The sequence below is a fragment of the Vidua macroura genome, chromosome 3 (assembly GCF_024509145.1).
Source record: "Vidua macroura isolate BioBank_ID:100142 chromosome 3, ASM2450914v1, whole genome shotgun sequence".
Taxonomy (NCBI): Eukaryota; Metazoa; Chordata; class Aves; order Passeriformes; family Viduidae; genus Vidua; species Vidua macroura.
This window is the reverse complement of record NC_071573.1, coordinates 45,896,664-46,040,620: the sequence shown is the minus strand read 5'-3', so window position 1 is coordinate 46,040,620 and position 143,957 is coordinate 45,896,664. Positions and strand designations below refer to the sequence as shown.

Below are 143,957 nucleotides of genomic sequence, written 5' to 3'. Positions count from 1 at the left end.
CCTGACAAGAGTTCCAGAAGTGTCTGAACAACACTCTTGAGCATGTGGTGTTACTCTTAGGAATGGTGCTGTGCAGCACTGGGAGCTGGACTTGATCCTTGTGGATCCCTTCCAACTAGGCTATTCTATGATACTGGGCTAAGCTGGTTGATACTGGCCTGGACTGGGTTATACTGGGATGGACTGTGATACACTGGCCTGGATTCGGCTTAGGCCGGGATGAACGGGGAAGTACTGGGCCCGACTGGTTCACGCGGGCCTAGACCGGGCCGAACTGCTTTCACGGCCCCGCTGCGCCGCCGCCCCTCACGCGCCCCTTCTCACGCGGCCCTCCGGGCGACGCGCGCACGCGCCCAGTCGGCCCGTCGCGCGCCGCCGCCACTTGTTTTGGAGGCGCGCGTGGTCCTCTCCGATTGGGCGCAGCCGCCCCGCCCCGCCCCGCCCCGCCCCGGCTGCGGGACTGCGAGGGGAACTACATCTCCCGGCGTGCCGCGCGGCGGCGGCCCGGGAGCGGCGGGCGCTGGAGCGGGGTGGTGGTGGCGGCGGCGGTGCCGCGGCTTCGCAAGAGGATCCCGGGCGCGCGCGGCGGTGCCACGGACAGGTCGCGGTGAGCGCGGCGCCCCCGTCCGACGGCTCCCGCCACCCGCAGGAGCGGCCGCGCCGGGAGGACACGCTGCCGCCGCCGACCCGCGGCACGTCCCTCTCTTTCCTGCGGCGGAGCGAGGGCTGCCCCCTCCTCCTTCAGTCGCGGCGGCGGCGGCGGCAGCGGCAGCAGCAGCAGCAGCAGCAGCAGCAGCATGAGCAGCGGCGGTGGCGGCGGCGGCCGAAACGCGGCGGCGAGGGCACGGCTGGCAGCGCGGCTGCTGGCGGTGCTCGGCTGCGTCCTGATAGCGGAGGCCCAGGTAGGAACCGGCGGCTGGTGGGACGGGGTGGCGGGGTGGCACGGCAGGGAGCGGGGAGGGAGCGTGGCCGGGTACGAATGCCGCCAGCTGTGGGGAGGGCTGCGGAGCCCTCCCGGAGGGGCAGCTGGGCAGAGGCGGGAGGTGAGGTCACTTCGGGGGGTCGTAGGGGAGAGGGCAGCTCTGGGCCGTGTCATGTGTAGGCTCCCCGCGGAGAAGTCGGGGAATCTCTTACTGGAGTCTGTAGCCCACGTCCTTCCCCTTCCAAACCCTGCGGCTGGCACTTGCCGGGATCCAGCCCGGGGCCGGTGCCGCCGGATTGCGGGGAAAAATTGGTTGACCTGGGAACCACAGGTAGCATCAGTCAGTGGGATATGTTGAGGAGCTCTGGGCTGGATCATGCCCGTGGCTTCAGGCAGAAAGTTCGGTGCCCTATGAGAAACCATGTGTTCCAGTGATGGTGGCAATGCCCGGGCTTGGCTTGTGCTTAGGTCGTGTCTGTTTGCCCACGTTACAGGCAAGGATGAGAACACGCCTTCCTTCTGTAAGATGCCTTCACAGCTTTAGAAGGACATGTGTCTGTAGTTAGGATCTCGCTGTTCTTCCACCATGTGACTGTGACTGAAATGATAGCTGGTGTCAAGTAGGAGAGGCTTTCAGCTGGGCCAAAGACGTGTGAGTGAGTTTATTGAGCAATACACCGTCCACATGGAGCAAAGCTTGTCCTCTGGATTATTATTTCTCTTATATTTTCTAAGTTTCCGTGTTGCATAATATGATATACTCTAAGTGGCCAGCCAAGTTGGTGATGACAGTAAGTAGCATAGATAACTTTTATTGCAGCTTTTTTTTTGTTGTAAGTTGAGGTTGTCTCTGTTTGACATTATTTTATTAACTATTTTTGCATAACTAAATGCTAATTGAAATGGAATTCTTAAAGAAGCACTTAATAAAGTGGCATGGGGTTTTTTGTGATTCTTGGCAGAGAGATTGGTTGTTGGTGTTTCATAAAATTGTTAGCATATTAAGTTCAGAGTTTGGTTTGTGCAGGGAAAGATAAGCTAACCAATAGTTCTTGGAGTTGTGTTACCTAAGGCTGTTCTCTCATTGTGCAGCCATGGCAAAGTAAAATGTCTGAGGAACAAAACAAGGTGTCCCAGGTGGTCTTCTAATTGTTGAAGCAATTAAAGTGCAACAGCCTGATAACACTAATAAGGTTGTTTATATGAATAGATTGCTTATTATTATATGCTTTTATTCAGCTTTTTTTCCTTAATATTAAAGTGATGACTGTGTTTTTCTTTCTAGATTTCATAAGGAGAAATTGATGCAGGTTGGACATTGACCTTTTATTCTGAAAGGTTGATTTATCTTGGAGAAGATAAGTTAAAAGTTTCACTTCTCCAGTATAGCTCTTACACCTGTTCAAGAACTAAATTAGGTTTGACAACACCTAGAAGCACTTCGATAAGCATATTGGAAAGGTAGAAAAAATAACAGCTACATTATGTCAGATGACTTCTTGAACATAAATGATAGTAGGCTAATGCTTTTAGAGTTTATTTATAGCTCAAAGTAATTAACAGATTAAACGAAACCATTATACTTGTCCATTGTAATAAAAGTGTGATAACTTACAGTACAGTTTGACTTTATATTTGTGGACTAAGTTAACTAGTGTAGTTCAACTAAAAAAAAGGCAAAGTACTGATTGTGTGAATAACAAAGTAGGTCTTGCAATACGTAGTTTTAACTATGTAGTACACTATTCTTATTTTGATGTCTCCAATTTGAAAAAACAAATTCATTGGAAGATCCAGATGTTGACAAAAATGAAATTATTTTCTGCATGTTCTTGGAGTATTGCTCTTGTAAGTGAGAGCACTGAAGCCAGCACTTAGACTAATTAAAAAAACCTCTCACTGGGGTACTTGAAGCCAGTTGCATCACTGTGCTGTGAACTGACTCCACTGCTGTGCAGTATTACTATTTCATATATGCTGTTAAAGTATTTTGTGGTTTGGTACAGATACAGCTTAGTTTAATTTTAGAGCATGCTTTCCAAGGAAACATTGATTTTGCTATATTATGTGTACAGGGAGCTAACTGTTCCAGTTCTGAAAAAGTTGTGAGAAAAAAAAAAAAAAGGAAAAGTTAGTTTACTTGCTCTGGTACTCTGAATTAATTTTTCTCTTCATAATTTCCTAGATCAGTTCTAGCTTTTTGAGGATTCATTTCTGAAACTTCATTAATGTAGGTAAACTGTACTGCATTTTCAAAGTTGCTCTTAGAATTGAGGTCTTAGTTAAATAAAAAGCCTGCAGCTTTTTATTTTTCTATGAGGATTAGACACTGAGTGTAACTGTTGTGTTTACCTGGGATGTTTTTCCCCTGAAAAGGCATTTTGCATAGATGGTAAAATTATTTTTGTAAGCAGTGGATAGCCTTATGAGCTGGTCATCAAAATAGTTTCCTACTCTTTATCTTCAGTCCAAAAAAACTTTCTTATATCATCCTTTTTATACAGTTCAGTAATATCTGAGCAAAATGTTCAGTTATCTCTTTACCTTTTTTATATTAAAATGAAAAGTTATGCTGTTTGCTTTGTGGTAAGTTGTGCACCTTTACAGATTTCTGCCTGTGTGTGATCAATAAGAAAATGTGAAATTTCATTTAAAATTATTAAAGTGCATGGGGGTTTTATTTTTGTAGGCATCATTAATAAGAAGTTTTTTCTTCTGACTTTGAAGCTGGCAGTCATGTGGGCTGTGAAAAACTTGTAATTACACATGGCTCTTTGACAGTTGTTTGCCCAGGTTTGAAGTCAGATAACATTAACAAGGCAGGTGTAACAGCAGGAAAAATTTTTGGTTAAAGTATCTTTCCTTAAATTAGTTTTACTTCATTGCCATATCTGCTCTACAGAATTGTGACAGCCTATTTAGTGCCTCAGGAAAAGTAATATCTACATAAGGTGAATTTTCCACTTAAGTGCTTTATTGCCATATCCTCACCTCTTTATTCTCACAGAGAGTTGGGGGAAATCCATTTTCCAGGCCTCCTTTATGCTTTATAAAGGAGCATAAACCTACAATTTCTTTTCTAGTGGCTCTTTTACATCAAGTTTGGTTATATAAGGGTATCTGTTCTGTAAAGTATGGGAGTGATTTATCATGCATAAAACAGATGATTTCATAATCTCATCTATGTGAAATCTGTGGAAGAAAAAAAGCCACAAAATATTTTTTGTCTCCTTTTCCACATAGCATTTCAATAGTTAGAAGTTCTTCTAATCCCATGCAAGATATAAGATGTGTGGGCATTTCTATTTTAAATAATTTCTAGGCCATAATGGATGTCAATGAAGAACAGAAGCAAGTAAGCACCAGTGTTTCGTTCCGTTCCCTTTTAAGCATGTCTGAAGCCTTCAGACATTTTTGCAGTAGTTTAAGAAGCTATGCCTAAGAGAGTTAGTTTAGATTTATTGAAATTTATTATATAACTGTTCATAGAATCACACTTTCAGTATTTCCACCTTTCAATAAGACATTGCCAGCGTCTCAGCAAGAGTGTTTCCGTAGCCTAGTCTGCGACATTAGTTGGAGCTGCCCTCTCTGCTACACGCACAGTCATGTCTTCCCTTTCTGTGTTGGCAGTAGAACTTCTGCACTTGTAGGGTGTGCTGGTTTTCATAGAGGTGGTCTTAATCTAGTGCAGGAGCAGTACAGCTTGCTGTCTTGGCACAAGGAGAGGGATGAGGCCTGGAAAAGTCATACTCAGTTTCATGATAGATTCACAGCATTGAAATATAGGTACCTGTGCCTGGTTTTCCTTGTATTTATTTGTTGAATTTATTTGTGAAATTGCAAACTTCTTGGGCACAGAAGAACCTACACTCCCATGCCTCTAAGGAAACTAGATGGAGTGTTTTCACACTTTGAGAAGAAATATGAAAATAAGATGACAGTGCGTGATTGTAGGGTTTTTTTTAGGCAATTTGACTTGTGAGCATCTGGTAGGAGAACAGTAGATTGCAACTTTACAATTACCATGTATTTGTAATTTCGAAAATCTTGTTGCTTGTTCTTCAGAAAGTTATATGCTGAAAGTGTCAACAAGTTTCAGGGGTGAAATTGTTAGTCTTGCTAACATTGATTTAGCCATGCATTTGGAGGTGGGCTTAAGCTCAAAGTGGTACAGTTTTGCTTTATGAGGTATGTTACAGAGTATTTTGTGATGAGAAATATTTGCTATGGAACTGCATTTCACTAGTATCTCTTTCAATTACCATATTTTTCTCTTTAAAAGATTTTTCTGTAGTAATATTTCTATATTAAAAATAAATATTTATGTATTTTTTCAATAGCTCACAGGAGTCCTAGATGATTGTTTATGTGACATAGAAAGCATCGATGACTTCAATACTTTCAAGATCTTTCCCAAAATACAGAAACTGCAAGAACGTGATTACTTCAGATATTACAAGGTACACATAGAATGGTATTTTCCTGAATAATTTAAATAAAATGCAGAAAATATAGGAAGGATTGCACATCAAGTCAATTTGCCAGTGTTAAGCTGCCTATTATAAGCCCGCAGCTCTTTAATTTGGTTGAAGCAGGTTTTCAGTCCCTGACAGTTATGTTGGTAATAAGTCTTGTTTGCTATGTTCATCCTGGAGTCAGTGACAGTAAATCATGACTGCTTTCATTCAATTGATAAGTTGTAATTTTAAAGATAGTGCCTTTGGAAAAGACACTGGAAAAGGATCATATTTTAGCAATTTTATGACAGCATGAAGTGCTTATCTTCTAAGAAATGTGTGTAATTTGAAATATTGCCATGATTTACTTTTCTAATAAGTTACTGTCTTATTTCTGATTTAAGTGTTTGTTATTCTTTTGGAAAATAGATAAAACTGTTCCTTTTTCAAGTGGTATGTAATTTCACTTTTTATTACTTGAAGCATTTTTTTTTCTCTATTACCTGGTGCAAATGAAGATTTGAAGCCTGATACTTCTGTTTTCAGATATGCTTAACTTGAAAGTGAAGTTGCATTTTCACTGAGCTAATCAGGTAGCTGCCTGCCACTGGAAAAAGGAGCTCACACTCCTCTAGAGCAGCATCCTGCCCCTTTGCTACTTTTACCTCTCATTTAGATCAATGCATCTCTTTAACCTGGTACATATTTAGTTTGGATATTTCCATTTGTCATTTGGTAGGGGGTTTTGTTGATAAGGTTTTGTTGACTTTGTTGGGGGTTTTTTTGTTGGGTTTGGGTTTTTTCTCCTCAGGATGTAAAAAGTCATCTAGCAAATCTGGAATTGGACAAATATTAAACTTATGCAAGATGAGGTTATGAGTGTGGTAAAGGAGCAGAAAGCACTAGACTCTTCCCTTTCTACCCTGAGCAAGCAGTGTAATGTACCTTCAACTGTACCTTGAATCTCCTGCTACATGATATAGTTCTAAATTCACTTTTCAGGAGAAACAGGATATGTGCAACTTCAGTACTAATACATCACATAGTGGTGGTAATGAGATTCTCCAGAGGCAACAGAAAAATACAAAACAAAGTACCTGAAGATGAGGAGTGACAGGTATATGAAACTTCATACAACAGAAATTTCATCTTGCAAATTTAGAGCTAATGTTTATTTCAACAGCAGTTCTGCAGATCATACTCTAAAAGTGTTTTGCAATCCTGCCTCATCTTTTATACTGATCTTATGGGCAGGTCCAAGGGCCTGTGTGCAGTCCACCCAACACCACACTTCACTTAGTAGTTCCAATGGTGCTAGGGAAGGATTTGTGTTGAACAAGCAAACTGAGTAAGTCAGTCAGAACATTCTTAACCCTTTCCTGTTTCAATAAGCAACAGCTCTTTTGATATCCCTGTGCAGAATGATGGAAGTGCTTTTATGCACATAAAGGGATGTAGAAATTGTGAAGGTAGGTGTTGTGGTTTAGAAATGGTACTCTCCACCAAACCATGTACCACTTACTCTCGTTCCTTGTTTTCCTCTCCCTCTCCATGCTATGTTATGATGGCGATGAGAATTGGAGGCATAAAAGGTAAAAATCATGGTTTGAGATAAGAACAGTTTTCTGGAAACAGCAATGAGATAAGAAAATTAACAGTAACAGCAACAGTACTAACGACAGGGGACATAAGAAGTGATTCACACGGATGGGAAAACAATAATAGACAATATCAGGTTATTCCCTCTGCCACGTTTTATTTTCTCAACTGGAAAGAACCCCTTCTGCCTGGAAGAAAGCCCTTTTCCTCTGCCCCAGGCAATGATGTGAGGTAGTATAGAAGAACTCAAACCTTAATACTGAATGGATGAGGTAGTTTTTATTTAAAGGCCAGTAAAAACTTCATGAAGTCTTTTAGAAATTGTGCTAATTGGTTTCTAAATAGTAGAACACTTACCAATGAAAGAAATAAACATTTGTGTCTTTAGTTTTATACATCAAAACACACAAACTGTGGAAACCTCATGATCAAGAATGTCTTAATTTGTGAAAGGACTAAATAATACTCTGAGTGATAGTAATGATATCCAATACCTCATACCATGAAGAAGATTGAATGTTCTATGTAGACAGTACATTATTGGTTTGATAAAAGTACAAGTGCTGTACAATCTCAGTTTGTGTGTTCTGGTTTTTGGTGCTCTTCAGTCATTTTTGGACTAGTACATCTTGATTCACATGTGTTCTTTCTGAATTTATCTGCAGTTTAGGCAGAAGTGTTCTTTTATTTACAGCTTCCCTCTGTGTAAAAACAGTAGCTGCCTAGTTACTTCTATCTTCCTCAGTGTGTAAGCATTTTTTATTGTGAGAGTTTACTTTGAAGAAGGTTGTAATTTAACTATGTTAGCTGATCTTTTTTGATAGAAATTGGTGGGTGGCCAAAGTTTTATATGATTGGCCTTACTGTGAAGGTGATGTAGAATGTAAAACTATTTTGTGCTTTATTTGAAAAGACATGAGTGAACAAGTACAAAAAAAATTTTGCATTGTTTTTTTCTAGGAATGGTGTTTGTGCATTGAATAGAGGAAATGGGGGGAGGCAACCTAAAATCTCTACTTTTATTGTATCTGTGCTTGCAAGGTTTGAGCTGTAATGAGAAGATATTTATCATCACTTCTAAGAAGTTGTACCATCTGCTAAATGTCTTGTTGGGGGGGTTTTGACTGAGGAATATCTTTAACATTTTAAAATAATCATCTGTTTTTAGCTTGATTTTGAAATCCAAAATCATCCAAGCACTTATTTGAATTAGTAAATTTCAATTTAATAGTGAGAGATTTAATTTCTGCTTTAATATATTATGTGTTTGTGTTCATTCACTGGAGACCATTATCATTAACAGTTTTACTGTACAAAGCTTCATCTTATGTAGTTAGAGATTAATTAAAAGAACTTAAAGGATTTCCTGATACTGAGAGCTTTCTTTTCTACAGTTGCCTTACGTAAGTGTGGATTGTAAACTTCTGGTTTTGTATGTTTAGGTCAACCTGAAGAGACCATGCCCATTTTGGGCTGATGATGGCCATTGTTCTATCAAAGATTGTCATGTAGAGCCTTGTCCTGAGGTATGGATCGAATAATATATGATAGAAAAATGGTTTTAGGCTAAAAATTTGCCAATTTGCAGTGGCTAGTACTATAGTACAAGCTAGTGATACTAGCACTACTAGCAATACTTACTAGTGAGAACTTAAATTTAAGTAAAAGCAACAAATTTATTTTCCATTCCAAAAGTGAAATACAACCAAAATATTTTAAGGTCTTGGTCATTTTATGAAGAAAGCAGATAGCTTCAAGAATAAGTCTCTTCTAAGCTCTAGCTTTGTTTTGTGTATAACATGTTGAGAAGGTAAAGGAGCAAGTTCATTTTTTGAAAAATGAGTTTGCTTTGACATCTGTAAGAATGATACCTAATTTGTAGATTTTAATCAAGAACAAACATTTCTATGAGCAGTGTAAAAGCTGTGATTTATTTTTTGTTTTTAGAGTAAAATACCTGTTGGAATTAAGGCGGGGAGCTCTAATAAAGTAAGTACTCCTTCATTTTCGAAGTTCTTTCTGATTTATTTTTAAATCTTAAATTTGTAACAACTATGTGACTTTTTAGTACAAACCTTCAGTGTTCACATACTGATGAAATAGTTAACTGATCAGCTCCTGTATGTGGCTTTACCTTTTTACCTTTATGTATAGTAGTGTTTCTGACATAGCTGGTACTATTGTGCTATTTTGAGTCTGTCGTTGCTAGAGATCTGGTGCAGACTGAATCAATGAATGACAAGGGACAGCAGTGCATGGCCACAGAATGCCTGATGCAGAATTGTTGCTTTCTTTGTGACTACAGGCCACCTTTTAAAAAGCTATAGGCTAAGATGCACAGAGGCAGTAGCAGCACAATCTTTTTTAGCCATCATAAATAATCGCAACATCCAATATTAAGAGAACCCAAATGATTGCATGGAGTTCTGCTATGCCTTATTTTCAAGAGGTCATTAGTCCAGAGATTATTTGGTCATTAGTCTAAAGACAATTTAGGCCAAAGTGACCAGTGCAAACTTAAGCGGTCAGTCTGTGCTGTTGGCTTTTGGTTGCATCTCTCCAAGCCATCCTTTCTAGATCACCAAGTGATCTTAGCAAAGCCAAAAAGTCAAGAGGTTATATATGCCTCAGAAAGAGGTCAGAGCAGAAAGACTACCCACACATCCCAAACACAGTGCCCAAGAATGAGGATTTTAGCAGTTCATGGGATAATGGTGCCCAAAGGAGAGATCTTCCCATTGAGTGCCTTGACTGAGTTGTAGACCTCTTGATGAATTATCATATCTCTGTCCTCCCCAGTGCTTTCTACCTCACTGGGCAGACTGAGTGTAATTCACCATATCATAAAGGACTGTTGGCATAAGGTTTAGATCTCATGCCAAGAAACGTTATCAGAGACAGTTGAGATGAATACTTCATTGTGAATTGATGACTTGTCTGGAACAGATCAGGCAAATCTGTCCAAGCTTTAGCTCAAGAGGAAGTCTTGTTTCTTTTATACGTACATTGTTAACTCACTCTGAAGTAAAGACTGCCTCTTCATTTAAAGGTTCCTGGTAATCGGAAGAAAAATCTTCCTTACTGACATGACCTATATGTCAGTTGATTGCCATTCCAACACAAGTAGCAGTAGTTGTTCTGAAAAATTGACACTATCTCTGGACAGCAGATCTTGTGTTTTAGCTGAATAATGTGTTGCTAGTTCTCTTTTTCATTGACACTTTTATCTTCCAAGCTTGATTGTAGAGAAGATGACTCCTTGAATGCCATAATGCCTCCTAAAGAGAGGGACTATAAGACTTGAAAAACTGTTTCAGAAAAGGTTCTTTCTGAATTTGAGCTTCCTGATTGAGTAATCTTGAGAGCCATAAATAAGTTGTTAAATAGTAACCAAAGAGTATGCTGTTCTTTGGATACTTCACATGGGCGTATCAAATTTGATTTAGGAAGTGAAAAAACAGATGCCTTTTGCTTTCAGCACAATAAAGAGAGTTGCATAGATTCTTTGAGAAGCTGTCATTTGCTGTGTGTTCGCTACAGTGGTTTCCTTTGAGTTGCCTTGCAGGTTCTTGAAACCAGCTATGGTACTGAAAGTTAGGCAATTCTGTACTCTTAATGCGTAGTAGAAGACACTAACATGTGCTGCTTTTCTGTTAGAGAGGCAAATAATTTTGGTTGAAAATTGTCATCAGAATGGACATTAATCTTACCTATGCCATTTTCTTACTTCTTACGGTTCAGTTAAATGATCTTTCGTAGAGCCAATTAAAAATTGAAAATCTCATTTAATATCCCTTTTAAGGAAATCTCAAATTCATTTCAGTATGAATGTTTTGTTTCAAGGACTATGCAAGTACTATTAGCCTGTGCTAATTTCCCATTTGGGGAAGTCTTACACCTTATGGCTTATCTGTAAAGTACTGGATTAAAAAAAAAGGATGCTTTTTTCCCTGAGAACACATGCATGTCCAGTTTCTCTCTTTCATCTTGAAAGTGTTGGTCTTGGAAAGCTGAAAATAACCAAAGGCATCTTTTTAATAATGACAGGTATAATCGCTTGAATAGATACACTCACAGTAAAATCCTGTGGAGAGCTTTTCTGTGGCTTCTGTCCAGTTTTCCATTGCCTTTCTCTCCTAATGTAGAGGAACTTGTAAACTTCTAGTTTTATTTAGGTTTTTGTGGGGGATTTTTTTGTTTGCTGAACAATGAAGAAAACAGTTCTTTTGAATGCTCATCTAGCTGCAGAGACCAAGGATACACTTGTACACCTTCCCCATAGGAGTGCAGTTAGCAGTAGAGGATGTCTTTTTAATTCTTGACACCACCATAAGCCTTTTGAAATAGACATTAAAGCTACATTAATCTTTAAAGCAAGGGACAGGATACAGTAACTCCAGGTTACAACATTCAACTTCGTAATTTACTTCCTGCCCTTCTCTTTTCTGTTGTGATTGGTGGTTTTTTTGGGGTTTTTTTTTTTTTTTTTTTGGTTTTTTTTTTGGTGGTTTTTTTTTGGTTGGGTTTGTTTTTTTTTTTTTTTTTCAGTAACTGACCTTAGGAGATCCTGGTTGGCAAGAACAGATACCTTGTCAGGGGTCACAGAGCACTGATCCAACAACTATTGCTATTAAACACAGGAAAATAGGAAAGGCTGGAAACATATTTTGAGACCTGAAGGTTCATTTTGTTAGAAACTTTAAATTTAGGATTCTAATCTTGGCAGTAACCTTTTTTCACATCAGGGTAGGGATTGGTTTGCAACTCTAGACATGCAGAATGTTTGCTTCAGCATCTTCATATGTTATTTCATCAGCAGTATCTGTTTCAGTCTAGGTTAAGGCCATTCCTTCTTCCCATTTTTCTTTTTAACTTCCATACAATGCTAAAGAATGAAGTCTCATGCCTGTCAAATCCAAGAAAATTGAATGAGAAATTCTTTTTAGAGTAAATATTTATGGGCAAGGCCTCTAACAAGATTTAAATTACTTGTTTTTTCTAATCTCCTTCACTTCTAAGGTCTTCTGCTGTTTTTCCTCATGTTGGTTCAGGCAAATGCATTTTTAAAAAGGAAATAATTTTGCTTACTCGTCTGAACAGTTTCAATTAAATTTCTTTTTTTTAGTGATACATACTGTCATGGTACTTCACCTCTGGCATCTTGACCACAAAGCTGTTCACAGAAATGAATTACTCTTTCTTTTAAAATTTATCATTTATTTGTTTTTTAACTGACCTAAGGTTTAGTCTGGAAAAAACACACATTGCCCCCTCCCCCCCCCAGATCTAAAAACCCCAAAAAGGAAGAAATTGAGTTTATCTTGTAAGACAGCATTGTTACTATCTTTCATGTTTCTAAACTTAGAAGAACTTTCTGCGCTTTAAGCTGACAGACTTAAATTCCCTGCTTACATAACCATATTATTATAGAACAGTGGAATATAATCTTTAGTTCTTCAAATGTTTTCCTTAGACGTGTTCCATAAGTAAGTATTTTAGTGGATTACTTTTAAAAAAATATTTCAGAATCAAAGTTCAGCTTATATATTTCCATTCTGTCTTTAAAATAAGCAAAATTTGAGTTCAGCTGAAAAATCTTGTCTTTCAGACCCATGTGCATCTGAAGCAGGCCGATGAATTGTATTAAAGGAAACGTGAGGGGGAAATGGCCAAAAGTAATAAATATACCTACTAAAATGATATGAAACTTGGCATATGATTATACTTGAAAAAAAAAGACAGTAAATAAGGATCTGAAACACTCCATGTAGGGTGTTTCATAACAAAAGAACTCAATTTAAACAAAAATCAAAACAAAATTTTGACATCTTTAGCTGAATTCCCTGTAGCAGTTAAATTCAGAATGAAATCAGCTGATGAACATAAGTGAAAAAAAATCAAAGTAAGAAATGTTCTGGAACCACATAGAATAAGAGAATTTTCCCTAATACTAGGGAGCTCACTGCTAAACTTAGAAAGACCTTTCACAACACCTGTTCTTGAGGATTTCAGTAATTCATTTGCATGTTAAATATTACTTTTTTTACAGTATTCAAAAGCAGCAAATAATTCCAAAGAATTGGAAGACTGTGAGCAAGCTAACAAGCTGGGAGCAGTTAACAGTACCTTAAGGTATGCTGTGATCTACATCAACAGTACAAAAATAGTAAGAAAGGAACACTTTATTTTCTCTGTCTGATATGCTGGTTTTTGTTCTTCATTCTTTACATAACCCATTAGAAAGTAAATGGGAAATGATGCAAGAACATCTAAAGAAAAAGGTATTAAATTATAAGTAGACTTTTTTTTGTTGTTTAAAGTACGCTTTGATACTTCTTAAAAGAGGTATCATACACCATCAAGAGTAAGAAGAAACTTGCAAATGGAACTACCTTTTCTCTATTCTTTGTTCTCAACAACTGTGCTGGATTAAGGGGTTTAGTCCTGCTTTGTCCCACTGTTGCACTGATGTGCCTGTTTGTGATCATTCAGTGAACCAGATCAGGGAGTTGAGTTACTTTTGTAACTTACTGTTGGCAAAGTTATTTTTAGCTTGGGTCAATTCTCTGATCTTGCTTATTGCATGGCACTGTCAAGATTGGGTGGGAGGAATTCTTCAGGATGGTGTTGCCCCTAGGTACAAAAGTCTGTGGAACAGCATCTGGAAAACATAGCACTCTACTGGATTCCCCACTTTTGAAAAATAGAAAAATCAATTTTTCACTGTTAATGGAGGGATATGGTGTCTTTGCCCACAAATTTCAGCAGTTCTACCTGGTAAAGATTTTGAAACTCTTTCTTGTGCCATGAAAAAATGACCATTTCTGCCTAGTGTGTGGTGTTTTAGGGAAGTAAGAAACTATTCTGTTCCATTTCTGTAAGACAAAAGAATGTGAGACTGTAAATGGAGAGCTAGAGAAAATGTCTTTCTGAGAGTAGGATAGAGGATAGATAGTGAAAGTTGGAAAAGGGCAGATACTGGATCCTGCAAGTGGAGGTCAAGTTTGTGCTTTGCAGGAAAACCTCCATGTTCTCTACCTAGCAGTGCATTATCCTCTTGGTTTTAAGTTGTTTTCCTTTATAAGTTGTATTTCTTGTGGTTATCAAATCTTGTCTGTTGGTAATTATCAGAGAATTTCCTCACCTAATGCCAAGTATAATGTCTCCTATTGTGATTTGGCAGAAGGTTAGAAATATATCTTGTAGAATTGCCTCCTTTTGTAGTGTTGAGCTGGTTCTAATCTGATCAAACAGAACAGGTTGTTTTTATTATTTGAAGGTGCTTTCCTGCACCCTGGAGCCAAGTTCCTAATCTTAACTTTGCTTACATTTTGCTGTCAGTAGTGTAGCATCAGTAGTTCTGTGCTGCACACAGTCACAGATGAAAGGTTTTGGTACTGTTTGTATTTCATAGTGTGGGAGCTTCAAACTACTTGTCTAGTTCAGCGCTCCTTTGAAAATGCTAGAGTGAGTGGAATGCCATTATTATTAAAATGGCTTCAGACAAATCATATTCATAGAGTACTTTAGCTTAGAATAGAGATTTGGACATCTAGTCTCCCAGTAAAAAGTAAGGCACTAACAATTGTAGCTTTCACTGAAAGTACAGGTTATGAAAACAGGGTGATTCCTCCCTCCCCCACCCTCAAAGTGACAGCTGCTAAAGTAGTACTTTGAAATTTGTTAAAAATGTATTCTATGAAAATATTTTACCAAGCTCTTATTGAAGGAAGAAAAGCCACTGTAGTTAGTTCATATAATGGTGAAATCTTTGTCTCAACATCAAACTGACTTTTGAAAATATTGTAGTTGATGCCTGCTTGAATCTCATTACAGTTAACAAGGGGTAGCTCCATATATTCTCAAGTTTCAGATGTACTGAATCCACTTCCAAGTTATATGTGGGTTGTATTCTTTCAGAAGCTCTTATTGACATTGTTTATTTAAAAGTTTAAAATCAAATTTCTTTTTTCCCCTCAGTAACCAAAGTAAGGAGGCTTTCATTGACTGGGCAAGATACGATGATTCACAGGATCATTTTTGTGAACTTGATGGTAAAATGTTTAAGCTTTTTCAGAGTGTTTGTTTTATTTGCTGTCTCATAAAAAATGCAAAAGATCACATTTTCTCTACAAATAGCCATTTTTAAGCAGTTTTAATTTTGTCCCAAGTGACAGAAATGTGACAGTTCATATCATACACACAAAGTGCAAATTTTTGCAATTTTACACGGAGTGTTTGGTAGCTTACACAGTGCACATTCACTGTTACCTCCTTGTGTATTGAACAGGAGATATTTATGTAAATAAAAAAGATGGTAAATGGGAGGGTGATGACAGCTTTTTTAAAAGCTTCTTACAAAAAAATTGCATCTAGCACAAATATAAGACAAAGGCTTGCAGTTGGTTGTTTCTTACTACGATATTGTTTTGTTGCTATTTTACTGTGCTTGGATTGAGTTTGTTCCTCTTCCAGTTTTGCTTGTTTCCAAATGATTTCTGCATCCTTATTTGAAAGGACTTTCTTATTGTTAAAACATTACGATACTAGATTGTGTCTTTCCTCTCCTCCACGTATGTGAGTCTTTTTATTTGCTTGTAATGTTCAAAGGTGTGCTTTTCAGATAAGTGTGAGAATTGCCAACTTCAGGATTGACTACTGAAGTCCTTTTTCATAAATACCTTAGAAAGCTTCCTATGCTAGGAATATTTAGGGACATAATGGTAGATGTTTTCATCTACCTTTAGGCTTATGTTTGGTGTCACCTGAGAAAGTAGCAGCTGCAGTTCGCTTTCAGCACTTCTGCTGTGCCTGATCTGAATGCTTTCTATATGAGCTCTTTCTGTAACAGCTGATGAGCATTACTGTAGATCTGAACTGGTATGTGGAATTATCTGCTGTTGTCTCTATTACCTTCAAGTTGTATACATATATATTCTAGTAATCCTGTGCTGTGAAAGGTATAGTTGAGGATCATTTCTTTTAGAAATAATACTAACTTAAGTAGTTCCTGATTCTACCGCCATCTCTCCTTATATTATGCCCTCCTGAAGGAGGCTGTCCCCAGCTGTGTTCCTCCAGTGTGTTTTTTTGCACTGGCTCTGGCGCACATCTTTCTGCATGGTAAGCCGATTAGGCTTACCTAAATAGCAGGAAAGTAAGTTGCCATCTCCATGCCACCTCCCACACTGTTGTGATGAACTGGCTTGTCGGGTGCGTTTGCGATCTGGAGCAGGGAGAGTGAGAGAAAATAACTACTAGGAATCATGGGGAGGAAGCAGAAACCCTTGCTCTCTTCTCTCTTCCTGTTGGGCTTAATCATGAACTAGATAAGGGAACTGATCTAGATGAAAAAACTTAGTAACCCAGGCCAGCTTTCCATCTTTCTGTTGCGTGGCTCCGCAGTGCACGTAGACTCAGTTGTGTGTGGGTAACAAGAAAAATGGACCCCGAAGTGATCAGGGAGTGTAGGAACTGCTTAGATTAGCCACACTGTCAAATAAGTAAAGCTGTAATTTGACTTTCTCTCATCTGGCACTCATTGTTCTGTGTCTTGTATCAGTCTCCTTTCTTTGTTTTTGCTGCTGCTTCTGAAGCAATGCTTAACTGCTCATGCAGAATCATCTCTTCTTTTTTAGAACAGTTTCACTCTCTGTTTCTGTGGGTTTTTTTGATATCTGAGGAAGTACTACGTGGCACTTCTTGGTCTATTACTATGAATAAGTCCCTGGACTTTCGGCTTGTATTGTATGTGGGGTTTGTTTAAGCATGAGTTGGTCTTGACCTGGAATTTCAAAGTGGGGTGAATTCCTCCTGCTTTTTACTGGTTGTAGCTTGAAACGATTTCTGTTTCTACAGTGTTTTTAAGCAGAGGGAGTTCTGTTTCACAATTTTCTTTGGATAAGTTACATGAAATTTGTAGCGAACTTCCGAGATGAAGGTATAGCTTGTGGAAAGGCTGCTTAAGTAACATGCTTCTTGTTGTAACGAAGAGATTTGTTCTGCAATATGCTGAAAGTTTTGTACAGTTAAGCAATGTGATTCAGACTTTTCTGCCAGTATATCAGGGTATTTGGAAGAAAAATGGATTTAGCTAATAAATTTACAGTATGTACCAGCTACAAGATGTACTACTTTGATCTTGTCTTTATTAAAAACCTACTGTACGCAGAATATCCATTTCATAAAAGCAACCCCCTCAACCAAATACTGCCAGACAAACCCTAAATTTTGAGGCCATTTAAAACAAAATGCTGTTTAGGTCTTAGCCTAGGGTATGGGAATACAGTGCATGTCAAGTGTTTATGGTAGACTTAAAGAAGCCACATAGATGATCATCAGACATAGAAATTGGAGACACACAGGAGACTTTGGAATAGATTATGTGCTTTTGAGCTTTGTATTTAGTGTGTATATTGCTTCATTTTTACATACATGGCACTTAAAATCCAACTGGAAGACAGAATATGAGACCTCTTGTTTATATTTAGTTCTGTGAGACTGGTTAAGTTAAATCTTTTTCAATGGATCACTTTGCATCTGTAACAAAATTTTTCCTATTTAGATGAGAGATCTCCAGATGCACAGTATGTGGATTTGCTGCTGAATCCAGAACGTTACACTGGATACAAGGGGCCTTCTGCTTGGAGAGTATGGAACAGCATTTATGAAGAAAACTGCTTCAAGTAATTGGGAGGGAGAGGAAGCGTATTTCTTATACTTGTACATCAGTTTAGCTAAAAACTGATCTTTGTGTTTTCTAACTTATTTTTTAGGCCTCGATCTGTCTATCGTCCTTTAAATCCACTGGCGCCTAGTAGGGGTGGGTCTTGCCTGCTTTATTTTCCAATGCACTTCTTTTAACATAGTGACTGTTGCAGTGCAAGGGATACAGATAGCAGTCTTCAGTCTGTAGGTGTGCTTTCTGCTTTTTTAATTTTCTCTGTAGAGGTCGCTGTACATTTTTAATATTTAGATTAAAGCTTGTGATACTTTATTACATACATGCCTAATCTTATCCCTGTTAATAGGCTTATTAATGTCAGGTAAGCTGATCTGAAAACTAACTTGTAAGTCTCAAACTGTTTATGAAGTGTCACACTAGTTTTCCAATTTGAATGCACTTTTGTATTCTCGTTTCTTTTTTCAAAAAGCATTTAATTTAGTTACTTCAGTTTATACTTATCCTGGTGTAATGTGGTTGTACATTTTTCATCCATAGTGTGCAGTGTATTGCAAGTGTACTAATAATTGCATTATTTGAAGGACTGAACACTTGTGAAGAATCAGTTATGTGCAAAATTGTTCAAAAAAAAGTCTGTTATTCTAATAACTTGGGGTTTGTTTTCAAATTTCAGTTGAAAGCTACAGCTGGTGTTTTAAATGAATCAACTTTCCTCTGTCAGTGTGTCTCATTTCCCTTAAAATTAACTATTAGCCAATAGATTCAGTTTAAAAATCACCATTCACTAGAAAATCAAGATATCTCAATATTTATAATTACTAAAAGCTGATACACACAAATAAAAAGAATTGTGAGAATTGTTTAATGCAGAGATCAGAATTTCAGGAAGGAACACTGGACTGATTGTTGAACAATGCAAACTAAAGACTATGGCTTCTTAACCATTTTTCTGAAGCTAAAATACAACTTTCAAGAATATGTGAATCAGCTGCTACTAAGATTTCAATTTCTTAGTGACTTTCATTATTACAATGTGTTACGTCTTGTGTAGTATCAAGGAGCAGGAATGGAGCGAAGGAAAATAGCCTATTTTTTATAAATAAGGTTTCTTGCACTTTTTGAGTGCTTGTAGTAAAGTCTATGTTTCATTACTGCTTTGCTGTGGAAATTATCTTTTTAATGCTTATGCAATTCTTTTTTTTTCCCCTCTAAGGAGAAGATGATGGTAAGTCATCTTATTTTCCTTGACCTGCAGAAATGAAGTAAGCATTAGAGAGTTTTGGATTTTGGATTTATTCACTTTACTGTTATCGAATTAGAGAGCAAGAAAGTTATGTTTCTGTTATTGAATAAGAGAGCAGAAAAGTTATGTTTTCATACATGTTATTCATCAGAAAATGTTTTTAATGGACTCATACTTTCATTTGGAGTAAGGGGAAGGAGTGGATAAGAGCAAAACACAATTCTCTTCCTGGTTCTTATTCTTGTAATAGAATATGTATTGTAATAATGTTATTAATTCTTCCAGAACTCCATTGATACTGATGTCAGATCCCTTAAAAGAAGAGGGACGATTTTTTGTGTATTTTCTTGAATGTTCTTGATTTTGGGAATTTGGGAGAGAGTGGGGAGAAAGTATTTGATCTGCCTACAGTGAGGCAGACTTAAAGATTTTTCAGTCAACTGAAAGTTCTCAGGCAAAAGATCTAAGTTTAAAAGAAACCTTTAAGCAGATTAAGGTGAAGGCTGTCAGAATTGCACTCTGCCATCATGTCTTTCACCAGCAGTGCAAATAATCAAACTTGTGCTTCCATACACTCTTGCATGCCCTGACCAGTAGCTTAGGCATGCTTATTCTTGTATTTCTCCTGTTCTCCTATCCAACAGATTTAAACCAACCTCCAAGTTAGCTGCTTCAGTGCCTATTTTCATTTCAATAGCTAAATTATTTCACTTCATGTTAAATTAGATGGCAGCTGATGTTGTATGCATAGTGATGCAAAGATGCTGTAATATTGAAAATGAATACTCTTCATTTAACTATGTACTTTATATTCACAGGAGAATCTTTCTACACATGGCTAGAAGGTAAAGGCTCTTGGATGAGTTAATATAGTGTTATAGTCACTAGAAGGAGCACTGTAGCACTTTTTTCATCTCCTCAAATATTTTTCATAGTCTAGGCTTTTTGTAAATTGTGCAGAGCTTCCAAGTGTTGTTCAAATACTTCTTACCTTGAGGGTCTTTAAAAATCTTCTAGTTTACTTAGACAGCATGCTCCTTAAACATTTAAGTGTTTTATCTTTCATAGAGGGAATTCACTTCATTGCCAGTTACTTTGAATTTTCTGGTTATTTTAGGCATTTAAGCAGAGGCATTATTGTAGTAATATTGGTAAGCATTATTATTTGGAAACAGCTCTAAGGAACATTAAAGATTTTGGTGGTTCTGTTCCCAGTTTATAATCTAAGTCTGTGTGTTCAGAAGGCAAAGCAATTTTCTTTTTATTCATGTTGAAATGGAAATTATTATTGCAGTAGTAGCAATCAACATCCCATTTTTGGAGGTGTGCAGAAAATTGAGTCAAATGTACTTAATTTTAAAATTAGTTCGTTCTGCCTTTCCTAGGCCTTTACTTGTCTGGTGGTATTGTAGGAAAGCATATAAATTTACATGCCTTTAAAAATGTGACATATGTAAGTGAGGACACATGTCAGCCTCACAGGTAGGCTTCACCATCAGCTCTTCGTGCTTCCATTTGTAGAGCTTGGAGTGGCAGGAAAGTTGTCCAAACGTATTTTTTAAAGGAACAAACTCCTTAATTTCAAGTGTAGTCTCTAACTTTGGTTCTAATTGGAATTGTAAGTAATTTCTGCATATAAATTATATTCTGACATCTCAATGCCACTGTATTTCCATTTATGCTGTAGAAGTCTGTATTCATCAAGTCATTTTGTCCTGTGCATTTAAATCTTCAGTGAATTTGCAGTATAGCTATGAAGAGGTATTTTTCTGTTTTCTAGTGCTGTAAGGTTTTCTGGGCCTTTTGGTGTTTTTCTTTAGGGCCACTCCTCTAATTCAGTGGTAGGTCTAATTGTAATTAAGATGGTCACAGTATATTTTTGATTTCCAGACGGTCAAAATTCAATATCAATTCAAATTTATTGCTCAAACAGTTTAGGCATCTTATTTTTGTGCAACAGTTTATCTGTGCCAATTGAAGAGATCCTTATTTGACTGTGTTTACTAGAACACTAAAATAGCAAGCAAGAAATGTCAAATGTCATTCTTAGTATTGCTTTATATAAAAAATAGGAGGTAAACTTTACCTATTGTGGCTCTAAGGGCTTATTAACAATACTTAAGTGCAGTAATTGTAATTCTTGAAAGTCAACAATGCAGGCTTGCATCATTAAAATGTCTGGGTATATTCATTTTAATAAATTACTTCCAGTATTTAGTTTGGTATCTGTTTGTCATTTTTCCTGGACAGGTCTGTGCCTTGAGAAAAGAGTGTTTTATAAACTCATTTCTGGACTCCATGCTAGCATCAATTTGCACCTGTGTGCAAATTATCTTCTTGAAGGTATGTCTAGGTAAAATTGCTGAATGGAATTCTACAATATATGTAGTATGCATTTTGTTTTTTCTTAGAATTGTTGGGGTATGCTTAGTTGATTTTATGTTCTAAATGTTTCTCTTTTACTACCCCTGTACCCACTTTTTCTTTCTCTCTGTAGAAACGTGGGGGAAACCTCGCTGGGGACCAAATGTCAAAGAGTTCACTCGCCGCTTTGACCCTGCTGAAACAAAAGGAGAAGGACCAAGGAGGCTCAAGAATTTATATTTCCTATATTTGATAGAGCTGCGTGCTTTGTCAAAGGTTGCTCCATACTTTGAACGTGCAGTTGTCGACCTTTACACCGGCAATGGCCACGAGGATGCTGAATCTAAAGCTCTCTTACTAGATATCTTTAGGGATACCAAGTAAGGCATGAGGGTTTTTTACCAGTAGTTTGAAATTTCCAGTTTTATTTGGAAGTGAGAATAGGTGACTCCTTGATAGGATAGGAAAAGGAGAGTGGAACAAAGAAATAAAATTTAAGTAATGGGAGAGATCAAGGGGAATTTGTACATTTGATAGGACAGATTAATAGTTTTGAGGTTTGAATATACCAATCTTTAAAAACAAAAACCCAAAAAAACCTCAAAAAACCCCAAACAGCTCAACAACCTGGGCTACTTCCTGTGTGTTGCTTTTTCTGATTCTTCAGTATAAGATGCATAGGATTTACTTTGAAAAAGAAATTAGTATATACAGTCTTTTAATGGTCCACTGAGTAATCCAGCTTTTATCACAGACTTAACCTCTGGTGGTTTGGCCATCCCTTCTTCCTTCTATTTATTCCTTAATGTTCTAAAATTCAGTTTCTTTGCTCTCCTTTTTGCCAGTTTTTGTGATTGGTAACAATGTTGTGTGGTTTCATTGCTGTCCCTAATCGTGGTCTTGCTAGGTAATTGAGATGTAGTCAGGCAATGATCAGTGGGAAGGCAAACATTAAGCCAATTTCAGTATTAATTTGGACTAAGCTCTGAATAACAGATTTCAAGTTACAGTGATTGCACAATAAAACCAATTCCACTGAGTATTTTTTTAAGGCCTAATCTGCAAGGACTAGTAACTCTGAAAAATATTTTACACTGATGACGTCAGCTGCTCACAAAGCTTAATTGAACAGTGTAGTTTATGCCAGCATTTTTTTTGATTGCATGTTGTCTTTATTAGGTCCTTCCATATGCACTTTGATGAAAAGTCCATGTTTGCTGGAGATAAAAAAGGAGCCAAGTCACTAAAGGTAAAGCTAGTTTTCTGAATGACATCCAAAACACCTGTTTTGGAGTTAGACTGTATTATTTTGGAAAGCCCTTCTGCCTACCACAAACACACTGCTGAGAGCAAGGTTTTATCCCTGCCTTTTGTGGAGCTGTATCTGAGGCCTTTTAATCAACTTTATGGTAAGGTGCTGTCCTGATCCAAGCTGACTGAAATCGCTGGTTTTGTGCCTTGGGTCTGGCATCAGGACTGTGGTGGGGCACATGAATATTACCAGTAACTGCAGCATTGCTTATTTTTAGTATCTGTTTCATAATTACCTGGATAAAAAGAACCTACCCAGTCATGTTTGCTTTACAAAATGATGCCTTATATAATAGAACACAATATACAGTATAGTCTCATAATATGATACATAACATTAGAAAACATAGCTCCTAGACATGGGAACTTCATGGGAATGCTGTACTTACCCATCAGCTTCCGGTGTTAACATGCCACTGGTGTAAATTGCAATTCCATAGTTGGAGTGGTGCTTGGTAATGAAGTTCTGTTTTAATATTTATTAACACCTATAACACTTATTTCAGTAGTGGTTTGAAAGGTCATCAGCATTGCAAAAAAGGCTATTAGAAAAGTGGCAGTCTTTTATCAGCCCAGCTAGTGTTTTTTGGACCTTAAAAAATTGAGATTAGCTTAGTTAGTTCTGCACTGTGCTTGCTCCTGCTCTGTCTGAAGTTGCACAGGAACAGTCTACCCATAAGTTTGAACAGGAAATACCTTTCATGATTTGTAACTTGTTCGTCAGAAAGGTGGCTTGTTCAAAAGGGATTTGAATAATGGAAGAAAAAATGGTCAGGGACACAGATGCCTCAGAAAATCTGGAGAAAGTTGGTAGGAAATCAGTGTACAGAATCCATGCATTACCCTGCATATTCTGTATTTTTGAGGGGATTTTCTTAAGAATTAAGTGTTAGACGTGGCTTGGAAACCAGATTCTGGGTTTACATGGATCTTTGTTGTGGCCTGACTATATAAAGCAATGGTTTTGTTCTGTTTGGGCTAGAGAATTGATATTCTAATGGTACTGGATTTCTAATGGTACTGCATTCATTAACGTTCTGTTTTTGCAAAGCTAAGATGTACATTAGCTTAAGCTTTTCTATTTTGCTTTTAACTGATAGGAAGAATTCAGATTGCATTTCAAGAATATCTCCCGCATAATGGACTGTGTTGGATGTGACAAATGCAGGCTGTGGGGCAAATTGCAGGTACAGTTTATTTTGTGTAGGTCTGTGTAGTCTGGCAGGGGCAGGTCCCAAGGAAAGTATCTATTTCATTTTGGCAGGACACCTATTACCTTAGCATTCAGGCTTTCTGCACATGGTTGGTCCCTGGTATCCTTACCTATATATTAAAAATAGATATATGTTTAGTTTACAAATAAACATTTTAATTTTTTTTCCTAATTGTTTGTTTATTCAACAGCTATGTAGTTTACTAAAAGGTAGAGTTTGTGTTCTAAAAGAGTTACTTTTAAAGCAGATGCTTCATGGTAAGATATTACTAACAGTCAATATCTTACCTGTATTCAGTGATCAGATGAGCCCTGTAGAATCACTTATGGGAAATCTTCCTTTAAACACAGCACTTACTTTTTAGGGAATCTAGTGTGATATTTAACTCCACAAATTGAAGTGTAAGAAAAAGAAGTAATTCAGATTTTCTCAGTTTATGCAGAGGGCAGCAAATGAATGCAAAGGTGTGCAGTAAAGCTGCAAGTTGAAAGGCAGTTTCATTTTCTTGGCTTCTACTTTTTAAAATTACTGACAACAGTATTTTAAACCTCAAAACTAATGTTAAGTCCAGATTGAGAAGTTATTTTGGAGTGCCTGCTGTACTATACCACTGTATTACATTAAACTTATCAATTTTCAAAATTTGTAGCATCAAAAATTTGGTGGTTTTTGCTGAATTTCTGGAGTTCTGCTTATCCTGTCCTAGTTAATGCTTCTGATCTACTGTTGTTGTTCCTCCTCACTAAGAACTAAAGAAGGCCAGATTTCCTGACCTGTAAAGTTCTCTTGCAGCCAGCTTTAACCACTTTTTGTCAAAATCAAGTGGTTGCTTATGTAGCCCAATTAAAATTAAGAAAAGCTACTTCTGTTCTATTCCTGCAAAGAAAATAGGGGTTGAAATTGAAACTGCATTGTTTGCCACTAGAATTGAAAGTGGGAAAAGTCAGGTGTTGTGATACCTCATAAAAAAACTTAGTTTGACTTCAAAAAGGAAGGGGAGAGGAAAAGGGGAGATGTGCTCCTGCGGGAGTGGGGCATCTATAAGGTAAGGGGCAGGAGGAAGCTGGAAGTGTTATAATGGACATATTTTCATATGCATAACCAAGGAGAAAAGAGATAGGAAAAGAAGAGATTAAAAAGATAAAGATGAAGAGCAAATATACTTGAGGAAAAAGATGCTCCTAAATAAGTGAACCTGGTACACAATTGCTTTCATGTATTTGCATTAGTACCCTGGTTTTTCTATAGTTATTTGGGTTGACAGTCAGTATATAAGAATTGGTTCTAAAATTTGCCTAGATTAGTGTGTTTTTATAGTTTTTTATAGTTTTATGAGTATTTGAAGGAATGATTTTACTGATGTTAAAACATTGGACTTTTCTTATAGACTCAAGGCTTAGGAACTGCTCTGAAGATCTTGTTTTCTGAGAAGGAAATACAGAGCCTTCCTGAGAATAGCCCATCAAAAGGTTTTCAGCTCACACGGCAAGAAATAGTTGCTCTTGTAAATGCCTTCGGAAGGTAAAATGCTATCATTTTAATAGTAGAAAAACATAAAACTTCAGTATCAATACTCAGTTTCTGTGGAAAGCTGGTATTTTACATGTAGCTGTATGCTTTGAAAGGCTGAATTACTACCAGTAATATGGATAAACTTAATGCCTTCAAACTGAGCATGTGGATTATTATTCTGTCTTCATTCTCTGTTTGGATCTAATTCATCCCCTCTATCTCAAGTCTCATAAATCTACCTTCTGCAAGATGAAATTTAAGTCTCTTAAATTTGATGATTTTTTTTTAAATGTATCTCCTTCAAATGATGAAACATTTTAACTGCTTTAAGTGTACATAGAGCATACTTTGCTCATTATGTTAGTTCTTCAGATCTTGAATATAACTATTTGTTCCTGTTTAAACAATCTGATAAAAGAATGTAATAACCTTTATTATCTGTGGTTAGGGATTTTTTAGATGTTTAACGAAGCTGGGATGATTAAATGTATATATAAACTTTCTGTAATATATTATGTTAATGTGCAATGGAGAGTCAGTAGACCTTTTGAGAGAAAGTGTGCTAATCTTTGGAACTGAATTGTGTTTGAGGAAAAATCTAAAGTAAAATGAATGTGATAATTTGTACTTTTGCTGACTTGGTAACACTTCAATGGTTTTTGTTTTACAGGCTTTCCACAAGTATAAAAGAGTTGCAGAATTTTAAAGTTTTAATACAACAAACTAGGTAATGAAGGTCTTTGCACAACCTGTTAGTGAAGATCATTTACATGACTGCGTTGAGCAGACGAACTGATCCTTACAGGACTCACATGAACTGATAAAAAGTAAAATCAAATCCCAACTTGAATATTTATGTTTAAACTAGGAATGGTTATTAATTAGAAAATATATTTATGAATGAATTATATAGTTTTTAACTGTGTAAATTATGCTGATCTGTTTATTTTTTAAGTTTTCTGCTCATGGTTCTGTTGTACTGAAACTTCATAAATTTTCTTATTTCCTTGTCTTTCTGAGACAGCTTTTTTATATGAAAACATATGTACCTCTACCCTGACTTGGCCTGTCTGGAAAGAGGGGGATCACTTCTTGTCTCTCTCCATTTACTGAACTTCAGTATATTCTGAGGATTTGGTATGTTAGTTCTGACTGTCAAAAGTGGGGGGCTTCTTACTGTAATAATGAAATTTACTTTGAAATAGCAAATTTACTGAGCAGAAAATTTTTTTTAAGCTGGGCTTATTTGCATCATGACGATACCAATTTTTTTACCCTTGTCTTGTGCTTTTCAGCACTTTTGTTTTTAAATTACTACCTTGTCTCTGATGCAGCAGAGTGGAAAGCGACTTTTCTGTAGCCCCTTTGCTGCAGCCCCTTACCTGCATTTACTTGGAGGTAGGGGTCAGGACAGGGGGAGATGGTTAGTGGAGTGCTGCTAGCTGAAAAACCTCAGTCAATCAAATTCCTGTTTACTCCATATTATTTTTCTAGATTGTAATCACAAGTTCAGTTTCCAAAAGTTGTCTTTTTAGTGTTTTTAAATGTTAAAATAGCACACTTGGTCTTTGAGCCATGGAAATAAATTTGCTCTTTATGAGTTATGTTTGAGTGCTAGGCTTAAAGGTCAGTGTAAAAATAACTTGCTTTTGTAGCCACTTTGAAAAATATGCTTTTTAAAATTCATAATCATACTGACATTTAATGCCACATACTCTATCTATGCAAACTCATACTGTATCTTCTTTAAAAGGATATTCAGCATAAAAAAACGGGTATGTTAATAACATTTCTTTCATAAAATAAATTACTCATGTATCGTTGTCCACAAATGTCAGTGATAACTTAGCAATGTCAAAACAGAATTCAGAAACAGCATCACCATTAGTAGCAACCAAATATTGGTTTAAATTTAAAATGAAGTAATAATTTCTTTTAAACCAGCATGTTTAAAAATGAAGTTAGGTGTTATGAATATAGGAAGTGCTGGTGCAGTGTAGATACATCTCTTGTTTTTAAAAACAAGTCTTCACAAAATTAAGTGCTCTTAAACACTTTTCACCCTATTAGATACTGAGTGACCTATTTATATAATTGATTGTAATTGTATTGGCTTCCATGATGGGTTCCTTTACAGCTGAAATTTTCTGAAGGCTGGAATACACTCTGTCCTTTGTTTCCAGACTAGCCTCAAATTTCTACCTGACTGGAAATGAAATAGACTATTCTGCTGACACTTGGCTTTTATAAAAATGCTCTTGCTTAAGAAAGTTAACCCCTTTGTGTCAAACTGGGATATACTAAATGAAATTTAAAACAATAGAAAGGGAAATAAAAAAAACAAACAAAAAAATCCAAACCACCCTTAATTTGGTGATAGTTGCACAAATTGGCAGTGAACTTCCCAGTGGAAGTTTCTGTTTAACCTTATAGGTAATTGGACATGGTGTTAGAGGAAGCTGATGCCAGTTTGGGGATGTTATGTTTTTTCCTAGTAGCCTTTCTGGCCTGTGGGCACCTGTGTCTGAGCAAGGCTTTTGTTTTCTAGTTAAGCAGAAGAGCAGGAGGTTTCTAGGTGGATTCATCTGGCCTTTTCCAAGTTCTGTATTTGCACCCTCAGAGTTTATTTTTCTCTATTAAATTGAAGTGGGAATCTAGGTAAGTAGCTCATATGTGAACAGCTGTGTTTGGTAGATGAGTTACACACTGAGTATCCAAATCTTCTGAGTAATTGTATATATTGAAAGAGTGTAATTTTTAATTGGCTGTTAATTCTTTGCCTTTTGGATAGACCTGCAAGGGCTAGAACTGTAGGCTTACTTGTGTGAAGAGTGCCGTATAACTGCGATTTATCTGTATTGTTATGTATTATAGTGCCTAAAGCTTTAGGCAGGATTTTCTAGTTAAAATAAAAACCAAAACTGTATGACTGTGCTGCCCCAGGAAGGACCTAAGTCTCAGAAATGTTTCTTCCTATTTTCCCCTTGCTCTGTGGGGAAAGTGAATTGCTTCCAGCCTCTTCCTGGGGATGCAACTTGCTATTTTTTTTCTTTTTCCACCTGTGCCTGGCTAAAATCAACAGACACTGAAGCAAAATCATGCACTTGCTCATGGGACAGGTGAGAGATTCAGGCATGCAGATCCTGGGCACTTGGTCCTTGCAGCCCTCGTTGGCGCAAGGTAAATACTGTTGGATAAGGACATAAAGAGACGTGAAGGTTTTCTTCTTTTCCTTTGTGTCATGGCAACACAGGAATGCAACTGAACAGCAAATTGTGTGTGTAAGTTCTGTTGCACCTGAAGGTACATATCTCTTAATGATCAAATATGGAAGGCATTTCACTTCACTGTCATTGTAGAGATAGGACACATGATTTTTCCTGTAACAAATCTAGTTGAAACAATTTTCCTGTCACCATATTTTTTACTGTATTTGATGTACATTCTGTGACTATGCTGCCTATGAAGTTTTGCTGTGTGGGTAGGATGACTTAGTTCTTTATATGTTAAATTAAATTTTAAAAATTTACAGCTCTTCTTTTTATACTAAAGAGTAAGGTTAGTTACACCGTCCATGACCTGTAAACTATTTTAAATTCCAGCTCCCTGATGGAGACCAGCTTGTCAACACTGTCTGCCATTCATATCAGAGTAGCAGTACATTTTCTTGTACAAATGACACAATGATTGTAATCCCAGAGGTAGTGAGAAGACAAAGACAAAAATGTTTAATTGTTCCCAAGTGATGAAGACTTGTGTAAAATGGTGAAAAAAGACTTGCATAGGTAAAAGTAAAAAAAACCTGCATAGGTAAAAAGTAGGGCACTGTTGCTGAATAACTTGTTCTTCAGTGCCTTAGGAGGTAGGTGAGAATATAAATTTAAAACAATGAAATATAGAGACTTGTGTAAGCTGGAATAAGTGTTTTCCTAGTTTTCAGCTGATGATCTGTGCTGTCACTGTATGTGCATGAAATACACTGTGCCACATTTTCTTGAGTTGTGTTTGATGGTTGGGTTGCCTTTATCTGACCTTGCTTTGTGCTTTTCTGGGAAATGACCTGTAATATGTTGTAAATAATCTTGATGCTCATGTTTATAAAGTAGCAATCAGCAATTAATCACTTTACAATTTCTCCATATAGCTATCCTATTAAAATGTAGTATTTATTAAAATCAGAGTCAGTGTTGGAACTGCTTATTGAGATCTAAACACTTCTGAATCTTTGCTATGTTTGAATCTACAAAATGCAAATTAAAGTATTTTCTGCTACACCTTCTTTTTGTGGATGTGATTTTTGGCATTTCATTTGAAAATACATTTTTTGCTTTTTATTTACCTTTCAATGACACTTGGTAGCTATTACATAAATTACTTTTGTGACAGTCATGTAAGATTAAAATGATGAGATTTTCACTCTCAAATTTCATTCAAAAGATGAAGGTAACCTGTATATGTCTTGCTGCTTACATTGCACTGCAGTGTGTCTGCACATCAGGAATCCATTGTAGAATTACAGTATGTTTCTGTATGAATATCACCAAATTTAACCCCTGCTTAAATCCAATTGTTATAAAATGCAAAAAGGCTTATATAGAAATGAACTCTGTTCTGTCCCTTTGTCCTGGTTTTGGACAAATTAGGGGAAAACACCTCCAAAGGAGCCCCCTATAGGAAACCAAACCCTCCGCAACCTCCCCCCACCACCGGGTTCGGGAGGAATTCCTTCAGAGGGGAAAGTGGAAAAAACTTGTTTATTAAGGCACAACAAAAAAAACACTCCCCAGCACAAGAGAAATAGCCCAAGATGACCACAGATGTTTTCACCAGTCCAAGAGGGTTGAGCTGTATCTCTCTTCGCCGCAGAGGGTACGCAGCTTCTTTCGCAGACCCCGGGGGAGCTCCTGCCCGGAGTAGGTCCGATGTCTTCGGGGGGGGGGGGGGGGGGGAAAGGGAAAAACGGAAACCTGGAAAAAGGAAAAAAAAAATGGCAAAAAAGCAAGCCAGCGAAAAGCAGAGAAAAAAGAGAGGAAAGCAGAGCCAGCAAAGCATGCAGCCAGCAGCAAGCCAAAGCAGCAAGCAAGCTAAGCCGCAAGCCAGCAGCCAGCCGGGGGGGAGAAGGAAGACAAAACAAACTGAGGACAGGGAACAGAAACCACGATTGGGATAATGAGCATGAAAATGTCCTGTCCCCACGACACCCTTTCTCAGAATAGCTTATAAAATCAATTTTGTAAATCTTTTTTTGGTTTGTTCATCCAATGGTGGTCTTAATGTTTAAATTATTTCCCTGGAAGGGTCTCTTTTTCCTTCCATGTATGCATTTTTAACAAATTATCTTACCGAAAATTTGATATTTCATCCCAGCTTAGGTGAGTAAGTGCCTGTTATACAGGTGATAATAAATACACGATCTTACCTCTCACATTGTTGTTAAAATCTCCTGTGATTTAGAGTATTTGGTTCATTACCATGGTTGCTTACAGTCACTTGACTGTGTGCATACTAGGCATAGGGCTGAAGTTTGTTCTAAGTGCAGAATTCTCTGAAGTTTTTGCTATGCAGCTATAACTGCTGTGAACAAAATGAAATTACTGCAGACTTCTCTTGCACTGGGTCTTCAGGCAGTTTTGTACAAACATTGTAGAACTCAAAAGGGTTTAATAAAATTTCAGTTCTTCTCCCAACACTGAGTTACTTCTTTTAATCTGACTGATAGTTTAATTGGCTTTTTTTTTTTTTCCTTCAATGAATATATATGAAGAAGGAAATGTAAGCATTGGGAGGACAAATAGTTTACTTCTGCTGGAGGCAAGGCTCATGCTTTGGCTTTACTATAAAGACCCCAAAACCCAAAGATGCTGTGGAAGACTTTACGTGGGAGTATGGCACTGCTCTGCCTTTGGCTTTCAAGCAGATCTGATCAGATCTACTCCCTATCCCTTCTTTTTTTATCCTGTATATTCTCTGTGAAATCTATACAAGAATACTCAACTACTTGTCGAGCATGAAGAGAACATGAGGCCTGTCCACCATTTAGGGATACTGTAGTACATTTCAAAATGGAGTACTTCTATAGTATAGAAGTACTTCTATAGTATTTCTATAGTAGTAATTCTATAGTATAGAAGTACTTCTATAGTACTTCTATAGTATAGTACTTTACTTCTATAGAAGTAAAGATTACTGGAAGTAGTATGTTTTCCTTCTGGGGATATGTGGATTGAGTTACAGTAGTATTTGTTCCACACTGATAAGGAGAAAGAGATGCTGGGGATGCAGAGTTCTTCACTGCTGAGAACTGGGCGTAATAAAAAGACCTGAAGTAGAGTCAGGGTTCCTGTTTGCCTTAGATTAGTAATTACTTTTAGGCTTACTCTCTGCAATGTCACATCCTGGAATAGTATTTATCCACCTTTTCCCCCCAGAGCTCACTACATTTATCCCTGAAGATCAATGGCTGAAGCACAGCTTTTCTGGCTTGCTTGTTATGCAGAAAGGCACTTTTGAGGTTCAGGTTCTACTGTTTTATGTACTTCCAGCTCCTGTTCTATTCCCACACTGCAATTCCCAGGTCCTTAATAAATAAACAAGTCTGTACTGTTATATGTATCCCTCTCCCTTGTGAGGTATTTGACTTACTCTTCTACATAATATATATAGATCTGATTGGTGGACATAATTGCATAACTTTAATTTTTCAAGCGTACAAATTTTCAGCTTGTTTTGCAGTTCTCAGTGCTCCAGTTGGAGCAGATGCCGATCTCCACTCTTTTGAGACTTTCCCTAAAGCTGCTGAGAAGATACAATTTTCTTACTTTTTTAGAAGAACTACAGGCTACAGATAACTTCTACCCTCCAACTGTCACACCACACTGAGTAAGCAGTGATATCCAAAGAGTAAATTGTGCTCTGAGAACATAGCAATAACTTGAAAAGACAGTATTTAATTGGGTTGATATTTTTTCTTACAGGCTTTTATGTGCACATAAAAATTGCAACTGTCATGCATTTGAAAAATCTATTCATGTGTTTACAGTATATTGATAATATATTTCTAACAATACACAGTGTAAAAATAAAAATACTTAGAAAATAATTATGCCATTTCACTTCATTAAATTTGCTCTTTTAAAATGAGCATAAAAATGATTAAATTATACCTTCTAACAACTCTATTCAAAGCCAAAATACCATGGCTTAGAACAAGGTATTAATTGGAACAGTCTTCAAAGTTTAAATCATTAGCTTATACTTCTCCTTGAACTATGAAAAGCTCATGGCAAGGTTCTTCATTTATGTGTGCATAGGAAAATTTCTAAAAACCAAAAGGTGGAGAAAAGTTGCCAAGCTTTGTTTTTCGGAACATTGGTTTTAGTATTGGAATGTCCTAGAACGCTGTAGTTGATTGAAGTTAAATAGGGCTTAGCCGGTCTGTGTCAAGTGCTGGATCTTGTTGGAGGGATCCTATGTAAGCCATGAAGCTGTTCTGATGGCTCCAGTCATAGTAGTCTGGAGAGAAACTTAGAAAGAAAATAGAAGAATTAGTGACTGGCAGATGGATTCTTTAAGCACCTAATTAGAGAACAGAGGGAAAATGCAATCATGTAGAGGTAGTTCTGCTGAAGTGCAAAAATAAAATAAACCCCCAACCCAAGGGATACAGGCAGCTATTTATTTTTCTGATCTATCAATTATTTTGGCCCAAGTGTTCATTATCCATTTCCTGATTCTCTTGGTTCACTAAAGACCCTCCCCTTTCTGATTTGCTGTTCCAGAAGGTGTTGGAAAATCACAGAAATGGTGCTGCTCATCCCTGCCAAGTCCTGGCACTGCAAGGGCCTGTCAGAGATCTAAACTTCCTGTGTTTGTGTCCCAGAGCCCAGGACGTGGTGTGCAGCTCTGCCACGCTGTCTTTTCTCCCATGAGCAGCATGACACAGTGCATGGTTGGTTTGGCTTCCCCTGGGAGCTGTGCATGTGTTACCAGTGTGGCTGGATCCCTGATGGCTCAGTATGGAAGAGAGAGGGTGCCTCTGGCTCTAGGATGGGATACCAGGCTGGCTCAAAACCACTTCTAGCATCCTCCATGGGCTTAGTTACTATGTGAAAAACTAATTAATGCAGGAATAAGATGAGTGATAACTGTAAATAGTGAGTGTGCAACTTTACTGAGCCATAGTCTGGGCTCACAGACAGTGACTACTCCATCTCACCTGAATGAGTGACAAGAACTAAATCATGGGTTATGTTAACTATGACTGGCAACTTAGACAGCATTTTGAGTGGTTACATTAATCAGTTCACATCATAGTGTAGCTACAGCCACAGCAAAGGGATAACACGACTGAGACTCCTTTCAGGGCAGGATAGAGTCCTGTCAGTGCCTTTCCTTCTCTGATTTAGGTGCTACCATTTCTCATGTGAACTGCTCCTTCCTGGACCAGAATCCTTACCTAAACCTCACAGCTGTGCAGAGAAGACATACTTTTTGTGCCAATTCTGGGTTGTGTGGGATTTCAGCAGTTTAGTAGATTTTTCTAAGCTTTCAGCATGTGGGAAAGCAGATGCTCCCTTCATTTCAGGTCACCCTCAAGATATTTAGCCATGTTACAGGGCAACCTAAGTTGAACGGCTTCTTGCTACAACTGTCACAAGCTGCTGCCTGTGCTCTCCAGCTTTTTCCTGCTCTGCCTGAGCTGGGAGACAGCTGTTTTTCTAGGCAGTCTTGCTCTCACACTTGAATGAGTAAATGGAATTTCTGAAGCTACTCTTGGAAGAAATAAAAGATGAAACAAAGTTCTGACCTGAGTTTTTCAACAAGAGGTACATTGGTACAATTCTTAAATTATGTAACAATTTTCATTCTTGTGTCTTTATAGTGTCTACAGGGCCCTTGAATCCCCAGTCACTCAGTGCTGCCTTTCCACCTCAGCTTCCCCTTTTGCTTCCCCTCACCCTGCTGGGATTTATGCAGCAATTGCAGCTAGACAATTCACATCCATCTTCTGTGGTGTGTCAGAGTTCCTCCTCCTCCAGTTTCTGTTTTGGGCAGCAAGCAGTTGACTCTCACCTGCCCTGTGCCCCCTGTGGTGCAATATTCCAGGCTAGATCATCGTCACTGTCGTATCTGCGGGGATTGTCAAAGAAGTAAGACCTGGGACTGAAGCTGTGGCTTGGGACCATTCCTGCATTGGCCTGAGGGAAGGGAAACCTCAGTCAGTATTTGGAACATGTATCAAACAGCTGTTTATAAATTGGCTGGGGTCTGACTTCCAGAAGAAGTTGTTGCCAACTTACCTCACGGTTTCCAAAATAAAACAATTTTGCATTTGCTGAAGACAACAGAAATAATTTTGCATTTATTATTCATCTCTACCAGCATAGTGATATTGATCTCAACAGCTTTTATTTGTCCTTATTTCCTAGCTAACACCTGACCTTCTTCTGAAGCCACCAGTCTGCATTCAACCTTTCTGCTGAATTCCTGTCCATCCAGGGCACTTCATGCTTTTAGCCAGCTGACATGAAGTGAGCAGTAGGAAGCAGCCGAGGAGCTGAAGGAAACGTATGAAACATCTAAAGAGATTTGATTTTTACCTCCCACATTGCTAAAACTCCCTCCTGGTGCCTTACCTCCCTTACCACAGAAACTGATCATGTTGAAGCTTGACATCCTGCTTAGTGAACCCACATCTGAAAAGTCCCCTAGGCCCTCACCAAGCAATTTCAGTAGCTAATCTATAGTGCTGTGAGGATCAAATCCTGAGATCAGGACCTTTGACAAAACAGGGAAAGGAGTATACATATAACTCTTTCATTTACAAAGTATTTTCACTGTATTTCCCTGTGAATCAAAACAGAAAACATACAGGATGCAAGAAATCAGTTTGATTTCTCTGCACAATTCCAGAAACAGTGCAGAGAGACATCTAAAAACCTGCTGAGCCTCAACCACTGATCCACTGCTCCCATCCCCAGGGAAGAGGGGCTCACTGTGCCTGTGGATAAGCAGGATGACATCTTCTCTCTCCTTAAAAAGGAGAGCAGTTTCATCTCCCCCTTTATTTTATGTGTTAAATAATTTTGACAAAGATGAAATGAGGATTAAGTGCATCTCTGTCATGCCCCCATTTCCAATGTTTGTCTGGTTAAAGGTATGGCGAGGCAAAGGGCCACATGCTGATGTAACCCTGTGTCAGCACCAGAGCCAACAGCTCATTCCAGGCAATAATCACTTGTGGAAAGGAGTTTCATATTTGAGAAATGCTGAATACAGGATGCCTGCCTCTACTCAAACCTTTTGATTCTGAAGTCCCGAACCATGAAACCAAAGAACTATTTCTCAGGATTCTTTATTAAAAATAAAGAATATTTTTTATTTTTACTTAATCCGACTTGTTGTTAGGGGTCTTTTTTAACTAGGAGGGTTAGCTTTAATTCTAACCCCATGCTTTCTGGCCAAGTCGCAGCCTACTGAATGCATTACCTAAACTCCTGCGGCCCTTGGTCTCCCTCTTGTGGCAACATCACACTGAAGTTCAGTTTTCTCTTGCTACAGTCTATTCATTTTTTGTTCAGTTCTACTTATTTCTGGTCTTCCTCTAAATAATTGTCCTATGTGAGAAAAAAAAATTATATATGACTTAACCTATGTGACAGATAATGTTTACCCTAAAAAAGGTATTCATAAAAGAAGAGATATCACTGATTGCCTCTTCTGAATTGTGTCTTTATGGAGGTTTAAGGCTTTCTGCAAGTCACAATGCAAAAATACATTACACGTGTTACTGCCATGCTCTTGTGGGAGAATACTGCCTGTTTGACTCCATTTGAGCTCTTGTTTGATTAGGATTCCTAGGCTTCATGTGATCAGCTTTTCGAAATCAGTGATAAGATCACTTCCATTATTTTCATTCTCTGTCAATCTCCCCCACACTATCCAAACTTGGCCACCAGGTCTAGCCTTACTAAGCGCACTTTAAATGAAATAAGATCTCTCTGTGGTCACTTTTTAGAAGAGCAGGACCTCTGGCTGGTACTTAAAAACATTTCTTCTCTTTGCAGTTGTCCTGCTTAACTCCTAAGCAGGAGTGAGGCTCAGATAGTTCTGGTCATGGACACTGGGATCCATGGGGTTTCTTAGTCCAATGTCAGGTATTACTTCCTTGTTCATCTTGGCTTTATCATTGTCTCTGAAATGTGCATATGAGGATAAAACCCATCACCTTGTCTAGAAAGCTATTCTGTTATTTGCTTCTCTCTTGGTAATGAGAATGGTAAATACTTGTGTGTTTACCATTCACATCCCTTTAGAGTAATATTAGCTTTGGTTTCATTTGGCCTACAGAAACAGAGACATTACCTCAGTAATCCTACTGAGGGCTGGTATTTCCTGTGTGCCCGTCTACCAGTTAACCTGGAGACATTGCCTACAGCTATAAAAAAATGCTTGTCCATCTATTAACTACCTAGATATTAAGGACATTTACCAGGAATTCTCCTTACAACTCACACCTTAATCTCTGGTCTTCTGAAATAGCCAACAAGTCAGCAAGTGCTTATTATGGCCACTGGTCTTTGACTTGGAAAAATTCAAGCTATTACTTCACAACCCTGTTAGCACACAACCATTTTCACTGCTATGGGATGAAAGATGCCAAGTTTGGATAACAAACTCCTTTTCCACCAATTCTAATAAAGTGCTGTGTTATCTCAAAGGGAAGTTGTCCCTACCCTTAAGAAAGTTCCTGATTTTTAAGTTAAACTGCCTTAAACACCTGGCCTTTCTTTCTGGATAAACCTGAGGAGTTTCTTTCAAGAAGAAGAATTTCTTTATTATCATAAAGAAGTGGAAAGTTTTGGTTGCTCTTATTCTGCTGAGGACACATTGAAAAAGAGAAGTTAGAATGTAAAGAAGCGAAAGATCCCTCAGCAGCTGAGCCCTTCAGACCTGCCTGAACATTACAATTACATGTTGTAGCAAATACACCAACAAATTCCACTTACTAGATCTTTTGTAGGGTTTCGGACACGGAAGAAATACACAACCAAGGAAGTAGGCAGGAGCTCCCAGATGAAAAGGATCACTCCAAACACTATGTAACCTGCATCTCCCAGCTGGCATTTCAGATCTGCCTGTTGAAAAGTAAAAGAGTAAAGCATTTAAAAATAAAGATGGCAGCTCATTTGAAGGTGCCAGAGGCAATGCCAGAAATTCCATTCTGTAGAGCCAGATCAGCCTGGCTAATGATTAAAGGCATACTAAAAAAATAAATATGTTATCTTGGGTACATGATTTCCCTTTCCTCCTCCTGCTATCTTTCCTTCAGAAATATCAGTTTAATGCAGGGGTCTTCCCAGTTTAAAAGCCTGGCAAGCAATCACTTGATGAAGTGATCAAATTCAGGTAATGAGAAACAAGATTTCCAGTCCCTTTCCTGCTGGGAATAACTTAAAGGAACAGTCAACGGTCAAGGGCATTGCTTTTAAAAATGAAAAGACCTTGAGTCTGTTCAAATTGGTGCACATTCTAAGGTTGAATAACCTTGCTGGCACTGCAGTACTAGCTGTGATCTTCTCTCTAGATCTCCACCATTGCCTATAGCTACAGAGGGCAAATCCTGTCCTTTCATGTGTTTTGTACAGAAGAGAAAAGGCTGTTTCTGACTGGTGACCTGAGGCAATACTACAGTACATTTATTGGGCTGTAATTTTAAGTATCTTTTGAGTCTGGTACCAAATTGAGTTCCTACTCCTTAGTTCCAGGCCCTTTACATGTAGTTCAAATAACTTACCCCAAAATCCATGCAACCCTAATGTCACAAGCCAGAATAGATGTTCCAAAAATGTAGTAGTAACTCAAGGGCTAAAAAGCATTCCAGTGAGCTTCCAGTGAACAGCCTCTGCCTCCAGAGGGCAAACAGGACCAAGTAAGTCTGGCCATACCAGCCCCTGTTACTCCAGACTGTAGGAGTCAGAGCACAAGTTGTCCCCTGCAAGGGGTCAGCAGGAGCAGCAGCAACACCTCAGGGCTTAACAAGAGGGAAATAATTTGATTCAGGAGAAAGTCAGAGCCCACTGCCCTTCTGTCTAAACCTGTGTGCTCGAATTCCACTGGCAACACCTGCAGTCATCTGCACTGCAGCAGGGTTGATTAAAGGTTCCTTGACGGACCCTACTCAACTAACTCATAACAAGGTCCTCAGGGCAATCCTATCCTACTATTTACCTACTTCTTAATTAGAGTTTTACCTACTGCTCGACAGAAATTTGTTAATGGCTGTAGGTTTGCTTGGCCACCTGGGCAATACAAGGTCCTTGCATGGCTGGGAACACTGCTTTGGGTCTGCAGGTGCTTGCTGATTGCAGGGGAGACATGGGATTTTGAGGCCAAACAAAAGATACTCATGATCCAGACCCAGGCCAGAGCTGGAAAAATACTGGGACCTAAATACATTCTTCAAAGCAAAGAAAGGAGCTAGATGCTGAAATTTATTAGAATTCAACAAAGAACCCCCTGCTATTTCCTTTAGATTTTTTATTACTGTTACCTTTCAGGGTAAATTGTCAATTGCAATTAAAGGCTGGGAAGAGTCGTAGCCTTATCCTCAAACAACAGACATTACCATGCTAATTCCAGAATTAAAGCAAATAACCCCACAGCCCTGGATGGCAGGAGGAGATGTTATGATGTCTTAGAACTGAGAATTTCAGTGGAATCAAGTACTATTTTTCTGCTCCTTTAAGTACAATACATTCTTCATAATGGACAAAATCCCTGCCTGTTTTAAGAAAAGGTAGTCTTTCTTTTGACAATAAAATCAAGGTAAATAAAAGATTGATTTTTTTAAGAATTATTTGTCTTGTGGTTACTATTTTCTTTCAGCACAGAACTGGAGTTTTTATCCTTATGCCAAAATTATCAGAAATTTGTATTCCTGGAGCAAAACAATCTTAGTGCATTGAATAAAATAAAAAAAAAATAGGGTTTGAATATATATTCAAATACTTTTGAATATAAGTATTCCTCTTGTGATAGCATTTAGGAAGTCAATCATCAGCTAGAGAATGAGGTTTTCTCATTAGCCAATATTTTCATACTTGCCTGATCTGATATGTTGTACCAATCGTAATCAAAAGAGTTGACTTTCTTGGTTTGAGAAAATGATAAGATGAACAAGTTGTAACAGGCTCGTGAGGTATAAAGTAGTATAACAGTCACTCCTATGCTTGTCACCTGACAGACAGATGAGCCCTGGAAGAGATTTAAGCACAGGTTGTTATTCATAAGGGAAGTTGAGAACAGCTTTGCTTTGCATGGACTTCAAGAGTTGTCATGCTACTCTGTCTCATCTGATTGACTTTTTGTCTTTCCTTCTTTGGCCAAGGTTTGCCTATTTTATGTATATTCCTGTATTTTATCATCACAGTGGTTTCCAGGCAATGGTAGCAGTTCCAGCCTTTACCAAGATGAGCTGTGACTAATTTTTACATTTTATTGAACAAGTGCTACTTTCAGAGCAGTGAAAACACAGAAGACCCACACTTGGTATGAGGTGGAGCAACAGAATTCAGCCTTCAGCTCTGCATTAGCTGCAGAGCATCCTGTATCAGATGCTGGCTAGCATGATGCAACCTTGCATCTTTTTACAACTGCTTGCTTTGCACCTATTTCACAAGTACAGAGCAGGTCATAACAGTCAGCACTTAAAAACAGCACAGACAGGAACAAAACATCCTGCCTTAGCTAATGTCAACACAGAGGAGACAAAGTAGAAGCACAGCCTATGGGCAGAGTGACCATGGCAGGGCAGTCTGAGTGGCAGCTTGGGCACAAGGGGAGAAATGAGACTGCAAGTATGAAATTGGAACAGTTCCTAAGCCCTAGAGAGAAAACTGGACAAAGCAGGGGAAAGAGCCTGATCCGGTGAGAGGAGTAAGTGCCTGACCACTATGTCAAGTGGGCAGGGTCACTGTCAGGGGCTGAGACACCAGCACAGGAGTTGTAGGAGGAAGGAAGCCATGGCTGCAGGGATCTGTATGAGTCTAATCAGAGAGGCAAGCAGATGTACAAAAATGGGACTGGCTTTGAAAGGAACTCAAAGTAAATTCTTTGTAGTTGGCTCTGGAACAGCTTTGTACAGCCAAAGGAGGAAAAATGGGTTAAAGTGCTGTGTGCATTTACAGGTAAGTTGCCTTGCAGTCATTTGCTTCTCTAGGCCTGCCCTCTCCTGGGAGAGACCCACACCACTGTTTTCTCTGGGTCCCTTGTCTGAAAATCATCTCATTTCAGTAGTGCAACATAGAAATGGCCTATATGTCAAAATCCTTCAGCTTGTTAAATCATTGACTAAGTTAACTGTTTAAGGTAGCAGCATGCTGAAGATAAGCCAGACAGAGAAATATGAATCTCCCCTTATACATTTGCATATTCTTATATATATATATTCCTATAAATAATGAGAATGTGTTTTAAAAGACTTAATACATTACAACTTAGCTGGGGAAAAGGGTTAAAAAGTGTCTTCCATTACTCTATAGGATGTTCTTTAAAGAAATATTGTTTGATTTATATCTTTAGAAACATTCAGTGGTCAAGGAGCTGGGTGGCATCACATAAGCATGCAGTGTTCATTATAAAATCAGTAAAGATGTCTTGTATCTATAAATAATGAAACAGGGCTTTCAAAAGTCCTTGCATTTGCAGAAGACAGTTAAATCTTGAATTATCAGTTTAACCAATAACATAGTGCTGTTGCCACAACAAATCCTTTAAAAATTTAAGGTTCAACTTCTATTTAGAAAACCTTATAATAGAATTCCTCTCTTACGTTTACTTAATCAGATGAAATAAGTACATTTCCTGTTTAATCAAATCCGGCCATGCTACACAACAGCTAAAAGTTCAGGGCTGAATAGAAGATTTAAAAACACAGATCAGTTTTGTTTCTTTCAAGCCTGTCATTTGCTGACCAAAGGGCACTGGCAATGGATTATTTTTATTAGTAAGAAAAGTTTATCTTGTGCTGCAAATCACAGGGGCATAAATCTCTGTGTCACAAAGCAGTGTTAACCTAAAGGAAGCTTTGGTTCTGTTTTAGTTTGGTTTTGGTTTTGTTCTGTTTTCTCCTTCTGCAGGAAACCAAACTTTCTTTACTCCACACGATTTCACAAAACCCAAAGAATCTCTAACATTACTGCAGACAGGAAAGAACAGAACACTCAGCTGATGAAAGTTTGAATGTGGAAATGGGAGTTAAAGAGAAATTTGCTCCTCCTTTCTGCTGACCTGAAACGGGAGTTCCTCTGAGGACTTCCAGTAGGGTTTGACAGCACATACTTTAGGGATACAGATGACTGAAACTAGCAGTGAATAAAACATCCTGGTTTTATCTGCTACTGTCATGCCAAAAAACTATCTAGAGAAGAAAAATCCATTCTCTGCAGTGATATGACAGAAACTGTGTTGGAGATAATGCATGCTCTGTGGTGCATGTAGGTATGCATCAGTACTGGCAGCCTTTTATTTGCATCTCCCATTTGCTGGCATATATCTTCCAACCACTTGTGAGAACACATTCATCTCCATGACCTGGCACGGGGAACCATCGTGGTGCTCTGTGCCAGAGCTGTGCCTGCACCAAGGAGGTGCACAGCCCTGCCCTTAGGTGCTGACTTGGGCCAGTTCTGTGGTGGGACACCATACCACCTTGGGGCATCCCTTCTTTTCTGCAGGGGCCCGTGACTGAAAAATGATTCCTCTGGATTTACTTTCACTGCTGCCTTCTCCCTTCACCGACCCACTAAGTGTATTTGAAGCATTTGAAGTGTATGGAAGCAAAACCAGGACACTTTTATCTGCTTTTTTGTATTTGGTGGGATAGAAGTTTGTTAAATCTCTACACATTTAACTATTAACTGTTAAAGAATGACAGCTATGTAGGGAAATCTATACAGGGAAAAACCAACCCCGTTCTGCTCTTTGCTTCTGCTATCTGCAATCTGTAAATGCCACTGAGCTGGGGTATGATATGTGCCAGTCAGCAGCTTGTCTCTACTCTCTCCCCCTCAGTTTCCATGGCAGCACCGCTGACTTGTTAGTATCGAAGAAGAACAGAGAAGTGCCTAGCAAACATTTCCTCTTTAAAGCATTTCCTGCTTGCTGGTATTGCCACAGCTTTCACCGCTGCCTGCTATGGATCTTGCTTCAAGTCCTGAGTAGTTGCAGTGTCTTGGCTCACTTCTATCATGGCTGCATGGTTATGGCCTGATGAATGGTGGTGTTTCCAGGCTGTTAAAAGCTGTAATTCAGAGGCATTGACTGCACTGGGTATTTTCAGAGCCTGGCTGTTCACTGAACCAATGTTATTTTGCTGGGAAGGCAGGCAAGCTTGTTTCCTGCAGGCTTTTTAAAATAGTCTTTGAGGTCCTCTTAACTTATGCTCACTGGGAAGGGCTGACTGAGGAGCTGGGTCAATAAAGCTGCATGGCCAATAGCAGCACTCACTACCCTGGTAGTCTCCTGAAGTCCAGGAATTCAGGGCATGGTGGCTTGGTGACTTCCCCGATACTTCTTTAGCTTTTCTGCTGTGTCTGCTCTGCCAACCACAGTGCTTTGAACCTTTGACCCTCAGCCACAAACCTGGAAGCAGAGTGTGTGAGCAGAGGGAATAAGATGCAGACTTTCCAATCTCCTGCACTGGTTTAAGAGGTCCTGTGGCAGGGAAAAGCAGCTTCTCTCTTGGCCTGTCTCTCTCACATAGATGAAAGGAACCAAAAAGTTATGCAAAATCTGCCTCAAAAAAACATATTTGGGATCACTGGTTTTAACCAAAAGCTCCCTTGCTACCATTTAATATTTAATTCATGTGCTGAACATGATGGCCAGCCACGTGCAGATGGTGAAATTTAAGGCCACTAGCTCAAGGCTTTGTGGCTTTGCCTTGCACTGCCCTTGTATCTCAGAAGGTACTTGAAAAGAACTGAAAATGTACCTTACCTTGGACTCCAAGTAAATGTTGGCTAAAGACATCTTGGAGATCTTATACAGGCAGATGGAGAGTGAAACAGCGCACAACACAAACAATGTGTCATTAATTGCCACGCGGACAGAGACAATGATTTTTCTCTCTGAATTCTGTGTCCTCACCAATACTGCACATGTTAAATTCACCAAGAGGAAGAGCAGACTTATGAAAAGAGAAGCCAGGTAGAGGGGCAACCTGGGAAAGTGAGAAGAAAACAGTTTTAGCAACATTGTTCAGCATATGTCAGTCATGAGATGGAAGTTGCACTCTGGGAAATGAAATCTGCCTGTGTTGGGCTGCCACAGCTGACAGAGTAACCAGCTGCCTGAGCCAAAATCAAAGTGCTCCAGATTGCTGAGGAAATGAACCTAGCCCATTTCAAACCTGTTTTTACAGTTACACAACAGGCTGCAAATAAAGAAACTAATATCAAGCAGCAAAACATGGAAGACTGCAGCAGAAATTGAACAGCACAATTCTCAAAACTGTATGTATCAAAAAAAACCTGTAACATCAAAAAAAAAAAAAAAAATGCACGTACCTTCTTAGATCGTGCACTTCATACACAGCACAAACCCTCTGCCTACTCACTCCCAGAAAAAACCTCTGCCTGGAATGGATTGGTTTTGACCCTGGTTTTACTATACCACTACTACCACATAAAGCATCACTGACTGTTAATGTTTGTCATCAGATACCAAATTAGGGAAGTGTCTAACAGCAGGAAAAATCTCCAGGTTACTGGTTTCCTAGCTTCCATCTCCATCTCTTTTCCTAAACAATTTGGTCATGGTCAACCTCTTGAAAGAAACAGCAAAAAATTTAACTATGCATATTGATTCTGAGTTGGCATCTTGCTGTCTAGGCCAGGAAAAAGATGTGTTTCCACAACTACAGAAACAGACCTGGAACCAAAATGTGACAGACAGAAGGCCAGGAGTTGGACAGATTTTATCCATCTGGTTCTTTTCCAACCTACCCAGCACGGATACCTTCAATACAAGCATATCATGTAATCAAGGTATTACATGGTATGTAATTTTTTTATTTATTACTGCTTGTAATTCCTCCTTATGCCTACACAAACCTGTGGGACTTTCCATTAAAAAAAAAAAAAAAGTGCATGTTTCCATTTCAACTACTTGCTTATTTCATTATCATTGCTGACCAAGGAAATTACTGATAAGATTCATAATCTGCAGTCACTGAACAAGAGGTTTTGGCCACAGCTTTTCATGCCTGTTGGGAACTTTGAATTTGGCTGACAACAAACATACAGACTGTCCCTGAGGAATCTGGTTCCAATTGTTTAACAATACTTTACCCAGTGGGGATCTTTTCCTTTCACACATTCATATTCTTTTGGGTTAGCATCAATGCAGCTACAAAGCTGAAGCATAACTGGCTTCATTTCAGAGGGCCAGAAAGGAGGAGATACACCTTTGAGATATTTTAACTGTGTTACAGGGAGAACTAAAAAAAAGCCTAAAAGCTTGTCAATCAATGCCGTTCTTACCAGCTATAACTGGCAGTGAGCAAGGATGCTGTTTTTTCCTTGCCAGGCATAGAAATTCCCTCTCAAAAGGAAGATTGTTCTCATTCTTAACTTCCCAGGGCAGGGCTCTGTTTTTAGGATAACCAGCTGGAGGTAGTTCCTTTAAAACTCATAGTCTAATGCTGGAAGCACTGCACTCCTGAAGCTCCTCTTTCACACGGTTTCCTCTGTAATGCTAGTACATTTAGAGCTTTTATTAATATCTCAGAAATCTTTAAATAGTGGTCACATGTCTTCCTTCCCTTCCCCTCCCAAAGTCCAGTCTCTAGTCCCCTTGTGGGGGTTTATGAGGAAGGGTACACTCTTACACCTGCCTTGCTTGTGGGACTGTAAGTACATGCCCTGCTCTTGCTCACCTTAGCCAGAAGAACCTTCTGCTGCAGCACAGCCTGCATGCTGGTATGCAGCATCAAGCTGGCTTGCAACCAGTGAGGCTGAGAGGCTTCCAAGCCAGGCTCCTCCTCTGCAGACTTTAGCAAAAAAACCAAAAAAAATCCCGGTGTTTTCACACTCTCATGCCTACACAATCCCATATGTGCCAGGGTGAGCTGTTGTGGCCAGTCAGTTGTGCAGCTCTTCACATGATGATCTTCCAGCCCCCTTACTAACATGATGTGGCTGAGGAAATGGTTGCCTGATTTGCAATGCAATAGAAGCATTGTTACTGAATTTACAGAAAAACCCTGATAGAGATGCAGGCTGTCTTTCTAAGGGAAGGGTTTTAGGGTCTCAGCAGATTAAAGGCAGAAAGTATCTTTACAATTCAACTACAAGAGCACCTACAAGGCATGAAGAAGTATATGGAGTTTTATAGAAAACAGAAAAGCAGGGCAGGAGAAATGCTTCCAGATTGCACCAGTGAAAGCACAAGTGAAAGTTCAAAGGCCTATTGTGCCTAATCCCCACTCTGGGACTAGTCTTTAAAGGAGCCTTGTGTAATCTGGTTTGGCTGGGGAAGACACATGCCAGGCTGTTCTGTTCTTTCTGTGTCAGGCTGAATGCACCCATAAGTTTTTCTTTGAGCTGAAAATAAAACCTCAGACAAATGAAATGAGATTTGCCTTGTTTAACAAGAAAATCTGTTTGAAATGACTGTATTTTGCATGCAGTGACTGAGGCTTGTGTGTAACAAGACATGCACAGACAGCACAGTAAGTCTCATCCAAACCTAGTGACAGTATGAAATCCCCAAGTCCAGGGAGACAAGGCAGAAGGACTGTTTAAATATGAAATTGGGCTGGCACAGGCTTCACCTTGAGCTCTTTTACTAATATTGTAAAGGCTGTTCTGAATAAAGTTTGCTTAAGATTCTGGATTTCTGGATCCCAAATAAGATTTATAGGATTTTATCTTTTTTTTTTTTTTTTTTTTTTTTTTTTTTTTTTTTTTTTGGTATCTGAAATGATTCTGATTTCTGAGACCTCTGTCAGTACACAGACAGAAGTCCTACCTCTCAGTTGCCCCATTTATGTTGCCATCATCTGTAGCAAAAATGGCAATACCAGCCAATAAGGTCTTACACTTATTAAAGAAAATGGGAGGGAAAAAATGGAGGGAAAAAAAATCAAAAAGTGGACATTCAGTAATGAAGAAAAATCAGATTCACTAAGTGCAGATTCCAGACCTGTCTGTAGGCCTTGCATCTTTCCATCACTTATCTCTCCCTCAGGATCTGAGCAACCTGATCAAATGAAAGATGTTGCTGCCCACAGACATGGGTTGGATTAGATGATCTTTAAAGGTCCTTTCCAACACAAGCCACCGTGTAAGTCTGTGTTCTTTCACTAGCTTGTTACAATTAATTCATCTGTGGTTGTGCACATATTACATCATTTCAATTGTCCTGTGTAAGATAGGAAACGAGGTCAGCTTTATTAATACAGCTCTTTGAGACAGACTAACCACACTCATGCTGAGATCTAGATGTTAAAACAAATTACAACTGAAATCCCTTACCAACAGAGCTGAACAAGAAAGAAAAAGCTAGGCCAGATCCAAGAGTGATTTGTATTAGAAATCCAGTGGGGAAGAGTCAGGGTGGACATGGCGCTGTCGTGAGGAGGGTAGTCTGTGCATGAGTAATTCTAGCCACAGTACATTTGTATTTAGGAACACATATACTCCAAGAGCTACATGCAGGTTGCTAATACAGTAACTTCATAGGCATTGACTAAATATCACGAACTCCCTGTGCTTCAAGAAAGACATTTTCAAGCAGTGTTCAGGAATAAAGCCTTGCCACAAGCATCAGTAACAGATGAGGTTCAAAGCTTCTAGCTCTCACCTCTAAAGCCACGCAGGGACCTGTTCACAGACAGTCCTCCACTACCCTGAGCTGGCTCTGTGCAGAGTGATCCTCTTTGTCTCTCTTGCCCATGTGCCCCATCAGGGGCAGCCACATCTGCTCTGGGGGACCTGCCTCGGGTGTGCTCTGCTTGTCTGCCAGCCCACACTTCTGGATTTTCTTGCCACAGGAGCCAGAGTGCAAAAGGGAGTTCAAAGCTGCAGTTCAGACTGGAGTCCATATTCCTGAGTCAGCCATCACACTCTGCATTTCCCATGCCCTCCTCAGCCCACCTCAAGCCTGCTCTCACTGTACTGCCTTATACCAAATATGGCTCCCAAAGCACTTGGTAAAGATGATTGCCCCACAAGCTGTATGAAAACCAGTAGGATAACAAATTTCTAGAGCAAGGACAGTGATAATATTTGCCCTGTTGATACAGTACTATGTTCTCCTAACAGTCAGCAAGTAACAAGTCAGATTGCAGTTTAAATTATTCTCTTTTCCTATCTGGAATTCCTATTGTAAATTCTTTCTTTAGAATGGAGATAACCTCTCTCTCTCTCCACCTTCTAAACAGCATTTCCCAACCAAGGCTTTTAAGCATTGGCACAACAAACATTAATTTATTGAGCTCTTCCTGAGCTTTCTGGACATTACTGCTCTTTGGGGTTCTTTCAAATTCATCCTGACAGCTTCTCCTCCACAACAAGATGCCAAATTAATCTCTCCACCTAAATGCAAATCTACCATAACCTCAACTCTATGGAGTCAGGAGAGGTTATCTATAAGCTCCCAAACACATTACGAAATTGAATCCATTCTCCCTAGCTCTTTCCCTTCACAACTTGTCCGTCACCTTCTCAAAACTTTTAAGGCTTCTATTACCACTGACCTCACAAGCTAAAACATAACCACTCCCACTCATTCCTTTCAAAAAAACCAAAACATCACTCATCACTCTGCTTCTTCAGCACTGGATCTGAATTCACCTAGCAATACAAATGTTAAGAACCAATGAACAAATCACCAGGGTGGCTGTTATCCACTCGCATTTGAATTATTTGCTTTTGAAATATGCGACTGTCTAAAAATGATCCCTGTGTTGGGAAAGGACACAGTCTCCTAAAGGTCATAGGAAGAAGGTGGCTTCTGAACCATCATCATAGAACATTGGTATACAAATATGAATAGCTGAAATATGAGCGTCACAAATTAGAAAATATGTTTCTCAAACAGCACAGCTGCTCTTCCCTCCCACATTGAATGTTTGTATGGTTCTTACCTGTATTTCAGTAGCTCTGGGGAATACTTTGACTTAGCTTTGAAAATCACCTGCAAAACAAAAAAACATTGCATCAAACATAGCATACATGTCAGCAAAGGAAGACACTGTGAGTCACAGCAATTCTGTCTCACAGGCCACAAGATATGTCATGACAGGTTTCATTACATAACGGATTTGCATGGATTGCTTACCCATGGCAGGCAAGCTCTAAGCAAAGTACTAGAGCTACTCAGCAGGTGATCAGATGCAGTTGTATACAAACTGTCTACATTATTATTTTCACTTACTCTGGTTTAGGAATACCGTCCTTTATACCAGTATTAACAAAAGGATCAATGCCAGCATAACCATAGAGAGAAATTATTGTAGGCTCTTTCATGACCTGACAGTATGTGTCTCTCACACAGACCAGCTAACGCCAGGCCAAATGTTCCCTTGAAGAGCCCATCATAGTACCCTGGCCTGAAATTAGATACATACTTTCACATTCATGTTTCATTGCCAAAAAGATGCCATTGAGAGCCAAACTCAGTATTTTACTCTACGGTATTATTTGGCTTTTGTTGACTATCTCTTCACTGTACAACAATATGTGCTTTTACACAGAGATATCTCAGGCCCAGCAGTTAGCTTGCTGTACCAGAAAAGATAAAATACTGACAAGTTTTCTGTAATGTAGGTAGGTGTCATCAGTCATAGTTGTTTAACCACCATCAGAAATTATACAAAAACTTGAAAGTATCACTGCTTTTTTATAAGCTAACATGGTTTCCAAACAAACTTAGTTTACAAATGTTCATTTAAACCAACAACAAAGCACACTGGTTACAAGTATTATAAAAACCTCATGATGTGTGACTTATTCTGGGTTGTATCCCAATCATTTTCTTCTCAAGTTATGCTATTTTATCCATTTACCTTGGTTTTGCATGCCCTTTAACCATGTTTGCATAATATTTGCTATGATTATTATGCTTTCCCAAGGAAAAGGGACTTAAATGATCACAATGTGACTGTAGATGTGTCTGCCTGTCAATCTCTTTATCTGGCCTTTACTAATTTTAAAATACTTCAGAAAACTGATGGGAAAATGCTTGAAGTATCAAAGACATGGTTCTTTATCACCTTCCTAAAAATGAATGACTCAAAGGAAAAAACAAACTCTAAAAATGTATCTAATATATGTCCTCTGTGAGGAGAAGCCTACATAATGATTCTACACATCACCCAATAGAAGAGAGTCTGCATAGCAAAATATTGTAATAAATTCTTCAGTTATGGGAACAACTGAGAGTCAATCATAAGACATAGATCTGGAGAAAATCAGGCTCAACTTGTTCCAGATCTCCTGGAACAACTTGTCATTTAACTCCTATTCACCATAAACAGGTGCCTTGACATGGAAATTATTTTTGTGATGCATCAGCTTGCTTAGCAGGAGCTGAAGCAGCAGAGAACATTGAGTTTTTCAGCAAACTGAGAATAAAATTGAAAACTTGGGGGAAAAAAAATCTGCAACCATTGATACTGTTTTAAAATAGATAACATCTCTGATAGTATCCCTTATTGAAGAGTTTTGTGATTCATTCTCCAAATTCCTGGATCATGAAATCTTACAGGAGTTCAGGAAGAAGATTTAGGTTGTTTTATTGACTTGCTTTTTGGAAGGAAAAGTACAATAGGCTTGCAAATGTTCTGCACTTCTTCTGTGCATAGAGAGTAGCTGTCACCTTCAGAGAAGGAATGAGGTTCAAAATACTTCCCAGATACTTTTTGTACAAGATTTATTGTCTACCCTGCTTATTCTGGAAGGGAGGGAGAAAGCAGATTCCTGACCTCAATGAAACTAAACAAATAATCCTTATCTCTAAGGTGATTCCACAATCCTCACCTATTGTGAGTGGCACTTACACACATTGTACCATTAATTCTGACACCTTTCAAGAGCTGCACTGAAGAGAAGAGCTCAGAGCCTCTGCAAAGAACTTCACAAGACAAGCAATTTCCAGTGGGCAATGAGTTGTTCTGGTTTCACAAAACGTAGCAAATATCAAGTTCCTAAATACCATCTCCAGTGGTTCCCCAAAAATTATCTAATCATCCCTCCTAAGTCACAAAGTACTGTCACATAAACCACTGCCCAGCAAAATCTCCGTGGATAACTTAGGTAAAACTAAATGCGATGCTCCTGCTGCAGATCCAACAGGATCTCCAGATTCAAGATCACCAAAACAGCTGTTGCTGTGGTTCTGCATTTGGTGAACCTGTCCCAGGTGATATATGCTCTGAAATTTTCAGAGCAAAATGACCATTAAGAAAGAAAATAAATACTGTTAAAAAAAAAAAAAAAAAAAAAAGAAAAAAAAGAGAGAGAGAGAGAAATGCCATATAGAATGTAAGCTACACTTTAAGCTTTAAGGAGTGGAGAATTCTTACCAATTCACTGCTAGGCAGGAGCACAGGCAGCCAGATTCTGCCATTTTTGCTGAAACACTGATGGGGCTTTAGTTCATGAGTAGCCCTGCTGGAAGCAATGGGATTGTCATGGAATAAAGGGTTGTTCAGTGGGAGTAAGGATGACAGGAGCTGATCTCAATATACCTTACATGCGTGGGTGCAGCTTTTTGCTTTTAGCATTAGCTCAGGAGTCTGGTTGCTCAATGGCCCCTCCTCGCAGCACTGTTGAGAAAGCTTCCAGTCAATATCTGAGTCATCTAAGTAAGTCTTCCAGCAAACCAGAGAAAAGCAGACTATTCCTAAGAATAGACTAAACAGCAAACAGAGAGCAGGCTGTTTTAAAAAGATCTTTCAGAGAGGCCCAAGATGAACATGGAAAACGCAGTAAAAGTCCTTGCTAATTTTCTTATGTCTAAAGGGTTACTTTTTAGTCTTAAAAGTATTTCCCCTTCTGCTTGTTCTTTGAAGGAGAAATATCCTGTTTTGACTCTGTTTCTGCCAAAGGGCTGGAAACCTCAAATGAGATTCTCACACTCCCTCCTCCACTCCCCTGAGGTATATGTCTGGCATATAAAACTGCAGCAGTTCAAAAGGACTCAAAAAATCTCTTCATAGATCCAGAGAAAATTCCCATTGCAGGAACTGATGGAAACAGCTGACCTTAGAGACATTTTACCAGGCCCCAGGAGTGGGGATGGCATGGGACCCATCAGAAGCTTGGCTGCAGACAGCTCTGGAGATCTGCTGGGCAGCAGAGCAGACAGACAGGGCCAGGCTGCTGTAGCTGATGGGGGTTCCAGCTAATCAGGAACCACTTTGGCTCTATAAGTATCAGTGAAACAGCTGTCAAAGCCAAGACAGATATTCCCAAAGCAAAAGAAAAAAATCTCCCTGGAGCAATTTTTCTGTCCATGCTCTGATTTAGCTGAACTGAAGTGATGACTGGCACAAACCCCTGTTGTACCTCCTGTGCTAGCTGATCAATTCACTTTTACAGGAGCTACAGCTCAGCTTACCAAAAAGCCTCAGATTTATGGTAAATGCTTGCATATGTCTCAAGCTGGCCCTCTGCACAGGAATGAAGTTCAGCTTTATTTACCACTTCTCATTTAAAAAACCCTATAAGAACCATAGCATGCACTTTTTCTTCCCAGTTCCTTTCATCACAGTCCCTCTCTTCCTGTCACACTCCATGTAAATGTCCCTTTGAAACCTGAAAATAATGCCACAATCTCATCAGCAGCACATGTACCTTTCTTCAGCTGTGTATCTTTCAGTCCCAGGCGCACCTTCCTCTTTCTCTCTTTCTTCCATGTTCATTCTTTTATTTGGATCAGATTTCCCAAAACAGGCAAGTTTTCCCTCTACTCTCTAAATTCTACACAGCTTGTAAGGCCTACAGACATGAGCAATGTGACTCACTACCATACTCAGTTTTCCACAAATTGGTAAAAACAGTCCTAAAAGGACAGGGATGATTGTGGGGGCTGACAGCCACAGTAAACTTTCAACAGTAGCTTTCCTATCAAATTATTTTCTAAGTCAAATGACCTCATCCTTCATGTCAGATGCTGACAGCCAGCCAATCTGCAATTGTAATTTGTCTTCTCTAGATACAATAGTAAGGGCAACATTTTACAGCAAACATATTTGCTGATGCTTTACCATATGTAATTAGACTCCTCTGTAGTTCTATATATATATATAAAGCTTGTTTAAAATTAATAATAAGCTTTGTAATACATGATTTATTAATTTATGATTAAAAATTTTTCCAAAATAAAAAACCCTCTCTGTTCTCTCATTAGTGAGAACTTTTGAAAGATGTTACCTCAGTAATTAGAGAATGAGAAATTTTCTTAGTTCTCCTCCCAGAGCTACCATTTACTCTGGTTCCACTGAAATACATGAAAACTTTCTGAAAGCCTTGTGCTGTTTTTATGCCACCCTGCCAGGCATGGCCAGCTCCCCTCAAAACTGTCTTACTTCGTACAACTTCTCTTCATTTGAAAGTCCCTGATTTTATCAGCACTGCCTGGGAGGCAGGGTAAGTTTCTCAATCCAGATGCCAAAGAAAAGGGAATATGGTTATGGAGGAGGAAGGAGAGGTAAAATCTGCCTACCAGCCTTCTCCACCCATACTGTCTCACAGCTCTTTAGCTCAGCACTACTTTCCCTCGAATCCTGGAGAAGTTCCCAACCTAATGACAAAACCTAGAGCCCACTCAAATGTTTTCTTTGCCTGGCCACAAGGGAGGCCTGGGATTTTCAGGGAAATTTATAGCTCATGGTCTTTGGCCCTGACCTCGTTCTTTGAGCCTGTAACCCTCCATCCCAGCCTCTCTCCTGCTTTATTTGTGTTCTGTTCCCCAGGGAAATGCAAAGTCTGAGCAAACAGGACAAAGTGAAGCAAGTCTTCCTCTGCCCACCCCTCAAATGCACGGGAAAAGGCAACTTATTTTTTTTCCTAGAGCCTCTTTACTCTCTTACCCACAGCACTAACTGTAAAGCCTGGGGATTCATCTCAGTGTCCCCTTGTCAGGGACAGGGAAAATTTGAGAAAGCAGGACATAAATAAAAGAGTACCCAAATCCTGAAATCCTCACTTTCTTCATTAGTCTGGGATGCCTCACTTGGGATCCTCCACTTCTTTCCCTTTAAAGTGGAAAATATGTTATTTATCAGAAAATAAAACATTGGAAGCTGCATGTGTGAAGCAAATATCTCTACAGGATTTTTGGTCTCTGGAGGTGGAAATGCACTTTGGGTCCCTATCTGGTGGATCAGGATCAGGGAACTGCTCTGTCTTGGTACAGTGCTGTTACTTGCTGGTGTTGTGCTACTGTTTTACAAAAGTGACACTGGATCTCATCCTCACTTGAGATTTATTTTAATGATTTCCAAGTAGGCAGAGGGCATCCCCTCCTGAGAGAGTAGATCGCATTATTTTTCTTTAGAAGGGAATGAATACAGACATAGAATTAATAAATTCTAATACATTTACTTATTCAATTAATTATATTCATTTTCTCCAGTATGGGATCTCTGAGAGTAACTAATATTCTATAAGCCTTATCTGCAGCATCCTTTCTATTTGCTATAAATAGGGCATTGCAACTGTATCAAAGGACCCTGAACTTGGCTCTTAAGCCAAAGATCCTGTTTTGAGTCAAAACTATTTTGATTCTAACTTCTCTTTTGTTCATAGTTCCCCTGCTTTAGCAACCTGCCCCAACACATTAGAGGTTCTCCTACTGCAGCTGCTGATGCTCAAGTCTAGGGACAAAACTCTGCTGTGCTGATGTCATCAGGGCTTATTTGTCTTGCTACACATAAAACACAACTGAATTTCCCTATGGCTTTGGGATACTTATTAAAAAAGAGAATAGTTGTGGCTAACTTTCTGTCAAGTTCAAAGGTGCTTGTTATTCAAAAAACGCCCTTGGGCACTTGCCAATTGAGTTTTTTGTTTGGCCAGGAGGATTTGCAATGTTTTTCAACCACTTTTTTTCCTCTCACATCTACATTTAAAAGTCTTCCTAGCAGTGCCACATTTAGGAATGGTGGGTGCTGTACAGCAGATAACAAAAACCTACGAATTCCAGAGATCCACAGGATCTCTTCCAGTGCTCTGAACCCATACAGATCACTTCTTTTCCTCTAGCTAAGCACTAGTGAAATAGCAGGGGTTTCATGCAATGAGACACAGCTGCAGACCCTTCTTGACTGTCTTCTAGAGAATAAAAGGATAAAAGTTGTTTCTAAACAGGTCTGTGAAGTTTTAAGCCATTACTGAAAACAAAATTTTCTCTCTCCACCCCTTTCACACTAGTTCTTGCTTGCCTACTGTGGAAAGCTAGATGTACATTACATACAAGATGCTGAATTTCAAGCCAAACCACCTTTTAATGGTTAGAAGTAAAGAATTAATAACAGTGAATTAAAAATATATGCACTTATTCTGTCATACATCCGTAGAATGGCTGTGCTTGTATTTTTTAAACCTTTCTTTCAGCTGGGGAAATATTTGAGATTAAATTTCACTGACTGCAACTAGCTCTAGAGCAAACAACAATACTATTCTTAAGTCTGCCTACAGTGGCCCAAGGTATTTAAAGATTATGAAGCACATCACAAACTCTGAAAGTCCCTTGCAAATATTGTTTCAAAAGCCTCACAGCAGCTCTTCAAGACAGATAACTATTGCACTGTTTTTCAGAGGGGCTCAGAGGAAGATCAGGAGAACTCAAGATGACAAAGCAGGAATTCTGTCTCAAAGGCAGAACCAACAGCCTTAGCATTTTTTCTGTTTCCAATCACTGACTTGTACTTCCTGCACGCTACCAGACAATAATACTAAAAATAAGTGAAAAGGACATATGTGTGCATTCTCTGTGTTGTCTTTTCAGATCTTCCTCAGACAAAAGGAATGTTACCTGCAGCACTAAGCCTCCCTCCTGAGTGCTGACACTACTGCACAGACTGCTGTGCCCCCCCTGTGCTTGCTCCAGCCCTGACTTCTCTTGGCCAAGAGCCAGGATGCTGCATTCTGCCTCCAGACTTCCACAGCAGCCCCACATGCGTGTATGAGGGAAGAGTCTGACCCCAAGCTGTGACTTAGTCCCAACACTGTGATGGGGTGGACTGTGTGCTGATGGACATTTGACCCTGGGAAGCTGCACAGTTATCAAATGACTCTCACAATAGCTATGGGATAAAGCATAGGTCACCACATGCCTGAGCTGGATTTGAGTAGTATGCAGATGAAAGGTTCCTGTAATCCCTTAATATATCTCAAGTACCAGGGAGTGGAGCAGGGTGAGTTAGCAGGCGTTTCAGACACTGAATCCATGAAAGCAAACCTAAGCACAAAACTGGGTATGTGGTTCTGAGTATTTAATATCCTTTACAACTCAAGTGATCTTCTTACAGCTGTCATGCTTACCATTGCTGCTTTTCTAGCTCTAGGATAGCAACCCTTGCATGCAGTTTAATGTCTCTAGTCAGGCTGCTCAGAATTGATAAGGCCTGTCATCACTACAGAGCACTGTTAAACATCATGGGGACTACAGAAGCACCAGCCCCAGGCACTGAGCTGCCTCCAAGTAGGGCACACAGCAATAGCCTGAGCACTGCATCCTCAGCACTGTCTGGTGTGCTCCAGGGCTAGCTGATGCTCTCCTGACCAACTGCTTGCTCCTGCACTGGGAAAGTGGACTTTGATCAGGGCCACATGAGTGCAGGCTTGGTATCCTGCTCCAGGCACTACAGTGGGATTGAGGAAGTAAAGAATTCAGTCTCTGCCCTCCTGCAAGTTTCCTGTGAGATCTTAGGAAAGCCTAGCAGCCTTTCTTTGTCTCAGCATGCCAGGATCCCATCCTTCAGCCAAGTGCAAGATACCATAAATATTTCCAAGCATTTCTAGCGGCAGCAACCTAGAGCCCTGTGCAGCTCAGCTCACCTGGCTTCTTAGATGTCCATGGCACAGATACACTCTAAAGACCTCTTCCTGAAATGGAGATACTATTTCCTTTACTCCAATATACAGCTAATTTACCTTTACATCAGAGTGTCCTTGAAATAGAGGGTGTATCTGTGCACAACACTTAGCACTTATTGAACAGAGTCAAAGCTGTTAGTAATACAGGAATTTGGGCCCACAGTAGGACTCCATCAACAGTTTCAATTGTTATACACATAATAGAAACCAAACTGAGAAATGTCAGCCAACTTATGAAAAAACTGGGACCGGGGGTTCGTTGCTGGCAAAATCAGACCTTACAATTCTGACTACACACAGAGATCAACCAGGAGGCCTTTAAAAAAAGTCTAATAACAATAATAGGGCATAATAATAAAATTATATTTTGGGTGTCCAAATTCCAATACTCCTATACATTTTTTCTCTAATCTTTGAATTATTTTTATACGCAGTAGATATGTTAATTGATATTCTCACAGTGATCACTTCAGGCTCCAGTTTCATTGTAACACTGATCACTTGCATATAGACCAGAAGTTAAAGCACCCAAATAAACAACTGAAATTTGCTTTTTGCATTGCCAAGGTACATTTGTAAATGACATTTTTCTCATGATGCTCACATAATAAGGCTTTACTATTCAGCTAGATTTAATCAACTAAATATCTGTTGCTTACCTGTGTGAAGTAAAGATTCATCAGGGTCAGGGTGAAAAACTGGAGGCAGACTGGGAAGCAATAGAGAAGCCAGAAGATGAAGGGGCTGAGAGAATTTGCTGTGACAAAGTCTTTGAAGTAAAATGAAAAGAGCACTGTCCTAAGAGAGGCCCAAAACAGGCACAGAAACAGAAAGACAGTTTGGTAACTGAACCTCTTGTGCCTGTAGTGAAGGACCAGCCAGAGCTGGACGTAGATGAACACAAAAAGCAGTGAATAAAAAACAGTATATACAATGGTCAGGCCCAGCTTCACATACGGAGGGACAGCTGGCGTCAGGGTCGGCGGAAGGGTGTCATTTTTCAGTGGGTCCCACTCAGGGGCCTCCATTTGATATCGGGAATCGTCAGAATTATTTAAGCTTGGCTGCAGCAGTTGCCTCCTCCTCCTTCTCCTTTCATCTTCCTACAGCATAGGAATCAAGAAAATGAAAGAAAACAAGCGGCACTTCCTCTTTGGCAGCTCACTGTGGGCTGGTAGCACATGATCACAATTCAGAATGATTCATTAGGACTGCCTTTGTCAGCAATTGGCAGGGAACAGCTCAGAAAGCTGCTCTTTGCTGATGTCTCTGCACAAATCTTTACCATCCTTAAGAAACAAAGAAATCCACCAGCCCCTTAACGGTTTACTGCTACTTCTTTTCCTAAAGAGAATTATCTGGATTTTAACTTAGTTAAGTAATGTTCTATTTTCTACAAGAAGCAAGTACCTGACACTTTCCCAGTGGCAGATACATAATATCTTTGTAGGATTTTTTTTCTTGTTTCCTATTTAACAAGTACTTCATTTAGCTGCATTTTGTTAGAAATAATTTTAAACACCTTCAAATACATCTGAAATTCAAACTGCTGTATTAAGCTGCAACAGCTCAGCCTAGCATTGCAGAAACCTTTGTGTTTATAAAGAATTACACAATTGGCACAGCAAATCTAATACATTCAGTTTCTTCTTTTTCTTATAAGTTGCTTCATTAGAATAGGAGAAAAGGTACATCAGGACTTCCAAACCTAGCATATACAGGAACAAAATAAAACCTCCTAAATATCTAAATTCACCAAAGTATACATGCAGCTACAGGTTCTTTTGTTCTTGGTTGCTTTTGTGCTATCACTCTGGAAACAGCTGACCGGACACACCTTCTCACAAGTGTGTAGATATGCCCTTGGGATGAAATCTATAAATTAATAGGTGCTATGGCAGGCTGATGGGTTTGACTCATGGGGGTGAGAACTGAGAACTGAAACTGAGTGGTTTAGACATTTGTAATGTGGTCAAAATGCTTCATATATGTCTAGGTCATGTATAGCACCATGTATCATACAACAAGATTTTAAAAGCTACTTTGGTTATGGCTGGAGCACTGCCATGCTTTTCTCTATCATTTATAGTAAGTTGATTGCAAGAAATGCTTATTACCTGGACCAATCCCCAGGGAAGACCCCACATGTCTGGTGAGGAGTGAAAAAAGATTCCTGTAGTGGAAGGGTCCATGTAATGAACTAACACAGTGTACATGGCATGCAGAAACTGACACTATCAACCAAAATAATGATTCCTGTTATTAATGCCTTGCACTAAGAGGAGTTCAAAACTACTATTTTGTTAAAAAAGACAAATATAATAATTTTGCTTATTGATATAAATACAATTTATAAAAATTTGGATATCTATTTAAAAATATCTCAAAGTGAACCCCATTCTGCCCCAGAAATACCCTTAAAGCTCTGATCCCTTAAAGCTCTGTTCCAAAACCGAAGGTTACGTACCGAAAAGTAAGCAGTTTGATTTTCAAAGTGCTGAGTAAACTCAGGTCCCATTGACTGTAAAAGGATTTGTGGATTCTCAGTGCTTCTGTAAATCTGGTCATTGATTAAAGTTTCTAGATATTATTTTAAGACTCTTACCAGGAGCAAGCAGCCTTGGAAATCCCAGATAAACAGCTTACAGAAGCAGGGTGATACACAGCATTGGGTGATGGTTGATTTGACTACATACAAAATGTACAGAACACTGAGTTAACATGGGAGACATGAGAGAGGATAAGAAATGCCTAAGCACTAAAAATCATGTACATGTACAGAGATATATTAGAGCTTGCAAAAAAAGAATTATATGGCTTCAGCGCAAATAAACTTGGACTTAGTTTTGAAATAGTACATGCTCCTAGATCCTGCATAATTCCTGGAATAAAAAAGAAAGGGAAAAGGAAAAGGAAAAGGAAAAGGAAAAGGAAAAGGAAAAGGAAAAGGAAAAGGGAAAGGGAAAGGGAAAGGAAAAGGAAAATGTCCTACCAGTGTAGGACATGGAAAACCGAGCAGTTGCTGAAGCAAGTTTTTCAGAGAAGCTGTCTGTACTCAGACTGTAACAGTCATTAGCAAAAGATGGCGGAGGTAAAGGGCCTGAACAGGAGTTTAGAAAATATGTATAACAAATAGGATACAATAAATTCTATTTCAATACATACTACAGAAGGCTCCATATCCCAGATCAGGAAAACATGTCCTGTATATTGAAACATCCTCCTAGCAGACAAGGAAAACATCTTCCAAGCCTTCCTCAGTTTCACTAGTAGGCCAGCCTTGCATGTCTATCAGTCTTCACCGCCCCAGTGCACACATACACTATCTAGAGGCCAGAGTACAGCAATAACAAATTAAGTGGGTTACACAGAACCTCTCTGCTCTCAGCACAAACTTTCTGATTGTGCTTGTGGCCATCATTAACGCACAGTGGCCAGAAGCACTCTACTGCTTTTTTATCAGTGACCTATAACAGCTCTTCACAGCTTGTGCTGTAAGACTTTAGCCTGCGACATGGGGTAAAGGCTTCTGCTACATTCCTTTAGCAAGAGTCACCAGGATTTTAACACTGCCATATGCCTGAAGTATTCTATAAAATGTACAGAGAAGCAGGAATCCATTTCCTCTCAACAATATGCTGGTTTAGTGATTGCCAGCTCACACTTGTTGTGTTGTAAACAGCTAAAGAAGAAGCTGCTGCCTCGGTCAAGTATTGCCAAGGGACAGCAAAAACATTGGTCGCACAGATTGTGCCCCAGACAAGTGTCCTTGACATAGGTGAGCAAAGGTTGGTTGTGAAACTCTGTATTGCAGCATTATTATAAAAAACTTCTTAATAGACCCAACTTCCCATGCAGCTCTTCAGTGCTTAGGAAGTTCAGCCACTTCTTGGTCTTCAGCAGCCCTGCTGCTGTCTGGATGTTGGGCAATTCCAAATTATCTGTTTGTGTTATTTTCTTTCTAAGAGCCACTGGTCAAAGAAAGAAACTTCACTGAACTGCCAGTGTTCAAAAAGTTGCTTACCTAGGCTGTTCCACTGCTATTTGACTTGAAATGAACAAAAGTAATTAGCATAAAGTGTCCGGGTTCTGCAAGTTGAACTGCTGCCCCTGCTCCTGTGCAAAGAGGTCTGAGTTCTCATCTTTGATGTCACTTGCAGTTAATGAATTTGCTGGCAAGACTGTTAGCACTCTGCAACTATGGACTCTCATTAGTATGTAGTTCTAAAAATCTTTTAGAAAGGGTTTTGCAGAAAAATGCACTTCTGAGAAGGGAAAAAAATAATTTGAGATTTTAAATATGAAACCATCTTAGTATTTGATTTTATACTATGGTAGTCCAGAAAACTTGTCCTTAGTAACATGGGCAAGTTTTTAAATTCTTTTGAGGCTTCATGACTTCTTGGATTGTGTTTCTTATAACTACCAGGCTCTCATGGTTTAAACCTGAAGTACTAAAGAAAGTATCATGGCTGAACCTTAAGGTCTGTCCTTCTTCAAAAGTTGCTTTCTCCCAAAGTTATCTGCAAAATTGTGAGGCCTTTCTATTCAGTTCCACCCCAGCTGAGACATACCAGGAGAGCTTGTCAGATAGACAGGCCTCTTGCCAAATCAAAAAAAAAATAAACTGGTATTCTGGTTCAACATTTTCTTTTGCTCTGCACCCCATGAGGCCTATGATTACAAAACTCAACAACATTTTGAAGTAAATAATTCTTCCTATTTCTACTAAAAAAAAAAAAAAAAGTGGTACAGAAATCTGCTGCTGAACAAGATCTGCCAAGTATCTGGTGGGAAGTAGGAGTATTAATACTCTGAATTAGGCAAAGGGTAGTGATACCATGTAATTCATGATTATTTAATTCTCCCAAGTTTGCCACAACATTTACACCTCCACCTTTTTTATTTTGTGTCCCACAAAAGTATGACCTCAATTCCATGCACTCCGCTCATTTCACTTTAAATAAACTTTTGAATAGACAAATTCCTCTGAAGCCTTTTGTAATGTGACTGTGAGAATAGAGAAATTTAACTATGTGGTGTAAGCACACACTTTCTGCATCTAATACTTAGGCAAATGCAATGTGGTGCATTACATGACAAGATGTCATATTTCTTGATGAGACATGGTGGCCAGGATACTGAAAAAAAAAAGGACATTTCCTTGGAATGGGTTCAGCAATCTGATTTAACTACAGGGCAAGCACCTAAACTAGTGCCTGCTCAACATAACGAATGAATTAGCTAATAAATCCTGAACCTGTAATTTCTCGTTTGTCTTTGGATTCTGAGAACCTTGTTGGAAGCTTTTTTAATGTTACTGCATTGCAGAGCATACGTAGTTAGGCTTGCAGTCTGTTCCTCATTCGGAATGGGCTCATCTCCAAGTCATGGTCTACATCACCATCTTTGGGATCCAGCGTCTCTCTGCCATTCAACATTTAGCAATTCTGTTAAAAGCCAAACAGAGGGCTGGGAACCAGTTTTCTCAAGGGGAAAAAAATGTCCTTTCATTGTTGGTCTTTCTCTGTGCCTGGGCATGTTACATTTCACTATTAATACTGACACAGACCTCATACTCAAAACATGTCTAAATAAAACCCTCATAATAAATCAGGATTTATTATTCTAATCTCATTTAGGTCATACAGTGGCATAAAACAATACAAATGTAGGGCCTTAACCCATAATCCTTAAGGCAGCCATTGGCTTCACATAAAGTAATGCCTACGCTTCGAGGGCAGGAGCTCACCACACAAACTAATCAGAGTAATGCAAATACCTTCAAAGCAAGGAAAGTGTGGTTTCATAATTTCAGCCCATATGCGACCAAAAGAAAATTTTCCACAGTACGTAACTCAGTGAATAGAAGATTGAAAGAGACAAATTCTGGAAACAGAAGCATCTGAACACAAGTGCCTTTGTTTCATTTTTGAGCTTTGTCTCTATTAGGCTGGTTGAATGTTGATTTCAGGCTCTCCTGCAGTGCAATATGCAATAGGAGCAGCGTGAAGCTTGGAGTTGTAGTTTGGATTCTAGACTGGTAAGAAAGTTCTGGACACCCTGAAATTTCTGTCTGTGTTGCATCTTCCTTGGGATTTAAAGCAAGACTCAGCAAACTGAGACCTAAGATTTAAAAGAATCAAAAATTATTTTATGCTTTTCTATGTTTAAATAATTCTTTGCAGCTTTTAGTTTCGGATGCCTCCATAACCCAGAAAGACACTTTGAATCCTTGCTAGCTCAAGCAGAATATATCCTCTTCTTTCCTAGCTTCCTCTGCTTTTTTTGACTTATGGTTTACCACCTTCTTTGCACCCATCCCCAGCCCCCACTTGAAAAACCCACCAAAACGGAACTAAAGCAATTGGGCATTTCCCTTCAGCGGGGATTCCCCTAGAACCGTCAGCTGTATATGAGCTGGCTGGAAAAAAGAAGTGGATTAGATGTGAACTGATACCAGAGGAAGGTGGATTTGAATGCTAAAGGTTACTTGGCCCAGTGTCTGGGCATTTCATATTACCTATGACATTTCCTAGCAGGGAACATATCTTCTCTTCACAGGAATCTTGACAGGTAAATAACAAAAGTCCATTTGAAAAGGGATTATTTTACCACATCCAGGAAAGTGAGTTAATTAATTTTCTTCCCCTGGCTTCCGATACTTAGACAATATGAAGCCTCTGGCTCACAGCTAACAAACTCTCTCCATGTTAGAAATCACCTGATTCAGCTCTGATTATCTGCTCATTCAAGCAACTGAGAATTCAGCTGTGGAAGCAAAAATCCAGAATCTTGATTAAGCCTTCTCAGTTTAATGTCTCAAGAGGGTTTTTAACTCCAGTGTCCTAAATCTATGCCAGTTAGTGCCGACACCCAGGCTAGCTCGGAGGAAGATGAGGGTTATGTTGCGAGGTGTGCTCACAGACAGGCCTGAGCAGCTTGGTGCTCCTTCAGTTTCTGAAACTGCATTGCCGTGGCTGTGCTCTGAATGTGGTCACTGCAAAAACTTGTCAGCTACAGGCCTGTCCTTGGAGTATTGATGAAGATAGTTTTTTTTTGGTGAAGGACTCCAGTCTAGCCTTTCTGGGATATAAAAACAGGGTGGAGAGGGATAGCCACTGTAGCTGGAAGCAGAGGATCTTGTCTGCCCCTGCAAGGTGATGTAACTGAGTAGAGGAACAGAATTCCTGAGATACGTGTCAAATTCACACCTCAGAAATGCATTCCTACAAGATGAGCTTTCTTTGATCATTAGTGAATCTGTACTTCAGCACATCTGGAAAGACCTGAGATACATTTGTATTTCCTGGCCTAAAACCAAGTAGTAAACAAACCTGTTGCAAGCAAATTTGCATTCAACTTTTGACAAGTCAGATTGAGCCAACAGTGCCCTTCCTTGCCCTACACATGGATCTTTTGGATGCCGTATTCCATGTTCACCCTCGTGTATTTGTGCTGGGACTTTCCCGCTGGCAGGGGACTTGTCCAAGTTGTCAGTGCACACCTGAGGGCAGAGCACTCCGGTAGCACCTCCAGCTTCGATTAGCCGAACCTAATCTGCCAGCAGGCTGCCATCTGCTGCCCCCCAGATCATGCTGCGTCCCCACCCGCTCCGAGGGGCTTCTCTGTCAGCGGACAGGAGGTGAGGACACTACGGAGGAGTCTCTCGCCTCAAGCCACCCTCTGTCCCCGTCTGCCAACAGCAAGGGACAGGGAGGGCTGGCTCAGAGCCCCCCACTCTGGGAGCCGCTCCGTGTGCCCCGGGGCCGCGGAAACAGGGGCAGAGGTGGCGGCACGAGGGCAGCCCCGGCCCCAGGAGCAGGACAGGGAATGCGGGGAGCGGCGGGGCGGCTCCTGCGCGCCCCTTCCCTCACGGCGGGGCGGGCGCAGCCACGGCCGCCCGTGCCGTCGTGGTCTGCCGGCGCCACCACGACCCCTCCTGGGCAAGGAGAGACGGGAACAGCTTCATTAGCTGCTGGGTGATGGGTTTGAATTCCGGCTTTGTTAGGGTGGGGTTTTTTGGTTTGGGTTTTGTTTAGTTAGTTTCTTTTTTTCTTCTTTCTTTCTCTTTTTCCTTTTGCCTCTTTTTCTTCTGTTCACTTGAGATGGACACAGAGATTACAGCTGCTTGCTTTCCCCTCCAGCTCAGTGTGTGCTGAGGGCATCTGCTTTTCTGCAGTGCCAGTCTGTTTTCTCCATAAAGTTCCGCTGGAAGAGGGACAGAGGTTGTTACATAGGTTCATGTCCCCCAGCCAGCTGCATTTAGCCAGGCGGTTTCCTGTCCCGACCGGCAACTTTTCCGTATTTACTCCTGTTGCAAAGCAGTAACCAGCATTGTCCTGATTTATTCTGCAGGGTTTTACTTGCTTGTGAACTGTACCTCAGTGGCAGAAATCGATCGAGCTTTTATCTCCTCCTCCTGAACATCATTAAAATACATTTATGTGAAAAATATTAATAGCTGGCTTAACAAAATGTTGGTTTTCTTGGGGGAAAAGTGCCAAGGTTGTATTGCTATGTCCATAAACGAAACTGCATGTGTTTCAAACACAGTAAAATAAAAGATGATCTTTTCATGAGTGCAATAATCATGCCAGCAATTTATGTTTGTTTTATCATGAAGAACATTAAGTGTGTTAGATTTCAAATGACCCAGCTGAAAAAATTGCCTTAGTGGGTGGAGCAGAGCATTAAAAGTGTAAAAAAAAAAAGAAAATAATGAAAAGAAAAAAAAAAAAGAAAGAAAAGAAAACATAAAGGAGAAGAAAACAGTTGCAGATGTTTTTACAGGAACGACATTAAAGAGAAAATCTTCTTGGAGACAGTAAGTGACATTTTGTAACCTTTGGGGTTTTTTGTAAAATTCTCACAAGCAAGTTGTTTGATGATACCATCATGTGGATAGCAAAAACTCTGTCTTTTTCATTTCTTTTCATAAAACCGTGTCTATGTAAGTTTATTATATTAAATAAGCATCTTAGCCACTATTGTGGCTTAACCCCAGCAAAAAACTAATCAACATTATTGTACTAAATCCAAAACACTGCATTGTATCAGCTGAGAAGAAAATTTACTCCATCCCAGCACAAACCAGCACAACTACAATTATAATTTCTTAATAATAATATTTGATAATAAATTTATAATAAATCATAATTATAAAAGAAAAACACATTATATAGCTATATTATTACCCTTATTATATTGCTAAATATAATTTAAATTATAATTAGGTAATAATTTAAAATGTCTAAGCATTAAGTAACAAGATATGAACTATTTAAATATTAGGACATGATGGAATTAAGGTTGTTGCTGCGAGTTTTTTGGACACCATTGCAAGTGCTTTGTAGTTTTACCTTTAGTGAAAGTTTTTCCTCTAGGACCCTTACTTAGGAGGACAAAGTGGTAATGCAACAAATGTTATAGGAGGAACCAGAGTTGTTAACATGCGATATGGTTGGTTGTAAGGTTTAACACGTATGTGAGCTAAGGTTTGGTAAAATGAGGGTTTGCATAGAATCATATCAGCTCTTTGCAAGTACAGGGAGAGCTGAGGAATTCTGCAGAGAGTAGAGGTTAGAAACTATCCAGTGGTACACGCTATGAAAGGAAAAGGAGTAGAAAGATTTAACAGATGGGATGGAGAACAAGGAGTAAGTATTTGGCCTGGACATACTTCTATCACCTCCAGCTGTGCTGACTGCAGTTTATTTTTGAGTAAAATACAGTATAGCCCAATGACAGATTTCCAATCCTTTTATAGAATGGACAACTTTGCAGTAAAATTACTTCAATCATGTTTGCTATTAAAATATTTTAAGAGGTGTGTTCCTGAGTGCTGCTGTATTTGCTTCATCTTAACTATGTCATTGCAGAGAATGTTTCATTAGAAACTGCTGGGTTTTGGGCTATTTTTCACGTTTTGTTGCCCCATGTTCTTTTAAGAAGTAATGACTATCTCAATCTCAGCTAAGGAAAGGTGGTACAGCCATGTGATTAATGAATAGAAAAAATATACAGAATTTCAATCTACCTTAATGAAAGAAACTGAGCAGCTGAATTTGAGTTTTATTAATGGTATGAAATTTTATTAATTGGTATGAAATATTTTCAGATTTGCATAACTTAATTTATAGGTTTAAATGCAAGAGATGTACTAAAGAGGCCTCAGCCAACAGCATTGATGACAGCTAAAATCAAAAGCAATTTTAAGTAATTGGCAGTTCTTGGGACTGCTTGTCCCAGCATATATCCTGCTAAGTATTGGGGGTTTTGAGAACCACGGGTATAAAACTGTAGTCCTTCCAGGTATATGGCACTTGGCCATTTATTTTATATTGCTGTGTGTCCTGGTGTCCTGTACTAAAAAAAAAAAAAAAATTAAAGACATGAAGGAGAGAAAGAGAGAAAGAGAAAGAAAAGAAAGAAAGAAAGGAAGGTTGATTCATTTCCAGGACGACATCTTCAAAGGTAGGCTATGCAAGCCTCTGTCTGTCAGCAGGCAGCTTTGGTTATAATTTGGTTGCAATCTTACCAAATCTGTTCTAACGACCTATCTATTTTATTATGTTTATCAATAATTTTTAATTAAGGATAGCAAAATAGTAATGTCAGAGAATGTTTAAAAAAGAGTGTAATTTGGTAGTCAGAAGACAGTAGGGAGGATGCATGGTCAGTTTCCCCCATAGAGCTCTGTAAGTGAGTAACAAGAAAAATTCAGTCTTCCAAGTATTTTCAGAAGACTAAATCTAGATTGTTTTTATTTGTTAAATTTACAGAACTTTGTAAAAAGAAAGTGATTTCTATTTAAAGCAAAATGAAAACATGAAGCTAGTTTGCACACTGCAACCTCTTTATAAAAGCCTTATAGCAGTATATCAAAAATTAATTTAGTGGTAGAAGGAATGATATATATATATTGGGAAAAATGTGTTTTTTGTGCTTTCTCCTGCAAGACAGAGAACATAGGAAAATATCAGCCTTTTTAAATTCACCATAAAACCTGAGATTCCTGAGGACATATAAATGTTTCTATGAAATTTTGACATAGATGGCTATATATGCAAAGTAATTGAAAATCCCGAACACTCAGTAGTAACAGATTATATCCTTTCAGAAGGATTTCACTGATATAAACTTAGCCATCTGAGTGTGTTAACTTTCATTATATATTCTTTGGTTTTATTACCATCAATCTAATTTTTAACATTTTTTTACATTTAAACAATTTTATGAGCATTTTTTTAAAATTTACCTTGCTAATACTAGATCAGTGCATTTTTAAACTCCTAGGAACCGGCATGCTGCCAAATTGTTAAAAAAAAGCTTGAACATTACCAGAATTGAAGTAAGTAACTTGACTAACAGTGCCACCACGTGTCTTTTTAGGCAGAGACACATAATGTTGATTTTATCCTCCCACTTAGGGACATATTTCTATCTTGGAAAATATGACTCCTTTCTTTGTTGAAGTCACTTTATATACTCATCTCACTCATGTTTCTATGATATATTGGCTGAATATCTAATCCAATGAGAATTCTCACACATGGTTAGGGTGTCCAGGAATTTGTGGTAAGAATTACTCTAGTCACTGCAGATGTATTCAGTATCTAGCTACTCACATGAACTTGGAGAGGGTAATTCAAATGCTGTCTACCCATTTGAATTCCATATAAATATCCAAATCCATGTAGTGACAGTCAGGGAATATTAATGACCTTTCCCAGTTTCAGTCTAGGTGGTTTTGGTTATACAATTGGTAAGAGTAATCAGAATCAAATAGTAATATCAGCCAGATCTTGGAACCACTGCTACTCTGCATGAATGCACATATGTTAAACAGAGAACAAATATCCCTCCCAACCCCTCAAATAATTATGTCACCAGATTATGAACTGATTTAGGTAGACCATTATTTTCAACATGGACCTTTATGGTTTTATTATTGGACACCTTGATATAAGTAAAGAGTTTCTGTAACTACACAGAATAAAAGTTTTTAAATCACTAGTGTACAGGTGATCTTCAAAGAAAAAAAAAAAAACAAAATATGTTGAATGTGCTTAATCAATCACTACTTCTAAAAGACATTTTTTGCAAGCTGCCATGCACACAGACACCAGGTCTTCCTCAGGTGCACTGGCTTGGGTTGTGCCCTTTTTTATTTGATTGAATTTTGCACATATCCAATGTCCAAAAATCTTGGAGGAAAATATATGGCAATAATTTATAATAATTTAAATAATTAAATAAAACAAATAAAATTTAAAGAGTTTAACTTTTAATTACAAGCTCCAGAATAAGATTGGTAATTTATCTAAGTTCTAATTAAAAATAGTCTGTTTGGGGAATATATATTTTCATATATTATAACATTGTTTATGAGTCTTGTAATTAACACTAAAATTAAGTGCTCTTTCTGTGCATAAGCTTTAAAGTCCCTGACCTTGCTTTTACATCGTGTGTGTGCGTAGTGACTGGAGGCAGCTGGGGGCCGCTTGCAGAGGGCATGACCTATTCGTAAGTCTAGTTAAAAAGGTCTGTTTCTCTAGATTTAACATAACGGGTCTAGCAGCAGCTCCGATCAGCCCCTTCCCTGCATGGCAGGGGCCAGCGGAGGGTGCTGGTGTTATTGTTCTGCGCTGAGCATGATAGAAAAAAAACACAAACCCAAGGGGAACATTGTCCTGGGCGAAGCGTGTGCCTGCGTGGGGTCCTGTGGCTCCCCTCCCAGAACAGCCTGTGTAAGCTGCCACCTACCACAGCCTCGAAAATCTGTGAAATGTCTAATAAATATCGATAGTGATCACTGTCTCCGACCGCAGGAGGTTGGAAGAGTGAGTTGGACAGCTTCCTTAGAGAAGGAGCCTGCAGCACAGTGCTCCAATAGGCTGGGTGGTAGGCTGTGGTTTGTCTCACTTTCAAAGTGTAAGGCTTGACATGCTGGCAGACACAGCCACTGGACCCAGTCTGTCATGGCACGGGATTCAATTTGCCTGTTTCTATTTTGAAATATCTTTGTGGAACTGCACAAAAAAGGTTTACATCCTTTAGCATAGAGTCATAGAACATTCTGAGTTGAAAGGGACCCATCAGGATCATCAAGTCCAATCCCAATCACATCCCAATAATCACATCATCAGGCTCTGGCCTGGGAGCATTGCTCAACTGCTTCTTGGACTCTGTCAGGCTGGTGCTGTGACCAACCACCCTTTGGGTGAAAAAGTTTTTCCTGGTATGTAACCTAAACCTTCCCTGACTCAGCTTTATCCTGTTTCCTTGGGTGCTGTCACTGATCATTGGAGTGAAGAGATTGGTCCCTGCCCCTCCACTTTCCCTCGTGAGGATGTTGAAGACTACAATGAGATTTCCACTCAGTCTCCTCTAGGCTTTGGCTGCATAGTGTATCCTTTGTGGGGAGCTTTCGCTTCCCCTGTGAAACTGTCAATTCTTGGCTGTTCACAAGCAATCCTGATGCCAATTTTGAAAAGTCACCTTTCAGAGGTTGCAAGGTATGCAGTAATACAAGTGTCCTATACTGTGTCCCATTCATACTGAATAGCATATGCTTGAATCTTTACTGGTTGGCTTCACAGGTAAGAGACCTCTCCCAGGGAAAAAGCTGCTGGAGTCCTCAGCTTCTGCTTTGCTATAGCTGCAGTTTGCCAACTGTCCTAAAGTGAAAGCCTGCAACACCAAGAAGTCTTTAACACTCACTGAAGAGAGTCTGAAGACAGAAATAAACTACTAGACATAGGAAGCAGGAGTCAAGCTCAGCAAGGGACAACTTCTAAACACAGTGTTTAAATCCTCTTAGCATGTCTTCTGAGCTGCTCTCTTTTTGGTTGGAACTAACTTCACCCAGCTTTTGCTCCTTGCACCAGCACCAGTGTCCTTCTTGTCCTTAGCAAGACAGGCCTGCCTATTCTTTTCATCTCTTCAAGCATCCTTCCTTATTACTGAGTAGCAGCATTTCTCTTTTATTTAAAACCAGCAGATGCTCATTTAGAGAATTCACTTGTCTTAGCCGAGCACTGCTAGAGGTAAGAGAGATCTTTAATCAAAGAGGAGATCTATTTTATCCTGCAGGGTGCCAAGACCAGCAGGATCAGCAGACCCTGGGTTTCATTTCATATAGCTGGGAGTGGACACATGGTTAGGCAGCAGACCACCTCTTGACTCTTTGCCTGCAGGACTGGATAGCCCAAGTTGTGCTCTTCTTCATTACCAGCCCCCTTCTTGAAGTCATCAGGGCAACTTGCACAAACAAATGCTGGTTGTGACAGGCCTTATATTTGTATCCTCTGACTTAAAAGGCTCAAATTCTCTTTTGCTTTCCCACCATCCTTCTCTCATTTGACTCCTTTCTGAAATCTAGGTTTTCTTCTCCCTGGTTGTTTCCTTCTTAATTGAAGAAAGAAAATATGTGAGACTACTGAGACCAACAGGCTTCCTTTGAGTCCTGAGTCTGGCTCTGCCACAGCAGGAGCTGCTGATAACAGCTGGTTCAGATACTGGGACAGTAACTGAGTTGTTACTCTGCTGAAGCAGCACATGCAACAAATATTTATGTCTGGTACCAAGAGGGGAAAAACATTTTCAGAGAAGATAGGCTATTTGGAAATGACAAATATCCTGACCTCAGGCAAGGCTGAGCAGTCTGGAGGGGGTTTCTGTTTAAATCAGTCTGAAAACTATAATACACTGTAGGGAATGTTCAGAAATCTTAGAAAGTAGAAAAATTATTGCCATTTGTGACAGTGAAATAATAAGAATAATGTACTTGTAAGTTCTTTGTACATATAACTTATATGCAGTAGAATATAAGCATCAAGGTTGCAAATACTCAGGCAGAAATGTTCCCAAGTTTAGGAGAACACTTAGATGCATGAAACACACAGGGCATGCTCATGAATATCTGGAAAGAAGCATCAGCAAGCAAGAAAACGAATTTAGTCTTGGTCATAGTTTGCCATGTAAAATGGACATGATGCTCTGGGAACTTTAAAAGCAAAGTTTCATTCAGGCAAGAATTATACCAAACAGAATTTCCTGTCTAATTGTCCTATCTTTGTATTTTGCTGTCCTTGAATAAGAGGGTTGTTTGAACAATACTGCACCGTCAGGGGTGGCTTTATGCTGTTGTATTAATCTGTTTGTTTTACTTTGAAGCATACATCCTGTTTTCAAAGTAATGGCACAATTTACGAATAACAGAAACAGCTTGCAGATAATTCCTCCATCACACAGAATGAAAATTGTTGCATAAGTGTTTGTATCTTTCCCTGCTTACTGAGCTGAAATTTGTCAGTCATATCCTCCCCAATGGGGCTGAATTGGGCAGCCAGCAACAGAATCCTTTGTAACTTATTCACTCTAATAAACTTTACTCCTAATTTTTCTTTGGGATGGTTTTTTCATTAATTTTTGCCACGTTACCACATCTCAAGTTGGTGAGCTTTTTCTGAGGCTTGTGAGCTTTAGGAATAACTATACAACTTCATACTCTGCATACCCATAGAGAGGGTAATTAGCTGAAATCGGATTTTCTTGGGTAGAAACATGATCTGCTCCACTTTAGAAAGTTGCTTCTGATTGCTAGGAAATCCTCACTGAGTTTCCTATGTGTCTTCTGATTTGCCAGGTGGACAAACTGTATTTCTTTGGAATCTGAATTTTTCTCTTTGGAAAGTGGAATAACAATAAATGTTTCTTAAATCATCAAAAAAGGTTTTGAAATTTGGAAGAGTAGAAATCTGACAAATGGAGAGTGCTGTTGAAACTATTGCATCATGATTTTTGAGAATAATGTACCATGATTGCTGTGTGAAAATCTGCTTTATGTTTTAGTGCTGTTACAGGGAATAAGCTACAGGAAAAAAAATATATTTTGGATAAGACAAAGTCCTGTTCTGAGTACTTAAATAACTGAATTTTATTTACTAAATGGAAGAAGCAAAGAACAGCAGATTTCCCTCAGAAAGAGCACAGTGCTCTTGTTTGTTCAAATGCTGTGGCTCATTCTTCAGAAGTTATTCTTCCTCCTCAGATATAAAAAGGTTAATATCCACCAAAAAATCAATAATTTTGTTAAAAATTGGGTCCAACGTACACATTTTTTCCCAATTATTTGATTCAACAATTTAATCTCCAATTTTTTTCAGACTATACAAGCTGTGACAGGTTGAATAGGGGTGTCTAAATGACAATTTCATATTGTATTTAATGGCTCTAAAGATGGATGTGTTGCTGGATAGGATGAGCATTTTAAGGGACAAATGCATTAAATACATAAAATCAATAAATAACAATTCTTATATATTTCAAGGAAAAACAGAGAATTGAGGACCAGACATAGTTTTGTTTCAGATAATACCTTTTGTTTCCTAAGTTACTTCTTCAAGTTTAGTGGCCTTACTTGTAAATAAGTATCACCCATGCTGGCAGAACTGTGCAACTGAGTAACTTTGAAAGATCTGTGCTGCTGGAAAACATTCAAATGTTTTCCATGCAGGAAGTTTGAGGGACTCATAAAAGATTTACAATTAAAGGGAAACAGGCATGAGTTTCTCTGAGAAAGAACTCAAGGAATGAGAACTGGTCAATGAGCCATAAAGAGGGTCAGCCCTAAGGTCTCATAAAGTTAATAAAAAGACTCTTCTGAAAAAAATATAAAGGAAACTAAGATACAGATAACCAGTATAGTGTTAAAGGTCCTTGTGGGGAAAAGGTAAAGGAGGAGGATGTTAACAGTGGGTTCAGAGAGCTGAAGGGAGAGAAGGCAGGACAGGTGAGGTCATCTACTTGGAAGTCCAATAATGACTGCAGAGCAAGACTCAGTGATTAACTGAAAAGGCTTTGGTAACCTTTCATTTGCTGGTGTAACTTTTTAAGTTGTAACAGTCTTGCTGTCTCTCCCCCTTGAGAAGCTTAGAAACCTGCCTCTGGCTGCAGGTACACAGGTACCTCTGTATTCCTAAATGAGAGATAGCCAAGGATCTCCCTCATGCACTGAACACCTGAATATCCAAGCTGCCCAAGTGCTAGCTGATCTCCTGCCCACTCCAAAAGGCTCTTTCCATGACAAAACACAGAGTGGTCTGGTGATAGTTTGCTCCAAGGACCATGCTCAAAAGGCAGACACAAGTCATGACCAGACTTGGTTCTTGCCCTTTCTCATCCTCCAGAGCTAGCTCAAAGGCTTTGCGACTTCAAATACCTGCACATTCCCTCATGTCACAGGCTTTGGTATGTGACACGCCCTTAGCTCTGTGCTTTAACTAAACCACTGCTGGTCTCTGTAATGGTTCATTTTATTTCAGACACAATGAACAGGAGTGGGAAAGAGGGGGAAGAATGAAAAAAGATGTGTCTTAGGGCTGCAGTAGCCCAGCAGAGATTAAGGGTGAAATGCTTTGCAGGGTGGACACTCCAGTGAGGTCTGGGGTTAGTAGTTTGGACACGATCCAGTCCTTGCTACTTGGCCTCAGGGAGCACCCTCTGTCCCTCTCTCAGCTGGCAGTGTAGACTACACAAGGAGCTTGTTTCCAGCAACCTCTTGCAGAAGAGACTTTTCGTGCTCTCACCCTGTCACTTCTCTAGTGAATAAGTTATTGCATCAATCCCAAGGTTTGCAAACCAAGACTGTTTTTTTTCCCAGGGGCAATGTAATTGTTTCTGCGCTGAGTGACTTTAGTGCAGATCCCCATGTTTTATTGTGGCTCTGTGGCAAAACTACAGCGTTACATCCTAGTCTAAAACACTAAACTTTGTTTCGGAAGAAGTGAGTGGGCCATTGCTTGTATTAGTCTGCAGATTCCAAGTGAAGTGAACTGCTGTATAAGTCCTTGGGTCAGAAAAAATAAATAGCTGTAATTCATGGAATTACTCCTGGGTCTTTTTGAATCTGGACTGTTTCAAGTCAGGGTAAAGTTCACAGTATTTACACAGCTTAAAAAAGGGGCAAAAAAATCTTTCAGCACTAAAATGTTTGTTGTGTTACAGCCCATACATGTCCTGTGTCCAGCATTTTAAACATAACTTGCTCCCAAGTGCACAAATTAGGTCTTCAATTAAAAATGTACAGTCAGTTATTGAATTCACACACGTCTAATCTAAGAATAAATTATTATACTTATAGCACCTCATAGCTAAAATTTCAATTCAAGACACTGAAAAACCTATGAAGAAGAAAAAAAGAAGAAAAAAATTTAAAAATAAACAATGAAACTACTGAACTGGTATCCACCAGTTTTTACAACCATTTTGTGATCAGCAAAACTGTCACTCCAAAATTCTGCCTGTTGACAATGTTCTTGGAGTCCAAGGTTATGATTTAGCCATTCTCAGGCAAATTTTGCCTTTAAACACATCCAACTCCCGCCCTCTCAGAAAATTATCTTAAGCTCACAGATAAGTTTCAGTAACTTGGAAGCTTTGGGGTGTGCTGACTGCATTCTTGAAAGCAAAAAGCCTTTGGTGTAGCCAAAGGACACCTGACTAGGAGACATCAGGAAATGTTTACATCCTCTTTTTTGGATGGAGGAATATTCTTTCCCGGTAGACCTTGACCAAAAATGAAAACATTTACAAGCAACTTCATTAAAGGAAATATGAATACCTATTGTTCAATCTAGCCAAGCATGGAATTATGGGGAACTTTGTTCCCCTCTGTGAGGCTTTCACAAATATATCTACATGTAAGGATAAACTGTAACCTAATTTTGAGACCATGCAGTTTATGAGAATAGGTGTTATATTGATTAAATATTTCTTCCCTAATTTGGTCCTTTTTTAAAAAGCAGTAATTAAAACTGTTGGTCTTTGCTGTACCACTGCATCACCTATCCTGAATGAAAGTCAATTTCTCTGTTTTACTCACAGTCACTTAAGGTAATGATAGATTCTCCTGAGTGAATTTCACTAACTTAGGCAATGGTTTCCAATCCAGAAAAATCAGTTTCACGTATAAGACATTTTCCTTGTAAAAAACATCATTCAATAATCATGGGGGGAAACAGGTTAAGTGTCTTCTCTGAATTGTTGTGAACATTTAGACCCATCTGAGAAATCATATGGTCTTTCTAAATGACAATTGTTGCAAGATATATTATTCTAGCAGACAGAGAATCCAGGCAGAGCCAGGCTCTGTGAGGCTGGCTGGCTGTTCTGCAGACACAAGAAGCTGATGTGAGAGAGTAGCTTGGCCGTCACAGGAAACACTGTGTCAGTGTTTCAGACTTTAGTAGCCTTTCTGAATGTTTGTAGAAAAGTTGAGGAGGTAACCATTTGTTAGAGAATTTCTAGCCACCACAAGCATCAGATCTGTGCTTGGCCTCTCTTTACTTTCTGATTGTCATCTAGAAGCTTTGTTGTTGAGACTCAATGTGGCATCTATTTTTTATGTGTTACATCTGCACCTGAAATTCAAAGTCAAAATTTGGATGCCGCATAAAAGAGAATACAACATTTATCATTGCTTTTGGTTTGGATGCACATTCAATCTGAAGTAATGGTTTAACTTGAGATGTGCTAGATACTAGTACAATACTAAATACTTTGCCAGACTACAAGGATATGTATTTTACCTGAGTGTAATATCTCTGTTCTGAAATCTGACACAATTATCAGTGGGTCAGAGTAATTATTTCTTTAGTCTTGGAGAAGATAGGTGGTAAATGATACCTTTTCCATAGCTGTCTTCCTGTCCCATTCAAAGTGATTTACCACATCCCATTCCCATTGTTTGAAAAACAATGTAACTGGTTTTTGTGTGTATGAGAAAATGATCATACATTTTGTCTTCCTGTCTTTGCTGTGTTTTTTAAAACACTGAAGTAATTTTTATTGTGTGTTTGGAGATTTTTATGGCACAAAGCAAAAACTTTTAGATAATAACAAAACAGTAAGACTTGGAGTAGGTGTAGTAGTTACTGCTGAGCTGAATATTTAAATAGAAGACTAATTATATATCCTCTGGCCCTGTTACAACTCTCTCTTACTACAGAGAAGTTCTAGAATTCTTACTGGATTAGAGAAACTGTTCTTGAAAGAGATCAAACATTAGGATGCAAGAAGGATATTTTGAAAATATATATATTGAAAAGAAGTCATATTTTTCATATGACTACATGTCAGACGGGAGGATTGTAAGGCTACATTTTTTTTGTCTAGCCATTTTACAATGCTGATATTTTTCTGTTCCATTTACTATCTAATTTTTCCTAAATATTAAAGTGGGAGGAAAAAATGTTCATGACTCTGTACAAGCATTACTTCCTCTTTGAGTTTTTTTTCTCTGTCCCCTATTAATACAGTTGCCAGCTCTAATAATGACAGATAGAAATAAATTAAGACAACCCCAGAAATACAAAGTGTCTCCTTGCACCTGACCTAGGAAGCATCTAAGAACTTCTTTATCTCCCTTGCTCCTTGCCTTGCTCCAGGGCAGGAATCTGCTGCTGCTGTGTGCCATTATATTACAGCAGCATATCTGTCCTGTACTGACCAGGCCATTGGCCAAGTGTTAATACATCCCCACTCTTGCCCAGCTGTTCTCCAGAACAGAATATGAGTTTTTCCAAGAAGCTTGTCCTGCAGTATTGCTGCCTTTTGTTGCTCTGCAATAGCTCTGCATGAGAGAAAAGGAAGGGATTCTACAATCTGCTATACTCTGCCCTAATGCAGAGGCCAAGATAGAGTATCGTCATTCATGTGAACCTCTTCTCAAAAGCATCTTAACAGTGCCTCAGAATGAGTTTCTTTTTGTAGAGAGTTCTGCTAAAAAATGCACTTTTTTTTGAAGATGCTCCAGAGTTACGTGCCCTCCTTGGTGATACTGGTTCATGTAGAGTTATAGAAGGAATTTCATCGTGTTCCACTCTAGTGAACAATGAACATTAAGTTTTAAGACAGAGTGATTTAAATTTATTATGTGCATTCCATGATCCTCCTGTGAGCCTTGCCTCTCCTTGTGACTCTCTGATTCCCATGACCTTGTCTCTCATAAAAATGCTCCTTCTCAGCAGACCTCAGTACTATTCTTTCCTGCCATTATCCCAAATACTCAGTTCTCTCCAGTTTATGACCACATGGTTACTCTGTCCTTTGATCCATCCGCTAAAATGCTTTGTTGTCATTGGACAGCAGAACATTATCATGGGAGGCCCAGGGCATTACTTTCCTTACTCCATTCATGCCGACAAAGGGAACACTAGCTCCATTTTCTCTGTTAATGAAAAACCTGGGGAGGGCCTTGAGAAGGTCAGGCTTCTCCATGTCTGTACCCCCTTTTCCAAATCTCCTCACATTTAGGCAGTGAAATCCTCAAATATATGTGTGTGTGTGTATCTGTGAGCTATTTTAGCACTGTATGAACATAGAAACTCAAGTCAGATCCGTTGGACTGTCTCAATTCATTGTTAAATGCAGAATTATTCCTTAAGGTCTATTGCTTTTGATCTGATCAACCTAGTTTTGACTTCTCAAAGATTTCTATCATTCTGCTTCCACTATGCCTAATCTATGATTTATCTGAAAATAGACTCCATAGTAAGGAAGCATTTGCTGATACATGGTTTCTTTAGTTATTTCTTCTAATTATTTCAATGTCCTAGTCACCTGTAATCCTCAAACTCACCCATTTAATTCCTCCATCTGTTTGGTACCACTCTTAAGATATTTGAGTTGAAGATACTCCATATCTTTGAAGCATAATCTCAATCAAATCTCCTCATTATAATTTGATCAAGTACACATGTTCAGTTCTTTAGCAATTTCCTTTTGTGCCCTGATCTTTAGTTTTGGTTTCAGTCTGAATTCTTTCCAGTGGTGAATTTTCTGTGACACCTCTGATCTCACAAGCAATCTCTGGAAAAGCAGTGTCATTACACACCTTTAGAAAATGTCACCTCCTTGTAACAAAATGAACCCAGCTCATTTGTTGTACAGGATCTCAGTGGCTGCTCAGGGAATAGTGTTGCTTTGTAAACTGATGCAATATCTGACTTAATATCCAATGAAAATGTGGAGTTCTTGGTATTTACCAGCTATGAAAAACTTTCTGGAAGGTCTTTCTCAATTGGGACATTCCAGTTTGCATTTAAATACTTTCCTTCCATTCTTAAATCTTGCTGAAGTCTTCTGCATTCTCCATTCTGGTTGGAGTTAGCAATTAACATCACCCAATTAATTACAATATAAGCCAACATGCTTTGCCATCCCCAGTTTAGGTCCTTACTGAAGATGCTAGAAAGGACAATGGGAAATTTATTTACTTGTCTTAGAGCTAACAATGCTTAAAATTCCTCACAGTGGGAGCTGTATAGAAGGTAAACTTGCAACTACAACAGAAACACCACAATCCTCTTAAGGTAAGTATAGACTAAACAATCTCAATATGATGACTAATGGACAAAGGGTTTACCCTAACATGGCTATTACCCCATGTTTTAAACATGCAGATGAAGATACTTAACTCTTGAGCCTTCAAATCTATTTCAAATTTACTACACTAAATTTCTATCTTCTCAGTAGTCCCCGTCTTTCAAATTCTGGACATAACAGTAGGAAATTATGTAAATCTGACAGGAATATGTTACCCCCTCATGATTTTCTTCTTCTTTTGCTTATATCTTCCTTTTGTTGAGTCTTACTGTTTTAGTAAATGTGGCTGTGGAAAACATTAAGCCTAACAGAAATGATGTTCTTGTGAATGTGTATTTGTTAGCATGGGGGTTAATTTGGGCTTTCTCTTTGCTATGGAGCTGTGTTGCACAAGCACAAGAACCTTTAGGTTCTGCAAATTTGGAAATGGGCTTATGATGGGGGGCAGGTTTGTAATAGGAATATGATTTTGTGGTGAAAGCAGCTGGTGGTATGCCAGTGCACACAAATAACGTGGGTAAGAACTTACAGTTGGCTTGTAGTTAAGTATTGATTTGTCAAATGAGGAGAAAGATACCTTGGCTGGATATTGAGTCATCTTTTTGGGTATGTCTATGCTCAAATATGGAGGTGATCCAGCCAAAAGGCTGCTCTTGTGGAAATACTTAGCCACATATTCCTGGATATATATAAAGTCACAATTCCATGAATCCACCAGTTACTGCCTTAGAGGCTCTGAAAATACGGAAGTTGCAGGTGAACATACAGCAAGAACTCAAGGAGAGCGGACTCATCTTCCTTCCAGACCTCCACGATGCTTTGTCTCAGTGATTGCTTTCATTGACGTAAAGAACCCAAGAGTAAATAGTTGCAAGTAATAATTAGTGATTAGATGTGTTTCTCCTTTAGGCTGGTATGGTTATAACTCTACCCAGGAATGTCTTGTGCTCTTGCAATTTGTCAAATGAAAAATCACACTTTCTTACAAGGGGGGTAAATAAAAGAGCACAGGCATTTAAAGAAAAGTAAAAAGCCTTGCAAAAAGCATGTGGGTAGCATTTCGGCTGCCTTTCCTCAGATGATTATCTGCTGTAAACATTCTGTGAACATATCACAGCATATTTACTGGCCAAGACTTAATCCTTAAACACTGCTGTCCTCACTTGGAAGCTTTAGGAAAAATATATGAAATATAACCATTCTTCAGTTGCTTCTGAGTGTTCCAAGCAGGACTACGCTATAAAACAAGAACACATAGTCAGAAGTAATATATTTACATATACCATATTTATTTTCTCTGTATTTCATGTAGTCAGTATTTTTTTTGTTTGCAGATTTGTTATTTATTTTTTGGTTTTATTTTACAACCAAATGCAATTCTGACATGGATGGTGTTAATTTATGAAATGCGTTCCAATGTATTTATTCATTTCCCCCGACAATGAGCACCTGGTATCAAAATTATTTCAGAAGACAGCATGGGGATTCATATTTTTGTTTCATGTTGATTTTGGTATTTGGTCTCGGTGCTCTGGCTGTTGGGAGGTACTGCAGCTGCTGGAGTCACTGAGAGCACACATTTTCCAAACTAACGCAGAAACCCCACAGGCCCTGGCGGAGAGCCGTAGTGCTTTGAAAGCATCTGCCGGATGCATACGACCCCGCACCCGACTCGAGTTTCACGCCCCACAAGCGACACTGATCCCGAAAGAGGCTGAGCGTCCCCATCCCCGCGTCACGGAGCGCTCCCGAGTGTCGGTAGCCGCGGGCTGCGCGGACAATGCTTTGCTCCCGCGGGCGAAGCCCCGGGCCGGGAGCGATTCCTGTGGCCGAGCCCCGCTTGGACTCTGGGAGTGGCCGCGGGACCCCCGGGGCCGCTGTTCCGCCCGCCCCGCGCTGCCATTGGCCGCGGCCCCCCCCGCTCCCTGCCGGCCCCACTGCCCGCGCTTATAGCGGCGGGACGGCGCTGCCGCAGGCGCTGGGAGCTGCCGGGATGCGTGCCCCGCCGAGCTGTCCGCGCTGGGCGCTGCTGGCCCTGGCGCTGCCCGTGCTGGCGCTGCCCGCAGAGCGGCTGGCGCTGCTGCCGCACGGCGAGGACTGTGGCGATGCCGTGCTGGAGCCCGGGGACGATGTGCACTCGGCGGCGCTGGAGCTGAGCACGGCGCTGCGCTTCTACGGCGCGGCCGTGAGCTCCATCTATGTGAGTGTGGGGCCCCCTTTGGCTGCCGGCGGGTCGGAACCGCTCCTGAGGACTCCTCGGGGAGCTTTGGGTGGGTGCGCGGTAGTGCTGCGTGTGGGTTCCGTGTGGGTTGTGTGAATGCCGAGGTCAGAGGTCGGTCCAAAGAGCTTAATTGTTCCAGTTGTGTTCAGTCGGGTATCGGGGCCGTGATAATTCACTTCTCACACTATGGTCGGGGCAGATTCTTCGAGGTGCACAGCCTCCGCTGGAAGACAATGCAACAGATAGTAAGAGCGTAAATGCAATTGATTAGCCAGAGTGAATGCCACACCTAGGCGTTTTCTGCGCTCACACAGAGTGTGTTCAGCTCAGAAACACCCTCGTTGTGGTCTGTATTGTGTGTTTCGGGATGCTAGAGTCCCAAAACTGAAACGGGGTGTCTAACCAGCAGTCTAACCTGTCCAAGACTTTCACGTCTAAGCACTGGGAGAACTTTCTGTTCCTTAATGTGTTGGGCACTCTCAGGTGTTCATTGCTTTACGAGTCTCTTAAAGCATCCTTGATAGGCTTGCACAGGCCATAATTTCTCTGTGAAGAAAATGTGTGGCCTCCTTGTTTACAAATTTATAGAGTGGAAAAGGGTGAAGAAATATGTGGAGACGATAAGAGCGCTCAAAGAGGAGGAAGTCCATATCCATAGTAATTGCAGGCTTTGGGCTGCAAGCACATCTCAGCCATGTGTGCGTGTCTCACAGCTGAATCTGCATCCTAGAGTGGTATGTGTGTGTTTATAGCTGATGGAGGGTGTTCAGTATTTGAAGATAGGATTTAAAACAGATTGTCTGGAGCAGAGCTGCTCAAAAGCAGCAATAAGAAAAACAGTTTAAAATGGCAGCATGTCTTCAGAACACTGCAAGGGTATTACTGCACACTTTATCATTGCCTCTTTTCCCCAGAAGCCCCATCTAGGCTAGCAATTGAACATGCTGTGTTTTAGAAAGGTTTTGGTAGGGAAGGCAGAATGTGTTTAGTGTATTAATCTGGTAAACATAATCTCACCTCCCTGTCCAGATAAAGCAGTGTGATTTAGCAACATGGATCTAAGAGGCAACTCAGTGAATTAACCTACATGGAGACACTTGAGAAACTAGAGTTCCATGTGATTGCAATCATTCAAAATTTGATGTAGTTCCAATGCATTTGAGTCTGTTTCATGGATATTCACTGAAGATATAACTTGCTTGTGCTACACTGAGTTGTATTAGTGCTGACACTTAAGTTACGCTCCTTTTCGTTGTCCGTACTGCCACTACTTAGATAAATCCTGAAATCATATCTGAAATCTAAAATTTTAAGGGATTTGGGTTATGTTTGTGTGAAAAATGGATGTTGCTCACTGAAGCTGACTGAGATGAAGTATTAAGTGGAGTTCAGACTTCAGTTTTACCCTTAGTTCATTACCTTGCCTTCTGTAGTCTAATTTGGTCACTGATTAGTCAACCCAAGTAAAAAATACACTTTTAAAAGCACAAACATATTCTTGAAAGATAGTGGACTGTATATTCAGCCACTGAGAAGCAAAGATAACAAGCAGCATGTCAAGTAAGCGACAGAGACAGAACAGAGTTTTCAAAGAGCAGTAAATTGATTAATCAGTCTAGGTTTCCTTCGTTTAATGATCCTGTTACTTGCCCCACCCTCAAACAGGAACAGGTCTAATTAGGTTTTGCCTGAAAGAATACCCATATAGAGTCTATTTCCAAATCACTTCCAGGGCTCTGCCAGCATTTCTCAGAAATAAGAATGGGCAGTTCTAATGAAAGGCATTTCAGTATCAGTCTATACACTATGCAGAGGCTTTTTCTTGTGCTGAATCTGGCACAAGTATTGCAGAACAGAAGCACAGTAGAAACTTCATGGAGATAGGGAGAGGAGAGGTATACCTGTTAAGGAAATGTGCTGAGCAGTTTTTAATGCATTTTCACATTACATATTTTTATTGTGTATTTGCAATTTGTATTTATGAAGCTCTACCATATTGCTTGGCTGGAATTTCCAACATATTGCTAGTTGGTAGTAAATATTATCAAGCTGATACAATTAACATTTAGTGCACACAATTTTATGTAGCAATTTTATGTGGGTTCTCTTTCTATCTTTTTTAACAGTTGAGAAGCTGAGATGTTTAAGTTAGCTGTACACATGAATAGAAAGGCAAGGCATTCTGTGAAGTGATTGTTTAGTACCAAGTTGTCATAAAATCCCTGGCAACAAAATCTTCTCTCATAGGCAGAAGAGAGCACTTTTATTTCATATAAGTGGAAACAGACTTTCACATATTGTAATCTTCAATATGGTGCTTTTGTATGTAAGATTTATAGCATTGAACTCTATCTCTAACCCATACTGTTCTATTTGTTTTAATAGCACACTTCTATTAAGGCTTTTTCAGTTTACACTGAAACTTACTGGTGTGGAAAAATGGAAGGATTAGGGGTTATCGCCATTTAGGAAAGAACTGAGAAACCTCTAATGCAAGCTTAGTTCAATTTTTTTAAACCTTACTTCTATTAACTTCTTAAATAAATAGTTGGTCATGTTTTTATTAGAAAGCTTTGCTGCTTTAGGTCAACTGTCACTTCATTAAAAAAGGAAATTCAAATTTTCTAAATGTTTTTTATGCAGAAATATTCAAGCCCACAAAATGCCTAGTCATTGAACAGGGAAAAAGTGCCTCATTTGTTAGAAACTTTAATTTTTTGTTGTACACCCAGAGACAATTTTTATTTTAATAGAAGTACTCCTTACTTTGCTTTCCTCTTCTCACTTGGTTTTCAAGGTGGACCTATAATTGTGTATGTGTGTTATTGGTTCTGCTACAAACTACAAATGTATGTTAACTATGTGTGTAATCCAGAAGTTTAACATGCTAAAAATACATCTATGTTAGTTCCTGTCAATTTAAATAATGTTATACCCTAAAAGGAAAGACGTACTCTAAAGCTTGTCTTTAGACAACGCCTACTTGAGGCCTCTTTTTCCCCCTTTCCCTTTTGACAGGAATGATGCTTTGATGAAACCGAGTACTTAGCCCAAATTACTTCTTTTTATTTTGGGATTCACACTTAAACCTATGTTTGTGACCTTGAAAGAAACAGGGTGAAGTTAAAGCAGTATTCAGTCTTTGTTAATATGAATGTATTGTTGAATCTGAAGCTAGGCATTTTTTTCATTATTGGTGAGTTTCTTATTTTGCCTTAAAAATCACTGCACAAATTGAGCAGCTTGTTTATTTATTTTCATGTTTTCTGGGTTATAGAAACATTCCCTTAACATTTAAAACTGAACTGTCTCACTTAAAAACTTTCTTTAAAAAATGGGGTTTGCATGTCTTTAATAAAATTACTTCTTACATTAAAATTTTTTAGCAAATAGGAAAGGAATAGCTAGACATATGTCACTAAGAGGTGAAAAGAGGAAGACCATGTCTTCTGGCTTTTGCTTTATTCTGCACTATTAACTAGTCCTGATGGTATTTTCTCTTAATGCTATTTTAATCTCTGCCATAAATGGGGGATCGTGCAGCTGCAAAATCTATACACACCAGCCACACACCAGATCTGATGAACAGCATGGAATTTGTTTAAAATACTTCAAACTTCAGACATCTCTCACAAGAGGGTTTAGGTGAGGATAGGGCTGTTTGTGTACAAAAAATGTAAGAAAGCAGAAGGAAGTATTTTAACTTGCACTAAATTTATTATTTAAAGAGGGAGTGCATCTCTTTGCTAAAAGTTCTTATCAAACAGACTGTAATATCCACCACTCTCCATCTTGTCTTCCAATGGTATAGTATAATTGGTGGCTTTTTATTTTCAGGTCATATTTTAGCTTTGCTTTACAGGAATGTGAAGCATTTTCTAGTGTACAGATGTTGTAGGAGTTCTGGGAACTTTTCTGGACTAGATTTCTCTTATATGTCCAACTCCAGTTGTAGGGTCTGTAATGAGGTAACCCATGCTGTCTTTTTAGTTCTTTATTCCTCAGATTCATAGCTCACCTTTGGGTCTGTGGCCACTGTCAAGTCATGAATGAGTAGTATAAAATTTTTCACAATATTCAGGTTCTTCTACCCCTTTCTAACATGACCTGCTTTCCCAATGTGTTTGCACAGATTATTTACTGCTTATATACCTTAGATATACTGTTCATGCATAAAGCCAACTCACCTATTTTTTTTACATGATCTTAACTTTTTTTTGTATTTTACACTCTAGCTGCTAATGAAATTGTACATCCGCAGAAAATACAGTCAGCATATGTCAAACCACTTTTAAGATAAATTCTGATATACTGTGGGAACTATTTGCCAAGTTTAGATAATGGTTTGTGATAAGCATTATCCAGTTATACACCAAACTGACTGACCACTGACCTGTGTCAGGGAACATGCTCTGACCCACTGGTTAGCCAATGGAGAGTTCAAGGTAGAGATGTTTCTTGTGTATGGAGGAGTGATCTGTATCATGATTTCTCATACTACACTTTTTCTGATTTACTGAATGTAGCAGCAGTGGTGGTCCAGATTTTAAAGACATTGCCAAGGCAAAAGTAGCCAGCATCCTTGACAGGCTTGCACAGACCACGATTTTTCTATGAAGAATATGTGTGGCCTCCTACTGGCCTCCTTGTTTACAAATTTATAGAGTGGAAAAGGTTGAAGAAATATGTGGAGACAAAAAGAGTGATCAAAGACAGAGAATAGCTCTTAGACAGGGAGTGCGTGGGTAGGTTGGGGGTCTTCATTCTGGAGGAGAAACTAGATAGTGGGAGAGACTAGGTAGGATTTTTATATGTCCTAATACAAAAATTAGGGCCATCAATTAAGCTGGAAGCCAGACTGAAAGGAAGCAAAAGTAGGAGAGACCTGAGGATATGAGTCACAAATTCATGGAGTTCCTTTTTGAGGGATTTTGTGGATGCATAGAGTTTGTATGTGTTAAGGGAAGACTCAACAAATACGTGAAAGAGATCCACTGAGGATGAAAACCAGTCAAACCACAGGGAATCCCTTGAGGTGGATGCAGTTGGAGGCTCACTGGAGAAGTGTGTGCATGTCCTCTTGTTTTGCTGAATCTCTAAGCTGGCAGGCCACTGGGCTAGGTGGCCTTGCAGTCTGAGTCAGAAGCAATTCTGACCTACTTCTAGGCATTTGTAAAGATTTTATCATGTTGACAGTATCTTGACTGTGTAAAAAGATCCAGCAATAGTTTGTTCTTCTTGAACTCACAATAATCCCCGTGAGTTCATAAATCTGTGGGAGATTGCAGTTTTAATTTCATAGCTTATAGTGACAGTTCTGGGACCTCTGTCCCCTTTTGAGTCCCCTGTGTATGTGGCAGCAGCTCTAGAGTGAGCACCTGGCTGCCTACAGATAGTCAGATATGTCCTGTTAGCAGGTAGTCCAAGATTTGGAGGTGCATTTGTATGTGGCTGAGTCAGTGCCAAACATAGCTGGTGGAAGGGCCGGGCACAAAAAGCTGTGTGTGAGCTCTTCGTGCACAGCCCCAAGGCTTGACACCTGCAGTCTTGCTCACTGTGTGTGAGAGCCAGCTCTGGTTTGCCAGTGGACTTTGGATGTGCCCTAGCATCTACCTGTATGCATGTATTTATCTCAGTTTTAGTCAGAGGTGGCTGACTGAATCATCATCTCAATGATGGTTTGAATGTCCCTGAGCCAGTACCTATGCATTTGCAGACCAAGAGTTTTAACTTATAAATTCCTTCCCCCAACCCCCTTCAAGTATTAGACCCATTTTCTTATCAGAGTGTGTCAGGGCACTCAGCTGTAAAGGAATTTATAGGGTAGCCTATATCTGCTGTGGAAATTCTGTCTCCTAGGCTCTATAGCCTCTGGTATAAGAGCTGTGCCCTGTGCTCACAGAATGTCTTCAGAGTGAGCAGCAGTTTGTTAGCCTTGCACAGTAGAAGAGAGGTTCCTAGCAGGGTGGCTGTAGTGAGGTGAAAACTAAAGCAGTCCTGGCCAGGCAAAAAGAAATCTGTATGTCTTCCCAAAATACATACATACTTTCACCCAGGCTATTACAATATATAAGAATGCAGCAGTTTTTTGGGTTGGTATCTATGTGTGAATTAGTTTTTTGCTCAGAAATTCTGTCACCATCTGAAGCATTGGGGGGAAGGTTATGTATGTCCTTGTTAGAAGAGACAATAGGCATCTGAAATTTAAATAGCTAAAATCTTTATCTAGGAAAAAAAGATTGTTCTATCTGTACAGCTGACCTCTGATTTTGGGCAACTGAAATCTCAGGACTCCTGACATGGGATGAAAAAACCAAAAGCTTAAAAAACCACAGGTACTTTTTAACTTTTAAAATACAAAACTGACTTTTGATTCAATTTCTTTTGGAATTAAAATATTGTGATCAGGAGCATATGTGTTGGAGACAGCTGTATAAACAGTATTTGTATTACAATTTTCATCTTTTTATTAGGTTACCACTAATGGGATTATTGCAGTGAATGAACCCTCAAGTGAAGAAAAATACCTTGGTCAATTCCCAGTGAGTTTTGGGGCTATTGCTCCTTTTATGGCTGACCTGGACACAACAGATGGACGTGGAAATGTGTACTACAGAGAAGATTCATCCTCAGATGTCTTGCAACTTGCATCAGACTATATCAAAAGTGGTTTTCCTGAGACTGCTTTTGATCCCAGCAGTGTTGTTATTGTTACCTGGAAGCTTGTGGCTCCTTTCCAGGCACTAGGAGAAGATCATGCTTTGGAAGAAAAGGTGAATGTTAATAAGAGCTTTAAGTCATGTTGGATGCATGCTCAGCTAAAGTGTAACACTCTAACCTTTTGCTTTGAAGGCTTGAAGTTATTTGTGTTTAAATGAATTCTGCGACCTAAGAATGTATATCATTGTGGAAAAGGCTGTAGCAAAATAGGAGTTTCCAGAACTTTTACTTGAGATTTATTTTAATAATGTTTTATTAATTCAAAAGATAATGCTTGAAAGTACATAGCTAATTTAGTTGTGTTTCCTAATGATTCTTATTTTGAATGTTATATGTGTTGTGATAATAACTGAACTAGAATATCCTCTGTGCAATGTAATGCTGCTGGCTTGCATTTTTCAGAAGACTCTTAAGTCACTTTGACATCAAACTATGTAAAATCAGATAACTGTATGGACTAGTAGAATCTTAAATCCATTTTGAACAGATGATATTGCATTCAGAAAAAGCTCATGTTTTGTAGCTAGTACTGGGTTAAGAAACAGCTAAAGGTTATTTTTATTATTTTTCACAATCATTCTCCCCTTTTTAAACCATGTGGATACTATCCTGCATGGATATGTAACTTTGTATACCATCATTATCAAAGTTGATAACTTTACCTTTACTTAAAACATCTTTTTATGTCAACAAGGAATTTATTTTGCTGAACTTGACACAGGCATTGTGTTTATGGTAACAATTCTGCACCCTGGGAGCAATGAACAGCTGATGTCTGAGGTGCTGTCCCAGTGGTTCCTACAGTAGGCAGGAGTGTTCCTGTGGGAAAAGCCTTTAGCAACATGAAACTTTAACTTACTTTAAGCATTCTGTTTACAGATTTTTTTATTTAGTCTAGCACATCACTTCTGTTATTTTAAGGAAATGAAATAGCATCCTACAGCATTACAGAGCTTAAATTGTTATGCTTTGGGCAGCCTATCTGACTATTTCCTACATATTTAATTTACTTTAGATATTTTTTTCTTTTTAATGAAAATTCTGATTCTAATTTTACATTTAAAAAGAAAAAAACACTCTTTCTTAACTATTTTGACATGAATAAATGTGTATTATTTTTTTTTTCCACAGAGAAATACTTTCCAGGCTGTCTTAGCCTCCTCTGATTCCAGTTCCTATGCTATTTTCCTTTATCCAGAAGACAGTTTGCAGTTCTGTAGCACATACTCCAAGAATGGTGATGAAAATATTCCTGCTATGGTTGGCTTTAGTCAAGCCTCTACAAACTACTACTTTTGGGAAAAGCCAGGATCCTACACCGTCATTGCTAATGATGAGGACAGCATTAGAAACCTGTACAAGTATGCTTTTTTCTTTGTTTAAACTCCTCAAGAAAGCATCAGAGTTCCATGGTTTTCTTAGTTGTAGCATGAGTCAATGAGAACTAATAAGATCCCATTAGCCATTGCATGAAAAGTCACAAGATCTTCTACTGAAAAATATCCACCCCCCTTGAGGACTTTGGTGTAATTTGTTAAAAGTCCATATTCCTATTGTCACTAGTAGGAATTCCAGTATACTTCGTTCTTCTATAAGTAGTACCACTTAGACTTCAACTCTTCATAATCTATCCTGGGCAGGTTGTTTTTGTGTGTTTGTGTTTTTTAAAGATAGAGTAAACTAGCAGGAAAGTGAAGGAGTTAGAAAGTTTTAGTAAGTGGTAGCAAGATCTTTGTGGCCCTAAAATCTCCCTCTGTTCCCACCACTTTGGAGGCAAGAAAGCTAGAAATTCTCAACAGAGCTTTTGGTCAGGAGAAAAAAAATGTTACCCAAACTGTCAGGGGTGTTCCACAGCTGAATGAACTGTACCTGTAGGTAAGTATGTAATGTAGGTAATATAATTAGACAGTTTTGTCCTGACACTTTGCAGTGAAGGATAACATTGTGTGTAGGCTAGAAATACCACACAGCTTGCTTTATTTGGCATGTGCTTCTCTTTGACAGAAGCAGCAATGCTGGGAAGCAGGGCGTCTGGGTGTTCGAGATTGGTAGTTCATCTGACAGTATTGTGCCTGCCAAAATCAGCAAGATTTTGGAGAGCATAGAGCCCAATGAAGAAGACCAGGAGATGACTTCTAAGCCCTTTATGTCTGACTATGGTTCCACTGAAATAACACAGCAGTATATCACAAGTAGCACAGACAGCACTGAAGAGGATCAGCATCTTGTCACATACAGTGCTCCTCAGTTAGCTGCAGAAGACTTTCTGACTTCATACCAAGATGTAACAGGAACACCTTCAACTGAGTCTTTTTACAGTCCTCAAAATTTCCCGACAGCAAAAGCTCCACCCCACCAGTTTCGAATCCAGCAGTTCCCCCCACAGCCACCTCAAGTCATAGATGTGGAAGAATTTGATGAAACTGGAATAGGTAAGGTCTTTTGTACAATTTAGCCTCTTCTAACATGGACAGGCTGCAAAAAAGGCATGTGAAAGAAATTGAATCACCAAAGAAACACTGTTTCCTTCACATTAGCTTAATATCTGAAAATCTGGATGCATGTCATAAGTTTGTGATATTTATTGAGGTAGTTAATTTGGATGTCACCTCAGATGCAGTTTTTGCCAGTCTAGTAAACTAGTTCTCTAGTTAAGCTCACAGACCTTTCTCAGATGTGTTACTGAATAGAGGTGATTTAATAAAAGTTGGGAATAGAAGCTGTTGTAGAAATTTTTGGCTAGGATTTCATGGCCTCAAGTCTTAGAAGGGTGGAATTAGCAATTCTAAATTCTAATAAAGCATTTCTAAAAATTTCAGAGTACTGTGACTGACTGCCCAGATGTTACTTGCTTCTTGAAGCAGGTGTGAGAATTGCTATCTCCATTAAATGACAGGGTAAAACAGTTACGATTACAGGGTGCATCAGTTGCTGCATGGTCCTGGGTACTGTACTGATGTGTTTTGTTCTAGAGTTAAAAAGTCCCCTTTTTATTTTGATTTGGAAACAAGAACAAAATTGTGTGTTTAGCTTTGACAGGAATTTTAATTGATCTGTGTTAATATAGATCTGCTGAAGTTAATAGAATTAAACTGTTTTCTAACTAAATAATTAAACAGCTGAAGCCCTGACATTTTCTGCAAGATAGTAGAAAGTTATTTGCATATTGCAAGGTTAGCCAATATCAATTGCAATAGTTTGTTTTCCTTAAAGAGAAAATGCAAAGCTGATAAAGTGAGCCCAGAGATAATTTTAAACTAGTTTCAGAATATGTGAATACCACAGTAATTACATGAAATACAAATGTCTGGTCTTGTTTTCCACAGTGTTTCGCTACCACACGGATGTCCAAGAGACCTGTGTTAACAACCGTCACCAGTGCTCTGTTCACGCTATTTGCAAGGATTATCCCAACGGGTTTTGTTGCAGTTGTATCACTGGGTACAAAGGAAATGGCAGACAGTGTGTAGCAGAAGGTAACTGATTTGAAATTTAGATACATAACCAACAATTACATAAGGAGTTCTTGAATGAGGTGACCTGTATTCCAAAAAAGACCTGATGAAAACTTTTTGAAAGACTTAGCACTGAGATATAGTGAAAGACATTTGAATCGGTAAGCTCTACTTTTTAAAGTGGTTTTTTGAGTGAAGCAAATTTTGAGTGATCAATTATGCTTTGAGTGGTCAAAAAATGCTTTGTGCACTTTAATGTGACTTTCTAGAAAAAAATAAACTTCTGTAACTGACATAATTTAAAAGAAAACACAACATCCAGTGGTATTTCCTAGAAATAGCCATGAAGTTCTAATGTGTTATAATCTGATATAGTCCTCACTCTAGAAACAGACAGTTCAAAGTGATGAACAAATTAACTTTGATCGTTGAACCAAAGAGCATGGCTCCTCTTTGACTCTTAAGCTGCTTTGCTAAAGGGTGATCTGCCAGATTTCTGTTAAATACCCATTTAAATTTTTTGTTCCCATGTAAAATCCATAAAGGAATTTCTTATGTATACACTTGTAATCCTCGTAGTGATTTGACTCAGAGTACAGATGCATTTCAACAGCTCAAATAGTTTACTGCAAGACTGTATTTTATAAACCAGAAAAGCAAAACCTAATACTTAGCTTTCAGTTCATAAAATTGGATTTTCCATAAAAAGAAAAGAAGGATCTGATGATAATGAAATTTAAACTTGCATGTAAGAAATTATATACAGGAGAAAATTAGCAATTCAAAATAGGTACTTCTGTATAACACTGCCAGTCTTCAAGATGGCCAATAGTTCAGAGCCAAGAAATGGAATAGGTTAGAATAATAGGTCAATTATTCTAATACCTAATGGCGTTAGTGTCCTAATAGGGAATGAACAAATTTGCATTCAGTGTGTATTGATATGAAGTGTGATCTTAAGAAGTTTCTGTCTGCCACTTACTGTCAAATATACTGTAATAATGTTATGAAGTTATCCTTGCAGACAGACCTTTCAGTGATGATAAAGAGCATCTCTTCAGGCAAATTTGGCCATTTAATCATCCACATAAGACAACACGCTTACATGTACCTATATAAGCAAGTGAACACATGGCAATTTCTTGTCTGAACTCTGAGTATTTGTTTGCCATTTATTTCAACACTGAACATTGTGAACACGCTGCACTATGTTCCTTGGAAAGTATGAGAGTACTGTTATTTTTTTCTGATGCATTGTATTGATTTGCCAGGTTCTCCTCAGAGAGTCAACGGCAAGGTCAGAGGAAGAATCTTTGTAGGGAACAACCCTGTTCCAGTTGTATTTGAGAACACTGATCTCCACTCCTATGTTGTGATGAACCAAGGGCGTGCCTACACTGCTATCAGCACAATCCCAGAGACTTTGGGGTATTCTTTACTACCTCTTGCCTCTATTGGAGGTATCATAGGATGGATGTTTGCTGTGGAACAGCAAGGATATAAAAACGGATTCAGCATTACTGGTAACTTTTAAATTAAAATAATGTTCAAAATTGCTATGCTTTTCTCTGTCTTAAAAGAAATGTGTATTTAGAAGCAATATAGGGTGAAAACACGCATCTATTCTGAGCTGCAAAATGGTTTTTTTGTAAGCAAATTTCTCACCATTTTTCTTGTTTACCAGATATAGACAATGGACCTTTTAATTTACTGTCAGTGTACAACAACTAAGTGCGTTAGAGAAAATATTGGCTTGGCCAGTTTCTGTTCAAGGAAGAGATTATTAAAAAGATCGGGGTGGGGGGGGTTGTTACTAGAGTGTACATAGTTACTAAATAGTCATTAAAAAAAGCTTCTCCTACATCTTCAAGAGATTTAACATGTTAAATCTCTGATTGTACCAACAAAGCAAAAGAAATGGTAACCTGACCTCCTGAGGGTCTGAAGCACTTTATAGAAACAGCTGCTGCATGACATGCAAATGGCTCTGTTACCTAGTTTGAGAGAAACCCCTGCTCACAATTCAAGTTTTCCTAAGAGATTGAGGGCAAATCTGGTTGGTTGTGCTGCTGTGAAATCAAGCTGTAGATTCAATCTGTTCTAGGAGAACATGTGTTTCTTTTTAAAATTTGATCCTTTACAGACTTGTGTTTAGTTGAACACAGCTTTTTGGTATGGGATTTTCTTGGATTTGATATGTTTGAGGCTTGTACTGGAATATGTAACATACATTTCACTTGGTTTTGATTTGGAAACAGATGTACTGGATTTTGATTATTTTTTTGATTTTTTTTTTTTTTTTTTTAACTCTCTGTACTCCTAATGGGAATTTTCTCTAAAATGTCCTTTTAAATGGTAGGATAAGGCCTACTGCTATTAGCTTAGTCAGAACTTCCTTTTAATTTCATTAAAACCCCACTGCCTCAGGGCAGGGATTTGTGATTTATCATGTGTAGTGCTTAAAAAAAAATTTGCTTGCAGTATCCAAGTATATTATCAATATAACTCTGAAAGTTATTCCATTAGAAACACAAGACATTAGCAATTGTGCTACATCAAAACTTGCAGGCAATAGTAATTTATATTTTATCTACTAGAAGCAGTATTTGGAATAGAAGGAATTGGAAACCTCTGTTAAATTTAGTGTTTAATTAATTCTCTTTCTTTAGGTGGTGAGTTTACACGGCAAACAGAAGTAACTTTTCTCAGCAACAATGAGAAGCTGGTTGTAAAGCAGAAGTTCAGTGGCATTGATGAGCATGGTCACCTTACCATCAGCACAGAAATGGAGGGCAGAATACCTAAGATCCCATCTGGGGCATCAGTCCATATAGAGCCATACACTGAACTCTACCACACTTCCAGTTCTGGTAAGGTTCCATAAGAATGAAATTATAAGAAAGTGCAAAAAGCAGAAACTAAGAAAATCTGAAAAACATTATTTTATTCCCTTTTTGCAAGTGTATTTAGGACCCTTTGACTTTTAGAAATTTGCATTTTACCCCTTAGGAAAAGGTTTCAAAAGAAGGTGGATTTTGAGTGGGACAACACAAATATTTCTAATATTTTAATCGAAAAAAATACAAGTGTAACTTTCTCTGAACTGTTGTTTGCAAAACACTCTTGATTTCCCTTTTTGTTGGCTTTTTTTTTATGCTGTTGATGGCAATGTACATGTGGTAAAGTTTTTCTCTGTAAGTCCACAGCCCTTTAGCCTTGTACTGGCATATAGCTTTTTGTTGTAATGTCATTAAGTGAGCTGTAATCTTTGAGACTAAACCCATTATTTACCAATAGGTCTCATGTAAACTTCATTACAATGACTCTGCAAGCATTTATCAGTATTATTTGAGCTGAATTTTAACAACCAACTGGCAAATTGCCTCTTAATTCCCTTATCAGTTTCCTACATTGTCTCTTCAGTGCTCCCCTCTCAATTCCTTTATCACAGATCCTAGGTTTCCTAAGAGAACCATTCTTCATTCACTATTTACAGGACAATCTTGTTTTGCTTACTTATTTTGCTTTCCTCTTCCTGGATAATATTACGGGTGTTTCAATACAGAAGGTAGAGAAGTGAGGTTGGAATGTTGCTGCTGGCCAGCCAGCCCAGCTGTCAAAGAGGAATACTACAGATGCACATGAATACAGTAGAGACTGTACTTTTCTCCAAGGGTGCGCTTTTGGTTGCTAGACCTAGAAAATGGCATGATTACATCGTCACTGCCTTATATTCACTAATGTCTGAGTTTGGTAGCCAGTGATTAGCCTGCTAGTGCTTTGCCTGTTGTTTTGGACTGGAAGGAGGAGGAAGTAGAAGCAGCAGGAAGCTTCTGCTTTGTCCTGAACAACTTGAGAGTTTGGGCAGTGTCTGCTCTACAGAACAGTTGCCTACTTGGCAGAAATGCCATTCCCATGGAGGTAAAGTCAGAGGCTGGAAGGAGGTGTCCTTCAGGCTGGATTTGATCTACCAGGACTCAAACAGCTGCAATTCTGTTGTCCTATGGCATATCTAATAGACTTAGCAGAAATCCAGCTTTAGCCAGCTGCTGCGAGTGGATTGATATAGGTTTGTTCTGGTGTCCAAAGAAAGAATAGTGGTGTACTGAGGATCTTTCTGTTGCTGGGAGGATCCACAAGCCCAGATTCTTTTGAAGAGTTTTGTTCACAATCTCTCCCAATATAGAAAACTATTGTGAAGCATACAGGAGCTCTCAGACATACAGCTTCTTCAGGGCTCTGTTAAAATCTAAGGCTAATAGCCTAAAATGAACTAAAAGTGGGTGTAGTTTAGGCTGGTGAGATGACTGTTGTCCTTAGCTTGGAGATCCATTATATAAATCCACCTAAAGGAACCTCTGAATTTGCTGAGTTGAATTTTCCTTTTGTTAATTGGAAATCCACAAAGTAAAGTTAAATTTTTAAAATATGTCAAAATAAATCAAATTACTCATTTCTCAAACCTGTGATCCCTGAGAACAGAGTAAGTGTACTCAAGTGCTTGTTCCTTTTCATGGAACAGAGTCATCTACTTTCACAGCCTCTAGCCTTTGAAATTCCCATTTGCACTACACAGACTGCATTCTAAGTCTACAGATAGCATTTGATGGGTGCTTTTGATCTCTGCTCTGATCATTGTGTTTGCTGTCATGTCATAGTGATCACTTCATCATCCTCGAGGGAGTACACGGTGACAGAGCCAGAAAGGGATGGAGTGGCTTCCACGTACATGGGTGCCTATCAGTGGCGCCAGACCATCTCCTTTGATGAATGCATCCACGATGACTCCCCCCGTTCTGCTCCTGCCACTCAGCAGCTCTCAGTGGACAGTGTGTTTGTCCTGTACAACAGAGATGAGCAGATCCTGCGATACGCCATGAGCAATTCCATCGGCCCCATCAATGGTACGTATCAATTGCAAATTTTCCTTTTTCTCTTTTGTAAGCAATTAAGTGCAGTCATCCATTTTTTTTAGCCTGCCCTAGCTGAGTGTTTATGAATTAAATGAATTAATTTCATTATTTGGTAGCAGTCCAGATCCACCAGTGAAGGAGAGAAATGGAACTGTTGAAAATTTGTATTTTCACTTGAGAAAGAGTATTTAAGTGATGCTCTGTTCTTGAAATTCACTGATATTTATGTCTAATTCCTTGAAATACTTTCAATACACCACCTTGAATCTATTCACACTTGGATGCATGGTGTGTGTTGTTTATCTTTACCTAATTTGTAGTTCCTCTATTTTTTTTTTTTCTGGGGGGGGGCATTGTCAGAGAAGAGAGCAAAAGAGGGGAATGGGATTTACCATAGATGAGTTTCTATAATTTATCTTGAAACATGGCATTTTATCTTTGAATTGTAGGCTACTTTTGAAAGGTATTTTTTTTGGATGAGCTGTCCAAGCTTGCACTAATATCAGAAAGAAAGAAAAGAGACAATTTGAAAATGCACACCAGCTGAGTATAAAACCAGGCTGTGCTCAATTTTGTTTGTTACAAAATAAAGTTTTACTAATTAAATTAATAAACCAAGCTGTTAGGAATCATGTTTTGAGTCTTGTGTCAGCGACTGGAAAGTTAATTTTCTTTGTCTTGTTCTTTAGAGAGGTTTTTGTGGCTCTTTTTCAACTCAGTAGTACTTTGTACAAGTAACAAGGAATACAGGTGCTATTAAATACATATCTAAGATATCACCTGCACATCACCTGCAAGGCCCTTTCTTCCTGATGCAAAAAATGTGTTTCCTTGTTTAATGTGTGTTATGAGCAACCTCCTTCCTGGCCTTAACTAGGTGCTATTACTTGGACAGATTCATCAAGGCTAAATACGATCTCTCTTGCCAGATGGTTCTGCTGATATTAACCGGAATCCTTGCTACACTGGCACTCATAACTGTGACACCAACGCTGTGTGCCGTCCAGGAACTGGGAATCGTTTCTTCTGTGAATGTTCAATTGGCTTCCGTGGAGATGGAAATGCTTGTTACGGTATCAGAAGACTTCAATACATTGCAAAATGAAAGCTAATGTAGAATTTCTTTTCCTTGGGGTATACTGACCCTCAGGTCAATTCCTGCAAAATAAACTGCCCAGTGAGGCTGATTTTTAAGGTTAGAGGGTTGCTAGGCCAGGTATCTCAATAATCAAAGAAAGCAAGTTTGACTGTCTTGAAGAGTATGTTCTCCTATCTTGCAAAGCATCTTTCCCACCCAGTTCATCTTTTTATAAAACATGTGGGAACTTAGTTGTGAGAAATTTACTGTAATGCAAGTTCTGGTTAAAATGAGTCAACTAGGTTAAAAGTTCTCAAGGGAGTTGAGAAATAGGAAATGCACGTGTGGACAGAGCACAGGTATGTGCAATTAATTGAAATAATCTTTTTCATTATCTACTTTGAAAATCCATTTCTTTTCCAAAAGACTCATATTTCCCAGTTCTGTCTAGCTCTATATTCCTAGTGTATTTGGATTTTGCCTTGCAATCAAACTAATACTCATTTTCAAGAGGTGAAAGAAAGTGTGTGTTAAGAAATATGCCCTCCCTATTACCAAAAAAAGTTTGGGGGCTTTTAAAACACAAAGCACAATTCTCCTTCCACTCCAACCCTTTAATCAACTTGCAAATGAAAACAAAGGCATCACACTGTCCCTTCCAGTCCTCTGATGCTGTGAGTTGGGCAACAGTGGATTAGACATGTCTATGGATAATGAAAAGGGAAGGAAGCCTTTCCTAGAGTTCATCCTCCCCCAGTAGTTATCATTGGTTCTGATCACCTAAGGCTGCATTTTCCTTGGCTTCTCTTTCTTCTGCAATTTCCCATGGCATCCCCTTATTACCCCATGATAGAACAACTTCTGTTTTTTCTTCTTTTTGGTGCAGATTAGCTGAGGACACAGTTACCTCTAAAGTTATTTTCAGGTTATTAATATCTCTGAAGAGGTATGGTCTATCCAAGCCATGGCCTAAGTACAGAAGGCTGATATTAATCTAGAGTTCTCCAGTTTCTGTTTTTCTGGTATCCATATTAAATGCATTTTTGTAATAACCAAGATCCTTTTAATACCCCAGATATTGATGAGTGTTCAGAGCAGCCAGGGCTGTGTGGCAGCAATGCAGACTGCAACAACCAGCCGGGAACCTACCGCTGCGAGTGCGTTGGGGGATACCAGTTTGCAGCAGATGGGCGGACTTGTGTTGGTGAGTTTCATGTTTCTGAAAAGCATTTCCCACCAGCCTTTGGGCTGTGATCCATCTCACAAGGATAGAAAACACTGCTTCACAATCTGTGCTGATTTCTAGCGTGAGTAGAGCTCAGGAGTTTGTGCTGCAGCTCATGATTACCAGGTTTTTCTGCATTTTAAGTGGTATACTTTTGACTTTTTGGGCGTTTATATTTTGCTTCTTATGTCTAATCCAGAGTTCAATTTAACAGATGAGATTTCAGTTACAAATTCATCCCTTGGACAAGATAGTGCACAGCTCTAAACCAGTGTGTCTTGGCTATCGCAGACTTACTCTGAGGTGATACTTTATCATGATGATGAAAAGGAGTTGTAGCTGCAGATCACTTCACTGTTAAAATCTTTGCGATTTGGCTCTTAGCTCATTTTTAATGGACCATTAAATAGTAAATTCAGTAGTTGTCACTGAACTAGTTTATTTTTCTGTAATTTAAAAACTTTTTTCTGGAGGAAGCCTGAGTTAATCTGTATTTGCCAGACTAAGGTTGTCCTAACAAGGGATATATTTTCTTGTTCCTCTGTGCCATTTTTCACTAAATTTGTAGAAATTCCTTATGGAAAAGGGAATTCACAAATGGTAGATAGAAGAGGGATAATGGCAAATAAAAATAAAGGAATAATGACTCTACCTCTAGAGCTGCAACTGTCAGGATAGAATGGAGACAAGATTTTTTTTTCTTGTTAGAATTTTATCTTTGCAACCTGACGGTAATTCTATACCAACAAAACCTATACACACTCTTCCAGTATGTCTGGAAGTTCCTCTTTCTTTTCGAAAGAAGTGAAAACAGCTGAGGATTTTTTGCTTCTGTTGTGACGGCTTTGTGGTGGAAGTTTAGCTACCCTTTGATCAGCTAATGCATCCAGGTTGTTGCTCATTATACCAAGACTGTTCTTCAGCAAAGACGGAGGAGCCTTCATCTTACAGCAGAGTTGCATTACTTTCCTTGAGTTTGTGGCTTTGCATGCTGTGTTTTACACTCTGTTACAAGCCAAATTTTTCTGCTCCAGTAAGAATTACAATTCATGTCTGTTCCCTAATTCACAGTGCACCCTAATTCTCTTTGTTGCAGTCAGAAAAAGCAGCTCCTTCTACCAAGGCCACTGGAAGGATAGGGTGAGATGTGGAAGAGCAGCTTTATGTTCCTTCCATTATGTCAAACACTTCACTTTTGTGACTTGGACCTGAAAGGGAACATTTTTCCCTCCAGCCATGACTTCACCAGCTTCACTCTACCACTTTCCCATGAAGCTGATGTTCCACTTTTAGCAAGTGCTAAGTAATTCCTTGCCCAGCTTGAAGGATTTCAGTTTGAGCCCTTCCTTCAGCCAAAAACAAATTGCATTTTTAAGGCTGAAGAGAGGGAAGATAAACTCTAATTTCCCAAGAGATTGAAAATAAATGTCATGGTAATCTTTTCACAGTAGAAGGTCTTATAATCTACCAAGAATTTGAATCCCAGAAAGGACTACAGCAGCCCTCTGTGCTTTTGTATGTTTCTCTGGAATACCAGTTCTGACTCAGCTCTTTTGGAACCAGCACTTTTTTTCATACCAGCTGTGTGATTCACTGAGTAGCTTTATAAGAGTTGTAAATAAATCTTGTCCTCCTATTTGTAGGATAAGAAACAAGACTTGGAGACTCCCTTTGAGCTCCAGCTCTTACCATATGTATTTATAATACTGTTTTTAGTAAATTTCTTTTTAATCTGAAACTTACTTCATCAAATAAAGATATTAATGATTCTAACAATGATGTCATTTCCCCCAGAGAAACAGAAAAAATGAGTGTTTTCAGATATGTCTCTGATAGAAGATTTTTTATTTCCCTGCTAACACTCTGCTAGTTTCCATCTGTGTGCTGTGATGAAATGAACTTTGTAGAGTCTTGTCTTGCCCGCCGTCAAATCCTTGTCATAATTGTGTAAAGACAGCCTCAGTGTTACAGCAGTTGGAACTCTCTTCCTAGATGTACACATTGGACACCCTATTTTCAGGCGTGAAATTTTTGTAGTATTTTACCTCTTCCTATTTCAAGTACCATGGTTTCCTTCCCTGTTCTCTGATGTAATAGGTAAGCATAGGCAGAGCTGCAGCAACTTCCTAAAACAATTTATGTACAAAGTAGTGCAGTGCCTTCAGAGCCACAGCTGTCAACATGAGAGAGTTATGAAAAGCTGCAGGTCTGTTCCCAGATCTCTCCAGTAGTTTACAAATATGTTTATCTCCCACTGAGTCACAGCTCTTACTTGTTGCCAAGTGACAGCAGCCCTGGGTCAGTACTAGGTTAGCGTAGCAGGTCATCTAAAGAATTCCCGGGGCAGTGAACTGGCCACTTAGCTAACATGCGAGGTAGCTCTGTGAGATGCCTTACGTTTCTTCATTCAGGACTCCTTTTCATAACCAAAGCTGAGATAAATATCAGGATCTGTCACTATGGTAGCCTTTCTGCCCCATTCTATATTAACAAGCACCTGTGAGGTGCTGAGGACAGTCAGTTCATTGTAAAACATTAATCAGATTTAACACCACTGAAAGGGGAGATTTCAGGGAAAAAAAAGGCCAATCCCCAGAGCAAAAACCCTCTCAGTCCCTTGTTTCCTTTCTCTTCTGTAATCTTTCACAGATGTTGTTCTCTCATATGAACTTACTATGAGGCTTAGAGTTTGTGAAGGAAAGTTCAGAATTTCATTCCTCTCTTACACGTTTAACCTGCAGCTGTGGAGCATGAGGTAAACCACTGCCAGAGGGGCACACACAGCTGTGACATTCCTCAGCGTGCTCGGTGTGTGTACACCGGAGGGTCCGCCTACATCTGCGCCTGCCTCCCTGGCTTCTCTGGAGATGGGCGTGTCTGTGAGGGTGGGTAGCACCATTTATTGTGGGGCTTTTATACTCTGTGTTGCACTACTGGGCTGGTCTTTGTCACGTCCTTTACCTACTTGTCATTTCAAGTAGGAAATTTCATAGTCTGAGTCTCTCAGGCAGGAATTTTTATTATGCATTTCTTTTCCTCCTCTTGTTTTTGAATTTACTCTTCAATGTTTGATTCATAGAAGGTCCAAGATGAGATAGCTGCAGGAATTGCAGTAGTTGCAGCTGCAAACCTTTGTCTGCTGCAACTGTTTGCACTGTATTGGTTTAAATGACTAAGGTGGTAAAACTAAGTGCTCTGATTATGTAAAAAAAAAAATTTGCATTCTGTTTCATGTCAGTATGAGTGCAGTGGGGGAGCTTTACTTAATTACTTGTTGGAAACATGGCTAGCCAAATCCTACTTCTCTTGCTATGTTAAGTCATTTCTTTGGGAAATATGGACATATATGTCTAAAATACTGTGTGAGTCAATAATGTCTATTACCCTTTGGAACAGGAGAATCCTGGGATTTGCTGAGACAGAGAACCTAAAATACAGGCATGCTTCCCCTTCCCCCTCTTCAGCCCTGTTTTTAATCTCCCTCACATTTCTGTACTAGATGTATTTCCAAAGAACTGTCTGTCTAATCAGATACCCTAAAATAGGAGCCTGAAAATGTGACAGGTTTGTACTTTATTTCATCACTCTGGTTTGTCCATCAGAAAGACCAGTCACCTGAGATTAATTTTTTCTTTTACAGATGTAGATGAATGTCAACAGGGCCACTGTCATCCAGATGCTTTCTGCTACAATACTCCTGGGTCCTTCAGCTGCCACTGCAAGGCAGGTTATCGTGGGGATGGTTTCCGATGTGTGTTAGGAGGTAAAATTCTATAGTTCTTGAAAGTTGGACCAGAAATATAACTTGGAATTTGGAGAATATATATCTTAATTTGATTCCCTTCTGAAACAAAGTGCTACTTCCACATTGGTGTCTTTATTCTTCTCAAGTCTTTAAAGTTTTGGACTTTACCAAGCTTGTGTCAAAACTGTATCTTGAGTGCTATCACTTTTTATGTTTTGTTTATTCTGTCCCCAGCAGTTTTCAGCCCCAAGCTGATACTATCTTTTGAAGCTGCCTTCTGTAAAGGTTTGACAGTGGGGGTGATTTGGTTTGCATACTCAGTAATCACTTACCATAAAATATCTGGAATTGTTAGCAATGCAAATGAATGCAATATTTACAGGAGAAAGTGAAAAATGAGACCAAAGTAATGAGGCTGTTGTCTGCAGTAAGATCTATATGCCTACATGCCACATACAGCCTGTGGTCTAGAAAGACTACAGTTTCCAGCTGGCACCTGTTTCTATATTTATCCAGATTATTCTCTATTTAGGAGAAAGTTCTTTACCCTCACACTTCTGTTTCTCCATTGTACTTTGAGGCTTGAAGTATAAAACTCATCTTGAAGGTATACTTAAAAAAAAAAAAAAAAAAAAAAAAAAGGAAGGAACATTGGAGCACAAGGTAGCATTGTTATTTTACTTTAATTCAACAGCATGGCAAACCTATGGGCCAGCACTCAGGTTTTGTAGATAGTGACTCTTTCAGCCAGGAAGTAAACCCTAACTTTTCAGTATATTCAAACCAAATTCTTCTTCCTCTAACATTCTTGCTGGTGGGCATTTCTCAACAGGCTGAAACTCAAACTGTGCTGTCAAGAGTAATAAGAATATCCTAGGACCAGAAGGAAAGAAAAGGTTCGGGTGTTTTGGTTGGGTTGTTTTGTTATTTTTTAATAGTGGAGGTGCTTGCTTCAAAGCACTTGTCTCTGTGGCATGATATTACTACCTGAGACTTCATATTTTTATTTTGCCTCTATATTCCCTAATTCTGAATTTCTGACCTTTTTTTCCACAACTGGATGCTCAACTTTTGAAACCAAAAGGCAAAGGATTGTACAGAGAAGAAAAAAAAAAAATCACAAAGTTGATTCTAATTTTGGATCATATTTACATGACACTTGACCATGTGCACAGTAACACATTATGTGAAATCACCCAATGCTTGTAGATTTTTATATCATAGGTAAATTTCAGGAGCATTTCAAGTGTTTAATTCTGAGGCATAGGTTTCACCACTTTGTCAATCTTTTAATATAATTTTTAACTAACATTTCATGCACGATTACCCATGTGTATTTTCATTTTAGTGCTAGATGAATGAGGAACTAACTGGTGTTTATGACTTGTGTCAAAATATTTAGTTAACTATCCAGCTGATAAAACCAAAATTATTTCTCCTAGAGGAGAAACTTGATGTGAATAACGTGAAGCAAATCAAACCTTAAAGCTTCCAGTTCTTCAGGTAGAAATGTAGAGGCAAAAGCATTGCTTTCATGTCTGCCATGTGCCCTTTGTAGATGAAACAGGTGGTTTGGTAGACTGGTATTTGCAATTGGCCAATTAACTTTATTACAGGGACACAATTAATTTTCTTCTGAGTATATGTGATGATTTACTTAAGTAGGTGGGTTGTTTTGTTATTCTTAACACCTTTTCTTATGTAGTGGTTAGTGTGTCTACTCAACTGTTAAGCGCATGGTATTTTGTAGTTACTTTATTTCCTACTTATCCTGTGCACTTTTTCACTTTCTGTGCTCAATGCAATTGTCTTGAATAGGGGTTTTTCCATCACTCAATTTTAATAGCAGTAACAAAATATTTTTAAGAGTTTTGTATCTGCTGTTTTAGTGGGTGGAGCTCTGCCAGGCTTTGTTAGTCTTCATATATGCCTCACTGATATTTTTTTTTAATATGGTTTTGTATTACCAGTAAAAGACAGGCTTTAGAAATATGTGTATCAATTGTCTCTGCTCATTAAATGTTCTGAGCAGTAAAAAAAATCTGAGTAGATAAGAAGTCTCGCTTTTGCTGAATTGTGACTGAAGTACAAAATATCTGTGTTGCGAAGATAGTCTGCAGCAATGGCAGTGTTTACAACTTAGCAATTGCTCCCTTCTTAGAGTTAATAGAACAATAGCTGCCCTTGGGGTGTCATCTGTTGCTAAAGCTTTAGTGCTTCTAGAGTGGCTGGATCCATCAGTTAATCATTGCCAGGGACAGAAACAAACTATACTTTCTGAAGCCTCACAAAAGTAGTTTTGTTTACTCCAGCATTCAAGTTGCTTCAGAATGGAGATTACAGGGGAGCCTGTATTGTATTCAGCTGTAATTAGAGACCCTGTCTCCCACTTTTTACCCAATAAGGTTTTGATCTAATAAGTCTCAGTGTAGTAACTGAAGTGTTTCCTGGTTGTTAATAGCATGGAAAGTTTCATTCATCCAAATACTCAGTTCTTTTTGCTGTTCTCTGTTCCAAAACATATGTACAATTATTTGCTTGTTTGGTGTCTTTATTATTGCATGAAACCTACTGTTAAGTTTCAATGGCAACTCTTGAAACAAGTAGACTAACAAGAAAAAAGGATTTGAGTCACAGACATGGGAATGTCTGTAGGAGTGAAAGGGTAGGTTAATGAAAGAGTTAATGATGCTGGAATGTCCTGCTGCTCCGAGCTATTAAGGAAGTCTGTACTTCATTATTTCCTCACGCTTCATTTTTCCATTTCAAAAAAAACCAGATGTCTGAGTGTTTCTACCCCTGCAGACCCCAGACACTGTTTACTAAACAGTAACGAGAGACTGGATTCTTGGAACTAGGAACTGTTAAGAGCTATTCTCTGATCATCTGTGTGCAACTGGTTTCACATGAGAAATACACTTACCAGGACAAAACTGTAAGTGAGGAATTACAAAGGAAAATGAAGGGACAAAGGGAAGCTTTTTCATTTGGATTTTTAATTTTTTTTTTCTACACCATCTGAGGGGAGCAATTAAAAATGTCCATATAAGTCTTTGAATAAGAGATGTCCATACATCTCAGTTTCTCATCCTTTTACTCATCTTCCATCTTTTTTAAGAAAAGTCCATAAATCATTTTCTACATTGCTGCTACAAGAGCAATCCTCTATGGCTAAAAAATACCTTGAATGTTTGTATATGGCTTTAGTTTGGTTTTTTCTCCATTCTGTTTCTTTCTTCACATATGTGAAAAATGTGTACTTGTATGTTTTTCATTTCATCTTTCCATATTCAGGCTACTTCTGTTTTCATTTTTACAAATTCCATAATCTATTTCAGTGACTTTTAAATTCCAGATTTCTACTGGTAATTCATGAATCAACTGAAAAAAAGTGTTTAATACTCATCAAATACAAATTGATCCTTCTGAAGAAGGATCATTTAGCTGAAGTTCAGGATGCACCATTCTGTGTATCTAGTCTGACTTGTACTGTGTTCCACAGTCCACAAATTCTTCAGTGCACCTTAGTTCTCTGTTCTGCTCTACAGCTTCTGTCTTAAGAGTATTTTTCTGTACACTCATTCAGTTTCTCACTGTTTGTTTGAACTGTGGTTGCCAGAGCTGGATGCAGTATTTCTTGAATCACCTCCAAAGCCTCATACTTTTCTCTATGCCTGTATATTCCCTGTGCTGAATTCTTTTTTTATACCCTCTCACAATCCCTACAGCACTGAGTAGTGATGTGCTGATAGATTAATCTTTGAAATTACAACCCAAAAATGCTATCTTTAGAGGCTTGTCTACACAGTTTATTCCAAGAAGTATGATTTTATATTTACATCCTGTCCTCCTCATGTGGCCTGTTTCACTTCCCCAAATGATGCAACCTACGGTTGTATATCTTCCTCTGGATTCCAAATGATGGAATTAAATTTCTTAATAGGGAAATTTACAAGCAATACTAAGGTAATATGGGAATTTACCAAAGATACCACTACTTCATGACATCTGACTTCTGACTCAGATAATTTCTTTCAGTTTTTAATTATTTGCCAAATTAAGTGCTTAGTTTCCAGAATGAAACAGTTCTGTGGGCATAGAGTGCTGTAGGAAAACGCAAAGCTATTAGGTCTGTGTATTACCTTCAGCAGTCAAGCATCAACTGCAGCAAAATGCAATGGGGATGGGGTTTTACTTAATTTTACAGCAAATGATGATTGGTGATGTTCAAATGCATATACTGAAAAATACTGTAACTTGATCCTGCTGTTAATGTAAAGCTGATGTCCCCCCCCTTGTTTTTGTTTTCATCACCAACAATTACTAGGTCCTGCTTTTACTGGTTGTTTAATCTCTGACAGAATTAACTAATCCTGGTGTAACCATTTTTATCATCATTGACATGATCATTTGCCTAGCCTTTCAAATGTGGGTTTCAAGAATGGTGAGAACCTCCTGAAAATCAGGGCTAGTTATCCCTGTATATGGAGCCTTGAAACAGGTGTGGCTTGTTTTCCTTTTGCTACAATCAGGTGCAGTAGTAGATACAGCAGCACCATTATACCAGGTAGGTGTTATTTGCTCTTTTCACTACCAGTTGTATTTAACAGACTTTTTCTTCATGCCAATCAAAAGATCAGAGAACTCTCCTAATGCTAATTGTTCTGTATCTTTGAAGAGTCTTGACTGGATGAAATACTACAGTATTTATGTTAAAGGCATGCTTACTAAGAAACCACATTTAGGCTGCTATAGTGAAGGACATTTTCTGGCTCTTAGGTTTGTGTCTGGATGCTGGCTTAATAAGTAGCCCTTGTGCTGCCTCAGTATGTGCCCTTTCTTTCATACTCATTTTGCCTAGCTTGTGCTGTTAGCTCATCAGGGCAGGAAATGTGCTTTATTTTTTGTGTCAATCTCATCTTTCAAACTCTGCCATAGCTAGACTAATTGTGAACATTGTCTTGAAATTAGACCAGACATTAATATTTCAAGGCACCAACAACACTAATATATTTTATGTGTAACCACTGGATCCTATCTGGGAGAGTATACACCCTCCTTTCCATAATTTGTATAGAATATTGATTAAAAACCTGTAACCTGTTGGCATATACCCTATTTTTATGAGTTTCTGATGTGAAGAAGAAAAGGAACAGTTTCTAACTCTTTTCTTGTATCGTACTGAGGAGGAGTTAGCGTTTCTCAAAGCTGATAGGAATGAAATGATGAATTTTTTTCTGCATTGGACAAAAATATGTGTGGGGGGTAGTTTACCAATGCTCAGTGTTCCCCCTGCTTTCTCCTGTGAACAGTGCCTATAATGAGAGTTTAGAATAAAAAAACCTGTGGCAAAGCCATCTGTTTACTGGAATCAACATTTCTTTTACCTGCATACTGCATAGGACAGGGAATACATGAATACAAAATCTGAGACAGATAATGGAGGCTTTCCCACAGGGCCTGGTTTTGTAGGTTGATTCAAGGCTCTCCACCACCCACATTAAAACCGATGCCAGATACTGCAGTTGTTCAGTGAGCTGTTCTCCAGTCATTTATATTTCTCTAAATATGTCCAGGTGCATGAAACTTGTCCAAAGCTTTTGCTTGCATAACTGGTTTCAACATCAATAAAAACCTCCCTTCTTTTTACAGAACAGAGATTTACACCACAACAGTCTGTAGATGCATGGGATTAGGTTTTTGCTCAGCTGGGGTCAGTCTAGTCTGAGCCACACAAAACTAATCCTGTCCTAATCTTGGCAGTGTAAAAACAAGGAAAGGAGTGAATGGAAGTGTAGTGTTAAAGACTCTTCAGCAGACAGTTTGTGCTAAGTATTCCTAAATGTCTGTAGAACTCATTGACAGGGAAAGGATACTCTCCCATAATTACATCTTTCTCTCTCAGGGATCTCAAGTGTATGGTAAAACCAAGCCAGATTTCTTTGTCTGGAGTAGGAAATATATTATTTTTATTGTATTCTTTTAATTTCATTATGTTCTTTGGCTTCTAGAAGATATATTGATCCAGATGACTTTCCCTACTGCATGATAAATAATATAAGAAGATGTACATTTTAGTTCAGCCTATTTTGTAAAATTGAAACATAAAGAGCCAGATCCCTGAATGTCCTTCAGCAGCTGTAGGGTCTGTCTAATTAGTCACATTTTAAAGCCTGTGGATAATTGCCAGTGAGTAGAAGTCAGGGTCAAAAGTCAAACAGAATGTTCTTGCTCATCTGCTTCAAGGAGAGCAACCATGTTTTTCAGCTCCTGTTTATGACCTTTCAATGACAGAAGATGCAGGGGACCTGTTTGTTCCCTTTTAAACTAGGCAGTGAAAGATAAAATAAGTTTAAGGCACATATGTCACACTTACATAGGGCAGACTTGTTGAAGCTGTTCTGAAGTCACATGCCTTCAAAGTTTGGAACAGTGTCATGTTCTACTAGAGGTAAGAATTCTTATGTATAGGTGGTCAGCATATGTTAACTGTTAATGGACTGTAGTTATTCGCTAAAACAGAAATATTCACTGGGGTTTGTTTTGCTCTGTTCATTATTTTCCTCAGAAGTAGAAAAGACCAAATGCCAGCATGAACGTGAAGTAGCTCTTGGCAGCGGAGGTGCTTTCTTCCCGAGGGATATAAGAGTTGGTCACTTCATTCCCCAGTGTGATGAGCATGGGAATTACCTACCCACTCAGTGCCATACTGGCAGTGGATATTGCTGGTGTGTGGATAGGGATGGAAATGAGATTGATGGCACCAGAAGCGGTCCAGGAATTCGACCACCATGTAAGTGGCTGAAGCAGCTGTTTCTTGTGGGTATCTCAATCTGAGTGCACCATCTCCCCAATGGGGGCTTAGTCCTTCCATGAGATACAGCACTGACTTGGAGTAATGCAGATTTCTGCTGTCCCAGTGGTGGTATGTCTCATGCCCTTCAGTGATCTCAGCACACACTTTTCCTTCAGCCAGGGTATCTGGACAGCTGTGGTAAGCTTCTGAAAAAGAAAGTTTTCTAGCTTCTTCCTTGCCTTGAAACAGTGAGAGGCCCAGATAGTCTCTGCCCTCTGGGAGCTGTAACAGCTGACTTGCCTCAGGAAATGAAGGATGTTCCTTCCTATGTCTTCCTCACTTCAGCTGCAAAATAAGATAGATTTTTCTAAACATTTGAAGTAAAGAGCAATTACAGAGGCAAACATGAAAAGACCTATTATGTCAATTGCTCCTTCCCTGTCAGCCAAGGGGAAGATTTTCAGAAGCTTTCTGCATCTGATTATAGTTATTGATGTCTCCTTATAGGGCTGTTTCCTTCTAAGAAGTCTGACTGTAATTGTGTCTCTGCAAATAATGAGCCTTGTTGTGCTGTGCAAGCTAATTTTTTGCCCATCTGTTTCTTCTCTATTAACAAGGTCTGAGCACAGCCGTTCCCCCTGTTGTTGTTGGGCCCTCTGTTCGACCAGACACGGTACCTCTGCCACCAGGAACGCACTTGCTTTTTGCCCAAAGTGGTAAAATTGAACATGTTCCACTAGAGGGAAACAATATGAAGAAAAATGGTGCAAAAGCACTCTTGCATATTCCAGTAAGTAATTTACTATACTAAGTCCATGTTTTTTAGAAGATTCCTGAGAAAGATGAAGACTACTGTTTGTTTGCATACCTCAATAATTTAAGTTGAAAACACAATTTTTACTTTTCATTAAAATTTTAGTATCCCACCAATTTGATACTGAAAATTCCTGACCTGACTAGTCAAAAATCTTAAACCTAAGGTATGGAAAAAGTAATTATTTCCTTTTAAAGAATGGCACACAAAATCTAATCTCACGTGCCTCCAGCAGCTCTTCATATAAACTACTGTCTATTCACACTTCTGTTAACTTTCTGATTCTGGTATAAAAGTTTAGGAGACCTACAATATTAGTAGGTGGAGATTTTTTTTCCTTCTTTCCTTTTTTTCCATTCCTACTCCCTCAAAGTTTTTTCCTAAGTCTTAATCTATTCTTTATTGTAAAATGTAGGTGAACCCAATGAGAAGAATGGTGATGTCTGACTCCAATTCAGAGAGCTAAAGGATTTCTTTATTATAACTATGCTATAATACATTAATATACTATATAAAAGAAGATATTAAAAACTACATGCTACTTTCTCTCACTACCATATCTAACTACTATACAACTCATGACCTTCTCTTGAGAGTCCAGACACAGGTGGATCCAATTGGCCATCAGGCCCAAACAATCCACCATGATCCAACCAAGTGATCACTCCAGGTAAACAATTCTTTAAATACATTCCACAAGAGAAAAACAAAAAATAGAAATAGAAATAGTTTTCTCTTTCATTTCTCTCTGTACACCTTTATGAAAAATCCTGAAAGAGAGAGAAATGTACTTATCACAATTTCTGGGTTTTTTTCAGTCAGTTGTCTCCACTTGGCTACACATATATTTTTCTTTCTTTTTTTTTTTTTTTTTTTTTTTTTTCCTTCCTTCCTCATGTGTAAGCCCAATGGGTGGTAGATCTTTTTCCCATGCTTCTTACTACCGTCTTGAGAATCTTTTTTTCCAAGAAAATGAATTCCTGATACTGAGTATATTCCTGATACTCTCTTTTCCACCACCAGTGTCACGTGCCAGCCCTTTGCACTGGCAGTTTCATCACATTCATTTCTTTTGCCCAAGGCCTAGGATTTCTGGTTTCATTCCAGTGTTGCTTTATTTAGAATAGATGTCAATGTGAAGTAGCATGCTGATCTTTTTTTTTTTCTTATGTATTATACTGAGCAGTTAGTAAATCAAATACTGGCTAAATTACACAGACTCACGTCATTAAATAGTACCATAAATTGCTGTGATATAAGGGCAAAATCAAGGTTTTGTCCCTTATGTAAAGTGCTGCTGCAATAACATTTAAAAAAGTAACATGCTGTACAAAAAATGGTGTAATAAGGCTGAAGGTGACATGATTCTGAATACTTGTCACCTAGTCTCATTATGTACATGATCTAACTTTAATTAATTAGAAGTATTTTGAGGAAAGAACTTCCAGGAGGCAAGATGCAATTCTTTCTAGAAATTTCCAATTAAATGGAAACTTTCAGTCTCTGCTAGCATTGTTGACTTTGTGTTGTCTGTGTTGTGTATTAGCAAAATGGTGCCAGAGGTGTTTATACTGTTTTGCAACCCACAGAATTAATGTATAAGTGTATCTGTTTTAATTCGAAGCTGTGTTGCAAAAGCAGCAACAGTGACAAACTTGAGAATCTATGTGCAATTGTTGCTTTACCCTGATACTCCCTTTGATTTGCCTGGGGGAGTGAGTTTGAACTCTAAACTCAAACTCTAGTCCTGTCTTCTTTCTGCCTGAAAAATTGCATATAAATGTTTCTTGTTACTGAGAACATTGTTTCCACCACAATGATTTATGTAGTACTTGTTTAATCTAACTTTTATTTTAAAACCTTAATTGCTAGAGCTTTATGGATTGAAATGGTGCTACATAGGAAGTGTAGCCATAATGCATGACTTGTATGTCAGTGTAAGTCAGATTTGATGGAAGTCATTATTCCCCCTTAAAAGGAAAGAATGAGAGGAAAAAGGTACATTAAGGGGTGACACAGTAAAATGTCAGCATGAACTTTTTTTAGATGGGTATGCAGATGAAGCTGTAGAAGTCAAACTTTTCAGTACTAATATCTCCAATGCTTCTTTGAAATAATGGTGAATGATCTCTGCTACTTAAAAGGGACTTTTAACTGGAAGTATTTTTCTAAGATACTTGACAATGTTACCCAATGATTTTCTCGGCCTCTCCTCCTCATTTCCCACCTTTCCTCAAGAATTTTGTTCCTTCAGGCTTGAAACTTAAAAGCATAAATTAATGCTGCTGATGAGTAACTGTTATTTATCCTAAGCTGATCTAACTTGCCTGTTGTCCAACAGGACAAAGTTGTTATTGGAGTTGCTTATGACTGCGTGGACAAGATGGTTTATTGGACAGACATCAGCGGTCCTTCGATCAGCAGGGCCAGCCTGCATGGCGGGGAGCCAACAACCATAATCAAAACAGGTAACAGCACAAAAGTCTTTCTCTAGGAGTGGTATTAGACTTGGATTTAGTAATATGTACTTCCTAGGTATTGCCTGAGCTAAGAGTTGTGTTTATACATTAACATGGAAAACCATCAGAGGGTGTCTTTGATTTTTGTTCTGGAAAGCAAGTTAGGTGTTGGATAGCTGAGATTTTGTGACATGTAGTATTTTTTTTTTTCTCTCCTGAACTCTACCTATTAGCTGTCTGCTCTGCTGAGAAAGGACTGGTGAGCATGGAGGCTGTAAAGAACTCCTGCTCTCTCTTCCTTGGCTTGGGGATCAAACAGCTGAAGAATTGTTAGAAACCATTTCAGCTGTGGTTTTCCCGTGCCTGCTACTCAAGTGAGCATGGAAAGTGAGTAAAGCCACCTTGTTTGGTTTTTACCCTTTGTAGTTGTCCAAGGATTTGAGCATTATACTAGATGGTATTGTGGAGTTAGTGCTTATCCAGTTTTTATCTTCTTACATTCTTTCCTTCAAGACTGCTACTCACTGCAGTCCATGTTAATATTCATTAGAAGGGTTAAGTGCAAGCCCGTGCATCTTGAGTGTTAAACCCTTTTATTGAGTGGAAAGGGCTAAGGGGAAGGACAGGTTTAGAGAACAAAGTGACTGGTTGGGGGAGGTGTCATTAAAAAAAAAAAAACCACAGCAAAGATAGCTGGAGGCACATTTTAAACACTACTGCCCTCAAGATCCTAGAACACCTCTGAAGTTAAGATAGTGGAAGAGGTCACCTTTGCTTTGAATCCTTTGCAGACATTATTACAAAAACTTGTAATTATTTTAGAAAAATGATCAGCCAGGTATAAAACTCGACAATAAATTTGGTTTAGTTTTCTTTGGATGTGTAGAGAAGCACTGCCTGGACTTTGTGCTTTGGAATAGTCAGTTTGTGAGACTCCATTCTCTTAGGGACAGCAGATAGATAGGGTGGCTTGGATCCTACCATAGTCCTAGGAAGGAAAAAGGGAGAGCTTAAGGGCATCCCTAACCATTCCAGCAGTTATGGAGCTTCATATTTCTATACCACTTGATAGCTGAGGTATTTTGTAAGACTTCTTTTTCCATCCCAAAGTATTTAATGTGAAAAGGACTCTAACTTGTAGTGCAATCCTGTGCTTACCTGTGCAACTTAGAAACTTTGCAGGGAAAATATTTTTGCTTTGCACTATTAATGATTTTTTTTTTTCAAAATCTGCACTTTTAAAAATGGGGGAAATTACTATTGCTAAAAAAATTATATGGATATGAATGTCTGTCTAATGAGAGTGTGTGTAGGCATTAAAATTCTTGCAATTTATAAAATGCTGGAAAATTATTTGTGAAGGCTTTCAGCTAAATTTGATTGATTATTTAAGGTAATTCAAGGTGCTTCAATGCCACATGGAAACCTCATTAGTTTTATTTGCTATTAAAAATATTGTACGTATGAAGCTTTCTCAATAATTCTATTGGTTGCATAGGATGTGGATGCTTTTCCTGAAGAGACTGGGAGAGATGTTGCACTTTAATTTTTGTATGTTAATGGACGTTTCAATAAGGATTCAGATCAAAGTAATATTGAATATTCAGCATTTGAATGGGTATCTTCTGTGGGGGCCAAAACTGAAACTTTCAAATTTCAAACTTTGAAATTAAATAGGAAAATGCCTCCCCCTCAGAAGGCTTATGAGAATTTTTTTATTTTGTTTTGATCTTAGCCTTCTACCTCCTGTGAGCTCCAGCTGCTTTCTTCAGTTCTTGCATATTTTTGTGGAATGTACTACATTTTTGGTTGTTTTTTTTTTTTTAAAGCTCTTGTGATCCAAGTTGTGCTGCTTTGCAGAAACACTGTTTAATTGTGGAGCCCCATCCAGTTCTCCTTTATTCCCTGCAGCTGTGTAGGCTGTGGAGTCTTTCTCAGCCTTGCAGCTGTGGCAGTAGATTAGGAAGCAGAGCTTTCCTCTGCAGTAATTACTTAAAGTCTAATCAGCTGTACATGTCTATACAAACCTGCCCTCAGGGACAGAGCCTGTGACTGTATCAGGCTTGATGACAATATAGCAGGAACATATTTGTGCCTCTGGAAAGACTGGTGATAAATGAAGCTTTGAAATATTCCCTTACCCCTCCCTCCATGGGGGATAGTGTTTTCTGGCTTATTATCAACCACACAGAAGGGACATTTACTTTAGACTTCTCTAAGTCTTCTAACATATAGCTGACATAAGGAAATTGAAACAAGAAACTAGTCAGGGAGCAGGGGCTCTTGGGAATCAGTGACAGCAAATCTTTTGCCTGCTACTGTCTTCTGTTTCCTAAAAGACTCTGGGAGCTCCTCCATTACCATTTAGTCAATAATTTTCTGATCCCAGACACCGGGATTGTTGCCACTGGGGACTGTTGCCACCATCACCTCAAAAGGAGGCCACCCTCAGCAGACTCTGCCACTAGCAAGGAAAGAAGTAGGAACATTTGAGGATCTGAAGTATATGTGAGGTGGTTTCTTGCAGCTGACAGGATTAGCTCCACAGAAGCTAAGAGAAATAAAGGAGTAATGTGAAGTCAGTATATCTGAGTCAAAGTGTGCCCAAGAGCCTTCAGGGGGCGTAAAGAAATGCCTGATTAACATTTACTTTCTTGCCCATCACTCTTTCCATCCGGCCATGAGCTGTGAATCAGAAACAATGAAATACATCTTGTTTGTTCCTTTCCACCTCTTCAGCAATTAATATAAACTTAAAATGTCATGTGTGCAGATTAAGTGTAATCCACTTGAGTGGGAGAGCAGAGGATGCTTGAACTATTGTGCAGCTGTTACTCACAGCAACATCATAGTAGCAAAGCCTAGAGAGCCCTGTGTTCTAATGTCCTGAGCCTAATGCCTTTTCCCCAGAAAGGTTGCTTATGTCACATAATGTTTGTTTAATGGCTGTCAGTGAATAAACCTCATAATTAAAAGAAGGCTGACGGGCCACATTCCATTCAGTGTGTGGATCAGCATTTGAAAGGTGCTTTTTTTCAACATCTGGCTGGTTTAAAGGATCACTTTGCCTCTTTTGGGGAGTGACTGTGTATGTGTATTCTTTCCTCTTCTTTTGGAACTGAAATTGAATGAAAATAGACTTTTTTTTAATAACTTGTTTTTGGCTTCCTTAAATCCCTCATGGCCTGCCTGCTCTTTTTCAATGGAGCCATGAAAAAAACAGAGCAGTTTCTCATAGTGGCTGAATTAAGCTTTATACATGTTTTTTCTGCATCCTGCATCCAAGTTAGAAATTACTAATGCTAGAGCAGTAAGGTCATTATCTGCTATTTCCTGTTGCTTTTGGAATAACTGTCTGAGAAAAACTGTGCTCATACAGTGCTAAAATGTGTTCCAAAAAGAATAGCTCTGCGAAAACAAAGAACTGGATCTAGATTGCATCAGTTAGTTAATGTCATTGTCTCTAGCGTTTAGAGTAAGATTTTGTTTAATTGTTGCATCACTTAGCATAAATTAAGTTGTTAGAGGAATGCTGTGTATGCCAGTGCTGAGGAAGGAGAAATATTAAGGGTTGTAAAATCCATTTTATGGCCTTCTAAGTGTGGTAGAATAAAATTTTGACACTATCTGCTATTCCTTTTCTGTTGTAAACGCCTTCTATGTTTGCCCCTCCATGTACGATTTCTATATGTGGCGAGTTTGTTCTGCATGGAACTTTTCATTTTATGTCTTTATGATGATTTATTAAAGAAATATGGATATTGATCTAGCACCAATATCCAACTGTGACGGACAAAAACTCTCTTAACGGTTTAAAGTTAGAAAGTGTATGTTTATTGCGACGCCGGGCAGCGTGCGGGATAGCTCCCAAATACACACCGCGCCTTTCAAATGATTACAGAGTCCTTTTATCCACACAAGAATTGAATACCCAAAATACAAATACATATTCATCATTTTGGTACATCCCATTCCTCACTTCGTATGCTAATCATTTCAAAAGCTATTAAGCATGCGTAGCTTGTTCCTTGAAATGGGTCGGTGGTCCCTTTCATGGGGAGGGGTCCCAAAATGAGGAAGTAAAGGAAGTCTTCCTCATTCTGACCTTTCTACCTTTTCAATGCAAATATGACAAATGAACCTTGGTAGAACTCCCATTCCCTGTCTTCAATTGGTTTCAGAACAGAGGAGGCCCACAATTGTCTTATGTTCCTAAAAGCTATTTGTCATTTTCTATATTCTTCATTATAAACCCAGCTAACTAAACATTGTGTTGACAAGCAATCAATTATTAGTTAACTACTAACTCTTAACTTCATCAAGGCCTACTTACAGAGTCCTTTTATTTTAATTAACTCTAATAAGGCTTATCTCTAACTAAAATCTTAGCTCCTCTAAAATCTTTAAATCTCTTAAAGTTTATGTTTCAATGATAGTTTTGTGTATTTAAACTTTGAGGTAAAATGCATGTTCCTCTTCCAAGTGATATAAAGTAGTTTTTGTTGGATCACAGCCAGAACACTGAAGGAAAACTTCTCTCTTAAAGGTTATCCTTATGCAGCACTGAGGCTAATAGAGTGTATTGGGAATAAATATAATGCCTAGGAATGTTTTCCTCTGTTTTCCTGCAGACTTGGGAAGCCCTGAAGGGATAGCTGTAGATCATCTAGGTCGCAACATCTTCTGGACTGACTCTCAGCTGGATAGAATAGAAGTGGCCAGGCTGGATGGACGCCAGCGTCGCATCCTTTTTGACACTGGCTTGGTGAACCCCAGAGCAATTGTCATGGATCCTGTGAGAGGGTATGGATGTGTTGTCAAGAAACACATACAAAGCTTGATTTTATTTATCTGGTTATTTAATGATCTGTGTTCCACGCAGAACCCCAGTGATGGAGTAAGGCTCTGGGTTCAGGTCAAGCATCATGGATTGGGTTCAGGTCAAGCATCATGGGCTTCCATCTTATAGTAAATTCTGTGTGTGTGTGTTAAGGAGTAAACAACAAAGGTGCCATTAAGGGGCCCTGCGTATTCTCGGGCACAGAATGTACATCAAGGAAAAAAATCCTATCACTAAAAAACAGTTATTAATAGTAAAACATCAGAGAGTTAATGGCCCTCTCTGGGGATCTCTGCTGAGGATAAACTACTCCGATTCCATTGTGTGTTGCTTACACGGTACACTGAAAAGAAAAATATTGTTTCAAATGGGTCCCAAATGTATGCCAAATGCTCTTGCTTTAGCCTGAGCAGACATTGTGGGAAGTGAGATGAAGAACTCGAAATGTAGATGTAGATTTTGAATGGCCCTCAGAACTGTTGCAATATAGGTCTTTTTGGCTGGCATAAGCTAAACAATGGAAGGAAAGCATTTCTTCTTATGCCTGTGCTTGCTCCTTTTGTTTTTAATGGAAGTATATTTACTACATTTTTACTAAACTTTTTTGACTTCTATATCAAAGTGCAGTATGGCCCTTCTTATTTATTTAGATGATTTAGGGGCTGTGTATTACTTTTGTGTTCTTAGCATTTTCTTAATTACAACAGTCTTTTGAGAGAAGTCCCTGTCTCAACTCCAGCCTCTTTCTTCTTCCTAAGAAACTTGTACTGGACTGACTGGAACAGAGAAGCTCCTAAAATTGAAACTTCGTACATGGATGGCACAAACAGAAGAATTCTTGTTAAAGACGATCTTGGGTTACCAAATGGACTGACATTTGATCCTTATTCCTCAATGCTGTGCTGGGTAGATGCAGGTAAAGGAGGGCTAAAATATTTCTTCATAATAGTAGTAGTGTAAGTGTGTCCAGTCCTGAAATTATGCAGAGCCATAGCTTTTGGCTTTAATGATTTATTCATCGCTATTCAAATGAGACTGTGTGCAAGCTGAAGGATTTCAATTCTAATCACAAAACTTTCTAGGAATGCAACAGATTTATATCTGTGTGTCTTGTATGTGGCTGTTTTTTAGGTAGTGCTTAGGGCATTGAAGAAGTTGTTAGTTTAAGACTAGGGAAAACCACACATTTATCTAATATGCCTTACAGAATGTCATCCTGGCACTATTGTTTTAAGGCCTGTAACCTGAGGCCAAGTCTGGCTTACATTTGACTGAAGCAAGGCTTGAAAAAGCAATGCACCCAAAAGATCAAGGGATCAAAGTTCTGCCACAAATCCTTTGTTAGTTTTGTGACAGTGGATGGGGGAGGAAGTGTGCTTTTAAATCTCATTTAATTTTTATCTTTTGGCATCTTGCAGTCTTTCACCGTGTAGACTCTGTCAGGGATATCTTCCTGTGGAGGTGCTTTTACACTTCAAATCACCTTTCAAATTTTGGATAAATTTAAATGGCCAGGCTCTCTTTTTTCACTGTAAAACACTTTCTCCAATCTTCAAATGTATCTCCTTCTGCTATCTCTAGTTACTTTCTCTCTCTTCCTGTCTTGTTCTCACATTTGCATCTTCTCCTTTTTTGGTCTAATTCTGAAACACATTACTTAGGAAAAACCTACAGGTTTTTACATTTATTAGCAGTGTTCCCAGCCTGCAGTGGCTTTGATGCTAGACCTTTTTGCACCTATTTGCATCTATGAGTTAGATGTTCTTTCTGCAGTCTCACATTCATGACCCAACCCAGCAAACATTTCAGGAACATGCTCACCAAACAAACTTTGCAAAAATGTCTTCCAGAGGAGGTGGAACCAGTTAATGGCTGAAGTATCCCTCCAGAATGGAGGTGGCCTTCTGTCAGTGTCAGCCTTTCCACACCAACCTGAGGATTCTGGAATCCATAGCAGGAATCTCAGCTTGTGAGCATTGGCCATGGCAGCCTGGGACATCTGTGTTTCTTTAACTTCGGTGATGTGCTGAGTAGCATTAGCATCAGTGTATTTATCCATTCAATTTTTGGCACATGCACACATGTGACAAGGAGGAAGGCTTTGACTAAGCAGCACACTGAAAGATTTCCAGGACTTTCCACCCTGTTCATGCTTGCATATTTGTCTTTAATCCCTGATGAGAGCTCTCTTGTTCTGATTCAAAGGCTTAATTGTTTCACTACATCCAGGTACCAAGAGGCTGGAATGTATGAACACTAATCAGCTTGGTAGACGAAAGATTGTTGAAGGTATTCAGTATCCTTTTGGTGTTACAAGCTATGGGAAGAATTTATACTATACAGACTGGAGAAGGTACGTTATCTGCTAAAGCAATTACGGAGTACTTTCATCTTTTTTTTCTCCCTGGTAGAAACTGAAGTATACACTGCATTTTTCATGCCTGACCTCTCACACATTCCTGTTTTGTTGCTTTCCTGGCAATAGCTGATGGAGGGTGGAGTGGATATGTAGAGTTGACCTATTAATGCTGCCAGTAAATGCTGAGTTTTCACTTTTTAGCATAGTGATTTGTCCTTGAATAAAATGCTTTTAACACTGTACATTCTTGGGAAAAGAGTAGGCAGTAACTTGTTTCTCTTACAGCAGCTGCATCGTAGAGGGCAGACATTTCATCACTCTTGGCTTTCTATGCCCTATATTATATGAATGTTCAATCAAAAATAAGGAAAAAAATAGTGTTCATCATCTTGATGACACTTCTTTTATTGCAAATGCTCTAAAATGTTGCCATATGAACAAGACTTAGAGGTTTACTTTAACTTCTGGAAAAAAAAATCCCTTCCCTGCATTTTAAAGTAAATATTTTTACTTGATGTAAATGGCTTTATGAGCTCTATCAGCAAACTGTTACCCAAATGCCTCCATCAATTGCAGCAGCAGTAGCTATTACTGTGTGTGAGAATTTCCAAGTTAGAAACTAACATCTGGGAAGTGCTATTCTAGAACAGGTTTGAGGAGCAGCATGCTACAGGTCCTTTTATACTTAGGAAGGAAGGATTGCTTATGACTAGCTATATTCTGTCTGGAGATCCTTTTATACTGGATTATCCTTTTATACTTGATTGTCCTTTTATACTTAGGAAGGATTGCTTCTGACTAGCTATATTCCTTCTGGAGATGAGGCTCCACCTAAAACACTTCATTGTCCATAATTTTTATGCTTAATAGCTGCAATGTCAGCTATACCACAATACTTGTCAGAGGGGCAGAATGTGAAAAATGTGCCAAAACTACCAACACATGCATCCCTCCTGTAGAGGGACATTGTCCTGTACTTGAAGTACCTTCAAAATTATTAAGGCTTCTCCCTGATAAATTTCTTAGCTGCCTAGAGTGAAAGTCATAACATACTAGGTTTGTCCAGGAAAGGTGATGTCTTGGGGGATTTTACTTCTGGTATCTCTTCCTAATTGTAAAAAAGAAGCAACTTCAAATTTTCTCCACTTTTGGTTTTGTTTTGTTTGTTTGATTGGTTGGTTGGGGTTTTTTGGGAGGCTTCTTGTTGTGTTGTTTTGTTTTCCCCTATACTTTCACCTTCATCTCACTTCTGTCTATTTTCTTCTGCATGTGGCAGGGATGCCGTTGTAGCAGTGGATCACACAATTTCATTAGAAAATGATAACTTCCAGCCTCACAAGCACTCACGACTCTACGGAATCACCACAGCCTTTGCCCAGTGCCCAGGAGGTAATCCAGATGACTCCTGAGTTTTTCCAGCTGTGTAACACCTTACTGTCTAAATTAACTTAGTAGCAGCTCCCATTTATAAGCTGCTAACTGAATTGGGTAGTGAAGATTTGGGTTAGTGCTTAGATTTCTGTTTAGTAAGAAATTAAAAGTCCCCTAGTTTCTTTTCCATAAAAGTTTTAGTTGCCACATGAAACCAAAACTGGAGGGGGGGACGATGCCTGTTCTGCCCTTTGTAAAAGCATGTGTATGATTAAGGTGGCCATCTGACCTGGCAGAAATGCTAATGTATCATCTTCTAAATTGAATGCTATATTCATAGCTAGGGCCTTATTCACTTATTAAGTTTAAACTACAGAAATAGTATGGTCTTCCAGATGTTCTTAATGACATCCAGTGTTTTTCAAAATGGAATGTTCAGAAAACAGCAGGTGGTAGAGTGTCTGGACTGAGCTTCTGTTGAATGTGAAGTTTTCCAGATATGCTATTGAAAAGAGGAAGAGAGGAAGTTGATACCCTTGAAATATAATTTGTTTTTTGTGAAGCAGTTATGTGTGTTCTTGGCAAATCACAGGAGAAGCATTTGCTGTTTTTTATTCCAATATGGCTGGAATTACAGGAGTTGTGCTATTTTTACTTTGGGACTATAAAAACTCCTTAGGATAGTTTCTCTTCAAATTACTTAATATATGCAATAAAATACAATTTAGTGGAAGTTTTTGCTCAGAGCTTAAAAATACATACAAATGTCATAATTAAGAAATCAGTTATATTGCTATTACTAGTTAATTCACTGATCTATTTTGGTAGGCAGTGTAAAATTTAACAATATTGTGTGCTCTGAGTATATGCTTATACCTATAATATTCAGAATATTGGTGTAATTTCTTTCTGTGTCATGTCTGTTTCAAGTGGTTTTCTGGATGGGTGCCTTTCCTCTCTGATCCACTGCTTCTGGCACTGGCTTCTCCTTCATTTCACTCTTTAATATTAACACTTTCCCAAACACCCAATTTATTTGTGTTTGTTTTCATGGATCATTCCTCTGTCTTTGTGCAGTTGATATTTGAAGATGTTCTGTAGCATTTTGTACATTGTCCCCACATTGCACTTCTCTATTTACTCACTCGCTTCTCTTCATTCTAATATCTGTGACCATGTGGTCAGTTTATGAAGGGGATTTTAGGAACAGCCCACTTGATCCATGTTGTGTCTTTCACTCTGATATCTTGATCTTTCTTTCATGTGAATGTCAAGTTGACACAAGGGATACGGTGACTCTTATCTCCCCAAAGCATAGTTTTCTTCCACTCCTAATCTCATTATGGCTTGTTTCCCTAGTGTAGCCATAAATCTTAACGTCTTTTGTACGTGTCTCTTTCAGATTTTTTTTGTGGGTTTGCATTTGTTTTTCTCTCAGGTTTTTCATCTCTTTTTTTCCAGGACATAACTACTGTACGGTGAATAATGGTGGCTGTACTCACCTCTGCTTGGCTACCCCGGGAGGCCGTACTTGCCGCTGCCCTGACAACACAGTTGGAGTAGATTGTATAGATAGAAACTGAGCATTAAAATAATCCTTAGAGCAGCAGACACCTTTTGGAAATGTGCTGTAAACAATTCACTCCTATCAACACAATCAGGCCCTTAAGATAAGTGCTCCATGCTGCTGACAGCAAGCCACAATGCACACATGCGGACACACATACATGCACATACAGACACAGGCAGAGGCTGTTTTTGTAGCAGTTAAGTAAGACAGAACTGCCCAGGTTGGGTCCAACTTCAGCTTATTCCTTCTAAAATTATCTCTTTGCTTTTAAAGGTAAATGTGGACGCCTTAGTTGCATCTGCCCCAGACAAGGAGGATGTGTCTCTTGGCAAAATTGAAGTAACAAAACATAGAACAGAGTAAAGAGAATGGAACTACTCAAATCCTGAGACTGAATTGTACCTTGGAGTGAGCAGCAGTTTTCTGCAGAAGTGGTATGCTTTGCCCATCATACATGTGGCTGGGCTTATCTCTAGCTGAGAAAAAATCAGGGGGTCCCAAGGATGAACAGATGAGGGGGAATACCCAGTAACAGCACATATTTACTGCCCAGCCACATTCCTTCTCACTACCAGTCCTTCCACTTCAAAAACTTGAATCTCAGCTTTTGACTTCTATACTACAGAAGTATTTTATCCATGTGTTGTAAGGATTATAATTCTCACCCTGGCTCATGTGATCCTTTCCTACAGCACATGATTTGTTATAGATAATCAACATCGTTTAGTGGATATATTTGAAATTTTTGTTAGGTTTTAAGAGATTTATCTTTCTTCTGTTTGAGGTGGATTCCTGAGTAGTTCCCTAAAATCCACTTTAAAAAATTTAGATATTTTGAACAATTGCTGATAGGCCATCAAAGAATGGATGTTGACTCATCGAGAGACAAGTGGTTCTAAAGAGATAGTCACATTTGTTTTCTGAGAGGCTTTAAAAGAGTATTTCTATGTTTGATTCTATAAGCCTCAATGTGGTCTCTGAATTCTATCTTAGCAATCTTTCTTCTTTAGCAAACCATGCTATGCCTTTTTGTAGACCATAAGAAACCATGGCAATTAAAAGCTGATTTTCAGGAAGCTCACCTCTGGTTTGGTGCTTAAAAGAAAAAAATATAGTGAAATCCATTTATGTGCCAGTGTTCAGTAACAGGAAAAATGGTGTTCTGAAAATCAAAGTGAAGTTGATGTTTTCATCATCACCAGTAAGTTTGGAGAGGGAAAATCTAAATGCATACTTATGTCAAATTAGCAGAATAAATCTGGAAGTGAAGTTTGGTTTCCCCACTGTGTGTTGGGAAGGAAGCTTGTGTGCAAATCAACCTGTGGCAGAGCAAAACAGGGCTTGTGAGGCTCCTGCATGAGCACATTTCACTGTGTGTCCTGATCAGAGCAGTAAGCTAACATCCCCATTTCCTCAATTCCTCTTCAGACACAATGGTGACAGTTTTAAACAGAGTCAATTCTGAGTCTTAACTGTGTGACATCTTCCTCTTTAATTGTATATTTATCATAAAATAACAAAACATATAAACGTTTTAAAGATCTTTTTGTATAACTTTTTATAACTCTTAATTCATTCTATTCATACACTTAATCAGGTATGTCTTACTGTAAATATCAAAAATTTGTTGAAATGAAGGTGCTTGATAACTCTTTCTCCAGAAGTATTCACATATCTGGTGAAATATTAAAGTTTACACTCTGTATAGGTATCTACAGTATAGTCAATAAAAATGGTTGGTTTTTATTTTCTATAAAAAAGAATGTCATGCCTGCAGAAGGAAATGATATGTGGTGTCTCAAATATATTTTCTTGTTGTGTTCTGGGTTTTACCTAACTACTATCTAGTGATGGTACTTCTCTTCCAAGATGCACCATCACAGGGGGAAAAAAACACTGTTGGGGCTTAGTATTCTGGAAGCAGTGGGATAGTTCAAAACAAATACATATTCGAGTGCTTGAAGAACACAGTGCTTTCTCTGTTTTGGCTGAATCTTTTTGCTGGTTGTAAATTCTTGTTTACCTTTGTCAAGTAAGCATAATTCAGTTATCCTGTACTTCAGACTTCTAACTATGAAAATATAGAACAAGGACAAGAATAAAAAGGGGTAGAATTTATCCCTATGGTGAAAAATACCCTGTTACTGGGTTTCTGAGTGCTAGAGTGCTTTGCAAGGAGAATACTACTGGAATCCAAAGGGTAGCATCTGGAGTTACAGCAGGAGATTGTTGGTGATCTGTTCTGGGGTCTGCGCATGGAATTGGACTGTATGCATTGTTTTATGGGTGGTTTTTTTGTTTGTTTGTTTGTATTTTGTTTGGGGTTTTTGTTTGTTTTTTTTTTTTTTAATTGAATTAACACAATGTTCCTCTTCATGCATTATGATGGTTAACTTACTAAACACCAGTCAGCAGAGTATTACTGTGGACTAAGTTTTTAGACTGAGGAACTCAGGTATCATATCTGGGAGTAGGTAGCAGTAAACAAGGGGAAGCTTCAGCAGATCCATGTCAGTCGTGTAGATGTGGCAGTTTGCAAAACCTTCAAAGTTTGCACAACTTCACCATACCAGTTCCTAGAAATGAGTAACTTTTAAAAAGCTCTAGCATAATGTTTTGTTTCTCAGCCAATGCTTGTTGCTAACTTCAACTGTTGTAGCTAAATGCCAGTGTGCAGCAAGGCGAAAGCTGTTCCCTCAGAGAAGGGAGGCCAGTGGAAGCTGAGGCTTTTCCAGCCATGGACCAGTTCCACTGTACCCCAAGTGAGGCTGACAGTGCCAGTGAGGGTAGCTGGGTTCAGTCCAGGGACCAGAACACCAAGGAAATCTGCAGTGGAAAGAGTAGGTCTGATGTCAAGCTGGGAAACTGAGTCAGGATCATGGATTGTAATCAGGTTTGGGCATAGTGACCAGGATCAGTGATTGCCAGCCAAGTGCACAGTGGTGAGGCAGGCCCACAGCCACACTGGGATGTTGGCCACGACCTGAATCAATGGGGTGTCTGGCTGTGGCACAGCTCAGGCAAGGAGCAGGGTGAGAGGCCCAGCTTTAAAGCAGCGTTTAACAGCAGAGAAAAAGGATTTGATGAGAACCCCCAACAGAGCTGTTGGAGGATGAACCTCTGCTGAAGTTCCCTCAAGTTTTCTTCACACTTTTTGTTAACTGGCTGGTCTTTAATAGCCAGCTAAGTTGCTAGTGCTTGGGTGGTCTTTGTGTGATGGCACTCCTGTAACTGTTTGCTTTCTCATTGAATCTTGTTAAATCTTTAACATTTTGTTAAAAATGATCAGTGGTGTTGAGTTCCTTATTTTAATCACAGTCTGGCCAGGAATGTCAACTTCTGATGACATATTTAGCATTATACAATTGAGGATATTCTTCCTGTGTCTATCATGTTTTTCCTCTTCAAAGTTCACAAGTATTTTGGATGCTGAAAATGTGAATTTTCAGTTTCCTTCTTCTAACCCAGAGAGTTAATGGTATCTTTCTATAAGATGGGGTTTTGTCCTGCTGACCTGGGTCTAATTCACCTATTCTGTCTTTTTTCTAACTGATGCTTGTTCAACTGTTCTAGACTCATCTCAGGAGCCAGTAAATTTCAAGTATATTTTTTACATTATGTTCCAGGTTAAAGAGATAATGGAAAATATGATATTATTTTTTATTATTATAGGCTGGGACTGGTAGTCATATCAGTCTCTGGTTGAACTGCAGTCTCTGTGTAACTGCAGTTCATGGGTTTTTTGCTACAAAAATCTGTAGATTCCCAGGTTTTCCAGGAATGAAGAACAATTATTTAAATGTTTAAAGAAAAGACAAAATACTTCCTAGAGCTATTACTGAGGTAAGTTAAATGTTTTCTTAAATGTCTGTTCAGATCCTCCAGCACACATGAAAATAGTTACTGGTAAGATTATTAATGATGTTTAGCAATCTTGTAATAAGTAGCAAAATAGTGAAACTACTGAAAGTAGGGATGGCTTCCTTTGGCTTAATTGGATGGTTTGGCTACCTTTCGATCTGAAGGGTGTTTGAAAACCCCAACTTTACTCACTTTTTACTTGCAAATAACCTTCCTCACAGTGAAAATCCAGTGTGGCTTTCTGAAGCTCAACATCCTGACCAGTGTGTTGTTCCAGGCTGACAAACTGCTTACTCTGCAGTTATCCACTAGCACAGTTTTGTCACAACATATTAGATTTTTAACTTGCTGGCATATGATTAAGAATGACAGATGATTACTAGATAATAATGGCCCTGCCATGGCAGTGTCACAATGCATCAGTTTAACCTATGGTTAAATGAAAACTGGAGGGGGGGGGAGGGAGTTGTGTAGTATTTCATAATGTATTCCTTGGAGAATTTTCTGGGGAAGAAAAAACCAAAAAAAACAACAACAACAAAAAACACAACAACCAAAAAAACCAAACCAAAACAACAACAACAAAAAAACCACAATAACAAAAACAAACAAAGCCAACAGGATGTGAAACACATATGGCTATATGGAATACAGTTGTGAGAAGACCCATGCTTGGCCTGTCTGTAAGAATGAAGTATTACCTCCAGAACCCGAGTCCCCAGCTGGGGACGTGGCAGGAGATTGTTCATGAACTGACTGAATCACTTTCTTTGTTTAAATTCTTGTCTAATTGAAGTGTGTCCTTTTATCTTATTTATAAGTTTAGGACAGCATGGCAGTAAAATTGGTGAAAGGTCACTATATTGCATCCTACAAATGTACATATTGATGACTCTGGAGTTTTGCTTGACACACAAAAAGCTAAGCTGGCAGTGGAATGCAGTGAGTGACCTTCCCTGCTGCTTCGTGGCAAAGCAGATGGGACTGCAGTAACTTAGTGGGGTTTTTGACCAGAAGGATTCTGGACCTGATGAATGGGGACAAATTGTCATTACCACAAATAACCAAGATATGCTGTGTTTCAGCCTTTGGCTTCTTAGTCTTCAGTATTCACCAGAATCCATGTGGTTTGTGGTGGTGTGTTGCTCACTCCAAGCAGGCAGCGTTTCCTACTCTGTGGGGTGTCTGGAACACACAGGAAGCACACAGAGGAGCTGTGTAGTGCAGGGCCTTTGGCATGAGGAAATTGGTAGGCTGTACAGATGTCAGTGGCCCATGGCACATGGTGCCTCTGGGTCTTACCCAGTAACTTGCACAGCAGCATTGGGGAAATCTTCCCAGGAATTTCCCAGGGTTATAGTGAAATGGAAAATGTTGTGTAAGGAAGCTGAAGATTTTATGGCAGTGGATGCAGAAGTGTGTGAAGTCTGGGAGGTGGGGTAAGCAATTAGCAAGATGTTGGTTGTACTGTCTATTTGAGGTCTTCAGTCAGTTCAGCAGGGTACTGCTGGGTGGGAGACTAAGAGGCAGAGTAACTGTCACACTGGATTTCAGAAACCTTTCCAGTCTCTTCCTTTCCCACTAGAACCATACTATCCCAGGCATTGTTGGTTCCAGATCCTGTTCTGTTTGAGCGCAAAACCCAAGAGCAGGAGGTTTCGTTTTTCACATCTCTGTTCCCTGCTTTATGCGGGTAAGACACCTAACCAGATAAGCCAGACAACAGTAATAGTCCATCCAGCTCCCAACCAGAGGGAGAGCAGGCTGCTAAGCATAACTTTCCTCATTTCTGACACAGCTCCAGACACCCTGGTGAGCCACTGCTGGCATTTCATGGTGCAGCTGCTCTCTCAAGTTAGTACTCCCAACTAATACCCACCTGCACCACCTTTTCCAGGACTAGATCCTCTAGCTATGACTGTTTGTGAACATTAACTGTTCAGCAAGTGTGTTACAAGGACCTCCTTTAATACCAAACAGCAGCAAAGTACAGCGTGCTAAGAAGCTGGTAAACCTATCCATCAGCTTGAATCCAGAGGTCTCTGTTAATTTATTCATAAGCATGAGATTTATCCCCTTGCATTGTATTACAGGCTGCCTTATTAGTGATAAACATTTGAGAAAATGTATCTCATGTATTTTAAGGGATTGCACTGTAATTAATAATTTATTTTTAGTGGTCTGTTGTAATTTCAAACATACACATATGGGAGATGGCAAACCACACATTTCATCCTCTTCTAGGCAGAGTATCCTTCTAGGCTTTTGCTGCCCAAGTGGCAATGCAACCATGGCACTGATTTCTTCAAAACAGTAAAAGGCTGATACACTGCAATCAGTTTCTGTGCTTATATGGCTTGTTACTAGATTTCTGTACTGACAGGCCACACTGGCATTTTTATCTGACTTTAACCTGGAGAACCCATGTGTTTTGCTTTATAGGTGTTTCAGCCTAAATCCTGGCATGTCTGCTAGATTCTGTACTATTACACCCAACTAATAAGTCAGAGGATGACCTCTGATATGGCCTCTTGTATCTATTAAATAAAGTGTATTTGGTCCTGGGCCAAAAACATTTGGCATGATGCATCTCCTCCAGACAGACGTGTCTGTGCTCTGTCACAGCAGGAAAACTTTCAGTAATGTCAGACATCTGTGGTCTTCATGTGATTTACCCTAGCTGCTTGTGATACCCATCTCTCTGCTAGGTTTTGCTGATTAATTTTATGGACCTGAAGCCTGGAATTTGCCAGTAAATATGTTTTTAATGTTACCTATTGATTAAGACAGAAAGCAGGAAATTGTTTCTCTTGTGGGATTTATGTTCTCCTTGTGAAGTTCAGTCCTCACTGGGTGTTCACCAGAATCCAAGTTTTCAAGGATAACTTGGTAGATCTCATATTTGTCTCTGTTTCTTAGTTTGTCTGCTAGATTGACTGCCTGTGAGAAATGACATTAAGGTCTGAAAACCTCTGTAAACTGTACATTTGTTCTGAAATAGTATTCTATTACTAGTGGAGCAAGAAAATTTAGCTTCATTTTCATTCTCTGGTAGTGTGACAAATTTGCGTTCTTGCAGTTATGCAGTTCTTATTTCCTTAATTTTGAGCTTGGTTTTTACTTTAATGAAGAATCCTAAAAGGAGAATGAGCATGTTCCTCTATAAAAACCCTCCTTCAGACATTGTTTAAATAAGCAACAAATATACAACAATTAAGAAACACACAGGAAGAGTTTCGTTCACAGATTTTTATCCAGAATAATTTTTTCTTCAAGAACCATAGCTTTTATACACATGACCCTCAATAACCTTGACTTCAAAAGGCAAATAAAATGACCAACACACATGATACTATTTCTCAAGTTTGTTAACTATATGCATTCTTAGAAAATTCATAGAGAAGTTTTGATTGTAAGTAAGCTCTGGAGCATGTCAAGTCTTCAGCTCAAAGCTGGTACGACTTCCATGGAAGAGCAGATTGCTTAGGACCTTGTCCAGTCAGCTTCTGAAATCCCCAAAGATGGAGATGCAACAGCCTCTCCGGACAGCATTTCAGCTGAACCACTGCAGTGTTGAAGTCCAAGTCCAATGGGAATTTTCTTTCATGTGACTAGTGGCCATTGCTTCTTGTCATTTCCCCAAAAGGGTTTGGTTCTAGGCCATTTCTTTAGGTGGTGTAAGACTTACACTAAGCTCGCCTTTATGGAGTATGTGTGTTGGAAGCTGGGATAGTTGGTATCTTTTCTTTTCCTGTTCATTCTGAAAGTATGTTTTTCTTCGTGGCTCTTGGAATTTCTGTCTTGTAGGAGCCCTATTCCAGCACACAAAATATCTGTCTGTGCATTTGCTGGTCCTGGATTGAATTCTTAGAGCTAAAGAATTCTTAGAGCTACAACCCCTCGCCCCTGAAAGCCCAGGACTGAGAGAAGCCCTGGAAAATGAGAGCTGTATTCATACCCCATGTGAGAGGGGAATTAATCCACCAAACTGCAACTTTAGAAGGACTGACATGAACACAGGAGTCTTCCCACTGTCAAAGTATAGCTGAAAGGCTTTTGGATACAGGAAGGCAGGAGTACATGGAGGGAGCTTCACTGGGAAGGGTGTTGTGACACACACAAAGACATGTCTGCTCTGAAGTTCTGCTAGGTCCTAGACAGGGTCAAGCTATTGAGCTGGGTATGCAGGTGAAATTTGGACTTTGTAGTGACTGACTGTGCAGGAGGGGATATGAGGGATATGAAGGTCTCAATGCCACATCTATGATGAGTAAGACCCTTCTGGATCTGCTCCTTATTCCTTTAGTGCAATTCACTGAGCACTGCTTGGTAACAGTGTTATTCAGTGTCAAGAGGCATTCTGTGCCAAATTATTGTCTGCTTATAAATATTTGGCACAAGGCGATATCAGCAGCTTCAAACTCACTAGTGGGATGTGAAAATTTCTGTAATTTAGGTGGTTAAAAGCAAGGCTATTAGCATAGGTATCAGGTGAGCAGCTCACCTGTCAGGCTGCAGTCTTGAATCATGAAGTTCAAGAGCACAGCCCTCAGAATTTGCTGCAAAGATACATGTGCTGCAAATGCAGGATGGGGACTAAGTCAGTAGGGACAAGAAGTACCTTAATCCAAATGATTGATACTATGTTGAAGTGAAGTTAGGATTAATGTTGTCATAGGAAAGGGAGCCTTATAAAACACGTTTAAATTAACGATTGTAATTTCAATTACTAACAAGGCATAATATGAACAAAATATTGATTTTAATATAGAAATCTGAAGTATAATCATTAGTTTGGAAAATGAAGAACTATTGCTGTATCACAGAAGGCTGTGCTGGAGATGAGATCTCATATTCTGTATGTATCTCTGTGTATTTAGGATTCTGCATTTGTTCTGCTCTAGGTTGCCATTGGTCTCATGGAATGTTTAAAAGACAGTGAGTCCAGTCATGAGATGCCGAAACATTCAGCAGGAAAATACTTCTGAGTGCAGTATACCTTCAGGCAAACCTCAGAATTTATTCCTTACTGCCGATGTATACCGTCAGGCTGTAAAATACATCTAATGTTTTAAACTTTAAGTACTGTAATCAGCTAAATCCCAATCTAACTACAGTTTATCATCCTCAAGTTAGCCATGATATTGCACATGGCTCAGGTATAATTTTCTTAATGCAAAACTGCCCAGTATCACTTAAATTACAGTAATTTCTGATTCAGCATTTCAGATGGTTAGGCAAGTTTCTAATTCCGAAGGGAGAGCCTTCAAGTACAGTTTTCTGTTTGTTTTCATGACTTGAGAAGCTTCCCAGAGTTGCGCAAGAGAACAATGTTTTATTCTTTGTATCTCGGATCAGTGTGCTGCCTTGAACTCCCAAGATGCATCCAGCTGCAGCTGCCTCAAATGGAAAATAGACTGGACATCAGAGAAGGTTTGGGTTTTTTTTAGGATGCTTGTAATTGGATCCCACAACCCTATTACTTTGCTGTGCAATCAATCTCCTTACGGTGCTCAAATGGCTGTAATTCTTGTGTTTTAGATAAAAAAAAGTAAAATTGAAGTTATTCTGTAGAAAAATGTTACTTTTAATTAATCTTATTGCCAGGCAGCTGTTGAATGGTTTCAAGTGTGCTAAGTTACAAGCTCCAGATGTGTGGGAGAGACTCCATGCAACCTGACTGACATCAGTGAAAACAAATGGTGGTGGGTACACTGATTTGTAATACTCTTATATAATAAGAGTCTGCTTTATGCTTGTATGTGCAGTATCACTGAAAAAACTCAGAGGACTCTCTTAAATTATAGCTATGCAACCCTGAACTCATGTGTTTCATCACTGACTTAACTTCCTTCACATGCAGAAAGGTAGCTCCAAACACCCTCAACACTTGAGCTGATCAGAGGGTCTCAAACACGCCTCTTAAAAATTCAATTTTAAATCACTCCATCTCCCATTTTGATAGCTGTAAGGGGGATTTGTTATTTTTCCAACATGAAACCATACTTTGAAACTTGCATGCAAACAGTAAGACTGAGCTCGAGTCACTTTTCTAGTAATTTTACTGCAATTTTCTATGTAGCTGAATTTTAATGCTCCTTTTCTGTTGCTTCTCTCTTGCCTCTCTCACTTAAATGAAGTCTTTGAAGTGTATTAATTCAGCAAGTAAAGAGTTAATATGGTTTTCTTGCTCGTGAATGACTGAGGCCCCGTGGTGCCTTATTTATTAGCATATCTTGGAACAGAGCAAAGCATTGCAGTTTTCTCTTTGTCCTCGTGTTTAATTACATGGATAAAACAGATAATGCTCTTTGCTACTACACATTCAAGCCTGAACCCAAACATTTCTCCCGTGCTATCATACCCTTTCTTTTTCTTGCAGCTTTCCTCTCAACAGCTCTGCAGTAGCTCTCAAAGGAGAGGCAAAGCACCACAAATACCAAACCGCACAATACACAGAGGAAGGGTTTAGTATTTCTTCAAACTGACTTTTACGGTCCTTTCATGCTTACTAAGTTGGACAGTGGTGCTGGTTTTTGCCCTCTGGACTTTGCATTACTCTCCTTTTTGTTCTCTCCCTTACTTTTAGAAAAGATAGTTTTGCATTGCTCAAGCCTGGCTAGCATTTCCTTGGTTGCAGTTAAGGTGCTCTGTAGTTAATTGCTTTTGTTTATGCAAGAATCCTCATCAAAGATTTCTTCTTTTCCCATTTAAAAGACCATACAGAGATCAAAAGTAAGATTCGAAAAGCCAAATCTCCCTTGAAAATACCTTACCCAAAACATCAGCAAAAGCTGTAAGTGCAAGAATTCAGCAAGTCTGAAGGTTGTTTTTTGATTAATGCAGCTGTGGTTACAGCTCAGGTAACCGGACACCGTATAGTGGCAGAAGATCAAAAATAATCTGATTACAATCATGTTGATCCCTCCTCTGGGGTTTATTCAAATGCTTACAGTGCTCTGAAGGTTCTTTATGAAGATCTTTGTGTCCACAGACAAAATGTTTACTTGTACTGACTCAAAAACTCAGGAAATTAAATGTCAGCTTCCTGTCAAATAATCTATTAGTAATTTACAGCCTTCAAGAGGGTATTTACCATTTGAAATTATTTTCTAATGCATGTGATCAGTCAGGACCTTGATTAGGAGTAGTCTGATATGTGGAATTCAGTAAAGCATTTAAAACCAGTTGGCTCCTAAGTGTGCATGAGATTTTTACTTGGGTGTTAGTTGTTTGTTGGGTTTGGTGTGGGGTTTTGTTTTTTTTTTTTATCTTTTGTCAGCTCTGATTTAAAAGCATGAACTATTTGAGTGCAGTATTTAGAACAAATTCGCAAGGAAAATACTGCTTAGTATTTGCAACACATGTTTAACCTAATATTTGCTTAAAACTTCATGTATTAGTTGTTCTGAGGTTATTGAAGAGTGCAGTATCTTAAAAAAAGCAAAAGACAATTCAGTGTTTACTTTGGATATGGTTTATGCAAACAAACATTTCTTAAGGCTTTAGTGCCATTTGTCCATATCTTGTAAAGAAAATACTTTTTTTTTTTTAACTTGCTTCTGTACTGCAAATAAGATATTGAGGAGCTAATTTTCTGTTGGCTAGCACAGCATGATGGATGATTTGTGGAGGTTCTTGGCTGATAGTGTAGGTTCCTTGTCTTGGGTTCTTCACAGCATAATAAAGCCTAATTTAAAAATAAATAACAAATCACAGCCTTTATTATTCAGAGCTATGTACTGCTAGTAGTTACTAAAGCTGAGAGCAGTACTTGGTACTTTCTTCTCTTGATGTCTGCAAGACCTCAGGGATAAATACTTGTCAAAATAAGGGAAAAGTGAAGAATAGTAAAATTGAAATTCATCCCTTTCCTCTCTAAAATACATATTTCTTGCAAGCACAGGAAGCTGATATGAAGTCTATGCCTTTCTCACTGGACCTGTCTCCCAACACAAGGAGATGTCACCTGTTAGTAATGTATTTCCTTTACTTCATTGTATGACAATCCTTTTCTATTCAAGACCTAAGTGAAAGGCAAGGTCACTGCTTGGAAGCCTAAATGCCTTAAATTGGCATTTAATAGCAGAGCTGCTGAAAACAAAAAAGAGCTGTCCCAAAGAACAGACCAGCTACTTCACAGCATCCAAACAGGGAAGTGCAATTTAGGAACTATGAACTCCAGTCCAAATTCCATGTTTGAAGAAGGGCAGATACTTGAAACTTCACAACTGGATCTCATTCTCTTTTATGAAAAGACCCTTAACTTTTACCAGATCTTTAGGCTTTGCACAGAAAACTTCAGACACAAACCTCTGTCTTGAAGTAAATGTGTTAGGCAGGTTATGCACATAAAAGCAGAAGAAATGAGAGATCTTGCATCAACGATTCTATATGAGAAATCCCAGTAGATGCAGTCCTGCTGTATCCAGGGTCTCAAATGAACCACATGTAAAATTGAGATCCATGTAGCTAGTGAAGTAAATTTAAAACCTGTATATAGTATAGCTCAAGCATAATTTTATTTTAAAAATTTCACGCCTTAAAACATACTTTTACATTCCTTTATTGGGGAAACACAAATGGTTTAATCAGTCCCATTAGCACTAGGAACAAAATATCTGTGGCATCAAGTATGAAACATCCCAATGCTGCTGCTCCCTTGCTTTTTCCTGAGGCACTTGTGAAAGCCCGTCCTCAGCCAGTCCTTGTGGGACTACCCAGGGGCCACATCAGCGCTGCACCCAGACTTGCTGCCAGCACTTTGAATGACCTTTTCTACATTCTTAGGAAGTATCAGTAAACCAGCAGCCTTACACAGCTGCAGGTTTTCACACACCCAGCCACCACCATCTCTCTCTCTTTCCAGCCCAACATCAGGAAGCTTGCCCTAAACCCATCCTCCCTTCATAATCTTGCTGGCAGCTGCCTTGTTTTGTGCAGCTCTAGCAAGTTGTCTTTGATGCTGCTTTTGGCTGAGAAGCTCAATCACTGGCAATCCCTGTTATTTGAAAGAACTGGGATTTGTGGGAAGCCGTGATTTATTAGAGCTAAAAGCCCTGGGGAAACAGTTTTAAGGCACAGGTGTGAAATACAAGTAACATACTTCAATTATGGATTAAAAGTAGCCAGTCTGAGTTTAAGAATATTAGCACCTACTGAACAGAAGTTGTTGGAGATGAGAAAGATTTGGTGGTCAATGCCTGTTAGAGTTAGAGGTCAAGAGGTCATCACCTGGGTTAAAGTTTTGCAGCATTTGTTGGTTGGATCAGGATCTGTCTGATTCCTTTGCTTTGCTCTGTGGTCTCCTGTGGGTGCATTTTCTGCTAGAATGGTGTGCAGAATTGCAAGCTGCGCATGGTGAAACTTTTACAGGCTTGAAAAGAAACAATTGGGAGTTTCAGAAATATTACGTGTCTTAGTTAAGTGTGGAAGAGAGTGCTGAGCATCCCATGTTCAAAGCTTAAACACAAAGCTCTGCATTCAAACCTTTTCTGTTGATAGTTTTGAGGCATAAAGGCAATGTGACTTGTTCATTTATTTTGCTCTAAAATTGGGGAAATAAGAGCTCCTCAGCCCATGGGTTTGTTGCCAGGATCAACTTTAGACCACAAGTACAAGAAGGGCTACAGAATTGCCATTTGTCAGAACCAGGGCAGATGCAACCTTGCTCTAACCTGAGGAGGTGCAGGAGGAGAAAGGCTGCATGGATCTGCCCACGATGTCTGTCTGCTCCACTGGCAGGGACAGTCATGAGCCACAGCTCTGCTGCCTGCTCAGTAAGTCTGTCTGTTCCTCACTTAGACACTGAATGAACAAGCTCTCACACAAGTTGTGGGCCTAAGTCCTGACTCACGAAGATGGAGGACCAAGAGATGGGAAATTTTTGGGCCCTTCTGAATTTTAAACAAATGAAATGCTTCACAGCCCGTCTCTAAACTAATGATTGGGAAAAGGCTTTGTCAGCATATCTTCACTGCTTAGAAAAAGGTTCTCAAACTTAAGGCAATGAGGAGCTTTGTCTGATGTGGTTTGATTTAAATTCTAGCACATATGTATATTGCATGTGAAATAAATACATCAGAAGAATTACAGCACCATCCATGGAGGGTTACAGGCTTAAACAAGATGTGTGATAGGTAGGTGAGACCAAACAGCAGGCAGGAGCTGGGCCAGATGAACAGAATCCAGGTAAAAATTGTGTTCCTTGTCTTCAGTGCCTACCTCTGTAAGCAGGATGTGTTAGGGAATAGCATTCCTTTAAATTGCACCAGTAGTGGGTTTAGTGACTTGCAAGAGGAAGGTTTTTCTGAGGTAACCTGGGAGGCAGTGTGAAAGTACAGGAAGAGAAGTAGAAAATCAGCCTTTTGCTGGATAGAACTAGCCTGTGAATGTTTTTGAAGCAAGGACAAGAAATACATAGGAGAGGCAGGCAACAGGAAGTTTTAGAAATATGTTATATAAAGAACAGCTAAACAGTAATCATCCCATACCTCACTACAATCCCCAACTAGTGGGCTGTGATCCTTTGTTGGCAAAAAACTGCTAAGTTGCAAAATCAGCTGAAACAAAATGTCAAGACCTTTTGTAAAGAATTGTCTACTTTTCTTCCAAAGAAAGTTGAGGTTAGATAGAGTTCTGCACTATTGCATGTTTTCACCACTTATTTAAGCTGGTAGGATAATTAACATTTCTTCTGTACTTTCAACTCTAAAATCTGCTAACTAGTAAACAAAAAGCAAAGAGGGTGAATTTTAGTCAGACAGGAAATATTTAAGGTCAGTACTCACATGCCTCATCTCAGCATGAAATGTGAGTGCTCTGCAATGGCATATTCACACTGACACATCAGTGTCAGAATCAGATGTAATATTTTGCCTTACTGAAATGCTTGCTTTTTGTAGGATGTTCTTCATCTCTGTATTTTGGGGAGTGTTTCTAAGCACCCCCTGTTGTCTAGTTTCTCAGGGCCAGTATAGCATCAGAGTAAAACATAGCATTCTCAATTCTTAAAAAATGTGTAATGGTTAAAATGTTACCGTGTCTTTAGCCTAATATGTTTTCCACACCTAGTGCAGGGCCTGTAAATAAGAGTAGAGGTAGAACAATGATGGTGCTGTGTTAAACAAGGAACCCTTCTTCAACCGAAGTTATGCCCTTTTTCCTTCCCCAAGCTGGGTTGTGTTGGTTGTGTACAGTAGCTGAAGGGTCCTGCTCCTGAGGGCAGGCACAGGGTGTCTGCCTAGGCAGCTGATGGCCACAGCTGTAGTTTGCCCAAAAGGACCAGAGGCCACTTTGAAATTCGGATCCGTCTTGTAGATCAACAGCCCAGCTGGCTACTTAACCCTGGGAAGGGGCAGCTGAGCTCCAGAGAGCAGCAGGTTCTACTGAGGCAGCCCTTCAAGGTCTCTGCTCAGACACAGATTTAGCCCTGTCTGCTGCAGGAGGGACTGATGGTTTGGGCAGAGTGGGACGGACTGCCAGTTTGGATAAAAGAGCAATTCATCCAAATTTAGATAAATTTGAGAGTGAGAGTCGATACTGCTGTTCATAGAGGCCTAGGGAATCACCACTATCAGCCCGAAGGTGCTGCAGGAGCGATGCCTGGGTAAAGCACGAGCCTTTTCTCCAGACTTCGCTCAGAAACCCGGAGATAACGTTTAGGAGCCTGGGAGCCCGACAGGCTGTAGGGAATTTGTCCCACGGCACTCCGTGAGGGAGCACTAGGTGGTAGTGTATGGACACGGAACACCTTTCCACAGCTGGGATCTTGTGAAACCTGAGGCAGGCTCGTCAAACCTGAGGCCAGGCTGAGCTTGGAGCAGGTAGAAGCTGGGAAGGCTTTGGACCCGCAGAACTTCTGCTGTGGTTCCTTGACTACAAAGGAATGTAACTTTGCATGTTCCCTGCAGAACCTGTGGTGATCGTGAATATGAATGGTAACATCAGGAAGTACAGAGAGTTCAGAAAGTAAAATATTAGTAGAATACAGAACAAAAGAAAGATAAACAACCAGCTGGGAATTAATTCCTTTTCTTCCCGTTGCCAATAAAAGAGCAGCAGAACAAAGAGACAAGCCATAATCTGGCCAAAGATACTGATGAGGTACCCCTTGGGATGGCACTGTCCCTAACTGACTTTGTGGGTGATTGCAAAAAAGCTGTTCTGAGGAAGCTGCTATCATTTTAGTAATCTGTTTTAGAGCTCTCAGCAGCTATCATGCTACTGAAATTACTCTGCATTAAGGCATCTCGGCCCTATGCAATCTTTAGTTTATGGTTCCCTGGAGAGTGCTATGCTTCACAAAAAGTCTTCTGAAAAGCTCAACCAAAATAGAGTTTAGTTCATTTCTATCAGTAATATATATTGCAGCAATTGCTGTTAGTTTTCTTGTACAAAGACATTATGAATAAACTTTAACATTGGCAAGCTGAGAGACTTAAACAGACAGAGAGGAGCTCAGACCTGTGAAAAAGACTTTGTTCTGCTCTGTACCAGCAACTGCCACCAGTAATATTGGGACGAGTGAGTGATCCTCTCATTAACTAGCTCCCTGTGGAAACAAAGTTCAAACAAAGCAACCTATTGTGAAAATTGATTCCAGAAAATGGGCAACAAACCTCAAAATGTTGATTTTTCTCCTAGCACACTCTCTGTCAGTCAGTCCATCTGCCTGGCAGCCCATTGGGACCAGCTGCCATGTCAGGCCATCAGTGTCCTGGGTACCAACGTGTCCCCAGCCTTGACAGAGCATGGAGCACCTGCCCATCAGTTAGCCAGACCGCAGTAGAGCCATTGGAATGGACTGTGGGAGAAGGTTCAGGTCTGTTACTCATCTGATATCACTGAATCTTGCAAAATATGTTTTACTTGTGTTTATTCCCCTATTGTTTTTTCCAGTCATAGGGGGGGAAAAAATCCAAAATCTTCCTTAGGATAGGAATTGTGGCACCTTTTCAGGACTGACCACTGTGCCTATCAGGAAGCTGTTGTAATGAACGTCATCCCACCTTTAGAGAGCCTTAGCCTTTCACGTCTCCCAAGATTTTCATCCAGCTACCTTTATCAAGAAGGGATTGTCAGGCTATTGATGTAGCTGAGCCAATTCAATGGCAATGTAGTTAAAAAACCCCAAAATATTTGAAAACATCTTCTTTTGGAGGGTCATCACTGGACCTTGAGCGAGGGTTTGAATAACTCTGATGTAGATGGCCTAGCTGTTTTTCCATTCCAGTGTTTCAGGGAGAGGTTCCAAATTCTGAGCATAGTGATATAAAAGAACTTTCTTACGGAGTAGTTCTGGGCATTACAACATGCTTTATTAATGAATGAATTAATTGATCCCTCTGTGTTTTGTATTATAGCCACAAAATAATGAGGGTAATTACTAGTACCTTGCAAAATAATGATGGAAAGTTTAACTACAATAATAGGTTCATCTAAGTATTTGGAAATAAGGGATCATGCAAACTGAGAAAATCAGAGATTTTTTTTAGATTGTCTCTACACTATTGTGCCATTCAATTTCCTTCTCTATGCAAAATAATTTTTATATGTGACACTTTGAAATAGCAATATTTTTAAACCAAGAACTGAATGAAGTACGCATTTCTAGGCTTTATATTGCACAGACTTTAGCAAATTTAAGATAGCATTTAGCAATTGTCTGGGAGCTTAGCACTTGGAGAAATCTTCCAAAATGGAATCCAGTTGTCTGCCATTGTAGGCTGTCTTGTCATATTATCCTTTTAAAGAATTTATTAAGCTTCATCTTAAAACTGATTAGGCCTTTTCCAGTTACTGTTCCTAACTGGAAGTCTGTTCCAGAGCATCGCTTTATTGATGAGTAGAAATAATCCCCAAACTCCAGCCTAAATTTATATGTGACTGGTTTACAGCCATGTGTTCTTGTGCCAACATTATGCCATTTTAAGCCTTTCTTTCCCCCTCTTTGTGTCCCTTTCCAGTGTTTTTACAAAAAGCAATCATATGCCCTCGCAGACTTTTTAAAATGAAACTAGTTTAGGCGGTTTAGTCTCCTCTTATAATTTTAAATCCCCAGTATCTTTCTCTGCATTCCTTCCAACATGAGTTTGGTTTTTTCTGAACATGGCGACCCACGATGCTGTGCTTTGTCCTGAAAAAGCCTCACCGAGGCAGTGCCTCACAGCATGGCACTCACACACAGTGTGAGTGTGTGTTCTCTAGGAGTGCTGCACTGCGTACAAGCTTTTGGCAGCTAATCCTTTCATCCATCATCACAGACATGCCCAGCTCAGTTGAGTGTCCTGTGTCTTTACATTCCTTCTGCTGAGAAAGCAAACTGCAGGGAAAGAAAAATTAAAAGAACTGGCACAAAAAGGGAAATTCATCTTGCAGCATCTTCCCTTAAACAGGACACGTCAGACAATCCTTTGAGCAGTGTGAGTATAGACTTTGTAATTTCTGAATTAGTCAAGCCATAATAAGAGTGGGTTTTTTTTCCCTGATTAAATTTTTTCATATCCCAGTTCTATAAATACAGTGGTAAAATACTAGGTGCAGCCTGTGGTATATATTTAGTAGGATCTGGAGTTCTTCCACTTTGGCCAGATAATGTCTGATAACAAGGTTTTCCCAAGTAATTTTGAGGCATGTGGATTGGTAACCAGTAAAAAATATAACAAAGGGTCCCAGATACCTGCTACACAGTGCAGAATGATACTTTTTATTCCAGCATTTTTTAAAATGAGAACATTTTAGGCCTACTGATGTTATTTAAAGGAGAAAGACAGATCTTAGTTGTGCCCAAACCTGCTCTAACTTAGCAACCTTGCTGGAACTAGGAAAATGCCTTTCTGTGTTTGCTGGATTCTTAGTTTGTGGCAAAATGGAAGTAGAGTGGAATTCTCACCCATAAAGAATGTTTGGAAGGACACCATAAGTTCTTTTGCTAGAGATGTCCTAGGGGTAGATACAGCTACTGCTTTTTTGAACTTAATTCTCATTTTTCCTATGCCAGTTAATATTGGTTGGTTCCTTTGGAGTAACTTTTCACTTACACTGGTACACAGTCAGAATACAGGGATATGGAAAGGACTCCAGAGAGTGTTTTTACAAAACAAAAAGCAAATAGTATATTTTGTTTGGTTCCATGTTTTTTCAAGGTAATGTGGCTCAGTCCAAAGTAATTATCAGTAAAATATGGCATCCAGAGCTATTTTAGTCCTTGAGTCTATTTTCTGCTCTTTTTACGTATCATATTCCAGATTTGCTGCATTTCTTTCTTGAATTGCTTTGTTACTTTGTAAAAGTCAATGAAGTGTTAAAAAGATAAAAAAGCTGTCCAGATGCTGAAGCTCATGACACCTAAATAGACCAGCTTGATTATTTTTTTTAAATAGCTGTTGAGCCAGTCAGTCTGTTCTGCTGCCTTGCTCTGTTGAATAAGGGCTACTTTGCTTGTGTGAGGCTTGCCTAAAAGGCAAGCTGTACAGGGGACAAGTGTGTAGCTGCATCTTCCTCTGAAAAATTATCAGGAAAGTGTATACAAGAAAGGCCTTCATCAGTCAGCTGATCGGCTAAGAGAAACATTGTCAGCCTGGGAAAAATCACATAATCCTCATTCCCTTTCTCTTTTTTTTTTTTTTCTAAATATTTATTATTAATTATTATTTTTATTGAACCCTTGCTGTCTGGTACAAGATAATAAAGATGAGTGCAAGTTTTTATCAGAACCCTATTTTTCAGTAGGCTGTACCTAGTGAGAGATGTTATTGCCTCAGTATGTTGCAAACCATATGGAGAAAGGAAGACTTTCCACCAAGGAAAGTCCCTCAGGAGAAGGGATTTCTTGAGTATGAGGCATATAAAGAACTACTAATCCAGAAAGATTCTGCTGTAAATCTCAGATTTTAATTTCAGGATTAGGTGTTCGGCTTGAGATTTTGCCCTCATTTTCTATCTCCCTGATTTCTGAAGTCCTTTTCCTTTTTCCTGCCTGCAGCCTCTCTTTCTTCCTCCTGGAATGAGAAAGTAAGAACAAACTTTGTATGTATTCTATGATCTAAATGCTTGGAATTGCCATAGAGCCTCTACTGTGGCTAATGCTGGGAGAGACATCTCAGTTGCCATACATAAAGCTCATGTTCAGTACTTGATCAATAAAAGGATTTGATCACTTAAAGATCTTGACTAAATCACAAGCAGACTCATGCTGTAAAGGTTTATAAGTATAATAAAGGTAAATGTTTGCAGACAGGACAGGTTCTAGTCATAAACTTTTAGGCCATAAATTTTAGGCCAATTGACTTAATCTATGGAGAGCAGCATCGTCCTTAGTAAAACCTCATTTCTGTTTTGCTGGATTTATGCATTCAAATTTTATGTTTCTCACCTTATTGAGTTCTGCTGAACAATTAGCACAGGTAGAGTGTTTTGTTTTGTGCAGGTGTAAGAGTAAATCAGGGCTTGGGAGGGCCTTTTGCTTGTCTCTTTTTCTTGTACATAAAGTAGAGAAGATGTCCTAACAACTGCATGTTCTGATAGGAGACTGGAGATAAAATTAGCATGCTTTTTAAAATACATATTTTACTTGAAAGTAGTTTGAAAACTGAATGTGTTATCAGGACTTGCCCTTCACTGCCTTATTGTCAGAATTTGTGGAAAATACCAAACCATGTAATTTAGGCTGACAGTTCTGTTTCCTCAACTGGAGTTAATGAAACAGTGGCAGATGTTTATAAAGCCTCTTCTGCAAGCTTGTTATGATATATGCAATAATTAGCTCTCCTGGGAATGTGTTTCTCAGCAGCCTGTATAAATGACTCACACTGACTTCAGTGAAAGCTCCATGCAGGGAAGTGGGTGCCTTTATGTAATCTTGAGAAAGAAAAACTCGGTCATCTCTACTTAGAGAAGACAAGTTAAATCTGTAGATAGAGCTGACTATTTTTATGTCATCCTCCCATTTTACTCGCTGCCACTGAATTCTGCCTAGCCTTATTGCTCATTGAATTCTCCCTCTCTTATTGCTATCAGAGATTCTTTCCTCCCACCTCTCCTGTGGTGTTTGATCTCCTCAGGCACTGTGACCCATTGACCTATGTTTTCCTTTTAGGCACATCATCCTCACTGATGGCAGCATCTCTCAAGATGCAGAATTGATTCCTCTGGCTCTGTCTATAGGAGAGTTTTCTTGTCTCCTAAAGCCCTCTCAGTAACAGGCAGCAGTTCAGAGTTCATTCTCTGCTTGTGTGCTCCTGCTGTACAGGACTGCAGCTGTGATGATTTTAGCAGACCAAATCCTGACATACATTGGTGAGAGAGAGCTGACTGCTCTCACTGTGTTTTGTTTAGGCTTTAGCTGTCTTGTTTGCACAGTGCAGTTTGTGAGCCTGACATTTTGTGCATTGTATAAGCTCCGGATGAGTCACAGAGGCAAAGATTCACGGGAATCTTTTCAGTAACTTCAATAGGCTTTGACTCGAGCCTCTAGCACCCTCGGCTGGAACAGATGGTGTGTCAGCAGGAAAGCAGGCAGCCTGATGGACATCGTTTAGGGCTCTATGATGTCACTGACACTGTTTTGCATCAGTTGTTAGTGAAACCATAATTCACGTACATGCTAAGTGTTGCTATACTGAGTGCAATCCTGTTGCCCCTTTATTCCGTTGTTCCAACCCTGACAGTGGGCAGCAGCAATAGATAGATGGGGGGTGACTCATTTCTATTACAAT

The 143,957-nt window shown here is 39.1% G+C and overlaps 3 protein-coding genes and 1 long non-coding RNA gene across 4 annotated transcripts; 2 read left to right on the top strand and 2 right to left on the bottom strand.

Annotated features, from left to right (window-relative positions):
• Positions 1–219: 219 nt before the first annotated feature.
• On the top strand, positions 220–29,581 carry ERO1B (endoplasmic reticulum oxidoreductase 1 beta). The gene is made up of 17 exons (XM_053973285.1): positions 220–692; positions 806–902; positions 5,266–5,385; positions 8,424–8,507; positions 8,929–8,970; positions 13,031–13,113; positions 14,962–15,035; positions 17,546–17,666; positions 17,757–17,803; positions 18,879–18,890; positions 19,727–19,753; positions 21,159–21,251; positions 21,406–21,652; positions 22,452–22,521; positions 23,684–23,770; positions 25,185–25,318; positions 25,980–29,581. Exons 1-17 carry the CDS (start codon positions 220–222, stop codon positions 26,038–26,040), a joined length of 1,872 nt encoding a protein of 623 aa, XP_053829260.1. The 3' UTR covers positions 26,041–29,581.
• A 2,673-nt stretch (positions 29,582–32,254) lies between these two features.
• On the bottom strand, positions 32,255–57,519 carry GPR137B (G protein-coupled receptor 137B). The gene is made up of 7 exons (XM_053972294.1): positions 57,081–57,519; positions 48,462–48,511; positions 43,310–43,532; positions 39,412–39,565; positions 37,318–37,442; positions 34,382–34,506; positions 32,255–32,832 (listed from the first exon to the last, which is right to left on the bottom strand). The coding sequence occupies exons 1-7, from the start codon at positions 57,447–57,449 to the stop codon at positions 32,724–32,726; spliced, it is 1,155 nt and encodes a 384-aa protein (XP_053828269.1). The 5' UTR covers positions 57,450–57,519; the 3' UTR covers positions 32,255–32,723.
• A 23,287-nt stretch (positions 57,520–80,806) lies between these two features.
• On the top strand, positions 80,807–124,142 carry NID1 (nidogen 1). The gene is made up of 20 exons (XM_053972292.1): positions 80,807–81,013; positions 87,508–87,807; positions 88,886–89,115; positions 89,759–90,186; positions 91,081–91,230; positions 92,481–92,732; positions 93,879–94,079; positions 95,868–96,113; positions 97,052–97,195; positions 98,276–98,404; positions 101,167–101,310; positions 102,066–102,188; positions 108,739–108,963; positions 109,584–109,756; positions 112,122–112,248; positions 116,871–117,042; positions 117,838–117,995; positions 119,309–119,432; positions 120,715–120,827; positions 122,271–124,142. Exons 1-20 carry the CDS (start codon positions 80,807–80,809, stop codon positions 122,390–122,392), a joined length of 3,768 nt encoding a protein of 1,255 aa, XP_053828267.1. The 3' UTR covers positions 122,393–124,142.
• Positions 124,143–142,171: 18,029 nt separating this feature from the next.
• LOC128804510 (uncharacterized) lies at positions 142,172–143,708 on the bottom strand. Its single transcript, XR_008436098.1, has 3 exons — positions 143,322–143,708; positions 142,616–142,771; positions 142,172–142,241 (listed from the first exon to the last, which is right to left on the bottom strand). It is a non-coding gene; the product is annotated as an uncharacterized LOC128804510 (long non-coding RNA).
• Between the last annotated feature and the right edge of the window lie 249 nt (positions 143,709–143,957).

Bases quoted from the DNA above. Each gene is read 5' to 3' on its own strand.
- NID1 (XM_053972292.1), top strand. From the start codon at position 80,807: ATGCGTGCCCCGCCGAGCTGTCCGCGCTGGGCGCTGCTGGCCCTGGCG. The intron at 96,114-97,051 runs GTACGTATCAAT...CTCTCTTGCCAG, and splicing joins TTCCATCGGCCCCATCAATG to ATGGTTCTGCTGATATTAAC. The intron at 108,964-109,583 runs GTAAGTGGCTGA...TCTATTAACAAG, and splicing joins TCCAGGAATTCGACCACCAT to GTCTGAGCACAGCCGTTCCC.
- ERO1B (XM_053973285.1), top strand. From the start codon at position 220: ATGAACGGGGAAGTACTGGGCCCGACTGGTTCACGCGGGCCTAGACCG. The intron at 8,508-8,928 runs GTATGGATCGAA...TTTTGTTTTTAG, and splicing joins ATGTAGAGCCTTGTCCTGAG to AGTAAAATACCTGTTGGAAT. The intron at 25,319-25,979 runs GTAAAATGCTAT...TTTGTTTTACAG, and splicing joins CTTGTAAATGCCTTCGGAAG to GCTTTCCACAAGTATAAAAG.
- GPR137B (XM_053972294.1), bottom strand. From the start codon at position 57,449: ATGGAGGCCCCTGAGTGGGACCCACTGAAAAATGACACCCTTCCGCCG. The intron at 37,443-39,411 runs GTATGAAAATAT...TTCAACAGGCAG, and splicing joins CAACATATCAGATCAGGCAA to ATCTGAAATGCCAGCTGGGA. The intron at 34,507-37,317 runs GTAAGTGGAATT...CCCTTCCCTCAG, and splicing joins GAAACCCTACAAAAGATCTA to GCCAATGCAGGAATGGTCCC.